This window comes from Balaenoptera physalus (genome assembly GCF_965194825.1).
Source record: "Balaenoptera physalus genome assembly, chromosome: Y".
Lineage (NCBI taxonomy): Eukaryota > Metazoa > Chordata > Mammalia > Artiodactyla > Balaenopteridae > Balaenoptera > Balaenoptera physalus.
The window spans coordinates 10,564,734-10,708,912 of record NC_138904.1 but is presented as its reverse complement, the minus strand read 5'-3'; the positions used below and the strand labels follow the sequence as shown (position 1 = coordinate 10,708,912).

Genomic DNA, 144,179 nt, shown 5'->3' with positions numbered 1-144,179 from the left:
AAAGATCAAAAGTTGAACACACAAGCAAAAGTTAAAAAGTTCAATACCACGAAACAAGCTTTACAACAATTATTAATGGAATTTCTCTAGGCAAAAATAAAAGGTTACAAGTAGAAACAAGAAAATTATGAAATAAAAAATCTCATAGGTAAAGACAAACATACAGAAAGGTAGGAATTCATTCACACTAAAAGCTAGTAGGTTAAAAGACAAAAGTTGTAAAATCATCCTTATCCAGAATAAGGAGTTAAGAGATACCCCAAAAAACTTAGATTTAAAATATTATATCAAAAACAGTAATCATGAGGGTATGAGAGTACAAACGCAGCATTTTGAAAATGCATTTGAAATTAAGAGATCAGTAATTTAAAATAATCACGTATATATAATAATGTGCTACAGATAATCCTCATGACAACTGCAAACCAAAAATCTTTGATAGACAGACATATAAAAAAGAAAAATAAATCCAAACATTATACTAAAGATAGTCAACAAATCACAAGAGAACAACAACAACAACAACAAAGGGTTAAAAAGAACTTTAAAAAATCCAAAACAATTAACAAAATGGCAATAAGAAATGCATATTGATAATTATCTTAAATGAAAACAGACTAAATACTCCCAAAAAAAGACACAGACTGGTTGAATGGATACAAAAACAAGACCTGTTTATATGCTGTCTACAAGACACCCACTTCAGACCTAAGCACACATACAGACTAAAAGTGAGGGGATGGAAAAAGATACTCCATGCAATGGAAATCAAAATAAAGCTAGAGTAGCTATACTCATATCAAATAAGTTAGAGTATAAAATAAACACTGTTACAAGACATAAGGAAGGACAGTACAAATGATCAAGGGAGCAGTCCAAGAAGAAGACACAACAATTGTAAATATTTATGCACCAAACGTGGCAGCACTGCACTACATAAGGCAAATGCTAACAGCCATAAAGGGGAAATCAACAGTTAACATAATAACAGTGGGGGAATTTGACACCCCACTTACACCAATGGACAGATCATCCACACAGAAAATAAATAAGGAAACACAAGCTTTAAATGACACAATAGACCAGATAGATTTAATTGACATTTATAGGACATTCCACATGAAAGCAGAAGAATACACTTTCTTCTCAAGTGCACATGGAACATTATCCAGGAGAGATCACATCTTGGGTCACAAATCAAGCCTCGGTAAATTTAAGAAAACTGAAATCACATCAAGCACCTTTTCTGACCACAACGCTTTGAGATTAGAAATCAATTACAGGAAAAAATAACTGTAAAAATCACAAACACATGGAGGCTAAATAATATGCTACTAAATAACCAAGAGATCACTGAAGTACTCAAAGAGGAAATCAAAAAATACCTAGAGACAAATGACAGTGAAAAAACAGTGACCCAAACCTATGGGATGCAGCAAAAGCAGTTCTAAGAGGGAAGTTTACAGCAATTCAATCTCACCTCAAGAAACAAGAAAAATCTCAAATAAACAATCTAACCTCACACCTAAAGGAACTAGAGAAAGAAGAACAAAGAAAACCCAAAGTCAGTAGAAGGAAAGAAATCCTAAATATCAGAGCATAAATAAATGAAATAAAAGTAAAGAAAACTATAGCAAAGATCAATAAAACTAAAAGCTGGTTCTTTGAGAAGATAAACAAAATTGATAAACCTTTAGCCAGACTCAAGAAAAAGAGGGAGAGAACTCAAATCAATAAAATTAGAAATGAAAAAGGAGACGTTACAATGGACACCACAGAAATTCAAATGATCATAACCAACTACTAAAAGCAACTATAGGCCAAGAAAAAGATGACCTGGAAGAAAAGGACAATACTTAGAAAAGAATAAAGCCATCCAAGACTGAACCAGGAAGAAATAGAAAATACAAACAGACCAATCACACATAATGCAATTAAAACTGTGATTAAAAATCTTCCAACAAACAAAAGCCCAGGCCAAGATGGCCTCACAGGTGAATTCCACCAACATTTAAAGAAGAGCTAACACCCATCTTTCTCACACTCTTCCAAAAAATTGCAGAGGAAGGAACACTCCCAAGCTCATTCTACGAAGCCAACATCACCCTGATACCAAAACCAGACAAAGCTATCACAAAAAAAGAAAATTACAAACTAATATTACTGATGAATATAGATACAAAAATCCTCAACAAAATACTAGCAAACAGAATCCAACAACACAGTAACAGGGTCGCACACCATGATCAAGTGGGATTTATCCCAGAAATGCAAAGATTCTACAGTATATGCATATCAATCAATGTGGTACAGCATATTAACAAATTAAAGACTAAAATCCATATGAGCATTTCAATAGATGCAGACAAAGCATAAGACAAAATTCAATACCCATTTATGATAAAAACAGTCCAGAAAGTGGGCATAGAGGAAACCTACCTCAACATAATAAAGGCCATATATGACACTCCCAGAGCAAACATCATTCTCAATGGTGAAAAACTGAAAACATTTCCACTAAGATCATGAACAAGACAAGGATGCCCACTCTCAACACTATTATTCAACACAGTTGCTGAAGTCCTAGCCACAGCAATCAGAGAAGAAAAAGAAAAGGAATACAGATTGGAAAAGAAGTAAAACTGTCACTGTTTGCAGATGACATGATACTATATACAGAAAATCCTAAAGATGCCACCAGAAAACTATTAGAGCTAATCAATGAATTTGGTAAAGTCGCAGAATACAAAATTAATGCACAGAAATCCCTTGCATTCCTATACACTAACAATGAAAGATCAGAAATTGAAATTAAGGAAACAGTCCTATTTACCATTGCAACAACAACAACAACAACAAAAAATACCTAGGAATAAACCTACCTAAGGAGGTAAAAGAGCTGTACTTAGAAAACTATAAAACAATGATGAAAGGAATCAAAGATGACACAAATAGATGGAGAGATATACCATGTTCTTGGATTGGAAGAATCAATATTGTGAAAATGGCTATACTACCCAAAGCTATCTACAGGTTCAGTGCAATCCTATCAAAGTACCAGTGGCATTTTTCACAGAACTAGAACACAAAATCTTAAAATTTGTAAGGAGACACAAAAGACCCTGAATAGCCAAAGCAATCTTGAGGAAGAAAAAAAAAACGGAGCTGGAGGAATCAGATTCCCTGACTTCAGACTGTATTACAAAGCTACAGTAATCAAGACAGTATGATATTGACACAAAAACAGAAATATAGATCAGTGGTACAGGATAGAAAGCCCAGAGATAAACCCACACACCTATGGCCAACAATTCTATGACAAAGGAAGCAAGGATATACGATGTAGAAAAGACAGCCTCTTCAATAAGTGGTGCTGGGAAAACTGGACAGCTACATGTAAAAGAATGAAACTAGAACACTCCCTAACACCATATACAAAAATAAATGCAAAATGGATAAAAAACCTAAATGTCAGAGCAGACATTATAAAACTCTTAGAGGAAAATGTAGGCAGAACACTCTATGACATAAATCACAGCAAGATCTCTTTTGACCCGCCTCCTAGATTAATGGAAATAAAAACAAAAATAAACAAATGGGACCTAGTGAAAATTAAAAGCCTTTGCATAGCAAAGGAAACCATAAACAAAATGAAAAGACAACCCTCAAAATAGGAGAAAATATTCACAAACAAATCAACAGACAAAGGATTAATCTCCAAAATTTACAAGCAGCTCATGCATATCTAAAAAACAAACATCCCAATCCAAAAATGGGCAGAAGACCTAAATAGACATTTCTCCAAAGAAGACATACAGACGGCCACGAAGCACATGAAAAGATGCTCAACATCACTAATTATTAGAGAAATGCAAATCAAAACTACAATGAAGTATCATCTCTCACTGGTCAGAATAGCCATCATCATAAAATCTACAAACACTAAATGCTTGAGAGGGTTGTGGAGAAAAGGGAATACCTTGTACTGTTGGGGTGAATGTAAATTAATACAGCCACTATGGGAACAGTATGGAGGTTCCTTAAAAAGTTAAAAATAGAATTACCATGTGACCCAGCAATCCCACTACTGGGCATATACCCAGAGAAAACCATAAGTCAAAAAGACACATGCACCCCAATGTTCACTGCAGCACTATTTACAATAGCCAGGTCATGGAAGCAACTTAAATGCCCATCAACAGACGAATGGATAAAAAGACGTCATAGAACTATACAGTGGAATATTACCCAGCCACAAAAAGAAACAAAATTGGGTCATCTGTAGAGATGTGGATGGACCTAGAGACTGTCATACACAGTGAAGTAACTCAGAAAGAGGAAAACAAATATCATATATTGATGCTTATATGTGGAATCTAGAAAAATGGTACAGATGAACCAGTTTGCAAGGCAGAAGTAGAGTCACAGACATAGAGAACAAATGTATGGACACCAAGGGGAGGAAAGGAGAGGTGGGATGAATTGGGAGATTGGGACTGACATAGATGCACTACTATGTTTAAAATAGTTAACTAATGAGAACCTGCTGTATAGCACAGGGAACTTCACTTCATTTTGCTGTACAGTAGAAACAAACACAATATTGTAAAACAACTACACCCCATTTTAAAAAGAATCTAATGTAATACATGAAACTTAACAGAATTCAGGTTTAAATTTGAATGTGGGGAGAAGATCAAGATGGCAGAGTTGGAGGATATTGAGCTCACCTCCCCCCATGAGCACATCAAAAATACATGTACATGTGGAGCAACTCAGTGAAAACTAACTGGAAGCTGGCAGAAAGGCCCTGGTACAACAAAAGCTGTAAGAAAGATATGCACAGAGTTAGGTAGGAAAGGAGGAGAAGCAATCAGGTCAGGACCTGGGCCCCAAGGAGTAGACACAGAAGAAGGGGATATCATGGCCTTGGACATCCTCCCTAGGGAAGCAAGCTTGGGTATATATTCATATCAGACAAAGCAGAGTTTAAAACAACTTGGTAACATAAGACAAAGAAGGTCATAATAAAATGATAAAGGGATCAATAAAAGAAAGGAATGTAACATTTGTTAACATATGTGCACCTAATATAGGAGCACCTAAATACATAAAATATTGATTAATAAGGGTTTAGTCAGGCTCATTTAGGAAAAAAAGAAAGAGGACATAGAAAAAAAATAAGAAATTAAAGAGAAGAAATGACAACCAATGTCACAGGATACAAAAAAAATTGTAAGAGAATACTAGGGACAGTTATATGCCAACAAAATGGACAACTTAGAAGAAAAGGATAAATTTTAAAAACATAAATCGTCCAATACTGAATCAGGAAGAAACAGACAATCTGAACAGACTGATCACCAGGAGTGAAATGAGTTAGTAATGAAAAACTCCCAGCAAACAAATTTTCAGGAACAACTTCACAGGAGAATTCACACAAGCACATAAAAAACAACTAGAAGGAGAGATCAAGACAGTGGAGCAGAAGAACGTGGAGCTCACCTTTCCCTACGAACACATCAAAAATACACATACATGTGGAAAAATGTTCACAGAAAATCAACTGAAAACTGGCAGCAGATACAACCAAAGCTGCAAGACAAATCACACAAAACGAGGTAGGACAAAAAAAAAAAGGAATTGGTACAGGATCTGTACCCCCAAGAGAAAGCTGTGAAAAAGGAAAGTTTCCCATACCCTGGGGATCCCCTTTCCTAGTTGGTAGGTCCACTGGGACAGATCCGGAGCTGCAGTGACCTGGACTTTTCTCAAGAGGAGTGTGCAAGTATTGGTTTGCTAACAAACAGCACAGAGAGAGGTCAGCACTGACGGCTGACATGTTGCTGCACTTTGCAGCCCAAAATGCACACCTACTTATAGTATACATGAGGGCTAGGTCCTGAAACTCAGGCATCAGTAGGTAAACCAGAGAAAAGATTCAGGCTTGCTGTGCAAAGATGGCCCAAGGAGCTTGGAGTGTGGTCCAGGCTGCCATAGTTGTGTGGGAGCAAAATGGTACACAGGTCTTAACCATAGGAGCCCTACTGTCAGTGTGTTCATTGCAGGGCACAGCTCCAATGGTGCTGGGCTTTGTGGGTGTGCACAGTGCAGTTACATGGCTGATATCTGAGCCAATTATCAGCACTCCCATGGTGGGCTCAGCTTTGGCAGCAATGGGCTTTGAGAACATGCACACACTGGGAGCAGGCCTGATCTGAGGCTATTATCAGTGCTCCTTCGGTGTTGTTGGGTCCGGGGTGGATCTAGCAGTACCGGATGTTGTTCATGCTCACACGAGGTGGTGGGTGGCATCATATCCCTGGCAGACAGCCCCTGGGGATGTATACACAGTGGCTCCTTTCCCAGTGGGAACACTGCAGTCCCACCTACCTCACACTTCTGCTTAGAACTGGATCTGAGGGCATCTACTCCAACAGTGTTGTGACAGTCACAGAGCAAAGAGGAGTCCCCACCCAACATCTAGTACAGGCTCTGGTCACCAAACACCAAGCACATCCACTATCAAGGGGACAACGCCCAACACATTCTGAGGAAAGATGTGGTATGCATCCATAACCAAAACAACCCTCACACCAAAAATATTGGACTCACACAGTCTACACAGGGACTCTCCCATATAAAAATAGCCTTGTAAGACCACAGTGGATAACTGTTTCTCCTAAATTCATAGAGTCAGAGAAGTTTAAGTAAAATGAAGAACCAGAGGAGCTACTCCCAATTAAAAGAACAAGAGAAATCACCTGAAAGAAAAAAACAGTTAAACAGACCTCTCCAGTCTAACAGAACCCAAGTTCAAACAGGAAGTAAAAAAATGCTGAAGGAATTTTAAAAGGCATCAAAAGAAATGCAGAAAGCTCTAACAAGGAGCTAGAGCTATAAAGAGAAACTGATCAAAATTAGACAATTCAATTGTCAAGATAAAAATCAAGCTAAAAGCAATGAACAGAAGACAAAGTAAAACAGAAGAATACTAAGTGATCTGGTAAACAGAAAAATAGAAATTATCCAATTGGAACAGCAGACAGAAAGACAAATTTTTAAAAAATGAAAGTGCACTGTGAGATACATGGAATAATATAAAGTGTGCCATATTAAGGGTTTCATTATAATAGGGGCTCCAAAAGGAGAAGAAAGAGAAAGGGGGATCAAAATGTATTTGAAGAAATTATGGCTGAACACTTTCTAAATCTAAAGAATGAAACAGATATCCAGGTATGAGGCACAGAGGTTCCCAAACAAGGTAAACCCAAACACACACCAAAACATATCATAATTAAGAAGGCAAAAGTTTAAGATAAAGAGGCTTCTAAGTTTAAGATAAAGAGGATTCTAAAAGTTTAAGATAAGGAGGCTTCTTCTAACAAGAAAAAAAAAAAAAAAAAAAAGAGTCAGTTACAAGGGAACCCCCAAAAGGATATCTCTATAAAAACTTTGCAGGACAAAAAAAAAAAAAAAAAAAAAAAAGATACATTCAAAGTCCTGAAAGGGAAAAACCTACAACCTAGGATACCTTAACCAGCAAGATTATTATTTAGAATAGAAGTAAAGGTAAATAATTTATCAGACAACTAATAAATAAAAGAACACAACAATCCTAAACCTAACTTAAAAGAAACATTGAAAGTGCTCCTCTAAATAGAAAAAAAGCAAGAATTTACATCAAAGGAAAAAACACAATAGGAAGGACAAATACATAAAAGTATTAAAGATCACTTGAATAAGCCAGTATGTAAATCAAAAAACAATCAAAAATTTTTGCAAAAGTGACTGTAGTTACAATTAACAGCAAAAGGATAAACATGAAGATGTAAAATAGAACATCAAAATAACAAATTGCAAGGAAGAGGAGTAAGAAAAAGTAAATATTTTAGAATGTGTTTGTAGTCATATAACTATCAGTCTAAATCAAAAACATACTATAATTCACAAAAACAAACAAAAAAGACACCCAAACATAATACAATAGAAAGCCATGAAACCACAAAAGGAAAAACAAAGAGAATAAGAAATGAAAAAGAAGAACTACAAAATCCACTGAAAAACAGGTTTAAAATGACAATAAGTACATACGTATCAATAATTACATGTCAATGGACTAAATCCTCTGATCAAAAGACACAGAGTGACAGATTAGATTTTTTTTTTGAAAACAAAGAACCTACAATACACTGCCCACAAGAGACTGACTTTAGGGAGAAAAACATACATAGATTGAAATGGAGGAGATGGAAAAAGATATTTCATGCAGGAGGAAGTGACAAGAAAATGGGGTAGCAATACTCAAATCAGACAAAGTAGACTTTATAACAAAGTCCATGAAGAAAGACAAAGAAAAGAAGGATACTATATAATGATAAAAGGATGAATACAAGAAGAGGATATTACACTCAATAGCATATCTGTACCCAATATAGGAGAACCTAAGTATGTAAAACAAATACTAACAGACATAAAGGGAAACACTGACAGGAATGACAATTGACAATAATAGTAGGAGACCCACTGACATCAATGGACAGATCTTCCAGACAAAATCAATAAGGCAACAGAGATTCTAAATGACACAATAGAACAGCTGGACTTAATTAAAATCTACAGAACACTACATCCAAAAAAACCAGAATACACATTCTTTTCACTTGTGCACGGACATTCTCTAGGATAGACCACATACTAGGACACAAAACAAACCTCAACAAACTTCAGAGGATAGAAATTATTTCAAGCATCTTTTCTGACCACAATGCTATGAAACCAGAAATGAACCACAGAAAGAAAAATGAGGGGAAAAAAATCATTAAATGCAGATTAAACAACGTGCTACTAAAAAACCAATGGGTCAATGATGAAATCAATGAAGAAATAAGAAAATACCTTGATACAAATGACAATGAAAACACAACCTTACAAAATCTATGGGACCCAGCAAAAGCAGTTCTAAGTGGGATATTGATAGCCAAGAACAAGAAAACGAGAAAAATATTTTCTTGTTTTTCATGGCAAGAAAAATTGCAAATAAACAACAAAACATACCCACTAAAAGGGTTAGAAAAAAAGAACAACTAAAACCCAATGTGAAGGACTTCCTTGGTGGTGCAGTGGTTAAGAATCTGCCTGCCAATGCAGGGGACATGGATTCAAGCCCTGCTCTGGGAAGATTCACACATGCTGTGGAGCAACTAAGCCTGTGTGCCACAACCATGGAGCCTGTGCTCTAGAGCCTGTGAGTCACAACTACTGAAGCGTGCATGCCTAGAGCCCAAGCTCTGCAACAAGAGAAGCCACCGCAATGAGAAGCCTGCACCCAGCTCTGAAGAGTAACCCCCATTTTCCACAACTACAGAAAGCCCATGGGCAGCAATGAAGACCCAATGCAGCCAAAAATAAATAAGTAAATAAATAAATAAATTTATAAATAAACATTTAAAAAAACCCAATGTCAGCAGAAGGAAGGAAGGAAACAATAAAGACCAGAGAGGAACTAAATAAAATGGAGATCAAAAAATAGAAAAGATCAATAAAATGAAGAACTGGAGTTTTGAAAGGATAAACAAAATCAATAAACCTCTAGCCAGACTCGGCAAGACAGGACTCAAACAAAATAAGAAATGGAAGAGGAGAAATAACAACTGACACCACAGAAAAAAAAAAAAAGAAGAAATACTATGAATAGTTATAGGCCAACAAATTTGACAACCTGTAAGAAATGGACAACCTTCTAGAAACATACATCCTGCCAAAATTGCGTGAAGAAGAAACACATACTTTCAACAGACTGATCCTAGAAGTGAAATAGAATGTGTAATTTTTAAAAATTCCCTGCAAACAAAAGCCAGGATCAGATGGCTTCACTGGGGAATTCTATCAAACATACAAAGAAGAATTTATAACTATCCTCAAAATCTTCCAAAAGACCAAAGAGGAGGGAACACTCCCAAAGTCATTCTATGAAGCCACTATCACCCCGATAGTAAAACCAGACAAAGGGAAGGAAGGAAGGAGTGAAGGAAGAAAGAAAGAAAGGGAGCTACAGGCCAATATTTTTCATTAATACAGAAGCAAAAATCCTCAACAAAATATTAGCAAGCCAAATCCAACAATGCATACAAATGATCATACACTATGATTATGTTGGATTCATTAAAGGGTCTCAAAGATGGTTCAACACATGCAAATCAATCAATGTGATACACCACATTGACAAAAGGAAAGGAAGAGATTCACATTATCATCTCAATAGGTGCAGAAAAACCATTTCATAAAATTCAATATCCATTCATGATAAAAACTCTCAACAAAGTGGATTTATAGTAAACATATCTCAACTTAATAAAAGCCATTTATGACAAACTACAGTCAATATAATACTCAACAGTGAAAAACTGAAAGCCTTCCTACTAAATTCTGGAACAAAACAAGGATGCCCATTCTCACCACTCTATTCAACACAGTTTTGGAAGTCCTAGCCACAGCAATCAAAGAAAAAGAAGTAAAATGTATCCAAATTGGAGGGGAAGAGGTAAAACTGTCATTATATGCAGATGGCATGAGAGTCTATATAGAAAAGCCTGAAGACTCCACACAAAAGCTATTAGAACTAATAAATTCAGCAAGTTAGCAGGATACAAGATTAATATACAGAAACCTGTTACATTTCTTTACACTAATAATAAAATATCAGAAAGAGAAAGTAAAAACATCACATTTTAAATCACATCAAAAGAAATAAATCACCTAGGAATAAACCTAACCAAGGCAGAAAAAGACCTAGACACTGAGAATTATAAAACACCGATCAAAGAAATTGAAGATGATTCAAAGAAATGGAAAGATATCCTTGGCACTGGATTGGAAGAATTAATATTGTTAAAATGGCCATAATACTATAATCAATCTACAGACTTAATGTGATCCTTATCACACTATCCATGACATTTTTCACAGAACTAGAACAAATAATCATAAAATTTATATGAGACAACAGAAGACCCAGAATTGCCAAAGCAATCCTGAGGAAAAAGAATAAAGCTGGAGGCAATACCCTCCCAGACTTCAGATGATACTACAAAGCTACAGTAATCAAAACAGCATGGTAATGGCACAAAAGCAAACACATAGCTCAGTGGAACAGAACAGAAAGCCCAGAAATAAACCCACACACTTACTGGGAATTAATCTTTGACAAAGGAGGCAAGAATATACAATGGAGAAAAGACAGTATCTTCAGCAAGTGTGGTAGGAAGCTGGACAGCTGCATGTAAATCAATGAAATTAGAACATTCCTTCATACCATATACAAAAACAAACTCAAAATGTCTTAAAGACTTAAATACAAGACATGACACCATACAACCCCTAAAAGAGAACATAGGTAGAAAACTCTTTGACATAAAACATAGCAATATTTTTTGACCTGTCTCCAAAGGCTAAAAATAAACATATGGGTCTTAATTACTCTTAAAGGCTTATGCACAGCAAAGGACACCATTAACAAAATGAAAAGAAAACCTATGGAATGAAAGAAAATATTTTCAAATGATATAACTGAGAGGTTAATATCCAAGATATATAAAAAGCTCATTTAACTCAACATCAAAAGCAAAGCAAACAACCCAATTTTTAAAACTAGACAGAACACCAGAATAGACATTTTTTCCAAAGAAGATATACAGATAGTCAAGAGGCACATGAAGACATGCTCATTATCACTAATCATCAGAGAAATGCAAATCAAAACCACAATGAGATATCACTTTGTAATTGTCACAATGGTTATCATTAAAAAGACCACAAATAAGAAATGTTGGCAAGGATGTGGAGAAAAGGGAACACTGTTGATGGGAATATATATTGTTGCAGCCACTATGGAAATCAGTATGGAGGTTCCTCAAAAACATATAAATAGAGCTACCATATGATCCAGCAATTCCACCCCTTAGTATATATCAGAAGAAACAAAAACACTAATTCAAAAAGTATATGTACCAAGTACCCATGGCAGCATTACTTACAATAGCAAGATATGGAGGCAACCTAAGTATCCATCAACAGATGAATGGACAAAGAAGATGTGGCACATATAAACAGCAGACTATTAATCAGCCATAAAAAAAGAATAAAATTTTGCCATTTGCAACAATATGTATGGACCTAGAGGGTATTATGTTGGGAAAAATAAGTCAGAGAAAGGCAAATATTGTACTTTCTCACTTAAATATGGAATCTAAAAAACAAAACTAATAAACGAATATAAGAAAACAGAAACAGACTCACAGACATAGAAAACAAACTAGTGGTTATCAGTGGGAGAGGGACGTGGGAGGAGCAAGGTAGACATAGGGGATTAAGAGGTACAAAATACTATGTATAAAATTTAAAAGCTGCAGGGATATATTGTACAGCACATGCAATACAGGCAGTATTTTAGAATAACCTTAAATGGCATATAATCTATTAAAATATTGAATCACTTTGTTATACAACTGAAACTAATATAGTGTTGTCAATCAACTATACTTCAATAAAATAATTTTAAATGCGGTCTGAATATTGGGTGATATTATTGACTTATTGTTAATTCTGTGTAATTAAGGTATGGTGGATATACTTTTTAAAGTGCTTTTCTTACAAATTTTACAATGAAATATTTAGAAATTAATTACTCTATTGACTGCAATTTATGTATAAGTGATTCAGAAAGAAAAAAACAGAAAGAAAAGAAATGTGGAAAAACGTTAACAGAAGAATCCAGGTAAAGATACATATGTGTGTACATGAAACCACTGTTACAAAGTCTGTAAATCTGGACAACTTCAAATAAAATAAAATTGCAAAATAAAACTTTGGGAGGGAAAATGTAGCTGCCTACATTGAGTGGAGTGGTGGTGGAGAAGGATAAAGCCAGGAAATTTTTTTTCATTGATACTTTTTAGCAATAAGTAACTTTACCTATGTTCATGTATTACTTTAAATAATTTTCTAATATATTCAAAACAGTGAAATTGAACATTGCTTCATAAAATAAGATGTTGTTGTACTAAAACTGCCATGTTTATTTTATCTTTCAACTTTCCTGAATTAAACACTTGAACTAAAATAATCTTATCTGCAATGTCTCCCTTTTTATGCTATGTGAAATTCTAAAATTTGTGATAAGACAAGTACAATAGAATAAATAAGTCTAGCATATTCAAAAACAAAATTTTATCAAATTCTTGAAACAAGACATACATAAGGAATACAAACTATAACCCTCTACTTTGTATTGAGAAAGTCTTTGTTCTCTCTGGGAAAACTCCACTGTAAGAAAGAACACAGCTCTAATCTTGCCACAATGGAATATTGCTTAACTCAGTTGGTAGCGCCTAGAAACACTTTACTCCCTCCTGATTGGTAGTAGTTACTTGGGAACAAATTGCCACAGCAAATGTCCATTGCATTCACTCAACAAGAGGTAAAAATTTTCTCAAGGGTACTATGACTGAATTCCTCATGAAATCACCCTGCTTTTATGATTGCAGAAACTTCCCAGTGCCCCTGCCTCTTCATAGTCATTATTTTGTCTTGACAGCTATAGATTGTGGCTGAGAAGAGCAGAACAGACTACAAGACCTGAGACTTGTCAGAGGCTTGGAGCCCCAGGTAAGGAAAAAAAGGTTTCCTCCTAAAATCAAACAAATTTTCTTCTAGCTCTGATTATTCTAATTAATTTCATGAAAGCAAGGATGGGCAGCTTTTTCGTTGGGAGGAGACACTACATTAAGGCAACTGGGAGCCCCCAGTGAGTGCTCCTCCTATGCAGTAGCAGCCAATGTAGGTCTATAGGAAGGCTTGACTTTACGGTTTCTACACTTTGGAACCAGTGACATTTGAAGATGAATTATACTTTGTTTCGGGGGCTGTCCTATGTATTTCAAGATGGTTAACAATATCTCATGCCTCTACTCAACAGATGCCAGTACAATGTAATGCCCCAGTTGTGTCAATCAAAACGACTTCCAAATATTACCAAAGTCCCCAGTGGATGGAGAACAAAATTACTCCAAGTTGAGAACCATTGCCCAAATTAAAACTGATGAAAAACTTCCATAACAGTTTGTCTATAGCCAGGGAGGTAGACACCATGGAATGTCCTCTACTATTTGGAGACATCCTCCAACAATCTCCCTGCAGCCCATACTAATGTCTGGCACCAACTTTGGGGCACTTTAAGCATTACCCCTAGCAGGGAGCTTTCCAAAAAGGATGAGATACTACAGGTGGAACAGAAACATTACATTCCTCAGCCCCACAGTTCTCAGTATTTCATTTAACAGGTATTCTAAAATGCACATACTCCAGAGCTCTGTATATTTGAAAATGGTGCTGCACATCCAATCACTCCTGGATATAGTCTTTGCTATTCTCTGTCCCAGAAGCCTTACCAGTATGAAAGATATCAATGTTCTCCAGATTACAGGGGGAAAAAAGTGGATGGAAAGCAACAGAAGGCAACAGATAATGAGAAACAGGATGTCACAGACTTGTTTCCTTGGTTGCCTCTTTTTGGGGTCAAGGCTAGTGATAGGGTCCTTGACAAAAGGCCTCTAAAAAACTCTGCCTCCAGCACCAGTATGGAATCACTCATAAACACAAGTTACTGCAAGTGTTTCAAGTGGTAGTGACTCTTCAAAAAATTCCCTTTAACGTTTAGCAAAGTAACTGTCCTTCTTAGTGGGTTTCCTATATCATCATTTGTAAAAGACATGCCTTCAAATCTAATGAAAATTCTGACTCTGGGAAGATGATGGAGTAGGAAGCACCAGAAATCTGTATTCCCATCAAACAACAATTTCATTGGAAAAATCTGTCTGATGCAACAATTTTGGAACTCTGGCCTTTGGTGAAGGTTTACAACTTCCAGGAGAAGACATGGACCATAAATTTTGGTTAATTTCAGCTCTTATCTTAGCAGCAGGTAAAAATTCCCCATCCCTAGCCACAAAACAGACAGCTATGCACATGTTCCTGCAGCAGCATGTACACAGCTTGCAGAAGTCAGGGTAAGTACAAAGCACACTGTGCTCCAAATATTACAGATCCATGTTCTGAATACTTATTGCTGCTTTTTGATTACAGAGATAAAGACACAGAAATGGGCAGCTATTATTTCATTTCCCCACATTGTTGCAAATCCCCACCCCCTGGCTGAAGTGACTTCCGGGAACTTAAAGGGCAGTAACCATTTTTTCCTCCTTCATTTTTCTCTTTTTCCTCTTTTAGAAGCCAGACATTAAACACTAGGATATCCCCAAAACTGCACATACAGGAAAAGAAAAAAGAAAAAAGTGAATGAACATGCCCAGGGAAAGTGTAAGAAAAAAACCTGAGAAGACATTAAGTTTACCCATCAGATGCTCCTCAGTGCAGGAATGACTGTAATACTCATTAAAAAATTTCAAAAACAACAAAAATAGCAAACCCTAGGAAAAGAGAATGAAGCATATTTCCAGAGTTACTGGCCTATTAAATTCAGATGTCATCTATACCATTTTTCTAGATTCCACATATATGTGTTAATATACGATATATGTTTTTCTCTTTCTGACTTACTTCACTCTGTATGACAGTCTCTAGGTCCATCCACGTCTCTACAGATGACCCAATTTCATTCCTTTTTATGGCTGAGTAATGTTCCATTGTAAATATCTACCATATCTTCTTTACCCATTCCTCTGTTGATGGACATTTAGATTGCTTTTATGTTCTGGCTATTGTAAACAGTGCTGCTATGAAAAAGATGCATGCACCTTAATGTTCATATATACAAACTTCTATGACAAAAACCTCATGGTAACTGCAAACCAAAAATCTATAATAGATGTACGTGCAATAAATAAAAAGCAATCTAAATATGACACAAGAGATAGTCATCAAATCACAAGACAAGAGAACCAAAGAACAAAGGGTGAAAAGACCTACAAAAACAAATCCAAATCAATGAACAAAATGGCAAGAAGAACATACATATTTCCTTAAATAAAAATAGACTAAATGCTCCAAACGAGACACAGACTGGCTGAATGGATACAAAAACAAGACAGCATATTTGCTGCCTACAAGAGATGCACTTCAGATCTAGAGTCACATACAGACTGAAAGTGAGGAGATCGAAAAAGATGTTCCATGCAAATGAAAAACAAAAGAAAGCTGAGTAGCAACACTCATATCAGACAAGAGCCTTTAAAATAAAGACTTACAAGATACAAAGAAGAACACTGCATAATGAATAAAAGATCAATCCAAGAAGAAGTTATAAGAATTGTAAATATACATAAGCACAACATAGGAGCACCTCAATATATATGGCAAATGTTTACAAACATCGAAAGAGAAATTTAGAGTAACACAATAATAGTGGGGAATTTAAATACCCCACTTACATCAAAGGACAGAGAATCCAGAGAGAAAATCAATAAGGAAACAGAGGCATTAAATGACACAGTAGACCAGATGATGGACTAAATTTATATGTATAGAGGATTCCAATCGAAAGCAGCAGAATACAATTTATTTTTAAGTGTATCTGGAACATTCTCCAGGACAAATCACATGATGAGCTGCATATCAAGCCTTGGTAAATTTAAGAAAATTGAAGTCATATCAAACATCTTTTCCACAATACTATGAGATTAGAAATCAATTACAAGAAAAAAAACTTCAAAAAAACAGAAACATGGAGGCTAAACAACATGGCACTAAGCAACTGATGGATTAATGAAGAAATCAAACAGCAAATAAAATAAATACCTAGAGACAATCAAAAAGAAAACACAAGGATCCAAAAGCTATGGGACATAGCAAAAGAATTTCTGAAGAAGTTTATAATGAAACAAGCTTACCTCAGGAAACAAGAAAAATCTCAAATAAACAATCTAACTTTACTTTTAAAGCAACTAGAGAAAGAAGAACAAACAAAACCGAAAGTTACTGGAAGGAACAAAATAATAAAGATCAGAGCACAAATAAATGAAAGAGACTTAAAAAAAAATCAAAAAGATCAATAAAGCTAAAAGCTGGTTCTTCTAAAATATCAACAAAATTGATACATCTTTAGCAAGATTCGTCAAGAAAAAAAAGGAAGAGGGCCTAAATCAATGAAATCAGAAATGAAAAGGCAAAAGTTACATGAAACACCACAGAAATACAAAGGACCATAAGAGACCACTATAAGCAAATATAGGCTAATAAAATGGACAACCTTGAAGAAAGGGACAGATTCTTAGAAAACTACAACCTTCCATGACTGAACCAGGAAGAAATAGATAATACAAACAGAGCAATCAAAAGCACTGAAATTGAAACTGTGATTAAAAATCTTTCAACAAACAAAAGCTCAGGACCAGATGGCTTCACAGGCAAATTCTATCAAACATTTAGAGAAGAGTTAAAACCTATCCTTCTCAAACTCTTCCAAAATATAGCACAGGGAGGAACACTCCCAAACTCATTCTATGAGGCTACCATCACCCTGATACCAAAACCAGACAAACATGTCACACACAAAAATAGAAACTAGAGACCAATATCACTGATGAACAAAGATGCAAAAATCCTCAACAAAATACTAGCAAACAGAATCCAACGACACATTAAAAGGATCATACACCATGATCATGTGGGATTTATCCCAGGGATGCAAGGATTCTTCAGTATACACAAATCAATCACTGTGAGAAACCACATTAACTAAAGAATAAAAACCATGTGATCATCTCAGTAGATGCAGAAAAAGCTTTTGACAAAATCCAACACCTATTTATGATAAAAACTCTCCAGAAAGTGGGCATAAAAAATATAACTCAACATAATAAACGCCATATATGACAAACTCACAGCTAACATCATACTCCACAGTTAAAAGCTGAAAGCATTTCCTGTAAGATCAGTAAGAAGACAAGGATGCCCATTCTCATCACTTTTATTCAACACAGTTTTGAAATTCCTAGCCACAGCAATCAGAGAAGAAAAAGAAATAAAAGGAATCCAATTTGAAAAAAGAAGTAAAACTGTCACTGTGGCAGATGACATGACTATACACAGAAAATCCTAATGATGCCACCAAAAAGACTACTAGTACTCATCAATGAATTCTGTAAAGCTGCAGGATACAAGGTTAATACACAGAAATCTATTGCATTTCTATACACTAACAATGAAATTTCAGAAAAAGAAATTAAGGAGACAATTCCATTTCTCACTGTATCAAAAAGAATGAAATACCTAGTAATAAACTATCTAAGGAGGCAAAAGAATATTACTCCAAAAATTATAAGATACTGATGACAGAAACTGACAGTGACACAAACTGATGGAAAGATACACTGTGTTCTTGGATTAGAAGAATCAATAATGGGGCTTCCCTGGTTGTCCAGTGGTTAATACTCCATGCTCCCAATGCAGGGGGCATGGGTTTGATCTCTGGTCAGGGAACTAGATTCTGCATGCCACAGAGAGTGGCCCAAAAAAAAAAAAGAATCAATTTTGTTTACAGGATCATACTACCCAAGACAATCTACAGATTTACTGCAATCCCTATCAAATTACCAATAGCATTTTTCACAGAACTAGAACAAAAAATTTTTTTAATTTTTATGGAAACACAAAAGACTCTGAATAGCCAAAACAATCTTGAGAAAGAAGAACGGAGCCACAGGAATCACACACTCTGACTTGAGACTATACTACAAAGGTTAAGCAATCAAAACAGTGTGGTACCGGTACAAAAACGGACATACAGAGCAATACTACAGGATAGAAAGCCCAGAAATACGTCCACACTGTTATTAATCTGGTCAATTAATCTATGACAAAGGAGACAAACATATACAATGGAGAAAGACAATCTCTTCAGTAAGTGGTGCTGGGAAAACTGGACAGCTACATGTAAAAATATGAAATTAGAATACTCCCTAAAACCATACACAGAAATAAACTCAAAATAGATTAAAGACCTAAATGTAGAATGAATACTATAAAACTCTTAGAGGAAAACACAGGCAGAACATTCTCTTACATAAATCTCAGCAATACCTTTTTTTGGATCCATCTCCTAGAGTAACAGAAATAAAAACAAAAATAAACAAGTGGGACCTAATTAAACTTAAAAGCTTTTGCACAGTAAAGCAAACCAAAACCAAAACAAAAAGACAACCTACAGAATGGGAGAAAACATTTGCAAATGAGGCAATAGACAAAGGATTGATTTCCAAAATATACAAACAGCTCATACAGATTAATATCAAAAACACAAACAATACAATCAATAAATGGGCAGAAGGCCTAAATAGACATTTCTCCAAAGAAGACATACAGATGGTCAACAGGCACGTGAAAAGATATCCAATATCACTAATTATTAGAGAAATGCAAATCAAAACTACAATGAGGAATCAATTCACTCCAGTCAGAATGGCCATCACCAAAATGTTTACAGATAATAAATGCTGGAGAGGGTGTGGAGAAAAGGGAACCCCCCTACACTGTTGGTGGGAATGTAAATTGGTGCAGTCACTAAGGAGAACAGTATGGCGGTTCCTTTAAAAACTAAAAATAGAGTTACCATATGATCCAGCAATCCCACTCCTGGGCATATATATGGAGAAAACTCTAATTCGAAAAGGTACATACACCCCGATGTTCATAGTAGCACTTTTTATAATAGCCAAGACAGAGAAGCAACCTAAATGTCCATTGACAGATGAATGAATATATAATGAATATATATATATAATGGAACATTACTCAACCATTTGAAATATTATGCTGTACTTTTGTGCTGCATCACTTTGCTGTACACCTGAAACTAACACAACATTGTGAATTAACTGTACTTAAATTTAAAAAAAAGATATTGCTAAGACCAATGTCAAAGAGCATACTGTCTATTCTTTCTTCTAAGAGTTTTATGGTTTCAGGTCTCACAGTCAAGTCTTTAATGCATTCTGAAATGACTTTTGTCAACCTATTTATTGCAGAGACTATCCTTTCTTCATTGTATGTTTTTTATCATAAAACATTGTATGTTCTTTGTCATAAATTAATTGTCTATATATTTTGGGGGTTATTTCTGGGCTTTCATCCTGTTCCATTGATTTATGTCTCTTTTATAATAATCCCATGCTGTTTTGATCATTATAGCTTTGGAATATAGTTTAAAATCAGTGAGAGTAATACCACTGGTTTTGTTTTCTTCTCAGGATTGCTTCAATAAAAAAAATTAATAGAACCAGACATAAGATCAATAAAGAAATAAAAATGTGGAGCCATATTATATAATGTAATGTATTATAATGTATATAATACATTATAATCAATTGTAATTAGCAGACATATATAGAAGATACCACCCAAAAAAAACAGAACACAGATTCTTCTCACGTGAACAAGGAACATTCTCCTCAATAGACCATAGGCTATGCTAGAAAACAAGTCTCAAAAAAGTATTTCTTTAGAAAACTGAACACACTTTTCTGAACACAGTAGAAGGACTCTAGAAATAAATAACCTGAGGACAACTGAAAATTTCACAAATATATGCAAATTAAACTACATATGCTTAAATAACCTGTGGTTCAAAAGAAATCACAAGGAAAGTTAGAAAACAATTTTACATGAACAGCTGTACACCAACAAATTGGACAACCAAAAGAAATGGACAAATTCTTAGAATCATACAACCTTCCAAGACTGAATCATGAAGAAAAAGGAAAACTGAATAGAGCAATCATAGTCCAGAGATTGAAACAGTAATCAAAAACATGCTCCCCACCCCCACCAAAAAAAAGTCCAGGACCAGAGAGCTTCACAAGTGAATATTATGAAATATTTTTTAAAGATTTAATACCTTTCCTTTCAAACTCTTCCAAAAAATTGTTGAGGGGGGAACACTTCCCACCTCATTTTATAAGACGAACATCACCCTGACACCAAAACCAGAAAAAGTCAACAAAAATAAGAAAATTACAGGTCAATGTTTCTGATGAACATAGATTCAAAAATCCTCAACAAAATATCAGCAAATCATATTCAGCAAACAACACAACAAAATGATCATACACAATGATCAAGGTGAGATCCATTCCAGAGATGCAAGGATGGCTCAACAACTGCAAATTAATCAACATTATACACCATATTAATAAAATGAAGGATAAAACCCAAAACATACAGAAAATGCAACTGACAAGATTCAACACTCATATATAATAAATATTCTCAATAAAGTGGGTATAAAAGAAACATACCTCAACATAATAATGGTTACCTCAAACCCACAGCTAACGTCATAATCAATGGTAAAAAACTATTCCTCTAAAATCCCTCTAAAATTTGGAACAAGACAAGGATGCCCACTTTCACCACTCTTATTCAGCACAGAATTAGAAGTCCTAGCTAGAGCAATTAGGAAAGAAAAAGAAATCAAGGGAATCTAAATTGGAAAGGAAAGAGTAAAACTGTTTGTGGATGACATGATTTTATACTCAGAAAACCCTAAAGACCACCAAAAAACTATTACAATAATAAATGAATTCAGTAGAGTTTCATGGAACAAAATCAACATAAAAAAACCTGTTGAGGAGAGACATTCAAGATGGCGGAGGAGTAAGACGTGGAGATCACCTTCTTCCCCACAAATACATCAGAAATACATCTACATGTGGAACAACTCCTACAGAACAGCTACTGAATGCTGGCAGAAGACCTCAGACTTCCAAAAAGGCAAGAAACTCCCCACATACCTGAGTAGGGCAAAAGAAAAAAGAAAAAACAGAGACAAAAGAATAGGGACAGGACCTGCACCTCTGGGAGGGAGCTGTGAAGGAGGAAAAGTTTCTACACACTAGGAAGCCCCTTCGTGGGCAAAGACAGGGAGTGGTGGGGGGCGGGGGGAACTTCAGACCCACAGAGGAGAGTGAAGCAATAGGGGTGCTGAGGGCAAAGCAGAGAGATTCCCACACAGAGGATTGGTGCCGACCAGCACTCACCAGCCTAAGAGGCTTGTCTGCTCCCCTGCCAGAGCAGGAGGGGTCTGGGAGCTGAGGCTCTGGCTCCAGAGGTCAGATCCCAGGGAGAAGACTGGCGTTGGCTGTGTGAACACAGCCTGAAGGGGGCTAGTGCACCACAGCTAGCTGGGAGGGAGTCCAGGACAAAGTCTGGAACTGCCTAAGAGACAAGAGACCATTGATTCTGGGTGCACAAGGAGAGGGGATTCAGAGCACTGCCTAAATGAGCTACAGAGACAGGCACGAGCCACGGCTATCAGTGTAGACACAATAGACTGGCATGAAACACTAAGGCTACTGCTGCAGAGCCAAGAAGCCTGTGTGCAAGCACAGGTCACTATCCACACCTCCCCTCCTGGGAGCTTATGCAATCTGCCACTGCCAGGGTAACATGATCCAGGGACAACTGCCCCAGGAGAACACATGGCGTGTCTCAGGCTGTTGCAATGTCATGCCAGCCTCTGCCACTGCAGGATCCCTGCATTCCATACCCCTCTATCCCCCAAGCCTGAGTGAGCCAGAGCCCCCTAATCAGCTGCTACTTTAACCCCATCCTGTCTGAGCAAAGAATAGACACCCCCAGGGTACCTACATGTAGAGGCGGGGCCAGTTCCGAAGCTGAACCCCAGGAGCTGTGCGAACAAGGAAGAGAAAGGGAATCTCTCCCAGCAGCCTCAGGAGCAGCTGATTAAATCTCCTCAATCAACTTGATGTACCCTGCCTCTCCGGAATACCTGAGTAGACAACGAATCATCCCAAAATTGAGGCAGTGGACTTTGGGAACAATTGTAGACCTGGGGTTTGCTTTCTGCATCTAATTTCTTTCTGGTTTTATGTTTATCTTAGTTAACTATTTAGAGTTTATTATCATTGGTAGATTTATTTATTGATTTGGTTGCTCTCTTTTTTTTTTTCTATCTAATCTATCTATCTATCTATATATATATAGGTATATAAAAATATATATATATCTATTTTTTTCCCTTTTTGTGAGGGTGTATGTGTATGCTTCTTCATATGATTTTGTCTGTATACATTTGCTTTCACAATTTGTCCTAGGGTTCTCTCTGTCCCTTTTTTTTTTTGGACAGTTTTTAACACTTGCTATCATTGGTGGATTTGTTTTTTGGTTTGGTTTCTCTCTTCTTTCTTTGTTTCTTTTTTTATTACTTTTTAATTGTTTTATTATTAACAATTTTTATTTTTTTTATTTTAATAACTCTATTTTATTTTATTTTTTCTTTCCTTCTTTCTTTTTTTCTCCATTTTCTTCTGAGTCTTGTGACTGACAGGGTCTTATTGTTCCAGCCGGGTGTCAGGCCTGTGCCTCTGAGGTGGAAGAGCCAAATTCAGGACAACATCCACCAGAGACCTCCTGGCTCCATATAATATCAAATGGTGAAAGCTCTCCCAGAGAGCTCTATCTCAACGCTAAGACCCAGCTCCACTCAACGACCAGCAAGCTACAGTGCTGGACACCCTATGCCAAACAACTAGCATGACAGGAGCACAACCCCACCCATTAGCGGACAGGCTGCCTAAAATCAAAATAAGGTCACAGACACCCCAAAACCTGTATGGGGTCCTGCCCACCAGAAAGACAAGATCCAGCCTCACCTGCCAGAACACAGGCACAAGTCCCCTCCACCAGCAAGCCTACACAACACACTAAGCCAAACTTACCCACTGGGGGCAGACACCAAAAACAAAGGGAACTACACAGCCTGCAAAAAGGAGACCTTAAAGACAGTAAGTTAAGCAAAATGAGAAGACAGAGAGAACACAGCAGATGAAGGAGCAATGTAAAAACCCACCACAGCAAACAAATGAAGAGGAAATAGGCAGCCTACCTGAAAAGGAATTCAGAGTAATGATAGTAAAGATGATCTAAAATCTTGGAAACAGAATGGAGAAAATACAAGAAACATTTAACAAGGATCTAAAACAACTAAAAAGCAAATAAACATGATGAACAGCAAAATAATTAAAATTTAAAACTCCCTAGAAGGAACCAATAGCAGAATAACTGAGGGAGAAGAATGGATAAGTGACCTGGAAGATAAAATAGTGGAAATAAGTACCACAGAGCAGGAAAAAGAAAAAAGAATGCACAGAATTGAGAACAGTCTCAGAGACCTCTTGGAAAACACTAAATGCACCAACATTCGAATTATAGGGGTCCCAGAATAAGAAGAGAAAAAGAAAGGGACTGAGAAAATATTTGAAGAGATTATAGTTGAAAACTTCCCTACATGGGAAAGGAAACAGTCAATCAAGTCCAGGAAACTCAGAGAGTCCCATACACGATAAATCCAAGGAGAAACATGCCAAGACACATATTAATCAAGCTATCAAAATTTAAATACAAAGAAATATATCAAAAACACCAAGGGAGAAACAATAATATACAAGGGAATCCCCATAAGGTTAAAAGCTGACCTTTCAGCAGAAACTCTGCAAGCCAGAAGGGAGTGGCAGGACATATTTAAAGTGATGAAAGGGAAAAACCTACAATGAAGATTACTCTACCCAGCTATGATCTCATTTAGATTCGATGGAGAAATTAAAACCTTTATAGACAAGCAAAAGCTAAGAGAATTCAGCACCAACAAACCAGCATTACAACAAATGCTAAAGGAACTTCTCTAGGCAGGAAACACAAGAGAAGGAAAAGACCTACAATAACAAACCCAAAATAATTAAGAAAACGGTAATAGGAACATACATATCAATAACTACCTTAAATATAAATGGATTAAATGCTCCAACCAAAAGACATAGACTGGCAGAATGGATACAAAAACAAGACCCATATATGCTGTCTACAAGAGACCTACTTCAGACCTAGGGACACATACAGACTGAAAGTGAGGGGATGGAAAACATACTCCAATCAAATGGAAATCAAAAGAAAGCTGGAGTAGCAATTCTCATATCAGACAAAATAGACTTTAAAGATTATTACAAGAGACAAAGAAGGACACTACATAATGATCAAGTGATCAATCCAAGAAGAAGATATAACATTTTCAAATATATATGCACCCAAAATATGAGAACCTCAATACATAAGGCAAATGCTAACAGCCACAAAAGGAGAAATTGACAGTAACACAATCATAGTAGGGGACTATAATGCCTCACTTTCACCAATGGACAGAACTCCAAAATGAAAATAAATAAGGAAATGCAAGCTTTAAATGAAACATTAAACAACATGGATTTAATTGATATTTATAGGACATTCCATCCAAACACAACAAAATAAACTTTCTTCTCAAGTGCTCATGCAACATTCTCCAGGACAGATTATATCTTGGGTCACAAATCAAGCCTTGGTAAATTTAAGAGAACTGAAATCATATCAAGTATCTTTTCTGACCACGCTATGAGACTAGGTATCAATTACAGGAAAAAATCTGTAAAAACTACAAACACATGGAGGGTAAACAATACACTACTAAATAACCAAGAGATCACTGAAGAAATCAAAGAGGAAATCAAAAAATACCTAGAAAAAAATGACAATGAAAACATGACCCCAAACCTATGGTATGCAGCAAAAGCAGTTCCAAAAGTGAAGTTTCTAGCAATACAATCCTACCTCAAGAAACAAGAAACATCTCAAATAAACAACCTAACCTTACACCGAAAGCAATTAGAGAAAGAAGAAGAAAGAAAAAAAACCCAAAGTTAGCAGTAGGAAATATCATAAAGATCAGATCAGAAATACATGAAAAAGAAATGAAGGAAACAAAAGCAAAGATCAAAAAACTAAAAGCTGGTTCTTTGAGAAGATAAACAAAATTGATAAACCATTAGCCATTTCTCATTAAGTAAAAAAGGCAGAAGACTCAAATCAATAGGATTAGAAATGAAAAAGGACAGGTAACAACAGACACTGCATAAATACAAAGGATCATGAGAGATTACTACAAGCAACTATATGCCAATAAAATGGACAACATGGAAGAAATGGACAAATTCTTAGAAAAGCACAACCTTCCGAGACTGAAGCAGGAAGAAATAGAAAATATAAGCAGTCCACTCACAATCACTGAAATTGAGACTGTGATTAAAAATCTTCCAACAAAAAAGCCCAGGACCAGAAGGCTTCACAGGCAAATTCTATCAAACATTTAGAGAAGAGTTAGCACCTATATTCTCAAACTTTTCCAAAATTTTGAGGGAGATTTTGGAGGAAGGAACAGAGGGAGGAACACTCCCAAAACTCAATCTACAAGGGCACAATCACCCTGATATCAAAAACCAGACAAAGATATCACAAAGAAAGAAAACTACAGGCCAATGTCACTGATGAACATAAATGCAAAAATACTCCACAAAATACTAGCAAACAGAAACCAACACCATATTAAAAGGATCATACACTGTGATCAAGTGGGGAACACACCCAAACTCAGAGGGAGGAACACTCCTAAACTCATTCTACGAGGCCACCATCACCCTGATATCAAAAACCAAAGATATGACAAAGAAAGAAAACTACAGGCCAATATCACTGATGAACATAAATGCAAAAATCCTCAACAAAATACAAGCAAAAAGAATCCAACACCATATTAAAAGGATCATACACTATGATCAAGTGGGGTTTACACCTGGAATGCAAGGATTCTTCAATATTCCCAAATCAATCAATGTGATAAACCATATTAACAAATTGAAGGAGAAAAACCAAATGATCATCTCAATAGATGTACAAAATGCTTTTGACAAAATTCCACACCGATTTATGATAAAAACCCTCCAGAAAGTAGTCATAGTGGGAACTTACCTCAACATAATAAAGGCCATACTTGACAAACCCACAGCCAACATCATTCTCAATGGTGAAAAATTGAAACCATTTCCTCTAAGATCAGGAATAAGACAAGGTTGTCAACTCTCACCACTATTATTCAACATAGTTTTGGAAGTTTTAGCCACAGCAATCAGAGAAGAAAAAGAAATAAAAGGAATACAAATCAGAAAAGAAGAAGTAAAGCTGTCACTGTTTGCAGATGACATGGTAATATACATAGAGAATCCCAAACATGCTACCAGAAAACTACGAGATCCTAATCATTGATTGGTAAAGTAGCAGGATACAAAATTAATGCACGGAAATCTCTTGCATTCCTATACACTAATGATGAAAAGTCTGAAACAGAAATCAAGGAAACACTCTCATTTACCATTGCAACAAAAGAATAAAATACCTAGGGGTAAACCTACCTAAGGAGACAAAAGACCTCTATGCAGAAAGCTGTAAGACACTGATGAAGGAAATTAAAGATGATACAAACAGATGGAGAGATAGACCATGTTCTTGGTTTGGAAGAATCAACACTGTGAACATGACTATACTACCCAAAGCTATCTACAGATTCAACGCAATCTACAGATTCCAAAGCTATCTACAGATTCAATGCAATCCCTATCAAACTACCAATGACACTTTTCACAGAACTAGAACAAAAAATTTCACAATTTGTATGGACACACAAAAGACCCCAACTAGCCAAGGCAATCTTGAGAAAGAAAAACGAAGTAGGAGGAATCAGGCTCCCAGACTTCAGACTATGCTACACTAATCAAAACAGTATGGCACTGGCACAAAAACAGAAATATAGACCAGTGGAACAGGATAGAAAGCCCAGAGATAAACCCACGCACATATGGACACCTTATTTTTGATAAAGGAGGCAAGACTATACAGTGGAGAAAAGGCAGCCTCTTCAATAAGTGGTGCTGGGAAAACTGGACAGGTACATGTAAAAGTATGAAATTAGAACATGCCCTGACACCATGCACAAAAATAAACTCAAAATGGATTAAAGACCTAAATGTAGGGCCAGACACTATCAAACTCTTAGAGGAAAACATAGGCAGAACCCTCCATGACATACAGCAAGATCCTTTTTGACCCATCTCCTTCAGAAATGGAAATAAAAACAAAAATAAACAAATGGGACCTAATGAAACTTAAAAGCATTTGCACAGCAAAGGAAACCATAAACAAGACAAAAAGACAACCCTCAGAATAGTAGAAGATATTTGCAAATGAAGCAACTGACAAAGGATTAACCTCCAAAATTTACAAGCAGCTCATGCAGCTCAATATCAACTAAACAACAACCCAATCCAAAAATAGGCAGAAGACTTAAATAGACATTTCTCCAAAGAAGATATACAGATTGCCAACAAACACATGAAAGAATGCTCAACATCATTAATCATTAGAGAAATGCAAATCAAAACTACAATGAGATATCATCTCACACCAGTCAGAATGGCAATCATCAAAAAATCTACAAACAATAAATGCTGGAGAGGGTGTGGAGAAAAGGGAACCCTCTTGCACTGTTGGTGGGAATGTAAATTGATACCGCCACTATGGAGAACAATATGGAGGTTTCTTAATAAACTAAAAATAGAACTACCATATGACCCAGCAATCCCACTACTGGGCATATACCCTGAGAAAACCATAATTCAAAAAGAGTCATGTACCACAATATTCATTGCAGCTCTATTTACAATAGCAAGGACATGGAAGCAACCTAAGTATCCATTGACATATGAATGGATATAGAAGATGTGGCACATATATACCATGCAGTATTACTCAGCCATAGAAAGAAATGAAATTGAGTTATCTGTAGTGAGGTCGATGGACCTAGAGTCTGTCATACAGACTGAAGTAAGAAAGAGAAAAACAAATACCGCATGCTAACACATATATATGGAATCTTAAAAAAGAAATGGTTCTGAAGAACGTAGGGCAGGACAGGAATAAAGACACAGATGTAGAGAATGGACCTGAGGACACTTGAGGACTTGAGGGCAGCGGGAAAGGTAAGTTGGCATGAAGTGAGAGAGTGGCATGGACATATATACACTACCACATGTAAAATAGATAGCTAGTGGGAAGCAGCCACATAGCTCAGTGTTTTGTGACCACCTAGAGGGTTGCAATAGGGAGGGTGGGAGGGAGATGCAAGAGGGAGGAGATAAGGGGATATATGTATACGTAGAGCTGATTAACTTTGTTGTAAAGCAGAAACTGACACACCATTGTAAAGCAATTATACTCCAATAAGGATGTTTAAAAAAACCCAAAAACCTGTTGAGTTTCTATACAACAATGAGCTAGCAGAAAGAGAAATTAAGAAAACAGTCCCATTTACAATCACACATACCAAAAAAAAAAAACAACCCAGGAATAAATTTTACCAAATTTGTGCAAGACTCCCACCATTAAACTATAAGAGATATTTTTGAAAGAAATTGAAGAAGACATCAAGAAATGAAAGATAGATATAAAAGGTTCATGAATTGGAAGAGTTAACATTGTTTTAATGTCCATATTACCTAAAGTAATCTACAGATCATTGCAATCCCTATCAAAATCATAAGGACATTTTTCACAAAAATACAATTAAAAAGTCTGAAATTTATATGAAACCACCAAGACCCCAAATAACCAAAAAGAACAAAGCTGGAGGTATCACACTCCCTGATTTAAACTATATTACAAAACCACCGTAATCACAACATCATGGTATTGGCAGGAAAACAGATATGTAGATCAATGGAACAGAATTGAGAGACCAAAAATAATCCCACAGATATAGGTACAATTAATTTTCAACAAAGAGCAAAGAATACACAATGTAGAGAAGACAGTCTTTTCAGTAAATGGAGCTGGGAAAACTGGACAGCCACATGCAAAATTTTTTAAAAAATTAAAAATGAAGCTAGACCACTATCTCATACCACCCATAAAAGGCAACTCAAAGTGAATTAAAGAGTTGAATGTAAGACCTGGAACCTTAAAACTCTCGGAAGAAAATACAGGCAGTTATGCTCTTTGACACTGGTGTTGCAATACCTTTCAACATATGCTTCCTCAGGCAAGAGAAACAAAAACAAAATTAAACAAATGGGACTACATCAAACTGAAAAATCTTCTGCACAGCAAAGGAATGTATCAACAAAAGGAAACAACAACATACTGAATGGGAGAAGTTAGTCACAAATCAAATATCCGATATCCAAAATATATAAGGAATTTATACAACTCAAAAACAAAAAGACAACCCAATTAAAAATGGGCAGAGGACTTAGACATTTTTCCAAGGAAAACATACAGATGTTCAACATGAAAAGATATTCAATATCACTAATTATTGGGAAATCATTACTGAAACCACAATGAGATATCACCTGATGAACCTCTCAGAATGGCTATTATCAAAAAAAGGCAAGAAAAAACAAGTGTTGGCGAGAATGTGGATACAAGAGAACCCTCCTACACTGTTGGTGGGAGTATAAATTGGTGCAGGCACTATGGAAAACAGTATAAAAATTCCTCAAAAACTTAAGAATAGAACTAGCATATGATCCAGCTATCCCAATTCAGGGTATCTATCCAAAGAAAATGAAAACACTAATTCAAAAAGATACATGCACCCCAAATGTTCAGACCAGCATTATTCACAATAGCCAAGATATGGAAGCAACCCAAGTGTCCATTGACAGATGAATGGGTAAAGGATATGCGGTACATTTATACAATGGGATACCACTCAGCCATAAAAAAAAAAAAAGGTGACCTTGCCATTTGCTACAACATGGATTGACCTAGAGAGAATTATGCTAAGTGAAATAAGTCAGTCAGAGACAGACAAATATCACATTGATTCGCTGACACGTAGAATGTGAGAATATTAAAAACAGATAAAAATAACAACTTAAAAATAAGTGAACAAAGCAAAGAAAAACAAATATGTAGATACAAGCAACAGAGTAGTGACTCCCAGAGGGGAAGAAGTTGTGAGGGGAGGATAAAATGGGTATAGAGGATCAACTTTATGGTGAGAAATGGAAACAAAATTTTTGGTGGTGAGCATGCTATAGGGTATATAGTAGAAATACAATGTTGTATACATGAAATTTATGGAATGTTATAAAGCAATGTTACTGCAATTTTGAAAAAAACCCTAAAATTAAAAAACAAAATAAATGAATATTAAAAAGCTGGAATTTACATAAAATGGAATATTATTCAGGCTTAAAAAGAAAAGGAGTTCATAAATATGCTACATGTATGAAACTTGAGAACATGACAATGAAATAAGTCATACACAAAAGGACAAATGTTGTATGATTCCACTTACATAAAGTATCTAGAATAGGGGAATTCATGAAGACAGACAATAGAACAGAAAATAATACAGAGGAGGGAGGAAAGGGAAATTATTGCATAATGAATGCAGAGTTTCTGTTTGGAATGATAAAATGTTCTGGAAATAGTGGTAATGATTGTATGAAATAACATTCATATTTTATGGCAAGACAAGAAAAACTTAAAAATATAAAATTCTTCTCTGCCCTTTGGCCTCCTCTCTCCCCCACTGTGCATCATATATCTGCATTATGCATCAACCAAACTTCCGCATCAGCAGAAATACCTGCTTAACCATAAAGAGCAAGTGTGTTTTCTAGAAACCATAAATAGTAATTACAAGCTTGCCAATCTACAGAATGTTAATGTAAAAGTACAGTTTATAATTGCTTACTTCTTATTTTTGCTAGAAACTAGGCTTTAAGGTTAAGATTACATTATATATGTAACTAAAGCTACTAAACTAGTGGGGGAAACATTTCAGTATGGAAGGAAAATGGGAAGTGAGTTTTCAGAAGAAGAGGATACAAGGAATGGAAATGAATTTTGTAAAAGGAAAAAGAAGTGCTTTTGTCCTAGAGCTGGCTGTTTTTGAATGGAAAAGAGTGGGACAAGTTAATATGGATACAGAAAGCTGTGAAACGTTTGTGAAGAAGGAACACTGAGAGAAGAGTTTTATGCATAGCCAGGATTGGCTAAGATTGTATTGAATTTAATAAGGTAAATGAATTTTGTTATTAAGAGTACGCTGATGCAAGACATGAGTTTGGTTTTCTCTCTCCGCTGGGAAAACAGAGTTTTCTTAAAATATTGACCTGTTTCTCATAATAGATTGTGTGAGTTGCTTTGACTTTAAGTGATTCATTACAACCTTTGAGATCTCTTATTGTCCCTTTTGTTAAGTGAATGGGTATCGTTTCTTCAAACACCTGGTCAAATAGGATCATAGGTCATTGTGAATATTTGAAACTTCTTTGATATTTTTGACAAACTTCCCAAAGAGCAAATTCTACATGAAGTTCATTTGACCTCTAGCTAAGCCCGGGACACCTCAAATATTTGTTTTCTCTCCATCTCAGAGAAAGGAATATTAAACTAATTAGGTTTATTTGGTATGTTATTACATGGGAACCATTGACAAATGGTGATAAAACTTCTTAGGTTACATTATTGAGTTGTACAGGTAAGTGTTATTAATATAGATAACCTAGAAATTATATGAAACTCCTGAATATCTGATATGTCCTTGCAAATGTTATCCATCATAATTCTAGTTATTATCTTAAACCGTTGTATGCCACAGCAATAGCCAATTTATGTCAATTGCATTGTAATTAGGTCTTTAACCTTGTCTTTTTAAGTCTTTCGTCATCCATAGACAGTGCTGTACTCTGACACTTTTGCAAAAAATGCTTCATCTTCAAGAGCATTCACAGAAAGGGCTTTCTGACAAGTACAGGTTTCTGATAACTTTCAGATCATACTGCTGAACTGGGTAAGAGATTAAAGAATTCAAATGGAAAACCTGTTGGCTTCTTACAACTATTAATAGCAGATAAAGATCAGTGATAAAACTGAGTAAACTGATGAGTATGGTTAATTTGGGGGATTCTGTCTGAAATATTACTGGTTTTTAATCTGTGTTTTCCAGGCATAAGGAAACCTATCCCCTTAAGATAATTATGATTTACAGCAATTTGGTAAATTATATCTTTTTAAGTAGAATTGAAATATTTACCTTTTCACTCTTTCTGATCCCTCCAGAATTTAGAAACTCTTAGGTTCCCAGGCATTTATCAAGTAAATAAGGAAGGCTGCCTCCTAAGGTATTCTGAGGACCTGGAGAAGAGAGGAATTGACTGAAACCTATCACCCAAATCTATAGATATTGCAGGCAGAATCTGTGACACCCCCTTGGGGTGACATTCCTTATCTTGATAGTTTTTTAAAAGTTCAATCTGAGATTCCTAATGAAAAGTGCCAGAACATCCAATTTAAAAGAGCTTATGTGGTCAATTAACCAGGTTTATTTTGCAAACAAATTAGGTGGAATATGGCTACATTTGGTAGAAATGATGGAAATTTTAGAGAAAAAAAGATTATGTTTCAGTGGACATTAAATTCTAGTTTTTGTTAACTGGGGTCTGTATTTACTGCCTAAGACTCACTTCCCAGAAGGCTCCTTATTGTTATGTTATTATTGTAAAGTTTACTTGAGTTTTTATTAAAAGGGCACTCTAAGTTTATGTCTGAAGCTTACCACAGCAATCTAACTTTGGATGACAATTAGATGCCCCATGACCTGCAACCAGGAGACTACGCATACTGGAAATGACATCAGATAAAGGACTCTTTATAGCCATGTTGGAAGGAACCATATCAGGTCTCTCAGATGAACTACAACTCCCATTTCTGACACTCAACTTCAACTAACTGAGACCAGCACTACCAGACGAGGATCAGAAGAGGATGACATCTGAAGATGACCCAAGATGCCAGACCAGGCCTGTATATTAATTACTTTGATAATTACTTATACTTTTGCTTATGAATGAAACGTATTATTTCTTCCTTGGCCTCAATCATTTGCAAATGTGAAAAATAAGTCCAGTTGCTGGATTTGTGGCCAATTATCTATGTTCAACACTTCTGGATTACCCTGGTGGATTACACCTCTTCAGTGTTCAGACTGGCTAGCCCTACAGGATTTTATCTTAGAAGAAACTCTAGTGTTCACAGCCAATATCACTAAGCCAGTCAATGACACCTGTTCTGAACCTGGCCATAAATACTACTTTTCACTAGGTGTTAAATATTGGGTACCTCCTAATGGAACCCAGTGGATTTTTGGAACAAGTTTATGGCCTTGACTCTCCCCAACTTGGTTAGAAAGATGCACAGTTAGTACCCCTTGGGCCCAAGGTCACCTACAGGTAGCCTTGGAAACAGCTCCTGCCAATCTGTCTTTAATATGAGCATACTGGTTTCTATCACTTTTCCCACAGTATGACCATTTGACCATGATATTTGTTAACTCATCTTATGACATATGAAGAGTCAAATTTCCACTCTGAACAATCTTTTTCTCGGTTTAGGGTGAATACTAGGAAAATGGTTTGGTTCAGGAGGATTTGGGCTTAAATCTTTGCTAATGACATTGTTCATCCTACTGGCAATTTTAATTATAGCTTGTGGAACTTATAAGCTGATAGTTTCTTGCCTTTCACATTGTGTGTCACCTACTTGTACTAAGATAATGATATCTAAATGACTTGAAAGTATAAATCACACCTATAGTTGTCCATAAAATAATGGTCATATACAGTGCACATAAATGGAAAATTGGCTTAAGCCTTACTTTCACAACGTAGAATTGACTCTCAGTCCTTGCCAGACGTTCTGCCAGTAAAACCCAAAAAAAGGAGAAAACCAGGCTATTAGGACCCAGCATCAAGGAACATGAGAAACCCAGAGCAAGTAAGCAACCACCCTGGCATCAAGGGACCAAATATTTGATTACCTAATGCTTTCTATCAAAAGATTTATAACCAAAAAGGAGAAATTGTGAAATAAAATTCATATTTTATGGAAAGATAATAAAAATTTAAACATAAAAAATGTTTTCCGCCCTTTGGTATCCTTTCTCCCCTCTACTGCGCATTGTGTGTCAGTATTATGCACCTCCCCAAGCAGAAATACCTGCTCAACCATAAATAGTGACATCCTTTTAGCACCAACAAGACAATTCCTTAAAAAAATAACATTCCTTCTTAATCTTGTAATGGTCCACAATGACCCATGACCCACTACATGATACACAGAGGAGGATACATGTGACCACAAAGGTAGAGACTAGAGTGAGGTATCCACATGTTCAGGAATACCTACAGCAGCAGAAGCAGGAAGAGGCAAGAAACATATTTTCCTTTAGAGCACCCTGCTTGCTTTTAGACCCTGGCCTCCAGAATTCTGAGAGAATAAATTTCTGTTGTTTACGTACAAAGTTTATGACAATTTGTTATAGAAGCCCCTGGAAATTAATAATATATCACCCATGTGATTCATAAAGTCTCACTCACCACTCAGTTGCTAGAATATGATGACAAGAACAAGGCACAAATGAAAATGTCTCTTCCTAACTTCTCTCTCAGAAAGTATAATTGAAAGAATTAAGGGCAAGGGGAGAGTAGATGGAGGAGTTTAGAAATTAGCATTTGTGACTGTTGGGATTTTCACTGTCCTTTCAAAATGAAAAAGAAATAGCTGTAAGGCTAGCAGCCTGCACCTATAATACACCAATTAGAAAGTGTGGTCTCAGAAAATACAGTGGGTTTAAACAGTTTGATCCACCTAAAGGTGTTCTTGCCCATGGAAGGGGACACTACTATTGACAATCACGAATAGTAGACATCCCTCAGGTTAAAACTCATTTTCTTTCCTATTTTCTACCTGAAAGCCTACGCCAGAATGCTTCCCTCTAATAAGCCTGTCTTGAGTAATGCCTCTTTGATTGGATTATATCCATGTTCTTCAGTAGAGAACAAGATCCTTTACTTCATTATATTTGTTTGAACTTACTTTGAGCCTTCTCCAATTCTAAGTCAAAATAGATTCTCAGTTAAGTGATGATTTAGTCAATGATGCTTTGAAAAAAATGACTTGTTAATGTTTACAGATGACAACTCTATCATAACATTCTCTCAAAACTCTAACCTCCCACCAAAAAAAAAAAAATCTCCTATATCTATAAAAGTCAGTTTTTACTTCCTTATCTTCATGCTGGAAATAGTATCAAAAGATCAGGCATTTGCCTAAAGCAGACCTGAAAATCTCTTGTAACTGTCACATCTGTATATTAAGCTGGTAAGGACTACACTATGGAATATGAACATAGAAGCTGTCTTCTATTTGTTTGTAAATTATGCCCTGGTCTGTAATAATAATTGTGTACAATAATTGTAATGTTTATAATTGTAACGATAATTTTAATAGCACTTATCACCATAAGAAACTGCACATCAACTCAAATGGAGGCATATCAAATCCAGCAGGCCCATTAATCATATGAAATGTCCAGTTTGATTTAAATCAAGTTTTTGAATGTCCAGCCACTTTTGGTAGCAGTTCAAGAAAATTCAATGAATTATAAATAACAGATCTATAACCAAGAATATAACCCATGCTTAATAAAAGCATTAAACTGTGTGAGTCAAAAACTGACAGAACTGAAAGGAGAAATAGATGAATCCACTGTCATAAGTGTAGATTTCAACACACCCCTAACAGAAATGGACATCTCCAGCACGCTAAAAATCAGTAAGGACATAGTTGAACTCAACTACACCATCATTCAACTGGACATAACTGATATCTATATACTACCCCACCCAACAACAGCAAAATACACACTGTTCTCAAGTTTATGTGGAACATTCATCACATACACACACACACACACACACACAGACACACACCACATTCTGGGACATAAAACACACCTTAACAAACTTTAAAAAATAGAAATCATACAAGGTCTGCTCTCACCACAATGGAATTTAACTAGAAATCAACAACAGAAAGACAGCTGGAAAATCTCAAGATACTTGGGAGGTAAAACAGCATGGATCAATAGAGAAGTCTCAAGGGAAACTAAAAATATTTTGAATTAAATGAAAATTAAAACACAACTTATCAAAATACCCTTTATGGAATATAACAAAAGCAGCACTTAGAGGAGAATTTATAGTATTAGAAAAGAAGAACAATCTAAAATCAATCATCTATATTTGCATCTTAAAAAACTAGAAAAAGAGCATATTAAATCCAAAGAAAGCAGAAAAGTAATAGTAGAGAAGAAATCAAGGAAAATGAAAACAAGAACTCAAGACAGAAAATCAGTGAAACCAAAATCCTGGTTTTTTTTTTTTAAAAGATCAGTAAAATTAATAAGCCTCTAACCAGGCTAACTAACAAAAGAAGAGAAAAGACAAAACTAACAAATGTCAGAAACAAAAGAGGGGACTCTTCACTAAAGATCCCAGGGGCATTAAAAGGATAGTTAAGCAGCACTTGAACAATTCTATCCCCATCAATTTGAAAACGTAGATGAAACGGACCAATTGCTGAAAAATAGAATGCTTATGCACACAATAGGAAAACAAACAACATGAATAGGCCTATATCTATTTTAAAAATTGAATCGCTAATTAATAATCTTCCAAACCCGGAAGCAGTGGGTCCAGATGAGATCACTGGTAAATTCTACCAAACATTTAAGGAAGAAATTATACTAATGCTCTACAATGTCTTTCAGAGAATAGAAGCAGAAGGAATACATTTGAACTCATTTTATGTGGCCAACATTACCCTAATACCAAAACCAAAGACATCACATGAAAGATATCTACAAAAGATATCCTAATAATTCTCATAAACAAAAATCCTCAACACAAAACATTAGTAGGGCTTCCCTGGTGCCGCAGTGGTTGAGAGTCTGCCTGCCAATGCAGGGGACACGGGTTCGAGCCCTGGTCTGGGAAGATCCCACGTGCCGCGGAGCAGCTGGGCCCGTGAGCCACAATTACTGATCCCGCGCGTCTGGAGCCTGTGCTCTGCAACGAGAGGCCGCGATAGTGAGAGGCCTGTGCACCGCGATGAAGAGTGGTCCCCTCTTGCCACAACTAGAGAAAACCCTCGCACAGACACGAAGACCCAACACAGCCATAAATCAATAAAAAAACAAATACTTTAAAAAAAAAAAGTCTAAAAGAAAAAAAAAAAGGAAAGAAAATTAGTAAATCAAATTCTACAATGTATAAGAAGAATTATACACTGCAACCAAGTGAGATTTATCTCAGGTATAGAAAGTTGCTTCAATGTTTGAAAATCAATTAATGTAATCCATCACATCAACAGGTTAAAGCAGAAAAATCACATGATCATATCAATAGATGCAGTAAAAATATTTGAAAAAAATCTAACATCCTTTCATAATAAAAAATCTCAGTAGATTAAGAATAGAGAGGTACTTCCTCAATTAGACAAGGAAGATCTAATGTCATACTTAACTGTGAGAATCTCAAAGCTTTCCCAGTAAGATCAGGAACCAAACATGAAAATCCCTTATTAGCAGTGCTTTTCAACATTGTGCTGGACTTCCTAGCTAATGCAGCAACACAACAAAAGGATATAAAAGGCATACACATAAGGAAAGAAGAAATAAAATCATCTTTCCTCACAGATGACATGCTCATCCAAGTAGAAAATATGAAAGAACTGAGAAAAAAAAAAAAAAAAAACCTCCTAGAACTAATAAGCAAGTATAGCAAGGTTGCAGCGACAAGTTAATATACCAAAGTAAATAGCTTTTGTATATACCAGTAAGAACAAGTGGAATTTGAAATTTAAAATACAATGCCATTTACATTAGAACCCCCAAAATTAAATACTTAGGCATAAGCCTAACAAAATATGTGCAAGATCCTCGGGAGGAAAACTATAAAACTCTGATGTACAAATCAAAGAAAAACTAAGTGGAGGGATCCTCCATACTGAATAGAAAGGCTCAATATTGTCAAGATGCCTGTTCTTCCCAACTTAATCTAATGCAATTCCAATAAAAATCCCAGCAACTTATTTTGTGGATATCAGCAAACTGATTCTAACATTTAAATGGAGAGGAAACACACCCAGAACAGCTAACACAATAATATAGACGATTAAATTCAGAAGAATGACACTATCTAACTTCAATGTTAACTACAAAGCTACAGTAATCAACACAGTGTGGTATTGGTGAAAGAAAAGAGATAGAATAGGAACAGATCTATGGAACAGAGAGTCCAGAAGTAAACCCTGATCTTTGACAAAGAAGCAAAATCAATACAATGAAGAAAAATAGTGTGTTCAACAAATGGTGCTGAAACAACTGGACACCTACATGTCAAAAAAAAAAAAAAAAAAGAATGTAGATACAGCCCTTAACACCTGCCACAAAAATTAATTCAAATTGAATCACAGATCTAAATATAAAACAAAATTATAAAATTCCTAGACAATAACACAGAAGAAAATCTAAAAGACCTTGGGTTTGGTGTTAGGAGGAGAAAAGCTCAGGGAGATGAAATGTCCTGCAAACAAGGATCTCTTATCAGCAGTAATGTATCAGCATCTGTGTTTGTTTAAAATATTGAGAGACAGAGAGAGGGAGAGATTTTTGCTTTCTTGCAGAACGTTCAGAGCAAATTTCAGCACCCAGATCTTCAACAGAAAACCTTATGGAGCTTCTTGAGGTGTGAGCGGGAGTTAAGGGAAGAATTTCCTGCCAGAACTGGAAGTTCTAATGATAACTGACATTGGATTATTATTTTAAAGGAAAAGAGAAACTGCTACACACTGAACTGACACAAGTGATCACAGTGGTATTTATGCTGAGTCCTGGAATTTCAAGTACATTAATGGGCTTCAGCAGTTTGCAGAGTAGGGACCCTGACCAGCAGCAGCACCTGGGAGCTGGTTAGAAATACACATCTCTCCCAGATCGGAGGAATCAGTAACTGCAATGGGGCCTTGGCACTCTGCATTTAACCTGGAAGTTTAATCCTCTGGGGGATTCTGATGCCCACTCAAGTTTGAGAACCACTGAGTGCCTTTAAAAACCACCAGCAGAAATGATCTCTAGCCTCAAACACTTATTCTTCCCTACTGATTACCCCTCACCATGTGCAAGACACTCTCCTTACCCTCAGCTACAATCAAAGCTAAGGAGGATACATCTTGCCAGCTACCAATTCTCTGGGTCAATATGCAAATGTATCCCTTGTAAAGCCCTGTGTCTTAGTTGCCAGAACAGCAGGAAGGAAGTCAAATGAATAAAAATTGCTCATTTGGCTATTCACGGACAGCCAGTGCAAGGTTTCTCAGCCTGAGCATTATTGAGTTTGGGCACATGATAATATAATTCTTTGTCTTTGGGGGCTGCCCTGTTCATTGATCATATGTTTAGCAGCATCCCTGGCCTCTATGTACTAGATATGTCAGTAGAGCCACACAACAGACATTGCCACAGGGGACAAAAACACCTTTGTTGAGAACACTGGGTTAAACCAAGCGAGCTGGCTCTGGAAAGTAAACTACATTGGATAGTTAAGACTATGAATTCTATAAAGGCCTAAACTATACACAGTGCCAATATCCCACAACACTTACCCACCTCGTATCTCCAGCCTATGGAAATAGAATATAGGCAGACAACCCCAGATTTCAGGCTACATTGACAGAGCCAATCCGTTTTTCTACCCAAATTTAGGCATGTCTGTAATCCAAAAGAATGACCCTCAGTTTGCTATACCTCTCAAAATGTTATAATCTTTCGATCTGCTGCTCAAGATTTTCACTTTTGTTTTCACAACATGTGATTAAAACAAAGAAAAAGTTTATTGGGTTATAAAATGCCATGGAGTCATCACAACTCTTAGTTCACAGATAACATTTGTTTTGAAAATGTGAATCTGTACAACTAAATTAACAAAATTAACAGAAAATTTAAGCATAATATAAATTTACCATTTGCTTATGTGATTTCTGAATGCATATAATGACACCCGTCTGAGCCCAGTGGCACAAAAATACACAAAACGCACACCTGTCCATGTCATACATCTATAAGCTACCTCAGCTCATGCATATGCTAAGAGCCAAACATCTCTTCACAGTAAATCACAGTAACCCAGCGCTTTGATGCCTACTTCTACAAAATTTGTCAGGTCTTCCTTAATGTAAAGAATGACATATTTATTATAATATTTATGTCTTTCTTATCCATTAAATGTGTAAAACTGTGTCATTTCTTTTAGTAGGGTTGCATCTTGTGTGTGTGTCAACCAAGTTTGAGCGTTGTGCGTCTAACCCCATTTCTTCCATTAGCCCTGAGATTTTCGTTGCTCGTTTCTGCAGAAAGCCATGACTTGGAAGACGGGTATGCCAGTTCAGAGTCTGAACCTCTTCTGGCGCCAGAACCAGGGCACTGGAAAAGCAGCCAAAGCCCCTCCCCGTTGGCTCCTCCCCTCGGGACTCAACCTTCAACCTCAGGGCAGAGACAGCAGCCCCACCTGGAAGCCTGCGTCCCACGCTCGCCGGCAACTCCTCCTCCTGGGCTCCCCTGCTGACATCTCTTCCGAGCACTGCCACCCACCCCCCTGCCCCGGTCCCCGCCAGTCCCGCAAGGGCTGAGCCCGCGTGCCCTTCATCTTGTTCCCCGCAGGGTCCCGCCGCTCACCCGCTCCGCGTCACCAGGCACTGGGGGAGCCCCAGCTTCCGGAAAATGTCCACCACCGTCTCCATGGGGGTGTGGTCCGTGACGGTGAAAGGGCTGAGGTTCAGGACGCGCCGCAGCTTCAGGGGCTGCGGGCTGTTGGCTGGCAGCTCGGGGGGCTCCTCGGTGAAGTACATGACCGAATCGCTCACGATGCCCTCCTGCCTCTGTCTGGCGTTCTCTGGAATGGGCGAGCAGGACGGTGAGCCCCACGAGACTCCCTTGCGGGGTCCCTTCCCCCACCCCATCCCACCCCATCCCACAGCAACACACGACTTCCCTCCCCCAGCAGCCTAGAATCCCACAGAGGAGGGGCGCAGCAGGCAGACTCCACATTCTTAACTTGGGGCTTCAGCCAAACATCTGTGAAATTGGCATCTCCCTCTCTCAAGCTAATGCTGTGCGAGACCCCCCTGCTGTGAGCCGATCATTCACTGCCAAAGTCTTGCAACGCGGGCCTGACCAGGCTACTTCCTTTAGGGAAATGCACTGCTTCTGCCTGGACGTCAGGGCACCCAGCTGGCCCAGGGCCTGCCACCCTTGTTTCCTGACACACCTTCACCTCATCAGGGGCCGAGGTTTGACGTGAAAAGGAACCTCACTTAGCTGCCCAATGACCTTAATACATGGTTTGGTTTTTTTTTTTTTTTTTTACAAACTAACGTATAACTGGCTCAGATGGTATTATAAATCCTGAAAGGAACAAGAAACCAAGAGGACCATCCTAGGCTCACAGCCCAGAAACGCAGCTCAGTCTAATCATGATTTTTGGGACCCAAGAAATAACCCTAGAAAAAGTATATTTTACCCCTTTTAATCTCCTTTTTTGTGAATTTCTCAAAGAAATTAGAACTGCTGTGGTTACAATTAGCCAATTTCTGTCTACAGAGACTATCATGTGAAAGAAAGCTAAAATAAAATATGCTAACAGGAACTCATATACCTAAATGAAGTGCTAGAAACCAGGCTATTTAGATTCATACATGAAGTAGATTCATGAGTAGACGTATCTCCAAGGCAAATTTCCTTTGGTAAAAAATTTAATCTCTGTTTTAGACCATGTGAGGAATTAGGGAAAATGTACAGTGAGGCTTACCTTAAAATGGATCCTGATTTCTACAATTTTTGCTTTCTCAAAGACTACTGTTCATCTATATTGTTCATTTTTAAAAAATTCCAACTGCCTGTTCTGAAGTGATTTATTGCAATAGAGTACTCTAATGGAAAGCTGGAAGCTGGTGAATGGAAGAAGAGCCAACAGGAAAGCTCTTCACATCTTTCTACTAGGGTGAACCATCTATTCTTTGTTTGGACAAGAAATCTTTATCAGTCATCAGAATGGCTGCAACAAACTCAAGGATATAAGTTCACAGAGGGCAGAGCCTGACTACTGTCACCCCAGCTTCCCTGGAAGCTGTGCTCCCAGCTTCCGGGACAGCACCAGCACATAGTGGATGCTACCAGCAAGAAATATTTCCTGTGCAAGAGGGTAAACCAAGCCCTCACCCAGGGCGTGATCCAGTGCTACTAGAGTATAGACTCCCAGACCCCAGGGACTCATGGGAGCCTGCCTGTGTAAGAAAAGAAGAAGGAGTGTAGGAAGGAAGGAAGAAAGGAAGGAAAGAAGGGAGGGAGGGAAGGAGTGAGGGGGAAGGGATGAAAGAAAAGAAGATGGCCCAACATTTACATGTGTAAAAGACCCAAAAAACAAGAGGAAAATACACCAAATATTAACAATGGCCTTCTGTGGTGTTGAGAATATGGGTAAATTTTTTTATTTTCCCATTTGCTATTGATTTCCCCAGTATTCTATGCATATTAGTTTTACTTCAAAAATGTAACAAACTTCATATTTGTTGTAAAGATCAAGTGGTTAAACTGTTTTTAAAATTGTTGTTAGTATTGGGGGTCTGCTGTTCTAATCTACCACAACTACTCTCAGTGGCTGCAGCTCCTGAAAAATGATGTACCCTTTACGAGCGCCTGTTAAGGTCATTCAACCTGACATTCCACTTGTTAGCAGCAGTACGATCATAATGCCAGGTGCAAGGAGGGTAATGAGGAAAGTGTTGATAAAGTGAATTCCACAAACTATGATAGGCCAAGAAATTTTAAAAGACTGGAAATAATCACATATCCAGTAAGTGATTACAATGGCCTTAGAGCAATGGTTCTCAACTGGGAGTAATTCTGCCTGCACCCTCAGGGGACATTTCTCAGTATCTGGAAACATTATTGACTGTCGCTACTGACAGGAGGCTGTTACTGATATGTGGTGGTAGAGACCAGGGATGCTGATCACACAATGAACAGGGCAGCCCCCTCACAACAGAGAATTATTTGACTTTAAATGCCAAAGAAGCCATGGTTGAAAAACCCTATTTTAGAGTAATTATGTTTTTAAGGAGGTAATACTAATCCTGTGAATTTTAATTGCTTCCATAAAACAGATGTAATTAATAAGGAAGTTTTAACAGTGAAAAACCAGAAGAAGCCACAGTCGTGGTCAGTACAAAAACAGTATGATAAAATGGTAAATAATACTTAGAATAAAAAGCAGATTATTTTGTGACAAGTTATAGTTCAGTAAGGCATAGAGAAGTCCCTCTGCATATGTTTTAATATCCCCAGCAGAAACAAGCAGGGAATCTGACAATTCTCCATGGCTTATTATGTAATTAACCTCTCAGACAGAAACATCTTTAGCCCTAAATAATTATCCAACAGATCTGACATTTATGTTGTTGTTCAGTCATGATACAGAGCTCTTTCAACTTGCCAGAAGATACCCTAGTATCTTACACCAGTAAGAAAACAAAGAGTTTCTTTAACTCTTCTCCCATAACTCTGCTTTTCCATTCCCACTGGGTCTTCTTTGAGTCCTTATTTTGATAAAATCTTTGATGAAGATAATTTTAAAATATTACAAAGCTGTTTATAAACTTTTTTTAACATTGGCAAGAAGTTTCAGAAATTCAAAGGGAGAGCCTTAGAAATAGTTAACAAAGAACAGGGATAAGCAAAGGGTTGTCTGCACAGTGTATATTCCCAGTGGAGCATTTCACCATTATACCTCGACAAGCCCCAGTGGCAAAATTCATAAATACTCTTGAAGATGACATATAGAGTAAAATCAAGTGCACACATAAGCCATGTCAAGGTAGGCTACAGCCTACCTTGAAATGATGGGATAGCGAGCAGGATCTCATTTGCTGGTCCCTGCCCCTTCTCCACCTGGAGAAAACACTCTAAGAGTCACTGCTCCTCCCTGCCTGGGCCTCCAAAGACTCACACCCAGGCCTCTGTCTGTGGAATCCTCCTACCTCCCGCTCCCCCTCCAAGGCGCTCATCCCTGGGCCAACGGGAGCCCCGGGCTTCTCCGAGCCGCCCGTGTCGGGAACATCCCAGCTGGGCCTCATCCCCTCTCCGCTCTCCCAACTCAGCAGCCTGCCCCTCAGCCCAGCTGATCCAGTCAGCGCACGAGGAGGAAAAGCATCCCACGGAACTGACTGGACCCACGCGGGCCTCTAACTGATGGCGCCGGACATAGAGTCGCGAAGTGAAGGGCTTGAGCGGCGCCGAGGGAGGCGCCTGAGGCCGAGAGCTCAGCATCTGGGTCGGTCAGCCTGCCTGCAAGTCCGTCTCCGCGACCGGCCTGCCCGGCCAGCCCGCGCTCTCCCACCTCGTCCTGCTCAGCTTCGCCCAGGAAGTCCCTAAAGGGCGGAGCGCGTGTCTCCTGGAGGGAGGGGCCCAGGGGGCTGCTTGCAAACGTGGTGCTCGGTGTCCAGCCAAGAATGCCTCCGACGGGACACTGTCCCTCACGGTGTGACCTGGGGGCAGCAGCAGCAGCACTAAGAGGGAGCTCGGGAGAAATGCAGAGTCTCGGGTCCCACCCCAGACCGACTGCATTCTGGCCAGACGCCCACGTGAAACGAATAAGCATTAAAGCGTGAGAGACCCAGGCCTGAAGCCCTCCGACCCTCGTCCACTCTCTCGAACCTCTTTGAGAATGTCGGGGCACAGGGGTGCCGTTCGTCTCCGTGAAGCGTGAGCCTCCCTGCTTTACTCACTTAGGGCGAGAATCAGCTCCCTCCTCTGGGCGAACCCGATGAGGCGCTCCGAGTCACTGGGGACGACCACGGGGAAGCCATCGTAGTCGGTCTCCTTGATGAGCGTCTCCACGTCCTCAACGGTCATGCTGTCCTGGGTGAGCACGGACAGCGGCGGCTCCCCCCGCCGTGGCCGCATGACGTGGGTGGCCAGCGTGCGGTGGGTGACCTCGTCCTTCACGTCCAGGAATGGGTACCCATTTAAGTGGATGTGGGCCTCGTAGATGCCTTCCTTCCCAAAGGCATCAGCCACCCACTTGCTGGTCACGGCCGCCGCCATCAGGGGCACGATGTACTCAAGACCACCCGTCAATTCAAACATGATGACCACCAACGACACCGTCATCCTGGTAACTCCACCTGCAACCAAAGGGAGGAATGAAATTGCAGGACTCGACCCCACACCCGCGAGAGGACATGAACTGTGCAAACTGACAAGCCGGCTCTACCCTCCCGGCACCTGTTCCGCGGAGACAGTCCTACACGGCGCCCAGGCTCAGACCTCTAGGATAGAGGCCAGTCTTGGTAAACACAGCCTCGCATCAGGAGCCGTAAGTCACATCTCACTGAGGGGCTCTTCTCCCGTGAGGGACAGCAAGTTGTCTATTCACCCAGGACCCGCCTTGCTTTTTGGTGAGTGGAGCCTATGTGGGCTCTGCAGGTTTCTGACTCAGCAAGCATTGCTCTCTACCAGAACCCCTCGAGCTGGAAAATTGTAGAGACTTTTAGGGGCTACAGACAGGAGACAGACCCACCCTTGCGTCCCTTGGTATTCAAGGGAAGAATCCATATCGACTCCCCATCTGCCCGTGAGCTTAAACCAGGGTTTCTGGACCTCAGCACGAGGAACATTTGAGGCCGGATCATTCTCCGTTGGGCGTGGGGGAGGAGTGTCCTGTGCACTGCAGGATGTTTAGCAGCACCCCTGCCCCACCCACTACTGTAGACGGTACAGCTGCAAGATGGTGGAGACCCCATCAGCCTGAGTCCCCGGATGACTGAGCGGAGAAAAGCCCTCTGCTACTCACATTACACACACACACACACACACACACACACACACTCGGTACCTAGGCAGGCAGCGGCTCCCACCATGGCGTAGAGCCCTGGGGTGACGCAGTCTGCTCCGGGCCTGCACCAATTCCTGAAGATGATCCAGTCATGGTGATGGTAAGCCAGTTGCTCCATGCCAATTCCCACCATCCTGCCTGCCATGGCCCCCACAGCCATGCTGGGGATGAAGAGACCGGACGGGATCTGCGGGGAGTGCAGGGGAAAGCAGCATGAGGGAAGGGGGCCCCCGTTCCCGCTGCCCCACCACCAGGAAAGTCAGGCCCCCTCGACAAGCTTGCATTTTGCTTTGGTCTTCAAAGGAGGGGCAACGCTTCAAAACATGGGTCAGCTGGGAAACCATGGGACCAGTGATTTCACCTGCTTGGTCGTATCTACTGTGACTTGGAGAGAATGCAATTTTACACTTTCATTTCCTCGCCTTCAAAAGCTGGCCTGGTTTGCCTGCTGTGGATTAAAGAATCTCAGAGAGAGATGGGGGGCAGGTCTGTCTTCCTAACAAAGTCCATTTTCCGAAAAGTATTCTGAATATTTTCAAGCCAGGCTAGATGCAGCAAAGAAATAAGACCATGGAAACTGAAAGGTCTAGGTAATAGCGTGTTTTATATTTTGCTGTGTGAAAAACATGTTCATTTCTCTAGTGATCAGACATTTGCTACAGAGCAGACTTGACTCTGTTCGTGGAGACTGCATGTGACCGCCGATCCTGACCGGGAGCTGCATTTATGTCACCCCTACCCCACCCCTGCCCCCCAGCTGTCATCAAGCTGAGGATGCAAGTGGATCTTTACCCAAATTCGAGTTAAGTTTGGATCCTCGGGTGTGATTTCTACAGTGTGAGACATTCCTGAGGAAATTGTTCCTTTCTGAGCACCCCTTATCCCCCTCATCTTTTAATCCCCTGTAACTTCAAAGCAGACTTCTCCCAGCAGGCACCAGAAGAAAATAAATCCCTTTGCATCAGAGACAGTCACCTATTTAATACCGTTTATCCTTCCTTGTTCTTAAGGCAAAAATTCAGGTTTGTGTTTGACCACTGCACCCAAGTACACAGATCCTCAGACTTTTTTTTAATATTTATTTTTTTGGCTGTGTCAGGTCTTAGTTGCGGTATGTGGGACCTTTCGTTGCTGCGTGCAGGCTTCTCTCTAGTTGTGGCATGGGGACTCCTGATCGCGTGGGCTCTGTAGTCTGCAGCAGGCGGGTTTAGTTGCCCCTCGGTATGTGGGATCTTAGTTACCACTAGGGATTGAACCTGTGTCGCCTGCACTGCAAGGTGGATTCTCAACCACTGGACCACCAGGGAAGTCCCTAGACTTTTTTTTTTTTTTTTTTTTTTAATTCGTAAGAATACCACAAAAAGCAACAGTCATGGAACACAAGGGGGTTCTGGAGGGTTGCCAGCGTTCTGCTCCTGGTCCTGGGTGCTGGTCACACAAGTGTGTATGTTTTGTGAGAATTCCCCAAGCTGTACACGTCTCCATATGAATGATATACTCCAAGCCTTAGCTTCTTCACTGGTAAAATGGGGTTATAAATCTCTATTCCATAGGCTTGCTGTTTATCAAAAGCGTTGTTTCTTGTTGATTAAAAGGATGTCAAGTGCCCTGCGCATGAGAACGTTCAGTAAAGGTCACCTCCCCTTTTCCCCCCGTCACAATCTTATTCTGGGGACTCGGGTGCTATCCCCAGAAGGACAGAGGTTGCCTCCCTCCCCTGACACCTTCCCTCCCCTTCACCTACCTTCATGCCAAAGGTAAATATGGTAATGACGATTTTGAAGATCAGCGCCAGCGCCAGCTGCCACATGGCCGTGCAAACGCCACCCCGGCCGGCCGGTGGGGGATGTCGTCCACGGGCCGCGTCATGTTGGGGTCATTGATGTAGTCACAGAGCTGGGAGGACTCGAGGGCCCCGCAGTCATTGAAGAGCTCGGATATGAGCTCGCTCGTGCTGCGGCGCGTGTAGGGGTTGGGGTAGGCGACGATGGCAGTGATGGCGGTCACCGCGATGACCTCCAGCACCGGGTACTTCCCCAGCTTGGTGGTTTTGTGCCTCCTGCACCAGGTGATGTTGCAGCGGATGAAGAGGGTTCCCCACAGGCCCCCAAAGACCCCAAGCAGGATGAAGGGGAAGAGCCCGGCCATGTACCAGGGCGTGTGATACTCCACGTAGAAGAGGACGAGGCGGCTGTTCCCAAAGGGATTGATGGGTCGCAGCGTGAAGGCTGCCACCAGGGCCGCAAAGAAGGACCGCCACAAGGTCTTTAAGGGAAAGTAGTAGCTGACCTGCGACCAAGCAACAGGTGGAAAATCAGAGACCGGCGGCAGAAAGAGCCGCCCAGAGCCCCAGCCCCACCTGCTGGCACAGGCCATAAAGTCACACTCAAGACCAAAGACGGGCGGTACTCACTTCCTCAACCTACGTGTGAGGATGGCCCAAATGCACTAACAAAGATAGTTAAAGGACTCTGTGTCTACAATTGGAACGGACACTAGTCAAGGTGTGTTTGCGCTATTTTTTAAGACAAATGAGAACACTTCATCATCATTCTGTTTATAGCACAGAGACCCTCCTAAAAGAAAAGAAACCTCTGATTTGATTCTCCAGGCAACAGATCATGGGTTGAAACCCCTGGCCCAGCAGATGTATCTGGAGGGCACATGAGTTAAGAATGGTTTGTACGTTTTTAAATGGTTGGGGGAAGAGAGAATTATTTTGTGACACGTGAAATATTCAAAAGAACAAGACTTAGTGACAAGTGGTAATTACATAAAATTCAAACTTCAGCATCCATAGGGAAGGTCTCGTTGGAAGGCAGCCACGCCGTGCACGTGCGTGTTGTCTGCGGCGCCCTCCACGCTACAAGGGCAGAGCCCAGTGGTTGCGACCGAGCCCTGAGACCCGCAAAGCCTAAAATATTTGCTACCTGGCCCTTTACGGACAACGTGGGTCGACTGCTGGACTGGATCCATTTGGGTTGCAAAACATAAAAATGCTTCATTATGTTGTTTATGAAAACGAGAGGGGAGACTGCAAATCTCCCCCCAGAAATCACACTGGCAACTTTTAAAACAGGACTTGAAAACACGTATTTCATGGCGAACACTGCGGCTCCTTAATTAGCCACAGGACTCTCTCAGCCCTCAGAGGGCTAGAGAGGGAAGCCTCCTGCCGCCCCGACCCCCGATGTGTTCCTCAGCGCTCAGAACCACGGGGCCCTCCGGTGCCCACGCTCACCTCTTCCAGACTGAAAAGCACACCCCCGATCGGAGCACCAAAGGCGACAGAGACCCCGGCAGCGGCCGCAGCTGACAGCACCTGCAAAGCAAAGAGCTCCCCGTCAGCCCGAGGCCTTTCCGGCAAATCAGCGGGTACTGGAGAGGCTGGAGAGGGCGGGAGGGCGCTTCATTCTGCACCTGCTCACCTCGCGCCTCTTGCCCTCGTTCTTGCTGTACTTGGAGAAGAGGCTGCTGAAGAAGTTGCCACAGCAGCATGCCACGTGCACCAGCGGCCCTTCCTTGCCAAGGCTCAGGCCCGAGGACACCACCAGCACCAGGGTGACAGTCTTGATCAGCAGGGTCCACTTGCCCAAGTAGCCCCTGACGATGAAGCCGCTCAGGATGGTCTTTATCTGAAACACAGGATGGAGAGCGATGGGGAGTGAGCCGCTTCAGCGCCACGGCTAGGAAAGTAACCTCTCCCTCCTCTGAGGAGCAGCTTTCAAACCGAGATTCGCTAAATCATATGGAAGACAGGCTGCTTTAGCTGTTAATTTAGCTATAATTTTATATTGAGAATTTGTATTAACGCCTAATTTTATATATTAATGGAACCCTGAAACAATTTCAATGCATAGTAAATCTTAATAATTCCAAGAGTAATGAGAGATCATAAAGAGGACTGAATAAGTAATTATCAGTCTCATTTTATTTATGGCATTTTATCATGTGCATTTTGCCCTCTGTTGTGTTGAAAAGACACGTGTATCTATTGATTTTAACTGTAAATTTTTCACTACTGAAAGATGGCCAAGATAAAGGAACATCTGGCCGGCTATGTGACAACGCAAATAGAACAAAATATCAATTTAACTTTAGATCCGGGTCGGCAAACTATGGCCCGTGGGCCAAATCCAGCCCACAGCCTGTTTTGTATGACCTACGAGCTAGGAGTGCTTTTAATGTTTTTAAATGTAATATGTAAACAAGACTACTAGCCTTTTAGTGAGACTAGTTCCTCAATTTTGCCTCTTGACTCACAAAGCCCAAAATATTGACTCTCTGCCCTTTATCGGAAAAGTCTGCCAACCCCTGACGCAGGCCAGGGGCATATGGGTGTTTACTGTCCAATTCTTTCAACTTTCCTGTATGTTTGAAAATATTCTTAATACAATATTGGAAAAAGAAGATGCTCAACATTCTAATAACGCACCCCTGGGGGATGTAAGGGTATCTGAATCCATGGCAACCCCTTCCCTTCCGTTGAATCTTGCCCTCTTGTCCTGAAAAGTACTTTGACTACAGGTAGAGCTGACTCGTGCACCACTTTCAGACCTGCGACGTTTTGTACACGCCAAATAATGGCTTTCTCCCTAAAGGTGCACGTGAATTTGCATAACGCTTTTAGAATTCAACGGGGTGTCAATCTCAGTGATTAACTTCATCTACTGGAGTCCTCTTCCCCCAAAACAGGGTTCTTCTGGATATGGAAGCATCTCCAATGGGTAAGTAACATTTTACCTTCAACCTCTCCCGCGACTGGCTGAAATGGAGTGAATGTTTACTGCCCAGCTAGCAATTTACAAGCCTGTAATCAGAGATTTATTAGACACTGAGTGAGTCAGCTAATGAAATTCATGGTCAGTATCCGTTTTCCCATTGTATAATACATAATGGGACAGCCTCAGCTCCTGTCACCGTCAGGATGTTTACATAACGTCAAAGAGCCTCCCAGTGGGCGCCAAGAGATCAGTTTCTCACGTAGCTATTACAATCCTTCTCCACCGGCACTCCGTGGCACCACCTGGAGAATCAGGCACCAGTGAGGACGAGGTATCCCCCCGCCCCGAGATCTGATGCAACTGGTCTGAGGTGTATCCTGGGCATAGGAGGTTTACAGCCTCCCCAGGTGATTCTAAAATGCAGTCCAGGTAGAGAAGCACTGCTCTCGTCCTGAGAAGAGCAGTACAGCTGTTCCTAATTCCTCTGTATTTAAGGGCGGTCCTGAAACGCTCTCTGGCATCATGTCACCTGTGATGATTTGGAGAGGGTTGTGAAGTGAACTAATCCTAGCAGTTTTACAGGGGGGTGACTGGACCATTTTCATCTCAGGAGTTCTTGATAGAGATCTGTTTCTTAATTCAAGGAGAAAGACCAACAGTGAGCGAGCGTGTGGGCATCTGTTCGAAAGCACTCACTAAGCTCCTTCCTAAAGGCAGACAAACTAGCAGTGGTTAAACTGGTCTTTAACTAGTGCTAGTGGGCCTATTTGAGCCTGTGCTCTGGGGATCTCAAATCCCTTTATTTAAGGGACGTTTTATTATGCCTGCCACAATCCTGCCCTTTTGTGTTGCCTAGAATAAAATTATCTACAATTTTTTGTCAGTTAGTTAATATGGATTTGGACCCCAGGGTACAGCTGAATAGTGTAATACCATTTAGAAAATTACAAGCATCTAAATTACCTGAGCCTTTGCCAGCCATGACATGTGGTGAATTGAACAATGTCAGAGGTATTTTGTAATTCTCTAAAATGACTTTATAAAATTGTCATGATCAAATTAGGGACTAAAGAAGGCAAATTCATAGATGCCAAAATCCAATCACTTGCTTTAATTTGGATCAACAGAGACTGAATCAAGCAGGGCTTTAAGGTGATGTATTGCAGCACATTTGTGACTTCATGGTGGTAACTTTAAAACCTCTCTGGCAAATAAATATTTGTGAAAGAGTTCACATTGTATAGAACTGAAACAGCAACTCAAAGTAAGTTCTAGGAGAATATGATTTCTTTTTTTTCTTTAATTTATTTTATTATTTATTTATTTATTTTTGGCTGTGTTGGGTCTTTGTTGCTGTGTGCGGGCTTTCTCTAGTTGTGGCGAGCGGGGGCTACTCTTCGTTGCAGTGCATGGCCTTCTCATTGCGGTGGCTTCTCTTGTTGCGGAGCACGGGCTCTAGGCGTGCGGGCTTCAGTAGTTGTGGCACGCGGGCTCAGGAGCTGTGGCTCGTGGGCTCTAGAGCGCAGGCTCAGTAGTTGTGGTGCAGGGGCTTAGTTGCTCTGCGGCATGTGGGATCTTCCCAGACCAGGGCTCGAACCCATGTCTCCTGCACTGGCAGGTAGATTCTTAACCACAGCGCCACCAGGGAACGCCCTAGGAGGACATGATTTCTTATACGGTCCACAGTGGTTCTATGAATGAAGCAGACAGTAGTAGAATCATCATTGCCCAGTTCGCTTTAAGTTCTGAAGCCCAAGAACTAGTGTGCACTTTTAAGTGTGCTTTGTAGAGCATACAAAAACATTTTTTACACAGAAGAAAAATGGTCTCTAAATTTGTATTTTTTTTTTAATGTTTCAAAGGACTTTTTGACACTGGCTGGGACCTGGAACCCTCTGCTGCACTGCTGCAATGCTTGCACCTGGACAAACATCTATCAACAAAATACAAAGAAACTATAAGGGACTAAAAGTAACTGCATGCATGCCCAGTTGGGGCAAATTCTGTACAACAAGATACAAAGAGACCAAAGAGCCCCACTGCCATTTCTGAAGAGCGGGAGCAAAAGCAGGTCACTGCGCGTGCACCCTGCACTCAACACCACCAAAGGGGTGGGCAGACCACCTAAGCAACTCCTCTGGCCCGACCCCTGGACACACCCCTACCCTCACCGCTTATAAGGAACCAGCTCACCTTGCCCCTCAGCAAGTAGGCCAGCAAAGGAACCTGTTACTTGTTCTCCCTCCCGGCCTGCTGCAGCTCAGGCCCCAATAAAGCTTTGCCTGAATTTCTTGCCTGGCCTCTGATCAATTTCTATTGATTAAGGAGGTCAAGAACCCTGGTCAGTAACATTGTCATCCAAAGTAATCTAAATGTTTCAGAAGCAAACATTACAAAGGATGAGTGATTTTTAAACTGTGCAGAAGTGCACTGCCTTCAAAGTTTGTTGCGACACTGCACACCAGGAACAGCTTAAGGCAGATCACCTCCTATGATGGGAAGTTTCTAAAGATCTCATTTAGTATCTTTCCTGAAGTGAAGAACAGCCCTGTATCTCAAACTGGGTAGAGCTGTTTGCATGGTTAGTTGGGTTTTAACTGGAAGGACATTCTTTATATCCAGGAACTACTTATTTGCACTTACTTTTCACTCTGCCCCTCTCCTCCAAGAACTGGGGTAGGTATTGCACCCTTAGTTTAGGAAGTTCAAGCTCTACTATAATAACAGGGAAATTTTTCTACTACTGAGTCATAATAACCAAAGCTTAATTATAAGCTCTCCATTGGGCTCCTGATACTTGAAAAGATTATTGTGAACTCTTTTATAAATAGAGACATGAATCTGTTACATATTATATACGGCTGAAAGCATATTCATGTACCCACTACCATGTACCCACTACCAAGTTCAGGACAGAAGAGCAGGTACCTTTGAAAGCCCTGTGTTTGCTTCCCCAGTGGAACCTTCCTCCTCCCCCCTCCAATCATTCCCTTGCCTTTCTTAATAGCTTTAGCACATATGTGTATCACTAAACAGTATGCTTGTTTCATTTTGGCTGTTTTAGGGACTCTACAGAAATAGATTCTTACTTTATTTAGATATTCTTCTGCAACTTACTTTTTTCACTTGATACCGCTTTTTTGAGTTTTATCCACATCAATGTGTTCCTTGCACTTTGTCACACGGGAAACAATGCTCAACTCAGTAGTTTATTCCTTTTGAGTTCAGCTGTCACAAATAAAGATGCCCGCTTTGGACGAAGACCAGGTCCAGCCAGCCACTCCCAGATAGAGTTCCCTGTCTGTCTACGAGCTGAGCTACGCATCTCTGGTTCTTGGAAGGGGAAGATGGTATTGCCGCCACATCTTTTATTGCTGCTTTAAATTTCCCACCAGTTCCCCACTGGCCATCTCCTTATTTTGATAGGCGGCTTGAGTCCAAAAGCGCCTGCTGTTGGGCATTGAGATCAGAAACCAAGATGCCAACAGTAATCTGTTCTTTTTAGTGTCCCGGGTGCCTTCGGTCTCTGATGTCCAATAAAACGCAGTCAGTTCTGCCTGAACACTTGTTTGGAAAAGGCAAATTTGTTCCAGTGTGATTCATGCCTCAGGGCAGAACTTGAGCATAATGCCAATTTTACATCTGTTTCTGCACAATTTCATCTGGGAGAAACACAAGGCAGAAAACTGCAGCTGCAAATCAAGGCGTGCAGGGATACACAAAATGCACACAGGCACACGTCTCAGAGGACTTCCAGCTCACGCATGCACTAGGGGAGTATTCATACATTTCTTAACCATTTAACGTGCGTCTAACTCTGCTACTGCCTTTATGAGGTTCCCATCTTTTTTATGTGTCACCAGTTGAAGTTTCTGAGTGCTGTGCCCCTAGCCCCATCTTCCCCACAAGCTCTGTGGTCTTGATGATGCAGTTTTGTGATTTTTAGGAATGCATATGGTGCCTTAGAGCAGCACTGGCTGTACCAAGGAAACAGGATGGTATTGCAGCTTATTTGTCAGGCTCCTGCAGCAACATGTTCATATAAACCATCCAAAGTTCAGCATGAAATAGTCTTTTTTTTTTAATTTTATTTTTTCCTGGATCAAGACAAAGTTGAGCTTTCCTTTCGATGATCCTTTAATTACCCTATGTGGTGAGAAATCACACCCTATGTGGTGAGGAATACATTTCACCCAGTGAAAAATGGACTCTTTTGAGACTAAAAATAACATCTCACCCTTGCTATCAGTAATTCTTTGAATCAAAGTATAAGTCTTAGAAATGGCTGGGAAGCTAGACGGCCATATTTCCCTCCAAAGTAAGAGAGAAGAAATCAAACATGGTGCCCAGCCAATTCTGCCTGCCCACCTCCATCAACTCAAGTAGAGAATTTATTTTTTGGAAGTAATGGAGAGCACTGAGAACGTGTGAGATTTCAAGATCCTGGTCTACTTCTGAGATTTGAAGGAATTAATTTTCAACTCCACTGAGAAAGAGGTTTCGCAAATGGCAAAGTGCATTCCAAATGTCTTCAGCTGCATTAAGTCAATCAGGCAAGAGAGTGGGAGAGGGAGGAGGAGAATAAAGGGATTACGTCTATCTTCCAAGAAGAGTTCTAGCTTGAATGGTCCTCACATTACCCCTAATGTGCATCTTGGCAACTAACTCCCCCTCACCTGGGCTTCTGATCTGGCGATGACCCATAGTCATTGTGGTAACCACTGAATTTGGGTAGAAATTAACCCTTTACCCCAACTAAGGTTTGTATGTGGATCTGAAGTTTGGAGTGCCATGAAGGCAAGCGCCTGGTCTGTGCTTCACTGCTGCATCCCCTGGGCCTGGGATATTCCCATCACGGAAAGCCCACAAACATCCTCTGTAATGTGTTCCTAAGATGCATTGGAAGATGATAACTTAATCCACAATGAGACAGCACTTCACACCTGCTAGGAGGGCTATAATCCAAACCAGATAACAACTGGGGTCGGTGAGGATGTGCGGAAACTGGAACCCACATACACTGCTGCTGGAATCTCAAGTGGTGCAGCCACTCTGGAAGAGAGTCTGGCAGCTCCTCAAAAGGTTAAATATAGAGTTGCCATGTGACCCAGAAATTCCCCTCCTAGGTACCTACCCAAAAGAAATGAAAACATATGTCCACACAAAAACCTGTAGACAAACGTTCAAAGCAAAATCATTCATAATAGCACAAAAGTGGAAGCAATCCATGTTCCTTAGCTGATGAATGGAGAAATGAAATGTGCTCTATCCAGACAATGGAATGTTATTTGGCCATGAAAAGAAGTACCAATGTATGCTACGACACAAATGAACTTGAAACACATTACGCTAAGTGAATGAAGCCAGACACAAAAGTCCACAGATTGTATGATTCCAGTTACATGAAATGTCCAGAACAGGGAAATCTGCAGAGAGAAGAAAGTAGATTCGTGGTTGCCTAGGGCTGGCAGACCTGGGGGCAGATGGGGAGTGACTGCTGATGGGTACAAGGATTCTTTGGGGGTGATAAAAAAAGTTCTAAAATTAGACTGGGGTGATGGTGGCACAGCTCTGTGAATATCCTAAAAGCCATCGCATTGTACCCGTTAATGGGTACACCCCACGGAATATGAATTATGTCTCACTAAAGCTGTTATTAAAAAATAGTAACATCTTTTCTTCTCAATCAGAAGGGATAAAAATCAACCCTATTTCTTCAGCATGATCAAGAAATCACTCTCAGTAAGAGAAATAAAGCCAAACAAAAGGCTTTAAAGAAAATACATACATCGTGCACATGAAATAGTGGGAAAGGATTTTCCAAGTGAAGTTTGAACCCTAGAGCTAGAAAAAGCCAAGCGGCAAGTGGCACTCGTAGTAGCCACGACGACGGTCAGGACAGACGCTGCAAGGCGAGAGCTCGGACGTCCCCCCGCACCAGCCACGGGGCTCCCAGCCAGGACCCGCCCCTGCACCCACCTCTGACTGTTTCACCAGCAGCTCCGACCACTTCTGCCACAGGGGACACTTGTCCCTGTCCTCAAACGTGGTCTCATTGGAAGTCCAGCAGCACTGCTCGTGGCTGTACCAGGAGGCCGACAGGCAGATGCCCTCCTTCAGGTCTGTCATCAGTCGACGGCAAGATCGATGACCCCGGCCAGGGTGCCTGGAAGAAGCAGCGAGAGCCACTCAGAGGGACGGCCGGCGTGGGCCAGGGCAGCACGTGCGCCCGGAGGGCCAGGCGGAGATGCCCGTGCCCCGGGCTGCCACGCACCCAGGAAGCCTCTTTCTTCAGTCTTGAGGTCACCTGAGCGAGTGGCAGGGCACCAGGTGTGGCAAAGGTGGTGCCCAGCCCAGTGAGACACAAAGGCCAACGATACGCTGTCCTCGGGGGGCTTTGATTGGGCGGGAGGGAGAGACCCGCAGCGCTGAGCCCACCACAAGCCCCTGGGGCCGAGCGGCTTTCAGAACCCAGCCCTTCCGAATCTTAGAAACAGGGTACCTACACCCTATACATCATGTAACCCCCTCAGCGGCTTCTGGGGCAGGATGCTGGGATCACACACATGAGTATCCTCCAGGAAACCTGACAACTCAGACAGAACGGAGACAAAACGATTTACAACAGCCTCGTCACCGAAATAAAGTTTTGCCACCAAATGGAGTCCAGCTTGAAAAATCTCACTTGTTAGAACTTTCTGGATTTTTAAAAAATTGTGGATAAAGGACAGAGGAGCTACATAAGTAAATAACTACTTTAAAGGCCGATAGAAGTGGAATAAAATCGAGTATGCAGTGGGTCAGAGAAGGCCATTTTAGGTCTCCTTCTAGAATAACCCATTCCAGTCTTTTACGAAGGCAGGGAATACTTTTGGGCTACCAAACTTTTCACACTTTTACTGGATCCTCATTACAACATCAATTCCCCACCGGCATCAACACCAAAGGCAGCCATACGCCAGCCTCAGGCGACCTGGCCTTGCCACTCTCCTGGTTCCATCAGCAGTCGCCCACTGTTCTAGCCAGAACACCTGAATCCTCAGCAGTGTGCAGGCTCTGACCGCCGTTCCCACGTTTCTCTCCAGACTCCTCTCTCTCCATCACGAATCCCACACCCTGCCCACACAGTGTTCCTTGGCACACCAGGCCCTCCTCTCTGCACCGCCTCAGATAGCACTGTCCTCCCCCAACCCGGCAAGCTCCTATTTATCTTCCAGGTGCTGGCATTTATATCACCTCCTTCAGGAAGCCTTCCCTGATTTCCTAAGTCTGGGCTAAGTATACTTCCCAGGCATTCTCCCATCACCATACTTACCACATCCTGATATGATCAGTATTTATATATATGTGTATACACACACACACATCCCACACATGCACACACACACACACTCCAACTAGTCTATAAGGGTGGGGGGAGTCTCTTGTCTAGTTTGTGTGCCACGGTGGGGATCAAACCAGGTGTCTAGACCCTGTGTCCCCTTTAAGTGGGCAAGGGCCATTGTTGTATTCATGTCAGGTACATAGCTGGAACTATATATCCATGTTGAATGAATGAGAGCAACAAACGAATGAAAATCATAAAACTCAGGTCCATCCATTCACTCAAGGGCTATTTATTGAGCACCTACTTACTACGTGCCACGTACTGTTCCACACCCTGGGGTAGAGCAGTGAACACAGCAAACTCAGGTCCCTGCCTTCATGGAATCTCACCTTGGGCGAGAAGACACTAGACTGAATAAGTAAGTAAATGAGGGGCTCCAACAGAAGGTGGTAGGTGCTAGAGAGGAGAATACAGCACGTTCCAGTGGCAGCCATTTCCTACAATGGTGCAGGAGAACGGTCGGACAGGTCCTCAAAAAGTTAAGCAAGGAGTCACCACCTGACCAAACACTTCCATTCCTAGGCATCTGCCCGCGAGAAATGAAAACATATACCCAACACAAGACATGTACGCAAATGTTCACAACAGCATATTCACAAAAGCCAAACAGTGGAAACAACCCATATGCCCATCAATTGCTGAACGGAGAAACAAAATGTGGTCCACCTACAATGGCAACAAAAAGGAATGAAGTACTGACACACGCGACAGCATGGATGAACCACGGAAACGTTATGCTGTAAAAGAAGCCAGTCACAAAGGACCATATGTTGTATGATTCCATTTTATGAAATGTCCAGAATAGGCAAATCTACAGAGACAGAAAGTAGATTAGCGGTTGCCCAGGACTGAGAGGAGGCTAGGGGCACTGGGGCTGATAGCTAAAGGGTAGGGAGGTTCTTTGGGAGCTGATGAAAATGTTCTAAAATTGACCTTGGTGATGGTTGCAAAACTCTGTGAATACACTAGAAACCACCAAGTTGTACACTTTAACTAGGTGAACTGTTTGGTATGTGAGTTATATCTCAATAAAGCTGTTACATACATACACACATACATACATATAGTGGGCGCGGGCGACGAGGCTCAGAGAGGGAGAGACGTACTTCTAGAAAAGGTGGTCAGAGAACACCTCAAGCAGATGACATGTGAACAAAAACTGCCTTGTGTGGAGCAACAGCGACACCCAGTGGTGCCTCCTGGTTAATGCCCTGCAGAGGAGCTGCAGCTTTTTGGGCCTCTCCGTCTTGGGCGTCAGAATATAATGTCTGGGCTGCCACTAAGGAGGTGACAGGCCAAACAGTGGGACCCCTGGGGCTCGCCACTGGGGAACGGGAAGGCGAATGGGGCAGTTTTCTGGCTTTTCCTTCATCCAGATCAAAAGAACACTTTAGCCACCTTCACTGCCAAGATCACCCCTTTCTTGCCTCCCTCCTATATTCACCTGCTGATGTGACCATGGGATCGCCCTTCTCCAGTGGTCCTCACCCCTGGCTGCACATTAGAATCACAGGGGAAAGGGGGCTTTACTCAATGCTAGGGTGTCATCTCCAGGGGTACTATTTAATTGAAGCCTGGGCAGCAGCATTTTTTTTTTTAATTCCCCAGGTGATTCTTCCTGAAAGAACTGATGGAAATCGGATTAACAGTGAAGCCCGATGGTCGGTATCTGACTTGTTAAAGACAGCCCGACAGGGCTCTGAGATCAGTTGATAAATCTACGCTGTGTGACTCCAGCAGGATGCCAAGACATCTACTCTGATTCCTTCATTTCCCGTACTCATCCCTTCTTCCCAGGAGCCAAGAATAACACAGGGTACAGTTTTATAAATCTATTCTAAAGAAAGACATCAAAATTAGCAGCAGACTACCCTCCCCGCCCCCCGCCACCTACCTTTAAAGGTCTTCATAGAGCCAAACGAATGGGTGGCAAAACGCCGTATGTCCATGAACTCGAATTCCCTCCCAGCACTGCTGCCAATATACACCGGGCGCGCCGCTGGGAGGGGAAGGACAGGGCGGGGGGGATGGGCGGGCAGCTGCGGTGACCGGAAGGAGAGGACTGCCCCTTCAGCTCTCTCCTGGGCCCTTCAGGACATGCAAGGCAGACGGAGTCCCTCCCTGGCAACCAAGCCCCTCCTACCATTGTAGATGTAACGAGTGACAGGGCGGCCAGAAATCCAAGTCCTCTAATCACAAAATCTTACTCTATGCCCCACAGGTGCTCTGCAAGTATGTACTATATTCAACCTGTATCGCACAGCCATTCTCTAATCAGTCCTATCACCACAACTAGCGTGTTACTACAGGCAGGGGGGTTTTCTTAAGGGAATCTCTTTAGCATGATCAAATTTTTTTTCTTCTTAGACATTAACCTTCACAGCCTCCTAAAAGGAAGTAAGTTTCAGGAAACAATTTCCACGGAGGGCTGGTGCACTTGCTATTAAAAGGGGAGGTGTCCCCTCCAGATACTCCTTCGTTCACTCTGGAAACAGCTACTGCTCACAAACACGGTGTTGGGATTATACAAATGAAGGACACGGAGTCCCTGAGGGCCAGAACAACCCACGGGCTGGAGGTACCTCCCCCGGGCCGACCTCAGACCCTGTGGTGTCTCGCGTTACTGTGAGCGTCTCTCGATGTTTACAAGTCATCTCAGGGCCTGCCGGTGTTAGTAAAGGCCAGTCTCATAGGATGTTTTATTTTTAGAGATCAACATGTTCCCGTCCTTTCTCGCCTTCTACGTGGCCAAGTACTATAGAATGTGAAATGTGTGCTTTCAGTAAAATCCAGCATGGCAGTAAACCTCTGTACAGTGTGGAAAGGGCCAACCCGCTCTCTCGGTACCGCTCTCCAATGACCACACCTGGGCCCGTCCGTGCCTTGGGGCCTTCTTGCTTTACTGATGATAGATTTATGTTAAGTGCATCGTCGTGTATTGTGCTCTTAGGTATTTGAAGGAACAACCCCCTCGCATGAAGGACAAGAGAAACGCCCCACGTACCCGCCAGCAGGCCGATGAGCAGCATTACCGCCCATCCTGACCAGGCGTCCAGCAAGCTCTTGATGAACTCCCATATGGACTCCTTGCTCTTGCTCGTTATCTAGAAACAGAAAGACATCGGAGTTGACGTGGATACACCTTCCAATTCATGCTTCCTTCTCTGAAACTGTTTCCTCAGGACACACGGTGATTGAGAAAACGAATATAATGAAGCAACTAGACTGCCACTTACGTGATTCTTTCAGTTACCTAGCACAATGGTTAAATGGGCTTTCTAGTTCACAGAGCTATAAAGATGCCATAATAGTCTCCAAAGAATCCAAAAAAATTCACTTAATTAAAAAAACCTCACTAAGTGTGATTTGATCTTTGACAATTTCAAAGCCATTCTGAAGGAAGACATCACTTCAGTGTCACCGTTTTGAATACAAATCATTATTTTAGCTTAAATCATAAGGTCTGTTCACAAAAGACCCTCTTCGACAAAGACTTCATTTCCTTCTTTCATTTTCCAGGCTACATGTTAACAACAAGAATGAACTTACTTTCTCTTTCTTTCTTCCTTCCTTCCTTCCTCCCTCCCTCCCTCCCTTTATGGCTGCGTTGGGTCTTCATTGCTGTGCGAGGGCTTTCTCTAGTTGTGGTGAGCAGGGGCTACTCTTCATTGCGGTGCGTGGGCTTCTCATTGCAGTGGCTTCTCTTGTTGCGGAGCACGGGCTCTAGGTATGCAGGCTTCAGTAGTTGTGGCTTGTGGGCTCAGTAGTTGTGGCTTGCGGGCTCTAGAGCGGAGGCTCAGTAGCTGTGGCACACGGGCTTAGTTGCTCTGCGGCATGTGGGATCTTCCCGGACCAGGGCTCAAACCCGTGTCCCCTGCATTGGCAGGTGGATTCTTAACCACTGCGCCACCAGGGAAGTCCCAAGAACCTTTTTTTTAATTTAAGTATAATTGATTTACAATGTTAATTTCAGGTGTACAGCAAAGTGATTCAGTTATACCTATATATATATATATATTCTTTTTCAGATTCTTTTCCATTATATGTATTACAAAATATTAAATATAGTTCCCTGTGCTATACAGTAGGACCTTGTTGTTTATCTATTTTATATATAATAGTGTATATATGTTAATCCCGAACTCCTAATTTATCCCTCCCCCACCCCGTTTCCTCTTTGGTAACCATAAGTTGGTTTTCTATGTCTGTGAGTCTATTTCTGTTTTGTAAATAAGTTCACTTGTACCATTTTTTTAGATTCCACGTATAAGCAATATTATATGATGTTTGTCTTTCTCTGACTTAACTTCACTCAGTATGATAATCTCTAGGTCCATCCATGTTGCTGCAAATGGCATTATTTCATTCTTTTTTATGGCTGAGTAATATTCCATTGTATATATGTACCACACCCTCTTTATCCATTCCTCTGTCAGTGGACATTTAGGTTGCTTCCATGTCTTGGCTATTGTGAATAGTGCCGTTAGCTTTGTGCAGTGGCAGTATCACAGCCAATGAGGTTTATCCAAGGCGTGATTACTGCTAATTGTAAATAGCGCTGCAATGAACATTGGGGTGCATGTATCTTTTTGAGTTAGAGTTTTCTCTGAATACATGCTCAGGAGTGGGATTGCTGGATCACATGATAACTCTACTTTCCATTTTTTAAGGAACCTCTATACTGTTCTCCATAGTGGCTGTATCAATTTACATTCCCACCAACAGTGTAGGAGGGTTCCCTTTTCTCCACACCCTCTCCAGCACTGTTGTTTGTACATTTTTTGATGATAGCCATTCTGACCGGTGTGCGGTGATACCTCATTGTAGTTTTGATTAACAGCAAGAAGGCTGAATGAGCCAGCCTGGATCACGCTTTCCAGGCAGATGGTTACATCTAAACACGTTGTAAGAGGACCCCTTTGCCTCCCTGTGTTAACAGAATCCTACATTCCTGAGATCATCATTCCCCTCATGACCCTTTAGAGCAAGGGCTGGCAAACATTTCCTGTAAAGGGACAGAAAGTAACTATTTTCGGTTGGGCAGGTCAGATGGTCTCCGTGGCAACTACCGGACTCTGCTGCTGTAGCACAAAAGGAGCCATATGGAGCATGCGCATGCGCGGGCAGGGCTGCGAGCCAAGGATCCGGTGCAGAGCCGGACACGCGCTGCGCTGGATTTGCCCGAGGGCCACAGTCCACGACCCCTGCTCTGGACGGAAGGGTGCCCCAGCTCCCCCGTTCCTCCAGGTCGGAGCCAAGTGGCTGCGTCAGCTTCTCGACGCTACCTCGCTCCCTACACATCTCTCTGCCTCCTTCCCTGTCAACCTGCGTGAAATGATGCGACACAGTCACACTCTCGACGGCACTGCCCCCTCAGCGCACCCTCGGAAGCTGCTCTCCCTCAGTCGCCGACAGCCCCCTCGCGGCTGCTTCATCTCCGACTTGACCCCGCCGTGGAGGGGGCCCCGTCCTCGCCACTCTCTCCCCCTTTCACTTGTGGCCACTCTGCTGGCTGCCCTCCTTCACCTCTACCTGCTTCTTCTAAGCATCGGTCACTGACCCCCAGCCCGCCCCCCGGAACCCGCTAAATCTTGGCACTGCTCCGGGGCCCAACTGCTCCTGACCCCTCTCTCTCCAGACCCAGGCCACCTGGGCCGCTTCTAAAGCTTCAGCGCCCACTCGCACGCCAAGGACCCCCCGTGCTCCACCAACAGCCCTGACCCTGCCCTTGAACTGCACAGGGTTCTCTCGCCTGCCGACCACCTCCAGCCACAGGCTGGACAAACGGCTCAGACTTACAGCGCCTGAAACCGAACTCAGTGGCCTCCCCCTGAAATCTGCCGCGTCTCTTTTCTCCCCTCTCGTCATCCAAGGCATCACCCTCTTCTGACCACAGCCAGGGCGTCATCCTGGCCCCACTACCCGCCTCCATCCTGGCAACGGCTCCTGTGAAGGATCTGGACCCCAAGCCTCTCTCCGTCGGCACTTTACTGCCCTCTGACAGATCTTCTTCCTCTTTCTCCTGAGCTCATTTCCAAGCTTCCTGTTTCTCCCCTGGCAGTGCATCTCTCTTGTATCCTGTGGCCATGAAAAAGAAATCCAGGGCTTTCCCGGTGGCGCAGTGGTTGAGAATCCACCTGCCATTGCAAGGGACATGGGTTCAAGCCCTGGTCCAGGAAGATCCCACATGCCACAGAGCAACTAAGCCCGTGAGCCACAACTACTGAGCCTGCACTCTAGAGCCCGTGAGCCACAACTACTGAGTCCGCGTGCCTAGAGCCCGTGCTCTGCAACAAGAGGAGCCACCGCAACGAGAAGCCCATGCACCACAACAAAGAGTAGGCCCCGTTCACCACAACTAGAGAAAGCCCAAGCGCAGCAATGCAGACCCAACGCAGCCAAAAATAAATAAATAAATAAATAAATAGGAAATCTAGGGACTTCCCTGGTGGTCCAGTGGTGGAGAGTCCACCTTCCAATGCAGGGGACGCGGGTTCGATCCCTGGTCAGGGAACTAAGATCCCACATGCCACAGGGCAACTAAGCCCACGCACCACAACTACTGAGCTCTCATGCCTCAGCTAGAGAGCCCGCATGCTGCAAACTACAGAGCCCACGCACCCTGGAGCCTGTGAGCCACAACTAAAGAGAGAAAACCTGCCCACCACAACTAGAGAGAAGCCTGCGCGCCGCAAAGAAAAGATCCCGCATGCCTCAGCGAAGATCCTGTGTGCCGCAGCTAAGACCCGAAGCAGCCAAAAATAAATTAATTAAATAAATAAATAATAAAATAAATCTTAAAAAAAAAAGGAAATCCAAACTCCTCTTCATGTTCTACTCAGTCGTTCCCAGTGCGGCCCCATCGCCCACGTGGCCGGACTCATCTCTAGTCCTCCCCTTCCGTGAATCTTCCACCAAACCTTAGAGCTCCTTGAACTGCCTAAATGTGCCACAGTCTTTCATGCCTCTGTGACCTAAAAAAGAGCCACTCCTGATAAGAATCCTTTCCCCTTCCTCTGCCTGGCAAATTCTTAGTCATACTTCAAGACCCCACTGAAATCTCACCCTCTCTAAAAACTCCCTCCCTAACCATACCTCCTAAATGATCCCACAGCACTTGATACATAACTTTACTGCAGCCCATAAAAATATATATTGATTGCCTACTAGAGGCCAGGCACTGTAATATGTGCTTTCATACACACACAGCCCCATTTAATCTTCTGGTATAATTAACTCCATCCTTACAGATGAGAAGGTGGGGTCCAGAAATGGCACCCCAAAAGTCAGCCAGCCTAAAGGTGTCAAAGTCAGGATGCACCCGATCTGTCTGGTTCCAGAGTCCCCTCCTTGCCCTCCACACACCTCTGTATGACACCGCCTTCCACCCAAAGCACCTGGTATTATAATTACCTGTCCACATCTCTGCCTCTCCCACTAGCCCTTCTCTTCTCTAGAACCTAGCTCAGCACATGACACATGAACCCAAGCTCTAGCTCAGTGACTGTCCAATGAAAGCATGGCCTCCAAAGGGATTCCTCTCAAAGTATCCTTATGAACAGCATGTACCTTTCTGTGTCTGTTGGTGTCCCGTGACTTCTCCCTCAGCCAGTCAATGGTGTGGAAGTCCTCATATGTCCCCACACCAGGGAATGGCCCGTCAAGGAAATCCATCAGGTTTCCAGAGCCACTCATCGCTGCTGCATTGACCATGCTACTTACACCTGGGAGAGAAAACCTGTTGTTAAAAACGTAAGCAGAACATCTGCACAGACCTGGCAGAACAATCCACGTGTGCTCTTTTCTTGTACAGGAAAGACATTTCAGCATAGGCACCTCTGCTGTGATGAAAGATACATATAGTCTGTCTTAGCACAGGCTGCTATAACAAAAATACCATAGATTGGGTGGCTTATCAACAACACATATTTATTTCTCACGGTTCCGGAGGCTGCGAAGTCCAAGATCAAGGCACTTAGAGATTCAGTGTCTGGTGAGAACCCACTTCCTGGTCCACAGATGGCCATCTACTCACTGTGTCCTCGTCTGGTGGAGCACTCTGGGGTCTCTTTCACAAGGGCACTAATCCCATCCATGGGGGCTCAGCTTTCATGACCTCATCGCCTCCCAAAGGCCCCTCCTCCTCCTACCATCACATTGGGGATTAGGTGTCGACATATGAATTTTGGGGAGACACAAACGTTAATTTCTCTTTTTTAACTTTTTATTTTATATTGGAGTATAGTTGATTAACAATGTTGGATAGTTTCAGGTGTACAGCAAAATGATCCAGTTATACATACACATATATCTTTTTCCAATTCTTTTCCCATTTAGGTTGTTACAGGATATTGACCAGAGTTCCCTGTGCTATAGAGTAGGTCCTTGTTGGTTACCTATTTTAAATATAGCAGGGTGTACATGTCAATCCCCAACTCCCTAACTATCCCTTCCGTCCACCCTTCCCCTCAGTAACCATAAGTTCGTTCTCTAAGTCTGTGAGTCTGTTTCTGACAAATGTTACTTTCTTATTATTTGTGGTAGTTATGTGCTATAAAGTCACCATGGCCACCGAATTAGTGAGTACTAAATCACCGTCCACAAGAGAAATACAGGGTTAGGTTCCTTTGAGCCTCCGGTCACATTTTCATCAACCAATCGATATACAACCTTGTTTTGTGTGTTTCTGTTTAAAGACACCTTATCAAATATATGTCGTTGGTTCATCCACACTGAACTCACAGCCAACAGCACTGTCACTCACGCTGCAGGAAGCTTGTCTAACACATGTATTTTCTCCATAAGGCCCAGCACGGCCTTCCTGTGCTTAGAAACACTACAGGCACTCCTGCCCTGCATTTCAAGGCCACTGGAAACAGCAAAATTACCAATAAAAAAAAGCACAAAAATGCGAAAAATATGGCACTAAAGAGATTGTGAAAAGAACACTTGTTTCTGGTCTGGGAACTGAAACAAGACAGCAGAGCACCGATTTCTCCAACCTCAGCTAGGATCGTGCATTTCTGGCAACTCAAACTTTTTGAGTCTCTGCAGTGCACTGTGCGAATGACTGGGCAAGCGCCCCACGTATTGCTCTGGATGTTACAAATACGTTTTGGTGAGCAGGCAAATTCACAAACACGGAACCGCTCATAATGAGGGTCAACTATATCCATTTTTGGAAAACCTCACATTCTGCAAAAGCGGGGCATCAACATGAGAGGCCTGGGGGAAACAGGGTTGAGGCATACCACTCAAAACCAAATCATTGTAGTCAAACCAGTAACCGGTTCTTCTGGGAGATAAAGCGGACCACTGAGTCAGACAACCTCTGTGGTTGTCACTGCGGATATTCAAGATGTACAGCAACAGCAGAGTGAAAATGCTAAGACTTAAACTCACTGGTGGGAGGCAAGGTGACCCACAGAGGGAGTGGTCCTCTGCACCGGGGGTGGGGGGGATGCCATGGGGATAACAAGGAGGCAGGACAACCTGCCACGTGAGCCATGCTATGGTCTGAACGTGTGTGTCCCCCCACCCAAATTCATACATTGAAATCCTAACCCCCAAAGGATGGTATTAGAAGGTGGGGTCTTTGGGAGGTGATTGGGTCATAAGGGCAGTACCTTCAAGAATGGGACTTGTGCCCTTATAAAAGAGGCCCCAGGGAGCTCCCTTGCCCCTTCCACCGTGTAAGGACACAACGGGAAATCTGTGACTGGAAAAAGAACCATCACCTGACCACGCTGGCACCCCGATCTCAGGCTGCCAGCCTCCAGAGCTCTGAGGAATAAATGTCTGTTGTTTATAAGCCAACCAGTCTGTGGTATTTTGTTATAGCAGCCCGAACAGACTAAGACAAACCAAGAGCCATGCCAGGCTGGCAGCACACTGCCCCGGGCAAGCAGCCCTGAGTGCGGGCCCTCACTTCTAATCTTCCTTAAAATACTGTCAAAAGGGTGCCTGCTGCCAGGGCAGTAGCAAAGTGGAGGACTTCTTCCTTTCCTGCCTAAGATAACAATTCCACTCACATTATTCTGCCTCCACTTGTCTGGAAAACAATCTCAAATAAACCAAGACATCTTCCATGTTAAACCACCATCAGAACCTGATTTACAGATCACATCAGAAATAATCTGACATGGAGGAAATGCTTTGCAGTAGGACCAATGCTCACCACCAGTTAGCAAGAAAAATAATACACTCTTACAAAGACAAGAGATTGGAATGAGCACTAAATCAATATTTCTTTGGCAAAGAGCATGGAAATCTGAATTACAGGACGGGAAACACAAAAGCGCCAGAATAAGATGGTTAAAGAAGTGAAAGGTAGTTATTAAAATATTTGAGCATAGACTTCTCTCAATTCCTTTATGTATTTTTATATCTGGAGGACTCAACCACGACCTGATAAAACTGCATTTTGATCAAATTGAAAAGTTGCTACAGGAAAAGTGGAGTAATCTCCTTACAAGCAATAAAATGGCCATAGTTATTGATTTATTAACTGTCTGTGCAACTTTGCTACTTTAAAACTTTAAAAGTTTGAAGTCTGAGCAAGGCCAAGCTGAAAACTATACCCACTGATGAATGCTCAGGGAAGAATCATATTGCATAAGTCAGTATCAGCCAATAATAAAAGGGAAGGAATAAAATTAGAAAGCAAAGATTTCATTTTCATTTCTAGAAAAACAAGATGGTAATAGCCTTGTATTATAGGCGGCAAAGACGATCTCTGATGGGAAAAAGAAGATGGCAGGCTGCTGACCCACAATGGGTAGCCCGCGTAAGAAAAACCAAGCCAGCAGCTTGAAGAATTGCAGAGACTTGAACACTCTATTAAAAAGTTCATGTTAGAGAGAAGAAGATGGCGGAAGAGTAAGACGCGGAGAACACCTTCCTCCCCACAGATACATCAGAAATACATCTACACGTGGAACTGCTCCTACAGAACATCCACTGAATGCTGGCAAAAGACGTCACACCTCCCAAAAGGCAAGAAACTCCCCACGTACCTGGGTAGGGCAAAAGAAAAAAGAAAAAACAGAGACAAAAGAATACGGACAAGACCTGCACCCGTGGGAGGGAGCTGTGAAGGAGGAAAGGTTTCCAAACGCTAGGAAGCCCCTTCGCGGGCGGAGACTGCGGGTGGCGGAGGGGGGGAAGCTTCGGAGCCACGGAGGAGAGCGCAGCCACAGGGGTGCGGAGGGCAAAGCGGAGAGATTCCCGCATGGAGGCTCGGCGCCGAGCAGCACTCACCAGCCCAAGAGGCTTGTCTGCTCCCACTCTGGGGTGGGCGGGGCTGGGAGCTGAGGCTCGGGCTTCGGTTGGATCACAGGGAGAGGACTGGGGTTGGCAGCGTGAACACAGCCTGAAGGGGTTAGCGCACCACAGCTGGCTGTGAGGGAGACCGGGCCAAAGTCTGCAGCTGCCCAACAGGCAAGAGACTTTTTCGTGCCTCTTTGTTTCCTTGTGCCTGAGGAGAGGGGATTCAGAGCACTGCCTAAACGAGCTCCAAAGACGGGCACCAGCCGCGGCTATCAGCGCGGACCCCAGAGACAGGCATGAGACGCTAAGGCTGCTGCTGCCACCAACAAGAAGCCTGTGTGCGAGCACAGGTCACTCTCCACACCGCCCCTCCCGGGAGCCTGTGCAGCCCGCCATTGCCAGGGTCCCGTGATCCAGGGACAACTTCCCCAGGAGAACGCACTGTGCACCTCAAGCTGCTGCAACGTCACGCCAGCCTCGGCCGCCGCAGGCTCACCCCGCATCTGTAACCCTCCCTCCCCCCGGCCTGAGTGAGCCAGAGCCCCTGAAGCAGCTGCTCCTTTAACCCCGTCCTGTGTGAGCAACGAACAGTCGCCCTCAGGAGACCTACACGCAGAGGCGCATCCAAATCCAAAGCTGAACCCAGGGAGCTGTGCAAACAAAGAAGAGAAAGAGAAATTTCTCCCAGCAGCCTCAGAAGCAGTGGATTAAAGCTCCACAAACACCTTGATATACCTGCATCTGTGGAATACCTGAATAGACAACGGATCATCCCAAATTGAGGAGGTGGACTTTGGGAGGAAGATATATTATTTTTTCCCCTTTTCCTTTTTTTGTGAGTGTGTATGTGTATGCTTCTGTGTGAGATTTTGTCTGTACAGCTTTGCTTTCACCATTTGTCCTAGGGTTCTGTCCATCCAGTTTTTGTTTTTTGTTTGTTTTTTACTTAAATTTTTTTTTCTTTTTTTCTTAATTATTTGTTATTTTAATAACTTTACCTTATTTTATCTTTATTTTACTTTATCCTCTTTTTTTCTTTCTATTTTTTCTCCCTTTTATTCTGAGCCGTGTAGATGAAAGGCTCTTGTTGCTCCATCCAGGCATCAGGGCTGTGCCTCTGAGGTGGGAAAGCCAACTTCAGGACACTGGTCCACAAGAGACCTCCCAGCTCCACGTTAATACCAAATGGCGAAAATCTGCCAGAGATCTCCATCTCAACACCAAAACCCAGCTTCACTCAACGACCAGCAAGCTACAGTGCTGGACACCCTATGCCAAACAACTAGCAAGACAGGAACACAGCCCCATCCATTTAGCAGAGAGGCTGCCTAAAATCATAATAAGGTCACAGACACACCAAAACACACCACCAGACGTGGACCTGCCCACCAGAAAGACAAGATCCAACCTCATCCATGAGAACACAGGCACTAGTCCCCTCCACCAGGAGGCCTACACAACCCACTGAACAAACCTTAGCCACTGGGGACACATACCAAAAACAGCAGGAACTACGAACCTGCAGCCTGAGAAAAGGAGACCCCAAACACAGTAAGATAAGCAAAATGAGAAGACAGAAAAACACACAGCAGATGAAGGAGCAAGGTAAAAACACACCTGGCCTAACAAATGAAGAGGAAATAGGTAGTCTACCTGAAAAAGAATTCAGAATAATGATAATAAGGATGATCCAAAATCTTGGAAACAGAATATACAAAATGCAAGAAACATTTAACAAGGACATAGAAGAACTAAAGAGGAACCAAGCAACGATAAACAACACAATAAATGAAATTAAAAATACTCTAGACGGGATCAATAGCAGAATAACTGAGGCAGAAGAACGGATAAGTGACCTGGAAGATAAAATGGTGGAAATAACTACTGCAGAGCAGAATAAAGAAAAAAGAATGAAAAGAACTGAGGACAGTCTCAGAGACCTCTGGGACAACATTAAACGCACCAACATTCGAATTATAGGGGTCCCAGAAGAAGAAGACAAAAAGAAAGGGACTGAGAAAATATTTGAAGAGATTATAGTTGAAAACTTCCCTAATATGGGAAAGGAAATAGTTAATCAAGTCCTGGAAGCACAGAGAGTCCCAAACAGGATAAATCCAAGGAGAAACATGTCAAGACACATATTAATCAAACTATCAAAAATTAAATATAAAGAAAACATATTAAAAGCACCAAGGGAAAAACAACAAATAACACACAAGGGAATCCCCATAAGGTTAACAGCTGATTTTTCAGCAGAAACTCTACAAGCCAGAAGGGAGTGGCAGGATATACTTAAAGTGATGAAAGAGAAAAACCTACAACCAAGATTACTCTAGCCAGCAAGGATCTCATTCAGATTTGATGGAGAAATTAAAACCTTTACAGACAAACAAAAGCTGAGAGAGTTCAGCACCACCAAACCAGCTTTACAACAAATGCTAAAGGAACTTCTCTAGGCAAGAAACACAAGAGAAGGAAAACACCGACAATAACAAACCCAAAACATTTAAGAAAATGGGAATAGGAACATACATATCGATAATTACCTTAAATGAAAATGGATTAAATGCTCCAACCAAAAGACACAGACTGGTTGAATGGATACAAAAACAAGACCCGTATATATGTTGTCTACAAGAGACCCACTTTAGACCTAGGGACACATACAGACCGAAAGTGAGGGGATGGAAAAAGATATTCCATGCAAATGGACATCAAAAGAAAGCTGAAGTAGCAATTCTCATATCAGACAAAATAGACTTTAAAATAAAGACTATTACAAGAGACAAAGATGGACACTATATGATGATCAAGGGATCAATTCAAGAAGAAGATATAACAATTGTAAATATTTATGCACCCAGTATAGGAGCACCTTAATACATAAGGCAAATACTAACAGCCATAAAAGGGGAAATTGACAGTAACACAATCCGAGTAGGGGACTTTAACACCCCACTTTCACCAATGGAAAGATCATTCAAAATGAAAATAAATAAGGAAACACAAGCTTTAAATGATACTTTAAACAAGATGGATTTAGTTGATATTTATAGGACATTCCACCCAAAAACAACAGATTACACATTTTTCTCAAGTGCTCATGGAACATTCTCCTGGATAGATCATATCTTGGGTCACAAATCAAGTCTTGGTAAATTTAAGAAATTTGAAATAGTATCAAATATCTTTTCCGACCACAACGCTATGAGACTAGATATCAATTACAGGTAAAGATCTGTGAAAAATACAAACACATGGAGGCTACACAATACACTACTTAATAACGAAGTGATCACTGAAGAAATCAAAGGGGAAATCAAAAAATACCTAAAAAAAAACGACAATGGAGACACGACGACCCATATCTATCAGATGCAGCAAAAGCAGTTCTAAGAGGGAAGTTGAGAGCAATACAAGCCTACCTCAAGAAACAGGAAACATCTCGAATAAACACCCTAACCTTGCACCTAAAGCAATTAGAGAAAGTAGAACAAAAAAACCCCAAAGTTAGCAGAAGGAAAGAAATCATAAGGATCAGATTAGAAATAAATGAAAAAGAAATAGAGGAAACAATAGCAAAAATCAACAAAACTAAAAGCTGGTTCTTTGAGAAGATAAACAAAATTGATAAACCATCAGCCAGCCTCATCAAGAAAAAGAGGGGGAAGACTCAAATCAATTGAATTAGAAATGAAAAAGGAGAAGTAACAACGGACATAGCAGAAATACAAACGATCATGAGAGATTACTACAAGCAACTCTATGCCAATAAAATGGACAACTTGGAAGAAGTGGATAAATTCTTAGAAATGCACCACCTGCTGAGACTGAACCAGGAAGAAATAGAAAATAAGAACAGACCAATCACAAGCACTGAAATTGAAACTGTGATTAAAAATCTTCCAACAAACAAAAGCCCAGGACCAGATGGCTTCACAGGTGAATTCTATCAAACATTTAGAGAAGAGCTAACACCTATCCTTCTCAAACTCTTCCAAAATATTGCAGAGGGAGGAACACTCTCCAACTCATTCTAAGAGGCCACCATCACCCTGATACCAAAACCAGACAAAGATGTCACAAAGAAAGAAAACTACAGGTCAATATCACTGATGAACATAGATACAAAAATCCTCAACAAAATACTAGCAAACAGAATCCAACAGCACATTGAAAGGATCATACACCATGATCAAGTGGGGTTTATTCCAGGAATGCAAGGATTCTTCAATATACGCAAGTCAATCAGCGTGATACACCATATTAACAAATTGAACGAGAAATACCATATGGTCATCTCAGTAGATGCAGAGAAAGCTTTCGACAAAATTCAACACCCACTTATGATAAAAGCCCTGCAGAAAGTAGACATAGAGGGAACTTTCTTCAACTTAATAAAGGCTATATATGACAAACCCACAGCCAACATCGTTCTCAATGGTGAAAAACTGAAACCATTTCCACTAAGATCAGGAACAAGACAAGGTTGCCCACTCTCACCACTATTATTCAACATAGTTTTGGAAGTGTTAGCCACAGCAATCAGAGAAGAAAAAGAAATAGAAGGAATCCAAATCGGAAAAGAAGAAGTAAAGCTGTCACTGTTTGCAGATGACATGATACTATACATAGAGAATCCTAAAGATGCTACCAGAAAACTACTAGAGCTAATCAATGAATTTGGTAAAGTAGCAGGATATAAAATTAATGCACAGACATCTCTTATATTTTTATACACTAATGATGAAAAATCTGAAAGTGAAATTAACAAAACACTCCCATTTACCATTGCAACAAAAACAATAAAATATCTAGGAATAAACCCACCTAAGGAGACAAAAAACCTGTATGCAGAAAATTATAAGACACTGATGAAAGAAATTAAAGATGATACAAATAGATGGAGAGATATACCATGTTCTTGGATTGGAAGAATCAACATTGTGAAAATGACTCTACTACCCAAAGCAATGTACAGATTTAATGCAATCCCTATCAAACTACCACTGGCATTTTTCACAGAAGTAGAAAAAAATTTTCACAATTTGTATGGAAACGGAAAATACCCTGAATTGACAAAGCAATCTTGAGAACAAAAAATGGAGCTGGAGCAAACAGGCTCCCTGACTTCAGACTATACTGCAAAGTTACTGTAATCAAGACAGTATGGTACTGGCACAAAAACAGAAACATAGATCAATGGAACAGGATAGAAAGCCCAGAGATAAACCCACGCACATATGGTCACCTGATATTTGATAAAGGAGGCAAGCAGATACAGAGGAGAAAAGACAGCCTCTTCAATAAGTGGTGCTCAGAAAACTGGACAGGTACATGTAAAAGTATGAAATTAGAACACTCCCTAACACCATACACAAAAATAAATTTAAAATGGATTAAAGACCTAAATGTAAGGCCAGACCGTATCAAACTCATCGAGGAAAACATAGGCAGAACACTCTATGACATAAATCACAGCAAGATCCTTTTTGACCCACCTCCTAGAGAAATGGAAATAAAAACAAAAATAAACAAATGGGACCTAATGAAACTTAAAAGCTTTTGCACAGCAAAGGAAACCATAAACAAGACCAAAAGACAGCCCTCAGAATGGGAGAAAATATTTGCAAATGAAGCAACTGACAAAGGATTAATCTCCAAAATTTACAAGCAGCTCATGCAGCTCAGTAACAAAAAACCAAACAACCCAATCCAAAAATGGGCAGAAGACCTAAACAGACATTTCTCCAAAGAAGATATACAGATTGCCAACAGACACATGAAAGAATGCTCAACATCATTAATCATTAGAGAAATGCAAATCAAAACTACAATGAGATATCATCTCACACCAGTCAGAATGGCCATCATCAAAAAATCTAGAAACAATAAATGCTGGAGAGGGTGTGGAGAAAAGGGAACACTCTTGCACTGTTGGTGGGAATGTAAATTGACACAGCCACTATGGAGAACAGTATGGAGGTTCCTTAAAAAACTAAAAATAGAACTACCATACGACCCAGCAATCCCACTACTGGGCATATACCCTGAGAAAACGATAATTCAAAAAGAGTCTTGTACCAAAATGTTCATTGCAGCTCTATTTACAATAGCCAGGACATGGAAGTACCTAAATGTCCATCATCAGATGAATGGATAAAGAAGATGTGGCACATATATACAATGGAATATTACTCAGACATAAAAAGAAACGAAATGGAGTTACTTGTAGTGAGTTGGATGGAGTTAGAGTCTGTCATACAGAGTGAAGTAAGTCAGAAAGAGAAAAACAAATACAGTATGCTAACACATATATATGGAATCTAAGGGAAAAAAAAAAAAAAAAGAGGTCATGAAGAACCTAGTCGCAAGACCAGAATAAAGACAGAGACCTACTAGAGAATGGACTTGAGGATATGGGGAGGGGGAAGTGTAAGATGTGACAAAGTGAGAGAGTGGCATGGACATACACTACCAAACGTAAAATAGATAGCTATTGGGAAGCAACCGCATAGCACAGGGATCAGCTCTGTGCTTTGTAACCACCTAGAGGGGTGGGATAGGGAGCATGGGAGGGAGGGAGATACAAGAGGGAAGAGATATGGGAACATATGTATATGTATAACTGATTCACTTTTTTATAAAGCAGAAACTAACACCCCATTGTAAAGCAATTATACTCCAATAAAGATGTTAAAAAAAAAAAGTTCACGTTACCTGAAATTTAACCATATCTCTAGTCAAGCAACAACTCCAGGCAATACTGATTGAAACAAAAAGTCACTCTGGAGACAAATGTATCTTTAAACTTTGATGGGGCATGTCATCATCCTGACAATCCTGACAATCAGATGCCTAATTGGTAAAGGAAAATAAACATGATATAATCCATAGATCTAACTGGAAGCTCTCCCTGGGCACCCAGAAGGAGGTGGTGAATTCGCTTCTGAAGCTCGGATTAAGAAAGAGAGAAAGAGGGCATCCAGGTCAGAAATAATGGAAAGAGGGAATTCCTTGGTGGTCCAGTGGTTAGGACCCTGCACTTTCACTGCTGAGGGCACAGGTTCAATCCCAGGTCAGGGAAGTAAGATCCCACAAGCCATGCACCATGGCAAAAAAAATTTTTTAAAGAAAAGAAAAATGATTCTATCTGGGATCCATTAGGAGATATAGATGGATAAGAAATGAGAATCCAGCCAAACACAGGAATAAAAAGGAATGAACTCCAAGGACTTGACGAGAAATAAACTTAACCTGTGTAAGTTCAATATGGCACCCAAAGTGATGCAAATACTGCTGACCCTTGAACAACACAAGTTTGAACTGGGTGGGTCCACTTATACATGCATTTTTTTCAATAAATATCATACCTGTATATTCGTTTTACAGATCTTTACCTATGTGAGGGGAAAAGTTTGTGTTCGATTAGAGAGCACAATATGTGGAATCACAAGAACCAGGGTTTGAGTCCTGATTCTATCCGGACTGTTTCAGCTTCTTGCCCTTGGGTGAGTCATTTATCAATTCCTTTGTTTTTGAGGCAGTGAGAGCAGGATGTGGATTTTCGACTGCGCTGGGGGTCAGTGTCCCTAACCCCCACGTTGTTCAAGGGTCAACTGTAGTCATCTGCACCTTAGAGGAGAGCCCATGGTTTTATTTCTTCTCTCCAATAAGAGCACTTCTGCTGGCAGATGACACCGCTGCTTATGACTTCAGGAAGGACAGCATCCTAGATCATGCATCTGAGATTCCTACCTGGTCTGGATCGTTGAGGTCAGAGCACAGCAAACTGCAGCTTGTGGGCCAAATCCGGCCTGCTGCTTGGCTTTGTAAACAAGTTCTAGCAGAACACAGCCATGTCCGCTCATTTACGTATTGTCTACGGCTGCTTTCACATCGCAACGGCACAGTTGAGTAGTTATGACACAGGCCAAATGGCCCCAAAAGGCTCAAATGTTTACTATTTGCCCATTTACAGAAAACGTTTGCTGACTCCCAATCTACACAGTGGACTGAACACAGAAACAGCTCAGATTCTCTACCTGTCCCTGCATCTACAGCATTTTCAGTGGGACCTGGCAGCTCCTCTTCATTAAGAGGTAGAGTCTATTTCTCCGGCTCTTGAATCAGGGCTGGCCTTGGGACATGCAGTGGAAGTGACAGCATGCATGTACTGAGTCTAGACCCCAAAGGCGACGTGGCCTCTGCTTTCTTCCTTGGCCTTCTGCCATGAGCAGAAGCCTAGGCTAGATGCTGGAAGATGAGCAACCACATGGAGTCAAGGTGGGTCATCTCAACTGAGGCCATCCTAGATCATTCAGGCTCGCCAAGCACAGATTCCTGAGTGAGCCCAGCCAAGAGCAGCTGGGTTTGACCCAATCAAACCACCCGGCTGACCTGCAGACCGTGAGAAAAATGAATGGTTACTGTTTTAAGCCACCGGGTTTTTTGGAAAGGGTTGTCATGTAGATGTAGCAGCATCATAACAATGTCTAACAGGTATGATTTACGAGGGCTCCGAGGGAGAGGAGAAATGAAGATGGCTAAGTTAGCTGCAAGGGAGGAGGACTGGGCCAGCAACAGACGACATAACTGGCAACAGAGACAGGATGGAATCGAACTTCACGCTGGAGGGGTCCACCCTGAAAAAAGAGCCTCTCTCTTACACAACCATATTTACCTACAAAGGGACTTTGGAAGACACAGGGACACCTAGGTCTTTTACCCAATCCTTAAAGGCAAGAAAGGATCTATAGAGTATGAAGGTAGTTGTGGGCTTTTCATATTCAACAAAAGCTATCCTAGCTTGTTGAATGTTTTTAATCACGAAAGGGTGTTAAATTTTGTCAAATGTTTTTTCTGCATCTGTTAAGATGTAATTTTTATTCTTCATCCTGTTAATGTAGTGTATCACATGGGTTGATTTTCAGATGTTGAACCATCATGGCACCTAGTGATAAATCCCATTTGGTCATGGTGTATGGTCCTTTTAATATGCTGTTGAATTCAGTTTGTAGTGTTTTGTTGTGGATTTTTGCATCTATACTCATCAGTGATACTGGCCTCCAATTTTCTTTTCTTGTAGTGTCTTTTTCTGGCCTTGTTATCAAGGTAATGCTGGCCTCATAAAAGAGCTTGGAAGTGTTCCCTCTTCTTCAATTTCTTTTGGCAGAGTCTGAAAAGAAACTGAATTAATCTTTAAAAATTTGATAGAATTCACCAATGAAACCATCTGGTCCTGGGCTTTTCTATGTTGGGAGGTTTTTGATCACAAAGTCCACCTCTTTACAGTTACAGGTCTGTTCACATTTTCTATTCTTCATTATTCAGTCTTGGTAGGTTGTAAATTTCTAGGCATTTATCAATTTTTTCTAGATTATCCAGTTTCCTGGCATATAACTGCTTATAGTAGTCTCTTATAATCCTTTTTATTTTTGTGGCATCAGTTGCAATGTCTCCTCTTTCATTGCTGATTTTATCTGAGTCTTCTCTCTTTTTTTCTTAGTCTAGCTAGAGCTTTGTCCATTTTGTTGACCTTTAACAAAAAGATGGTGCTATTTAACAAAAAATTGATGTTAACACCAACTCTTAGTCTCATTGATTTTTCAAATGCTTTTCTATTCTGTATTTCATTTATTTCCCCTAATCACTATTATGTCCTTCCTTCTGCTAACTTTGGGCTTAGTTTGTTCTTTTTTGGTCACTGAGGTGTAAAAGTCAGGTTTTTATTTAGAATCTTCTTTTTTAAATGTAGGTGTTTATCACTATAAACTTTCCTCAAATACTGCTTTTGCGGTTTTGGTATGTTGTGTTTTTGTTTTCATTTGTCTCAAGATATTTTCTAATTTCCCTTTTGATTTCTTCTATGACCGACCCACTGGTTGTTCAAGAGTACGTTGTTTCATTTCCGTATGTTTGTGAACTTTCCTATTTCCTTCCGCTGATTTATAGTTTCATTTCATTGTGATCAGAGGGCATACTTGGTATAATTTTCAATCTTCTTTAATTTGTTAAGACTCATTCTGTGACATAACATGTGATCTATCCTGGAGAATGTCGTGTGTGCTTGAGAAGAATGTGTATTCTGCTGCTGTTGGGTGAACATTTGACAAATGTCTGTTAGGTCAACTTGGTCTATATATTGTTCAAGTCCTCTGTTTCTTCTGGCCATCCTGCTCTCTTTTGGTTGTCATTTGCATGGAATATCTTTTTCTACCCTTTCACTTTCAGTTTCTATTTGTCCGTAAGTCTAAAGTGAGTCTCTTACAGCCTGCATAGAGTTGGATCTTGGTTTTTTTTTAATCCATTCAGCCACTTGAAGTCTTTTGATTAGGGAGTTTAATCCATTTACACTTAAAATAATTATTGATATGGAAGATCTTACTACTGCCATTTTGTTCATTGTTTTCTGTCTGTCTTGTAGCTCTTTTGTACCTCTTTTCCTTTCTTGCTGTCTTCCTTTGTGTTTCATTTGATTTTTTTTGGTAGGAATATGCTTTGATTCTTTTCATTTCCTTTGTGTGTCTTCTGTAAGTATTTTCTTGTGGTTACCATGGGGCTTCTAGAAAACATAGTGATAAAAATTTATTTTAAGCTGATAACAACTTACTTCAATCACATACAGAAACTCCACACTTTTACCTCTCCCCCCATACACATTTTATATTATTGATGTCATGAGTTACATATTTTTATATTGTGCATCTGTTGACATATTTTATAGATATAGTTCTTTTTTATACTTTCTTTTTTTATCTTCTATACCAGAATTCAGTGATTTACACACCTCCACTGCAGCGTAACAGTATTCTGCATTTGTCCATATGATTACCAGCGAGCTTTAGACTTTCAAACGTTTTTGTGTTGCTGTTTAGCATCCTTTCATTCCACCTCAAAGGACTCCCTTTAGCATTTCCTATAAGGCAAGTCTAGTGGTGATGAACTCCCTCAGCTTTTGTTTATCTGGGAGTCTTTATCTATCCTTGATTTTTTAATGACAGTTTTGCCAGATATAGTATTCTTGGTTAGCTGGGGTTTCTTTTTCTTTTTTTTCCAGCACTTTGAATGTATCATCTCACTCCCTTATGGCCTGCAAGAGTTCTGCTGAGAAATCCACTGGCAGTCTTATGGGGGAGGCTTTGTATGAGATGAGTGGATTTCTCTTGTTGCTTTGACAATTCTGTCTTTGACTTCTGATAGTTTGATTACAATGTGACTCACTGTGGACTTCTTTGGTTCATCTTTTGTAGAATCGGTTTGGTTTCTTGAATCTGGATATCCATTTTCCTTCCCAGATTTGGTAAGTTTTCTGTCATTATTTCTATAAATAAGCTTTCTACCCTTTTCTTTCTCTTCTTCTTCTTCTGAGATTCCCACATGCATGTACTTGTTCACCTGATGGAGTCCCATAAGTCCCTTAGGCCTTCTTCTTTTTTTTTTTTTTTTTTTTTGTCCTCTGACTGGAAAATTTTCAACTACCTGCTTTTGAGGTCACTGATTCTTTCTTCTGTTTGATCAAGTCTGTTGCTGAACACCTCGAGTGAGGTTTTCTGTTCCGCTATTATATTCTTCAGCTCCAAAATTCCTGTTGCTTCTTTATATTTTCTATCTCTTTGTTAAAATGCTCGTTTTATTCATGGATTGTTTTCCTGAGCTTGTTGAGCATCTTTACGACAGTTTACTTTGAATTCTGTATCAGGTAAATCATATACCTGTGTTTCTTTGGGATTGGTTTCTGGATATTTATTTTGTTTCTTCGGTTGAGTCGTGTTTGTCTATTTCGTCATGTTCTTTCAACTCTTGTATTGGTATCTACACATATGAAAAAACAGCCACCTCTCCCAGTCTTTACAAACTAGTTTTGTACAGGGAAGGACCTTCACGAATCAGCCCAACTAGAGAATCTGGAGGCCTCTCAAACCTTTTCTGCTGATGCATTTTCTCTGGACTTGTGCATGTAAAGTCCTAATTAAAGGAATTTACCAGTTTATTTTTTCACAAGATCATAATCTCTTGCTCTCTCTGGTGTCTGTCCTTGGCGCTGCAAGTTCTCTGGTTCTATAGCAGCAAGCCACCTCACTCTCCTGGGTTCTCAGTGGCAACCAGGAAGCTCCCTGTCAGTACCTCACATCAGACCAAAGAGAAATCAGCTCCTCAGGCAGCCCTGCAAAAATCCAGAGAGCTGGATGCAAACTCCACCTCTCTTCCTGTCTCTTGCTCCAAGTGAGGAATGAAGTTAAACAGAAACCAGTCCCTCAGGCTGCCCTCAGAAAAGCCAGGACACTGGAGGCACTCTTCACTCCTCTCCCTCATGACTGAGAAGTCTCAAGTTGAGGGTCTTCTCCCAGTCATGCAAATCCATGCCAGCTGCCACAAGCCACCCACCACCTGCATTGTTCTCAGCTACCCTCAGGCCTCCGACCTATGCTGCTTCCATCAGTGCTATAAGTGGGGAGGAAGGCGAGCCCTGAGGTAGGGCTCTGAAAGGTTGAGATGCTGAAGACACGTTCTACTCTTTCTCCAGGAGGAGAAATTGCAGGCAGTCTCTCTCACTGCTGAGCTGTGCCATCTTGGAGGAGGGGCCGACACAGGTAAAGTGAAATCACTCCTCTTACTTGTTTCAAAGCAACTGCTTTTGGCTTTGTGCTCTCCTGGGGTCCTGCAACTTCCTAACTGGAATCTGGAATTCTCATAAAGGTCTCTATATCATTGTTATTGGTGTTCCTGTGAGGGAACAATGGCCGTGACTTTCTAACTTACCATTTTGCTGATGTCACTCTGACCCAAAGCATTATCAGAACTCCTAATTACACTGTGGCTGGAACATCTTCCCACTCCACCATGACCCTCTGCAGTGACAAACAATGACTGACTGATATTTGCACTCCCATCACTGTGTCTGGCACGTGGTCAATGTTCACTAAAGTGTTTTGAGTTCATTTAAGTGTGTGGTTATCTCTGAACCATTGGGGTAACAAAGGCAAGGCCCCATTACAGAATTTTTGTAGGTTCCATCTATGCACCTACCAAAAATGTCTAAGTCCCAATTATATCATAAATAGGATAAACAGACTCAAAAATAAATGTGTGAGCAGATGAGACAGGCTAGAAAAAAAAAAGAGTACAAAGAGAATTAGCTTGTCAGTTTGACTCCTGCACAGTCTCATGAGTCCAGACCAGCCTCCTCTGCATTGACATCCTCAGGATGATTTGGGGGACATCTGAACCTCAGAAAAGGATGGCAGGAGCCACCAAGAACACCCTCAAGCAGTCCCTGGCTCTGTGCCATGGCTTTGAGGAGCACTTCAGGAACAGAGAACTGAGAGCACCTTTCCTGAAAAATCTAGTCCATGCCTCATTTTGAGTTAATAAATCAGCATTCAAGTTTACAACAAAGATCCTTTCAACAGTTTTTGGTTTGTCCATCCCCTTAAATCTGATTGGTTCTGCTTCCCAGGAAAAACCAGACTTCTGTGCTAAGGTCCAGGCCATGTGCAGGAGTAACGATCTCAATTTATGCCTGTCATGGAGTTCTACCCAAGCCTTAAACGCTGTGCCTCAATTTCCGCATCTGTAAAACGTGTACAGTAATAGTTCATAACCCTCCTGGGATCATCAAGTATCTTTTCCGACCACAATGCTATGAGATTAGAAATCAATTACAGGAAAAAGAACTGTAAAAAACACAAACACATAGAGGCTAAATACCATGCTACTAAATAACCAAGAGATCACTGAAGAAATCAAAAAAGATATAAAAAATACACAGAAACAAATGACAATGAAAACACGATAACTCAAAACCTATGGAATGCAGCAAAAGCAGTCCTAAGAGGGAAGTTTATAGCAATTCAATCTCACATCAAGAAACAAAAAAAATCTCAAATAAACAATCTAACCTTAAACCTAAAGCAACTAGAGAAAGAAAAAAACCCCAAAGTTAGACAAGAAAAGAAATCATAAAGATCAGAGAAGAAATACATGAAATAGAAAAGAAGAAAATAATAGCAAAGATCAATAAAACTAAAAGTTGGTTCTTTGAGAAGATAAACAAAATTGATAAACCTTTAGTCAGACTCCAAGAAAAAAAGGCAGAGGATTTAAATCAATAAAATTATAAATGAAAAAGGAGAAATTACAACTGACACTGCAGAAATACAAAGGATCATAAGAGACTACTACAAACAACTATATACCAATAAAATGGACAACCTGGAAGAAACGGATAAATTCTTAGAAAGATACAACTTTCCAAGACTGAACCAGGAAGAATTAGAAAATATAAACAGACCAATCACAAGTAATGAAATTGACACTGTAATTAAAAATCTTCCAGCAAATAAAAGTCCAGGACCAGACAGTTTCACAGGCAAATTCTATCAAACATTTAGAGAAAAGCCAACACCTGTCCTTCTCAAACTCTTCCAAAAAATTGCAGAGGGAGGAACACTCCCAAACTCGTTCTATTAGGCCACCATCACCCTGATACCAAGACCAAAGATATCACAAAAAATGAAAATTACAGACCAGTATCATTGATGACCATAGACACAAAAAACCTCAACAAAATTCTAGCAAACAGAATCCAACAACACATTAAAGGATCATACACCATGATCAAGTGGGATTTATCCCAGGGATGCAAGGAATCTTCAACATATGCAAATCAATCAATGTGATACACCATATTAACAAATGAAAGAATAAAAACCATACGATCATCTCAACAGATATAGAAAAAGCTTTTGACAAAATCCAACACCTGTTTATGATAAAAACTCTCCAGATAGTGGGCAGAGAGGGAACCTACCTCAACATAATAAAGGCCATATATGACAAACCCACAGCAAACATCATTCTCAATGGTGAAAAACTGAAAGCATTTCCTCTAAGATCAGGAAGAAGACAAGGATGTCCACTCTTGCCAATATTATCCAACATAGTTTTGGAAGTCCTAGCCACAGCAATCAGAGAAGAAAAAGAAATACAAGGAATACAAATTGGAAAAGAAGTAAAACTGTCACTGTTTGCAGATGACATGATACTATTTAAAAAAATCCTAAAGATGCCACCAGAAAACTACTAGAGCTAATCAATGAATTTGGTAAAGTTGCAGGATACAAAATTAATGCAAAGAAATCTCTTGCATTCCTATACACTAACAAGGAAAGATCAGAAATAGAAATTAAGGAAACAATCCCATTTTCCATCACAACAAAAAGAATAAAATACCTAGGAATAAACGTACCTAAGGAGGCAAAAGACCTGTACTCAGAAAACTATAAAACACTGATGAAAGAAATCAAAGATGACACAAACAGATGGAAAGATATACCATGTTCTTGGATTGGAAGACTCAATATTGTGAAAATGACTATACTACTCAAAGCAATCTACAGATTCAATGCAATCTCCATCAAATTACAGATGGCATTTTTCAGAGAAATAGAACAAAAAATTTTACAATTTGTATGGAAACACAAAAGACCCCAAATAGCCAAAGCAATCTTGAGAAAGAAAAACGGAGCTGGAGGGATCAGGCTCCCTGACTTCAGACTATACTACAAAGCTGCAGTAATCAAGACAGTATGGTACTGGCACAAACACAGAAATACAGATCAATGGTACAGGATAGAAAGCCCAGAGATAAACCCACGCACCTATGGTCAACAGATCTATGACAAAGGAGGCAAGAATATGCAATGGAGAAAAGGCAGTCTCTTCAATAAGTGGTGCTGGGAAAACTGGACAGCTACAAGTAAAAGAATGAAATTAGAACACTCCTTAACACCAAACAGAAAAATAAACTCAAAATAGATTAAAGACCGAAATGGAAGACCAGGCACTATAAAACTCTTAGAGGAAAACATAGGAAAAACACTCTTTGATATAAATCACAGCAAGACCTTTTTTGACCCACCTCTTAGAGTAATGAAAATAAAAACAAAAATTTTTAAATGGGATATAATTAAACTTAAAAGCTTTTGCACAGCAAAGGAAACCATAAACAACACAAAAAGACAATCCTCAGAATGGGAGAAAATATTTGCAAATGAAGCAACCGACAATGGATTAATCTCCAAAATATACAAACAGCTCATGCAGCTCAATATCAAAAATCCAAACACCCCAATTCAAAAATGGGCAGAAGACCTAAATAGACATTTCACCAAAGAAGACATACAGATGGCCAAGAGGTACGTGAAAAGATGCTCAACATCACTAATTATTAGAGAAATGTAATTCAAAACTACAATGAGGTATCACCTCACACTGGTCAGAATGGCCATCATCAAAAAAATCTATAAACAATAAATGCTGTAGAGGGTGTGGAGAAAGGGAACCCTCTTGCACTGTTGGTGGGAATGTAATTTGATACAGCCACTATGGAGAACAGTATGGAGGTCCCTTAAAAAACTAAAAATAGAACTACCATATGACCCACCAATCCCACTACTGGGCATATACCCAGAGAAAACCTTAATTCAAAAAGACACATGCACCCCAATGTTCATTGCAGCACTGTTTACAATAGCCAGGACATGGAAGCAACCTAAGTGTCCATCAACAGATGAATGGATAAAGAAGATGTGGCACATATGTACAATGGAATATTACTCAGCCATAAAAAGAAAAGAAATTGAGTTATTTGTAGTGAGGTGGATGGACCTAGACTCTGTCATACAGAGTGAAGTAAGTCAGAGAGAGAAAAACAAATATTGTATGCTAACACATATATATGGAATCTAAAAAAAGAAAATGGTTCTGATGAACATAGGGGCAGGACAGGAATAAAGACACAGGTGTAGAGAATGGACTTGAGGACACAGGGAGGGAGAAAGGTAAGCTGGGACGAAGTGAGAGAGTGGCATGGACATATATGCACTACCAAATGTAAAACAGATAGCTAGTGGGAAGCAGCCACATAGCACAGGGAGATCAGCTCGGTGCTTTGTGACCACCTAGAGGGGTGGGATAGGGAGGGTGGGAGGGAGATGCAAGAGGGAGAAGATATGGGGATATATGTATACGTATAGCTGATTCACTTTGTTATACAGAAGAAAGTAACACACCATTGTAAAGCAATTATACTCTAATAAAGATGTTAAAAAAAAAAAAACAGATGAATGTATGAACAAGATGTGGCACATATATACAATGGAGTATTACTCAGCCATAACAAAGAATGGAACTGGGTCATTTGTAGAGACATGGATGGACCTGGAGCCTGTCATACAGAGTGAAGTAAGTCAGAAAGAGAAAAACAAATATTGTATATTAATGCATACATGTGGAATCTAGAAAAATGGTACCGATGAACCTATTTGCAGGGCAGGAGGAGATGCAGACATAGAGAATGGACATGTGGACACGGGGGGCGGAAGGGGAGGGTGGGACGAATTGGGAGATTAGGACTGACACAAATACACTCCACGTATAAAATAGATAGCTAGTGGGAACATGCTGTGTAGCGCAGGGAGCTCAGCTCAGTGCTCTGTGATGACCTAGATGGGCGAGACGGGGGGGCGGGGAGGTCCAAGAGGGAGGAGATATATGTATACATATAGCTGATTCACTTTGTTGTACAGCAGAAACTAACACAACATTGTAAAGCAACTATACTCCAATTAAAAAATAATAATAATAAAGTTTAAAAAAAACAACCCATAAGTGTTTCATGAAAACACGTTTTCCTTACCACCCTGCATGTACCCTCATTCCCAAAGTTTATCTAATCAGTCCTTTGATGTCTGTAGCTCACAGAAGGGACCTGATGGATTCCAGCTCTGCTCAGGGAGATTAAGCAAGTCAAACTGAACTTTTGGGGGACCTGCTGCGATTTCTGTTTACCAAGAACTCGTGAGGCCATTAAAACATGAATCTACGCCTGGCATTTTAAATATCTTCTCCTGAAAACTCCTCAAAGTGTTTACATTTATTAGAGACTATTTTCTTTCAAACGAAATACATCTACTCTAAGTGAAAAGACCACTAACCAAGAAATTTGCGTGACTCCCATCTGGCTGTGTGACCTCCGCTGACCCCTGCTGACCCTCACCGCCCTCCTCTCAAAAACTACAGTCCTGGGCTGGACTGTTTCTCAGGTGCTTTCCACCCAGAGCAGATGACACAGAGACTGAAGCTTAGTTCCAGCCCCTTCCACACACTCGGGGACAAGCAAACAATCTTTAATTCATCAAAACTTTTTGTCCCTGCACAGATACTGGTTAAGCCTAGGGAACTTTCCAGAAATTTCAGAGCTGTCTTCACTGCCAGCCGTCTCTATCAGTCATTACAGAGCAGAAAATCACTTGAAAAAACAACATACTCTTCACTGCTGGCAAAATTGAGATCATCTGAGTGATAATCTCACATCCTCAAAAGCTATAGTGATATCTGTGAGCATTACTGCCCTTAACAGCTAGAAATGGGAACCCAAAAGTGTAACTCAGAAAAGATCATTAAAAACATAGAAAAAGCAAGCCCCCGGTAAGCCGGGGGATCTTGTAACCAGCAAGAAGCCAAGAGTCCACGCTCCTCTCCTTGATGGAAACGCATGTGCACCTGTAGCTGCTAGGAAGATGCTTGTTCCCTCCAATCCAGCCAGAGGGAAACAGAGACCAGGGAAGTCAGGGCTGGCCTGGGCATAATCACAGGGCAAGGCCAGAAAGCGAATTATCTACAATCTTCCAACTTGCCCTGCTTTTCGGGCAACTGCTATTTTAGTAAACAGAAGTAGCAAATCTAACGTCTTCATTTTACCTACATTCTGTAAACTGCTCTGTGTTACTCATCTGGCCTGGATCTGGGGGCAGGTCTGGATTAGCTGGTGAAAAAGTCAGTCCTTCTCCCCGTCAACCTTCAAGTCACCCGTGCTTGGAAGGGCAGCACGAAAGAGCGGGCGAGGTGGCTGTCATCTTGGGACCTTTTCCTTCTGGCTCACAGAGGTGCACTATCTAATTCCAGAACATTTTCATCCTCTAAAAGTAACCCCATGCCCACAGCAGTCCCTCTCCTGGCCCAGCCCCTCGTAACCACTCATCTACTTTCCTTCTCTACAGATTTGCCTCTTCTGTACACGTCACAGGAATGGAATCATATCACATGCGGCCTTTTGTGTCTGGCTTCTTTCTCTTATTATAATGTTTTCAAGGTTTGTCCATGTTGGAGCATCAGTGCTTCACTCCTTTTTATGGCTGAAAAATACTCCGTTGTGTGGATATACCACGTTGTGTTTGTCCGTTCATCAGCTGACGGACATCTGGGCTGTTTCCACTTTGGGGCTATTGTGACTAATGCTGCTATGATCATTCCAGTCTTCACGTAGACATGTATTTTCAGTTCTCTTGGGTAGACACCTAGGAGTAGAATTACTGGGTCATATGGTAAGTCTACGTTTAACCTTTTGAGGAGCTGCCAGACTGAAATCACTTCTCAAGTAAGCTTTTTATTGAAAGAAACATCTATCCATAAAAAGGCAAAAGTCCTAAGTGGACACCTCCACAAATTTTCACAAAGTGGGCTCACGCATATCACCAGCACCCAGATCAAGAACAGAACGTGACCAGCCCCCAGAAGCTCCCTCATGGCCCCTTCCAGGCCCTACCCCACCCGGAAAGGGAATCACTATCCTCACACCACAGATTAATTTTGCCCGTTTTTGAACTTTATATAAATGGGATCTTTTGTTTCCAGCTTCTTCTGTTCTATGTGGTGTTGTAAGATCTAGCCATGGTGTTGAGTGTGTCTAATTATCGTTCGTTCATTCTCTATGCTCTACAACAGTGAACTTTTTCTATTAAGGGCCAGAGAGTAAATATCTGTAGCTTTGTGGGCCACGTGGCCTCTGTCGGGACTACTCAACTCTGCCACTGTCACGTAAAAGCAGCCAGAGACAGTACACAAATTAATGGCTGGGGCTATGTGGCAATGAAACTCGATTTATCGACAATGAAGTCTGAATTTCATATAATCTTCACCTGTCACAAAGTATTATTCTTCCTTCAGTTTCTTTCCATCATTAAAAAATATAAAAAACGTTCTTAGCTCATTTTGGCTCAGGCAGTGAGCTGGATTTGGCCGACGGGATGATGTCCTTTGCCTCTTCCTGTTCTATAGTATTCAGTGGTGGAAACAGACCCCCATGAGTTTATCCCTTCTACTGTGGATGGACATTTGGCTGGTTTCACACTTGGAGCCATGACACTACGAGCTAATCCCCAGATGACCTGGGCAGACGGAACGGAAAGTCATCACTCAGATTAAAATATTAAAAGTCTCGGAATTCTCTGGCAGTCCAGTGGTTAGGACTCTGCGCTTTCACTGCCGAGGGCCCGGGTTCGATCCCTGGTCAGGGAACTAAGATCTCGCAAGCTGCACAGTGCAGCCAAAAAAAAAAAAAAAAAAAAAAAAAAAAAATCGGAAGTCTCCAATCAGCAAGGAAGGCTCGTCACCCCAAGGGTGAGTTCCAGCAGGTTCCTCTGGCAGCGTGGGCGTGGTGGAAACTGCCACCAAAACCCCCTCCTGGCCCCGTGAGCCCTTCCAGCAAGGTGGCCTCGCCGTCCTTCTCCTCCCTGTGCCCTCGCAGTAACTTAACTGCCATTCAGGGCTTGGCAAGTGTTTCCTACAAAGGGCCAGATGGGAAATGTTTTCAGCTCAAGGGCCATGCAGTCTCGGTCGCAATTCATCCAGTCGGCCCCTCGGTCGTTGAAGCACAGAACAGCCCAGACAGAGCGGAAAGAAGACGTGTGCCTGTGTGCCCTGGCGTGTGACCTACAGAAACAGGCCGCGCTCGGGGGCTGCCGGGCGCTACTTGACACAAGCAGTCACGGGGCATCTGCCACCTGCCAGGCCCTTGTCCACGGTGCCAGAGCCACCGGCAGGCCTTCAAGCCTCACCTACCAACACAAGCAGCAGCACAAGCGTCACCACCCGCTGGGAACGTACACAGATGAAGAGGCACGGCCGCCCTGCACAGGATTCTGGAAGGGAAGGATGGGACCCCGGAAATGCAACCACAGGACCTCCCGAGCGGCGTTTCAACCTGGAAGCTTTGGAGGTATAAAAGGTAGTTCTTAACACACACACATACACATCAAGGTTTCTATGATATCCTACCATCGGAAAAGTTTCTCCAACAAATTAGCTATCCTAATGCTTCAAGACACCAGATGCCCCTGGCTTGTGAATACAAATATGGTCATAGCATCACTTTGACAAAGTGGTCAAGGCCATCAGGGCTAGAGGTCACACATACTCACAAGACACCGTGAAAGGAGTGGGACACAAGGAGGAGAGGATTCGAGAACACAGAGTTCAGAGCCAGGCCTGAGATGACAACTAAAAAAAAAAAAAATACGGAAAAAAGCTTCATGTCTTACAGATTTTCCAGAAGCTCCAACAACCAATCACAAGTCAGTTTTCTTGCAACCTGCATGGATTACAGCAGGCACTAAACTCAGGGCTGATGTCTGCTGGCCGCCAGCTCCTCGGTGCTGGCCGCTCCTCTGAAGGCCACCAGCCTGGGCTCCCTGGGGCTCAGAGGGGTGTCATTGCACCACTGGGCCACCAGAGGGTGCTGTGTGAGCAGCCCTGCTGCCTGGGGCAGCTGAGCCCACCAGGCGGGGCCTGCCTCCTCTCCATCTGCTCCAACCAGTACCCTGCCCTGCCTCACCCGCCATCCTTCCCTCAGCCTCCTTTAGCCCCAACTCCTGCCTCAGGTCACAGGAACTCCTGTCTCCACAGCCCATGGCTTGGGCTCTGTGCCCTGAGCAACTCAAGGGCAATTCCCGCTCCAGCCCGTGGCCACTCCTCTGTCACCTTCAGTGGCTTCTCGGCTTCTACACACCCTCTGACTCCAGTGCTTCCCAAAGTCGGCTTGCAATGGGTGGGTCTCACACAGCCTGCTGACCGAAGTCGAGACGCGTCAGAATCCACAGTGTGATTCCATCTACGTGGCATCCTATAAATTATACATTAGGTGGTGACACGGAGGCTTCCTGTTCGATCCATTAAGCCATACAGTTAGTTGTTAGGCACTTTGGGGCGTGTTTGCTATACTTTGCAATTTGAAGAAGTGTTTGAAAATGCGGGCTGCCCATCAGGAAATGCAGCTTCTTAGGCACGATTCTCACTTGTGGCTTTTGCCCAGCGCATCTGTTCCGTCTTCAGGCGATAGTAGCGTCATTTTTCTTTGGAGCACAAGCCCTCCCCCACTCTCCACGGTCCTGGAGGTTTGGGCAGAAGGGGACTACGGTGGGAAGGAAAGCTCCAGTTCGATGGGCAGGGGCTTCGGGGCTGTCTAAAAACGCTCGCTTTCTTTTGAGATGCAGAAGCGTTTGGAGAAGAGGAGGATGCCCTGAAAGAGCCCTCTGCCAGGCCCGTGGAGGGAGGCCTGGAGGGGCAGAAACTGAAGGGGGCATGGGGGGTTAGGACACCTGGCCCTGCAGGCCAATGTGGGTGCCTCGCCAGCCCCGCCGAGCCTGGGCTGCGCACCTGTGAAAGGGCTGAGCGCCCTCCGAGGTGGCCTGGAGACGGGCAGAGAAACGCCGGCACCTGGCATTTGCTAGATGAGCCGGTCACTGACTAGATGGCAGTGCAGCCGAGCACTTAGCTCCGCACAGGGGTGCAAGAGCAGGCCATTCTCGCCCCCCAGAACCGTCCCTCCCCTCCATTGGGTACCAAAGCTTCCCCGCCCCACCGTGGGCACGTGACCCAGGCGGGCCAGTGACAGTCTCCAACCGCCAGGCGCAGCGACTGGCTGTGGGGCGAGCAGGGGACCCATGCAGTGCCACATGCGGACGACAGCGAAAAGGAGGACCCTCCGTCCAGGCGAGTGGCTACCCTGGGAGCCGCCACCTCTGCGGCGGGTCTACCGCGGGGGGATGAGACCGGGCGACACGGACCAAAGATGGACGGGCCAGGGGCTCCCAACAGGCAATTCTGCCCCCAGGGGTCACTGGGCACATTCTGTCTCCTCGGACAGGGGTGCAGCTGGCATCTAGTGGGTGGAGGCCAGGGTTGCTGCTCAGCACCCGACAGAGACCAGGACGGCGCCAAGTGCCGCCAGCGCTGAGGTGGAGAAATTCTGCCTTCATCCAAAACTGGGCCAAACGAGCCTTTTGGGCACTTCCCTGCAGGGGGTTACATTTGGGGGCCCCAGAGTCAACTGGTGACCTTTGAACCATGTGGATTCACAGGTCATTTCTCCCCAGAGTGGCCTTCCACTGCAGGCAAGCTGTGCTTGAAGCAGTGGCACCCACCAGGGCCAACTGTGTCCCTAGGCAGCCACTTGGCGGTGCCTGGAGAGAGTCCCGGCTGTCACGACTGAGGGGGAGGCCGGGGGGCGCTCCCGGCATCAAGTGGGTACGGCCAGGGATGCCGATAACCATCCCAAGTGCGCAGGACGGCCGCACAGCAAAGAGCGGCCCGTGCCAACGTCAAGAGCGACACCGAGAAACTGAGCAAGCAAGGGCCTTCCCGTTCCTGCGGCCGGTTCCCTGGCTCCCGCCAACGCCACCAGTTCTCCGCGCCCTGACAGCGGGAGCAGCGCCTCTCCCGCCTTCCCGCACATCTGGCACACTGCGCAGCTGGCTAAAATGCGGATTCTGACCCAGCACGGCCACGGTAGGGCCTGAGACTCTGCATTTCTCACAAGCTGTTGCTGCCGGTCTGCGGACCACACTTTGAATACAGAAAAGGGACCGGGCTGAAGTCAGAAACCCAGGGAGGAGGGAGGCGTGAATTGGGAGACGGGCACTGACATATACACACCCTACTAGATATAAAGCAGACAGCTAGTAAGGACCTACTGTACAGCACAGGGAACTCTACTCAGTGCTCTCTAATGGCCTATATGGGAAAAGAATCTGAAAAGAAGAAACCCGGGGAGCCAGGCGGGACTGGGGGCCAGAGACAGAATCACGGCCCAAGCAGATTAAGAAGCCGTGGTCAGGGGCTTCCCTGGGGGCGCAGTGGTTGAGAATCTGCCTCCAATGCAGGGGACACAGGTTCGAGCCCTGCTCCAGGAAGATCCCACATGCCGCAGAGCAACTAAGCCCGTGTGCCACAACCACTGGGCCTGCGCTCTGGAGCCCACGAGCCACAGCTACTGAGCCTGCGTGCCACAACTACTGAAGCCCGCGCACCTAGAGCCTGTGCTCTGCAACAAGAGAAGCCACCGCAATGAGAAGCTCACGCACCGCAACGAAGAGTAGCCCCCGCTCATGGCAACTAGAGAAAACGCACGCAGCAGCAAAGACCCAACACAGCCAAATTAATTAATTAAAATTTTTAAAAAAGAAGCTGTGGTCAGAGGCAGGCAGGAGGGCAGGTGACTTGAGGGCTGAGAAAGGAGAGTTTTGAGGAGGCGCGGTGAGCAGGTCCCAGGCCAGTCCCAGCCCTGGTTGCACAGCCCAATCACCTGGGGCCTTTCACAAAGGCCCCCAACCCCAGGTCCAGCCCGGAGTAGTTAAATCCGGGTCTGGGGGCCCAGGCATCAGCATTTCTAAAGCTCCCCAGGTGCTTTCAAAGTGCAGCCTCTCAGGTGAGACCCTGAATCAGGCTGGGATGAGCCCATGAATCCCCTGGGGTCTTATTAAAATGCAGATTGTGTTCCTGGAGGGGGGGTGGTGGGGAAGAGGGCAGTCTTGGAGCTCCTGCCTTTGAAGAGTGTCACGCCTCAACTCGAGGGCTGCATTACCACAATCATCGTCATGACCGTCATGACCGTGTGATCCAGTGTAAACCCTTTCCCCCCAGCCCCTCCTCCTAGGGCGGCCAGGCCAGCTCCCCATCCACTCAGTTCTCTGACGGGGGAGGAAATCAGGAGCTTAAAATGAATGAAAGGACGCCAGCCTGCCTTTATTCATGCCCTGGATCTCTGTGCACACACCACCATGACACGCTTCAAAAATGCAATCCAATACAAATCCACAGCTAGCTTCAAATTACACAACAGACATGGGTCTCCCAATGTGCTCGTGTGGATAAAGAAAAAACATTTTTTTGCCATGCATGTTTGAGGCTATAGCAAACATTTGTTAAACATACCAGTATCTTCTGCCTCCACAATGCTCGCTCACACACTCACACTCACACACACACACACACACACACACACACACTAAGGGACTTATGGGACTCCATCAAGTGAACAAATATATGCATATATTCTCTTCTTCAGAAGAAGAGAAAGAAACAGGCAGACACAGGGAGGAGATGCCCATCCATGGCTCTCCCGGTGCCTCCTACCCGGCATCCCTGACACACCCCAAGGAAGTTAGAGGGAAGCCTTGACCTTGGTCTTTTCACCCACAGTTGTAATACTGCTGCATGACTACATGCATGTGAACTGCCCTGGACACATGGCTCTGTCGTCCCCACCCAATTTCTAGAATAACTATTGTACCTGATGCTCCCAGTGCCCCACCCATATCCCTCAAAACCTTCCAGTGAGCTCCAGCTGATTCCCAACTGTATCTCTGCGCCTGAGGTCACTGCCTCAGGCCCCGTGGAAGGTGGCTCTGCTGGTGTGACACACCTGAAGAGCATTATTGGGAGCAGGTATTAACCGATGACCCTCAGGAACTGGTGCATAAACACTCCCACTCCCTCGCCCCCTGAACGGGATCATTTCAAGGCATGTGTTTCGTACCTGTGCAGAAAAGACTTAGCACTGCAGGCCAGAGACTGCTCTCTTCAGAAAGGCCTGCTGGCAAGGCTGGCCCTCGGCTGGCACCTGGGAACTTGGATTCCAGGAGGGTTGACACCATCCCCAGCACTGATAAGAATGGCTCGTGGTACCTAAACTGGTTTTCCAAGTACTGTGACTGATGCCGAACCTCTGCTCTCCTTCCGGGAGTCTGGAATTTTGATACGAGCTGGACAGAGTGCCTACAGGACCAGCCCGCAGTAGAAATCTGGGCACTGAGACCAACAAGCTTCCTGGGTAGAGAGCGCGTCCCCCGTGCTGCCTCAGCTCACTGTGGGCAAAGTGAAGCACATCCTGTGGGACTCCACGGGAAGAGGACTCTGGGAGCCGGAGCCTGGTTTCCTCCAGACTTTGCCCCGTCGCCTTTTCCCTTTGCTGATTTTGCTTTATAGCTTTCCATTATAGGAGGTCACAGCAGTGAAGACAACTATACACTGGGTCCCCTAAGTCCTCCTAGTGAACCCACAGGTGACTCGGGGAGCTCGTGACACAGCAAGCGTCATTTTCTAGAGTTTCCAAAGCATGGAGTTAAGCTCCGGCTGCCCACAGGGTGAGCTGCATTAACAGCCCAGGCTCTAACGGGTGCCTTCTTCTCCCGGTCGCCCCTCCCAGCGTCCCTGCAGCACCCAAGAAACGCCCTGCACCAGAATCCTCGTCTCAGGGTCCGCTTCTCAGAGAACCCAAATGAAGGCGGTATCGCGGGCCACTTTCTCTTTCTTCAGCCAGGGATGCCTTTGTCTGCATAAATCCCTGAGTGATGTTTATGGCCCTGTACAAATGGGCAAAATCTTCATGACCTAGGGCTAGGCAGAGATTTTAGGGATGACACCAAAGCACGACCCTTACAAGAAACTGTACTAATGGGCAAAGTAAATCCTGCCATCCGTGTAAGAACGCAGGAAAACTCCCTGACACACTTTATTGAATGCAACAGGTGACCTGGCAAATCGGGAGGGCTGGGTCCCGGTCCTGGTGGCGGCCCCAGACATTGAGCTTCAGCAGCTCTGGGGCAAGGCCCAAGAATGTGCATTTCTCACAAGCTTCCAGGAAGGTTGATATTGTTGGCCCACAGACCGGGCTTTAACAACCAGGGGCCCTTATAAACCCTTCATTCCCCTCCTATTCCCCACTCCATTTCCTTCCCTGCATCCTTCCCGTTGTGTTTTAATTACTACTGTTTTGAATATCAATCTTACTTATAAACTGGAATCATTGTTTCAAAGCTTGCTGCCTCTGAGCTCCTGAGGGCAGAGGCCTGCGTTACTCACCCCCATCTACTGTCTGCACCTTTGAGGCAGTGTTCGCTGAGCCTGCTGTACAGTTACAACATCCGTTAACCCTAAAAAGCTTCACCCACCGCACACACGATCTCTCCTCTACAAGGAGCGTTATTAAAACTACATCCATCTAGACCTAGAGATGATCACACTCAGTGAAGTAAGTCAGACAAAGACAAACAACATATGATATCACCTGTATGTGGAATCTTAAAAAATGATACACGTGAACTTACTTACAAAACAAAAATAGACCCACAGACACAGAACACAAACTTACGGTTACCAAAGGAGAAAGGGGGAGGGAGGGATAAATTAAGAGCTTGGGATTAAAATATGAAATCAATAACCCACAAGGACCTACTGTATAGCACAGGGAACACTACTCAATATCTTGTAATAACCTGTAATGGAAGAGAATGCAAAAAAAAGAATATATATATTTACGTATAAACGTATAACTGAATCACTTTGCTGTACACCTGAAACTAACACAACATTGTAAATCAACTACATTTAAATAAACATTTTTTTAAAAAACAAACAAAACTGCATCCATTTAGAGATAGAAAACTCTATGAAGCAGTCAGCTTAACGCTTGGGACATCACTGCACAGGCACACTCAAAAATACATACAAGAAAGATAGCTTACCTGTGAGTGTACACAGGACAAAAAGAATACAAAAACCATACTCAAGTCACTAGATGTGAAAATGAGAGGTTGGGACACGTCTCTTTGACTGCATCGCCTTTCACATGCACCACGGTCCGCAGTTTTATCCTCTGTAGCAACGCAAGTCTGAAGGGCATGCCTTGCTTTCCCCTCCTAGGTTCGGGGGGTTTCTTTAACTGCTCGATTCATCCTGATTTTTCCCTTATTACTTCTCACCCAGGAAAAAAGCTGGGCTGACAAATATAGACAGATCTCTTCCTCGGTGCAGCCGGCCAACATCCTGACTGACGCCCAACCACAGGCATCTGACCCAGAATCTTGGGAGCCCAAAGAAGTGGACTTTGGACCCATCACAGCGGGAAGGGGGGAGCACCAAGACTTGGCAGTCCCTGTTAGCAGCCGGATGAGCCAAACCCTACTTCACATTTCTTATCCAAGTGCAGGAGGTGAGAGGGAAATTGGTTTAAAACTCCCTTTAAGTTCTCTCAAGAAATTTCTCTGAAATACGTTTTCATTTGTGGCCCAGAACTTTTGCTCTAGGAAATCCCGTTCTACAGGCTTTAAACTACGAGACTACAAGCCCACAGATACAAGAAGCTCAGCGAATCAATACACCCCAAGCACCCAAATAAATAACAGAATAAAACCACACTGAGGGGTGGCATAATCACATTGCTAAACCCAGTGAAAAGGAGGATATCTTAAAAGCAGCAAGAAAAGAAAAACAGCAGCAAGAGAAAAAAAAGACACCTATATACAGAGAAAACTATGCGACTAGACACAACCACAAGGATGAACAATCTACCACTACGTACACTGACAAGGATGAAATTCGCAAACCCAATGTCAAGGGAAGGCCAGACACAGGAACACACGAGTCCATTAAAACAAAGTTCCAAACAAGCAAACCGAATGTGCGGAGTTAATCGGGACAGCAGTTACCCTTGGGCTGAGGAGTGACCAGAAGGGACATGGGGGTGGCTTCTGGTGGTTGGTCACGTTTTATCTTTTTCTTTTTTTTTAATATTTATTTATTTATTTAGTTAGTTAGTTAGTTAGTTAGTTGTGCTGGGTCTTAGTTGCAGCTCGCCAGCTCCTTAGTTGCAGCACGTGGGCTCCTTAGTTGTGGCGTGCGAACTCTTAGTTGCAGCAGGCATGTGGGATCTAGTTCCCTGACCAGGGATCGAACCCGGGCCCCCTGCATTGGGAGCACAGAGTCTTAACCACTGTGCCACCAGGGAAGTCCCACTTCCTGTTTCTTGATCTGGGCACTGGTTACCCAGGTGTCATCACTTTGTGAAAATTCATCAAGCTGTACACTTACACTTTACACACTTTTCTGCACATATATTTCAATAGAAGATTTATTACTCAAGGCAACCCAAAAGACCCATCAACTAGAATTAAATCTCATCACCTCACTGTACAAAAGTTAGATTTTTTAGTTGGCATGCTGCAACACTTCTCTCAAGCGCCTGTGAACTACTTTCTTTCTCTTTTAAAATACCTACCTAGAAAAACTGATCTCCCACTGAAATAATTCAGGTCCAAACTCTGAACCCTCTGACCGAGCAAAGGCACTGGGGTTGGCAAACCCACCATGACATGGGCTCCAAGCTACACTACAGGCTGGAGCACGTTTCACTGGTGCAGGGAGAAAAGGCGAGATGCTCCCAAAGAAAGTGACATCCCAGATTTGCAATGCTGGGTGCTTGAAGTGACAGCAGACATCCAAAGCCCACTGGCCTTTGGGGGCTAGTGGAGACTGAAGTCTCCAGGCTATGAAGATCAACAGGGAAGTAGACATTTTCCTGAAATATACGCAGCTGTCCATTTACTTAAAATCAATGCACTGAAGCTCATCATCAATATGCCCTAACTTACAATCAATAACCTAAACCGTGCATGGAGCGCCTCTCCTCCCCACGTGTATTATCTAGAATGCTACATAACAAACTACCTCAGAACTCAGCAGCTTAAAATAAGAAACATATAATCTTATGCAGTCTCTACAGGTTGGGGATTCAGCAGCAGCTTGGCTGCGTCTTTCTGGCTCGAGGTCTCTCAGGAGGTTGTCGCCCAGGGCCGCAGGCATCTGAAGGCAAGTCAGTGCTGGCTGTTGGCGCGAGGGCTCGGTTCCACTGCACCCTGTGCCTCCACGGGACTGCTTGAGCGTCCTCGGGACGTGGCAGTCAGCTTCCTCTAGAACAAGTGCTCCACAGGAGCGAGGTGGAAGCAGCAGTCTCTATGACCTAGCCTTGCGAGTCACACGCTGCCCCTTCCAGCGTGCCCCGCCGGGGGCACAGTCAGCCCTGAGGGACTCAGTGTGGGAGAGGTTGCACTTGGCCATAACACAGGAGGCAGTCACCGGGCCCGTCCTGGAGGGCGGTTCCCCCACTAGTCGAAGCTTCTCCCCTCCCCTCTCCATCTCACCTGAAACCCCACCAACTTCAAATTCATTTGAGATGATGGAGTCTCGCTTTCAAGATGCAGACACCTTTAGGCGGGTGACGGGCCACGCTTCATCCACCCCCTCTAGCCAACCCTCCAGCCACCGCACGGCGCTCCCCGGGGGGGTTAGACCCAGCGGCGCGGACACTGAGAGAAGCCCCCTGGTGGCCACGTGGCGAGAGGCCGAGGGCCACGGCACCCTCCGGCGTCCCCAAGAGAAGAAAGCTCAAGCCGCAGGATGCACAGAAAGAGACGTGAGAATTAAAGTTTGTCAGCTTCAAAATGTTGCCTGGAGCGGGCACAGAGGGGGAGGGTCACTTCTACCTCCCCCTCCTGCTTCCCCCTTGGCCCCTGCCCAGCACCCAGCCCTCCCCGCACCCCTTCTGCCCCCCAAGGCTGGCGAGCTGGTGCAGGGCACGGCCGCCTTCCGTGGCACGGCTCCTGTGGCCCCAGGGCTGCACGGCTATTTGTCCCCTTTCGGAACACAGCCTGCGTGTTGGGAAGGGGCTGAGGCCAACTGCACATGACCTCCGGTGACACAATGGACTCAGTGTTCTCACATCCCGCCCCCCTCCCCAGAGGGCAGGGAGACGGCCATGAGGTCTCCGCGTTCCCGGCACCCGGGGCCAAGGATGGAGAACTTCCGCACAGTAATAATAACAACAACGACTCTGGATAGGGCTCCCGTCCTAAGCGCGTCACACGTATCAGTCACCAGGGCTCCTGACACTCTGTGAAGTAAATGCCGTCACCCTCAGGCCCACGTTACAGATCAGCAAGCTGAGGCAGAGGGGAGGTTAGGTCTCAAGCCCAAGTCCCACAGACAGTGAGAGGGGAGCCAGATTCCCACCAGGGCCCGAGGACCCTTCCTCTTGGGTCGTGAGAGGACTGAACAGGCCTTGTTCCTCTCAGGACCCAAGAGCTACCTGCTTCCACGGAGAGGGCAGTGCTCGCCAAGCTTCTCCTAAACTGCGCGGAAAGCGCTCAAGTAAAGGCTGCCGGGTTACCGTCCAACCTCCCAGGTGGGCGATGGCTCATGTGCCCTGGCAAACACCGCTGGATTAGTTCACCAGCGTCGCCCTGACAAGCCCCACAGGCCGGGTGGCTCGAACGGCAGAAACATCTTGTCTCCCAGTGCCGGAGGCCAGAAGCCTGAGATCCAGGTGACAGCGGGGTTGGTTCCTTGGGGGCTGTGAGGGCAGGATCCGTCCCAGGCCTCTCTCCCTGGCTGGCGGACGGCCGTCTTCTCCCCACGCCCCTTCACACCCTCTTCGTCCTGCGCCTGTCTGTGCAGACACCCCCTCTTCTTATAAAGACCCCAGTCACACTGGACCACGGCCACCCTCAGGACCTCGTTCTAAGTTGATTACCTCTACAAAGCTCTCATCTCCCAGTAAGGTCGCATTCTGAGGTACTACGGGTTAGGACTTCACCACGTGCGCTCTGAGAGTCACAATATCAGCCCATGACAGCGGCTGAAGGCGATGCTGGTGAGAAACGCCGCCGTGTCCCTCCCTCTCCTGGGACCTCTGCAGACCACCTTCCTCGGCAACCAGCTACTTCCTGCTCATGTGGGCTACTCCCCCTCGGGGATGGAAACAACGTCACAGACACTCGCAACCAGCATGTCCGTGAAGGTTAAATGCACCGAGTCCTCCAATGCAGCCTCGAGGTGTCCTTCGCAGTGTCCTCCAAGCAAGGCCACAGCGGGAACACGGCCACGGGGTGGCTTAACCGTATTCCAGCGCGGTTACCAAGGTGAGGGCTGAAATGTCAGTCAACGCCTATGTTTTGGGCAAAAGGGGGGCTGGTGGGAGGCCTGACGGAGCTAAGAGGAAAATAATGTGTCTGGGACCGTTGCGGTGGCCCCTCTCGTCCGAACCCAACCAACACCTCCAAGGGCTCCGGTGGATGGAAACAATAAATTTTACACTGACCATCGCAACCCAGAAGGGAGGCTAAGATCCCGGCAGGAGGTAAGCTCCGGCTACCCCCAGAGACGCGGTAAAAAGTGCGGGGCGAGCCCAGGGGCAGCAACAGCAGCCACGAGAAATGAGTCAGCAGGTCCCCGGGCACCAGGGCAAGGACCAGACCCCCCGAGGGGATTAACAGAACTCGGCGTGTCTGTGTCACGCTCCCTCCGGCCAAACCCCACCCCCACCCCCGGGTCAGCGCTGCCGCTGGTGGGAGCAGGCCCGGCAGCGTCCTCGGGGGGTCGAGGGCCCGGCCTAGCCCGCAGGGCTCTCCCCGCACGGGACCCGAGGAGGGGGACAGTCACCTCCAACGGGGAAGGCTCTGGTCTCAAACCTCCATCAGTCCAACCGACGGCCAGCTGCCTGCTCTCAGGACCGGCACAAGGACCTGCACGGGAGGACTCGGCGACAGTGGACCGTGGGCGACCCAGGCTGGCCAGCACGGGGGTGGCGTAGCCCTCCAGGCAGAGAACAGCCCGTCCACAGCGAAAGAGGCAGGCGGCGGGCTCGAGGGCCCGCGAGAAAGCTCGAGCGACTTCATCCACACCAGGAGGCCGGAAGGGGAGCCTTTCCAGTGTCATCTGTGGAATGCAAGAGCTGTCGCCTGTGCTGTCCCTGCGAACCGTCGCCCGTCACTGGTGACACTGTCCTGAGAGGCGCTGCAGGCGGCCTCCACCTCGCGGCGCTGTCGCCACACTCACAGTGCTACCTGACCGCACGCGCTCCTCTGACGACCAAGGCCCTCCTGGCTCCAAGCACGACACGGTTGCTAAACTGGTTAAGGGCACGGTCCTCTAAGCTGCAGCTCACCTGGCCACCCAGGTCACCGCTCACGTGGCCACCGTCCCGACCTCCTCGCCGGCCACCCTGCTTTCTCTCTCACCCACCTCTGACTTCTCTCCTTACCGCAGCCAGAGCCATCCGTTCGAGCACACGTCCCGAAGTGTCACTCTCCCACCCAAGAGCACCCAGTGGCTTGCCATCACACCTAGAGTCACCAGGGTTGGTGCCACTCCTGCCGAGTCCCCACAGGGTCCGCCCAGCCACCCTTCCAAGCACCTCTCCCACCACGCTTCTCTGGGCGGTTCGTCTCTGGGCACGCCACCTCCTTGCTGCCTCGCCTCAGGGCCTTTGCACTGGCTGTTCCCTCAGCCGGAGCTCTCTGCCCCCTCGATGTTCACGTGGCTCCCCCTCAGTCCCTGGTCACGTGTGGGCCCCCAGAGGGGCCTCCGTGACCGCCCTGTCTAACCAGGGTTCTGAATCCACCACTGCCCACCCTCCGCCTCCCGCTATATTTCATGCGACAGCACAACCTATCAAATACAGTTATCTTCTCTTTCCTCGACTTCAATGTCACTTCCACCGAGGCACGAACCTTGGCCATTTGGTTCCACAGTAAACCCCAGTGCCTAGACTGGTAGGTCTCAAGCAGGGGCAATTTTGCCCACCAGGGAACACTTGTCAATGTCTGGAGTTCAGCCGTCACAAGTGGGGGACGGGGCAGTGGGTGCAACCCACATCGAGCGGGTGGAGGCCGGGGACGCCGCTAAACATCCTACCGCGCACAGGACAGCCCCCCACGGAGAATCATCCAGCCCGAGAGCCCACAGTGTCCAGGGAGAGAAACCCTGGCCTAGACACACGGCAGGGACCCAACAGATACTGGCTGAACAAAGAAGTAAATGAGGGAGTGAATGAATGAATGAATATCGAGGCTCACATCTCATGGAAACACCTTTGCAGTTCTCAGGACATTGGTGGTCTTTTCTAAGGGTACTAACATTTCACTTAATATTTCACCCAACGAATATTTAATGAGCACTTACTCTGCCACGTGCTATGTGCTGGGTTTACAGTGGTGAACAAAGCACACACAGTTCCTTCCCTCACAGAGCCTATAGTGCAAAAAAGAACATTCTGTACAAGGCATCTGGGGACCTGGGTGGTTCCCCAACTCTGTTGCTACTGGTCACGTGACCTTGGGCAAGTCACCTGACTTCTCGGGACATCTCTTGGTCATATGTAAAATATAAGGGTGGCTTTGATTTTTGAAGCTAGCTAGCTTCCAACATCTAAATTTTATGCATTTAATTAATCCCAGAGGTCTTTTCCTGTTTGGCATTTTTACATTGGCATAATACCATAAGCATTGATTACAAAAGCTTGAGGAATCCACACACCCATCAAGAGGGGACTGGTTAAGTAAACTTCCACACCGTCCACACTCTGGAACATGCTGTGAGCAAGCTGATGTATGTACAACAGCTTCCAAACAGCAGGAGTAAGAGAAACGAGGTCTATCAAGTATATTACTCTCCCAAGTACTTTCACAAGAAAATGGAATGAATGAATGAATCAGTGCTACATGACACAACACAGATGAATCTCACAATCACGCCCAGTGCAGAAGCCAGACATAAGAGCGTACAGATCATAGGACTCCAGGTATATGAAGTTCAAGAACAGGCAAAAGTAAACTGTGCTGACAGAAATCAGCATGGTGGTACCCTCCAGCCAGAGGATTTGACTAAAGGAGGGCAAGATGAGGCCCTCTGGGAGTACCAAGAATGTTCTCTTCAGTTGGTCAAAACCAACTGAATTAAGATCCATGCATTTCATTCCATGTAAATTACATCCTAGTGAAGAAAAAAGAAAAAGGAAAGTGCTATATACCTTCTATAGATGGATGTATTTGCATAGACATTTTCTGTAACAGTATATAAGACAGTTATCAGTGGTTGCCTTTGGAAGTGGGATGGGGGACCGGGAATGGGAAAGAGACTTTGTCCTCTTTCCATAACCTTTATCCTGTGTGAAATCCTCCCAAAAAGCATCTATTACTATTTCGATGGAAAACAAGTCATTCAAAAAATACTTATCACTCTCTAGAAAGGAAACCAGCCCTGCCCTTAGAAAGGACAACTTATCTCTGGCCAGCCCCTGACAATACAGTCAAGCAAGGGTTTGATAATAAGGCCTTTCCCGCAGCCCACACGCCAGAATTTGCAGAGGGCTCATACACCCACCCTCCTCACCACTAACTAATCCCCCTGGGTCTGGTTTGGGAGGGTGCAGGGCTGGAGGGCTGCTGGGTAAGCTGGGAACCTCCGGGCCAGCAGGTCTCCCCTGGGGCCTCAGGTTCGTGCGGTCAAGGGCACCTGGAGCTCAGGTTAAAAATGCTCCCCGTGGGCTTCACCCTCAGATCTCAATCAGAACCCCTCACATGTCCAAGAGTCTATATTTCTTTTCTACCTTCTTTTTAACTTTCTATTGTGCACATTTTCAAATACACAGCACATTATGGAGAAGAGTCCAATGAATAACACCAATCAGATTCAACCAGTGTTCCTATTTGACTGTATTTGCCTCTTCTCGCTCTCTCCATTCAACTGGACCATTTAAAAGTAAATTATTGTGGTTCTCAAAGTGTGGTCTGGGGACACTCTGAGGTCCCCAAGCCCTTTTAAGGGGGTCTATGCTGTCAAAAACATCCTTATAATAATTGTAAATTTTTATTTGCCTTTTTCCATTCTCATTCTCTCATGAGTGTCCAGTGGAATTTTCCAGAGGCTACATGACATGTGATACTGCAACAGACTGAATGCAGAAGCAGGTTTGAGAATTCATCTGTCTTCTATTCAGCCATACATTAAAAAGATCTCCAAAAATGTTAAAAAAAACCCAAAAAACTTTAAAAGTAACTTATTGCTCTCATGACACTTCACCCCTAACTACTTCAGCATGCATCACTGAAAAATAAGACTCCTGTACATATACACGTGTTAGTTACCTACTGCTGTGTAACAAATTACCCTGAAACATGGCAGCAGGAAACAAGCATGTCTAATCTCACTGCTTCTGTGTCAGGAATGACGAGTGGCTGAGCTGGGTGCCCACCACACCACAAGATTATGGCACCTAATCAAACGTACAATCGTTTCCTCACATGATCGAGAAGGCAGGCACATAAAAATAACCCAGGTGTCCCCATAGCCTATTACCGATGTTTGTTCAGGCCAGGATCCAATCAAGGGCACAAGTTATATTTGGTTATTGTCATGGACTGAATGTATCCCCCCGCAGAATTCATATATTTAAATCCTAATCCCCAGTGTGATGGTATTAGGAGGTGGGGCCTTTAGGAGGTGATTAAGTTATGAAGATGGAGCCCTCACCATGCGACTAGTGCCCTTATAAGAAGAGGCCAGAGAGCTAGCTTGCTCTCTTCCCACCACGTGAGGACACAAGGAGAAGGCAGTCGTTTGCAATCCAGAAGAGATCCCTCACCAGAACCCAACCATGCCGGCACCCTGATCTCAAACTTCCAGCCTCCAGAGCTGTGAGAAATAAACGTCTCTTGCTGGTAAGCCACCCACCCTGCGGTGCTGTCACAGCGGCAGAGCTGCCTAGGACAGTGATCCCATCTCTTAACTCTCATTTGATGGAGAATCCTCCTCCATTTTCTTTTTTTTCTTTTTTAACTTATTTATTTTATTTATTTATTTTTGGCTGCATTAGGTCTTCCTTGCTGCGCGGGGCCTTTCTCTAGTTGCGGCGAGCGGGGGCTACTCTTTGTTGCGGTGCGCAGGCTTCTCACTGCAGTGGCTTCTCTTGTTGCGGAGCACGGGCTCTAGGCATGCGGGCTTCAGTAGCTGTGGCACACGGGCTTCAGTAGCTGTGGCTCGTGGGCCCTAGAGCACAGGCTCAGTAGCTGTGGCACACGGGCTTAGTGGCTCTGCGGCACGTGGGATCTTCCCGGACCAGGGCTCGAACCCGTGTCCCCTGCATTGGCAGGCGGATTCTTAACCACTGTGCCACCAGGGAAGCCTTCCTCTTTTTTCATTTTCTTTCACATCACTGACTGGGTGCAGAGACAGAGCCCAATGAACCACCTAGGGTGCCAAGCCATTCTGGGGACAAGCTACCTGGCCGGCTGTGGGCGCCACCTGTAAAGAAAATGGCTGGAAGTGGACAAAGGAGGCTGCCTGTGCCCTGGTCTCTGCACACTGGCTCTTTCTCACTAAAGACCAACCCTCCCCCAGGAGAGCAATTTTAATGGGGCCAGGAAGAGGCACAGAAAGCGAGCTGAGGGCAAGGGTATTGGGGGAGGGGCACACCACAGTCCCAGGCCCGTGGGGCGACAAGGATAATTTTTCTGATCATTATAAGCTCCCTCCCCCAAACCCACTACACATGGCCCACGCCTTGCAATGCCACTGCCATCACCGCTTCCTGTCTCCCGGGAGTTTCCAGCTTGCTGACCCTCTTACATCCATCTGATCCCCCCAAAAACCAAAGAAGCAGGACCAGCAAGTACAGTAGCCCCATTTACATTTTCGGCAACGGCTCCAAGAGGTGAAGTGATGCAGCAAAGCCGCTCTCTGAAGTGTCAGAGCCAGACCTTTAGCGGCCAGTCCTGCACTGGAGCGTAAAGCGCATGACTGTGGCGGCCACAACGGGCACCAGCACCCCCGTATCTCACTCCCTCCTTTCGACGCCTCCACACAGGTCCTTCTACTCCCACTTCTGCAGATAAGGATGGGGAGTCTGGGCTACCCCAGTTCCAAACACGCTGATCTAGCGCTTGTGTCTTTCCCTCTTTCCCTGACACTCCGGCAAGCTAGCTTCCCAGCTACGACTGGCACACAAAACAGGCCTCCCCTCTTTGACTGAAGCTACTTCTGGAAACCCAGAGCATAAAAAAGTCTTCGCATTGACAACATCAGGAAAGGGAATCGGATCTCTGACCAAGGGCTCAGCATGAAACAAATCATAGGAAAATGAATTCTAGAATACCAGAGCCAGAAGAACATTTCAAGACCATCCAAATCAGTGGTTCTCAACCAGGGGCAATGGAACGCATGAGGGAACAAGTGGCAGGGTCTGGAGACATTTTTCATTGTCACAACTTGGGGTGAGGGGGCTACTGGCATCTAGTGGGTGGAGGCCAGGGATGCAGCTAAACAAACATCCTCCAGAGCACTGGACGGTGCCCACAACACCATCCAGCCCCAAACGTCAATAGTGCCAAGGCTGAGAAACCCTGGTATAAATTCCTTGGTGACTCTGGGGACAAGAAAATTGAGTCCCAAAGACACAAAGTGACTTGTCCCAGGTTCCACAGTCCCAAAGCCAGAAGTGGAATCACGTCTCTACTACATCTGTCTATCATCTGCTTTGTCTGTCTAGGGGTGGGCTGGGGGAGAAGGGAAGGTAAGGGCCTGAGGATCTTCGCTCTAATAGCCAACCTGAACCAAATGAAGAAAACTGCAGTAAATTAATTACTGAATTACTGCAGCAACGCATCAGGGTCTCCAAACGCTGAAAGAAATGCCTTATTTAATTACCAACGAAAATAGCATTGTTTTACAGGTCCTCCCACAGTTGCTGCATGGGTCAAATGATTCATGGTGTGAGTTCCAATACAATTCAGTGATACCACGGCTTCCAGAGGGGTCACGTTTTACAGGAAAGAACGCCACATTCTCCTCCTAAGGGTACCCACACATGTCCTGGCCTCGGGTCGTATGTGAACCAGAGAAAGGAATGTAAACACAGGCCTGAACTCTCAAAAGAGTCCATTAAAATCCCACCCCCTGTTCTGCTAAAATTGAAGTCAGCTGACGCCCCTCCATCTGCCACTGCGTCATCAAGCCCCTTCTTTCAGCAAGCAAATTATTTAGCAATGGAATCAAAAAGAACACTGGAAATTCATGGCTTTTGGTGTTCATTTCCAGCTCCACCCCCTTCTAAAGACCTTTTTGTTCTGAACAGATGTAGCTGGTTTGCACTCTCCAACACACGCACATTGGAAGCTTTATTTTATTTTACTGGCTACTGTTATTTTTTAATCTATTTAAAACACCTGGAGAAAACAAGCACATTTCTGACATACCCCTTTAAATGCTGGAACCTTGCAAAATAATGCCAAACAATTTAGACCGCACATCTAGCTCTTCAAATGCTAACCAAGAAGTTTCCATTCCATTTCAAGCAAAGCAGCAGCTTGCCTTTGAAAGAAATCAGGCTGACTACTGAGGACAAACCCCCGTAAGGAGAATCAGTCAACGCGTCATTATTTAAGAAGCACAATGACCGTCGGTAAACAGTTACCTTTGACAAGCCCCTCTCTCTCCTTACAATGCGTGTACTGTGATCATTCCTGATGTTTTTCCCCTCCTGTGAAAGAGGCCCGGGTCTTTCAGTCTGGCCCCTGCCCACTTTCCCAGGGTGCGCCTGCCAAGACCCAAGTCACGCGTGAGCCTGCAGCAGCCGCCCTCCGCGCCCCCCTGCTGCCTGCAGCAGCCGCAGCAGCCAGAAACCCCACTTTCGCTTCCTGGGGCGCCGACGGGCTGCAGGGGCTCCTCCTGCAGAGTCCCTTACCTGCAGTGCCGCATGGCACAGGCCGGTCGCCCACCTGCACCGCATCCTAGAGCATCGTTTCTTCGGCGCAACAGCTGCGAACGCGCTGACGTCACCGGGAGGCGGGCTCACGCCGCCACGTGACGCCCTCGGGGCGAGGAGGGGAGGGGCGGCGGGGAAGACCCTGGAAGTCCCTGGAGGTGAGGAGCGAGTGCCCGGGAAGCCTCGCTCTGGCCTCCTTTCAGGGCGGTGTGTTTGGTGTGGGCAGCTGGCCTAGCCTTCCACGAACTGTGGGAAACAAACAGCACACAGAAAGGGAGACCCAAATGACTCCAGGCTCCACGCAGGTAATAGGATTTCAATAAGGGGATTAGTAATGAAAGGAAATAATTTAGTCTTTTATTTTTAAAAAGTCTTTATCAAATGCGATGGAGAACTAAATAAATAAATCTATTTTGTGCAAATCAAAATGACAGTTAAAATACAGAGTGAATATACATATTTTGCATAGAGGGTCCATGTTTCAAACCGTATATCAAATACATTAATTTGAAGCATATTCATTGTGGAATGTAATACTAATTGCACTGATGAATAATGCTTTTAATTACTCTCAGTACCTGCATTCCATTATCAACGTGTTTTTGCCGAAGAAAACAACAGTGACACCACATAGTTATACTTCTTACTTGAACATTTGACTGTTTAAAGTAAAGCGCTATTGCATGAGCATGGTTGTACTTGTGTCTGTTTTCTTAAATCTTCTGGCAAAGAATTTGATCTCTCAAACATGAAAGTTAATTCGCAATAACTCATTACTATACGTTTTCTAATTTTTATCACGTTCTGCGGAAGTGAGTCATCTATTACAGAAAATATGTACAATGTCAATATTTCTCATTCACAACTGAAACAGCCTTGCCTAGAGGGACTTAGAAGATTCCAACCGTGAACATTTCGTAAATTTGAAATGGCATATTTCAGGCTTAAACTGTGAAGATATCAACTTTCTTGCCAAACCACATAAACGTTTTTGAAATGTGAAAGAGCAAAAGCAGGAACTGTTTTTATTTGTATTCCAGTTTCATATAGATTAGTTTCCTTTCGTTTGAGTTTAAATTGCAATTTTAACATTCCCTTCGCTGGCGCCCCTGAAAGAGATGTGAAATGGGTTGTTTCCCAAGCAGGCCAGGGTTACGTACTTGCTGTTTATTCCGGCAGCTTTCATGTCCTTCTATATTTAACCCCGGGCCCTTTTACCACCATCCCCTCCTGATTAACCAAATTTCTGTTCAGAAGGTCAGCCTCTAATTTGGGGCTAAATAATGGCCCTTGTCTCGCCCAGCGATCGATTATTTTCAACTCGATTTTAAAAATCAACAAAGTGGCCGTACGGTATTCCAGGTCCTTCCTCTCATTTGTTTTTCTGAGTGATAAGCAACTTACCTTTTGCTTTCAGATTCCTGAGATATAAAATTTAAATGCTACCGAAATCCCCTGCTCCAGTGGGTTGAGGGTCCGCTAGAGACAGAAGCTGACAAGCTCATTTTCCTGCCAGAGGCAGAAGTCGATTTCAGCCTTCGGCGCGCGGGGCGGGTCCCCACTACCCCCCAGCCAAGAGCCAGGCTGCGAGCGTCACGTGCTCCGCCCAGCCACTCAGCCCTGCCCGGCAGGCTGGGTCACCTCGGATCTGGAGGCCGGCCCTTCCAAGCCTCGCACAGTCGGTTCCTTCGGGTGCACAGAGGACCCAGCGTCCCCGACACGGGACGCGCTGCCCGCTGGGGTTGGGCTGCCGGGACTACGGTGGTGGGAGTTCCAAGAATCGACGGGAGCTGGGACGCGGGGCTGTCTATAAAATGCCCTCCGAGGTCCGAAGTGACTTGCTCTGTGTTCCGGCTTGGCGGAAATGACTCAAGCAGAGGCACCTTCCTCGTCGTGGGGCGATTTTTTTTGCCAGTAGGTTAGTTTCACCTTCTCTTCTCCAGGTGATTGTTCAAGTGTGAAGAACATTACAGCAAACAGGCAATTCAGGAAAAGCCTAAAACTGGGGCGCACCGTTTTCAGCAGAATGAGATCACTTCCGACATCCTCCACCTCCACCCATGACATTGTCCTTTTGGCAAGGACTTAAGAAAAAAAAAAAAGATTACCCCCCCCCCATAAGAATGTAAATTGAACAATCTTCCTGGTGGGCTGTTTAGCAATTCCTGCCAAAAATCTTGCAAATATGCGCGGGTTGAAACATACAGTGGGCTCCGACAGCTATTACTATCATTTGCTCCAGGAACTAGCCTCATTAGGAAAAAAGGAAAGGAACGGAAAGAATCGTGAAAGGAAAAATTGCTGCAATATTATTTATGACCTCAAAGCACCAGAAGCAAGTTAAGTGGCCAAAAACAGAGGATAGGTTAAGTTTATAAGACATCGGTACAACACAAGAATTAAAACGGATATGGTAATAGATACTTTTCGACATGGAAAGACATTCACGGTGTCTTAAATGAAAAAAAGCAAGCTCCAAAGCATTATGTGCTGAATGATCCGACGAATGTATGTAGGTGTTGAAGGCAAGCAGAAGATGCCACCCCCAAAAGGAAGCAGAAGATGCCACCCCCAAAATATGCCACTTGGCATACTGATTATTTTGAATTAAAGTTACTTAAGAAACAGCCTGTGCAAAAAAAAGACACTCTGACCTTCCTTGGTCCCCCCAAAAGCATGTGAAGGTACCCTGCCCCCCACCAGGTGGATAAAAGGCATCCTTATTGCAGAGACAGGGACTTCACCACCTGGAAGGCTGTATAAACAAACCTTGTTACTTTCACTAATTTGCTAGCCCAAGCCCAAACCCCTTTGTTTCTCCAGTTCTTCACAAACTTATGGTTTCCTTGTCTAGAAGGTATAAAAGCTGCCTGCTTTGGTGACTTCTTGGAGTCTCAGAATTCTATGGGCTCCCCTACTGTAGGAAATTAAATATGTTTCTCTCCTGTTAATCCATTTTATGTCAATTTAATTATTAGACCAGTCAAAAAACCTAGAAGGGAAGAAGGGAAGAGTTTCCCCCCCTACAGTTTAATATATTTATATCTACGCAAATGCCTTTGAACAGAGAAAACAACTGGGAAGCAAATTCACTAAAGTATCGACCTTAGTATTTCACTCATTAGTGAGATTAAAGGTATTTCTCATTTTCTTCTTTTTAGCTTAGCTGCATTTTCTAATTTTTGTACAATTAACATGCATTGCTTTTGTAACAAGAAACAACTCTTGCTTTTTTTTTTTTAAAGCGCTGTAGGAGACATAATCATGGATTATGTATATTTTGCTACTTTTTAACGCAGATTTCATTCCTTGAAGGTTCTCAAATCTTAACCGCAAAGCCCCGAGAGAACAATTCCTAATCATCCTAGGTTATTCTGCTCATAAAAATCTTTAGGAAGGAAGATGGCAGCTCAGAACTGGTGTTACCGTTTCATCGTCTGTAGGTCCAGCCTGAATTTCTCTTCCATTTAAATTCACTTCTTATTCTGCTATGTGTGAAGATTGAAAGATAGCCGTTAAGATCCTTCCTGAAAAGATTCTTCAAACACTTATGTAACAACCTTTGAGCTTTAATTTCTCCGTACTGGCACCTTCTGTTTTCTTCACAGATTTCTACTTGTTAATCCCTTTGAATCGTTTACATTTTTTCCCTCTTATCTGCTGCTGGTACATTGGACAATGTCTGGGGACAGTTTTGGCTGCCACAACTCGGGGCGGGGGTGGGGGTGCCCCTGGCATCTGGTGGGTGGAGGTCCGGGATGCTGCTCGCCATCCTACGGTGCCCAGGGCAGCCTTGCAACAGAGAATGTTCCAGCCCAGACTATCACTAGTGCCGAAGCAGAGAGACCCTGCTTATAAAGTATAATTTGAGGCACCCAAATCTTCCATTTCCCAGGCTTTTTTTTTTTTTTGGCCGAGTCCCACAGCATGAGGGATCTTAATCCCCAGGGATTAACCAGGGATCAAACCCAGGCCCCCTGCAATGGAAGCTCAGAGTCTTAACCACTGGACCTCCAGGGAAGGCCCTTCCCAGTCATTTTTAAGAGTCCACCATTGTATAACATGCTGGAAGCTCTGCTTCATTATAATCCCTTAAATGTGGTACTGCTGGCACGTGGGAAGTATGATTGCCTGTATCTTCATAGACTATTTCAGAATTGATGCACAGGAAGCCGCAAAGGGTGGTTATCTCTGGGGAGCAGAGCCCAGTGACTGGGACACGGAGAGGGAAGGAAGTTTTCATGGACATGGAAGCACGCTACATGGTAAACAGAACAAAACAAAACAAAAAAACTGTCTCTGGGATACAGCGTTACACCAGAACCAACACTGTCTTCAAATGTTCTCAGACACCATCTTGAAGTATTACATAACAGCCATATGACAGTATTATTGTCTGTGCTATTTTTCAAGCTTCTGCCAGCCTCGATTTTCCCTTCTGGAAAGTGGGGAACAGCAGAGGTAGTAAAAGTTTCCACCACCTGGGGGCATTTTGAGGCTTAAGTGAGGGCTCTGGAAAGAGTAAGCAGTGCTTTGCAGAGCCTTACTGGAGCCTGAGACGCAAGGAAAAATGTGTACCCCTATATATGCTTATCAAAATACCTAGCATATTTTGAGCCGAGTGGAAAAAGTTATAAAGACTCACAATCAAACATACACACATCCATATATAAAGCCCCACGTGGCCCAGTTCATTTGCACACCGTTGTCAACTCACATGAACCCACCCACGGGGACAAGCAGGGCATGTAACCCCTGGTCAGTTGGACATAATTATTCCCCTTACACAGTAATACGGGGTAAAATTGCACTGCTTCAATATGCTAGCCACTAGCCACAAGCTGCTATTCAAGTTTAAGTTAATTTAAATTAATAAAATTTAAAATTCAGGGACTTCCCTGATGGTCCAGAGGGTAAGACTCTGCACTCCCAATGCAGGGAGCCCAAGTTAAATCCCTGGTCGGGGAGCTGGGTCCCACATGCACGCCGCAACTAAGACCTGGCACAGCCTAAATAAATAAATAAATACTTTTTAAAAATTAAAAAAATTTTTTTAAATAAATAAAATTCAGTTCCTTAGTCACACTAGCCACATGTCAAGTGCCTGATCACCACATGTGGCTAGTGGCTACTACATTTTAGTGCAGATACAAAAGAATTCCATCATTGCAGATAGTTCTATTGGGCAGTGCTGTGAAGCATTTCTTTTAAACTAATTCCATTGCAATAAAACAATTTGTGTTTATTACCCAGGGGATTCTGCCTGTAACTGCAGAGTAGGAAAAGCAATCTGGCCAGAGTGTCTGTTGGTGGGAAGGACGGAAAAGCACAGATTCCAGAAGGCTGCGTGCCTCTCGCCACAGGTCCCAGGCACGATGTTTCCAAACACCAAAAGACGTGCAGCCTCTGCCTTTGGATGTAACCAAGGGCCTGCAAATCTTGTTCCAAAATGAGGTGGCAGTGTCTGATCACTTGTTTCAAAGAAAAAATTGAGATGCATGACAAGAAAATATTGTCTGTCTACTTAACAGAGACAGACAATAAATCTGCAAACAATGACTAACCCAGCAGTAATGAGTACTCCTGGCACCAAGAAACCAAGTCTCCCTGGAGAAATGACCATTTCCAGGTCACAAACATCTGGTCAAGCAGGGTAGTGTTATCGAACCAAACTTGGTCCCCTCGCCCATGGAGCAGCAAAACCAATCTACTGACACTGGCTTGTGGTGAAGGAAAGCGCAGCGTTTATTGCAAGGCCAAGGAAGAACGGGCGGCTGAGCTCAAAAGATCCGAACTCCCCAGTGGCTTTCAGGGAAGGGTTTTTAAAGACAGTGTGAGGGAGAGGGTGACAGGGTGTGTTATCAGCTAGCTCGTGCACAATTCTCTCATTGGTTGATGCTGAGGTAACAGGGTGATGTTTCAGGAATCTCAGTCATCAACCTTCTGGTTCCAACTGGTCTGGGGTCTATGTGACCAGCATGCAATTAACTTTTTCCACCTGCTGGAGGTTTTAGTGCCTGCAGACAACTGAAGGGTATGACCCAGGGTATTATCTATAGCCCCTGAGGAAGAACCAAAGGCCCTTGACTTTGTTTTATGGCTAAACTGTTATTAGTCTTACTTGAATATTTTTTGTTTCTGTTTTTTCTTTCTTCTCTTATTAAATTTTTCTTTTTGGAACCCAGGGAAGGTCTAGGATGCTAAAGCTTTTCTACACACAAGAGGCGGACAGGGGACATGGGGCCTGGGCAAGTGTCTGTCCCCGGGAAGGCTCTGTAGGGTCCCACTCCGTTTCAGTAGCAAGGAAGCCATCTTAGACTCCTGGGGACATATAAAAAGGACCCAGCAGTCAACCAGTAGAGGTTGCCCCAGCTACAGAGGAGGGAATTTGAGCATTAATAAGGATAACAACTCCAATGGATTAAAGCACACCAAACATATTTAAATTTGTGTTAATAATAACGATACTAAAAAAAAAAAAATTCCAAAAGCCAAAAACAAATTGGTCACCACTGTAACAGTGCTGGGGAAACAATTATTTTCAAAACTTGTCAATAAAGAAAAAAATTAAGCATTTATCTTGCTTTATCAGTTGTTTATCATTTATCTTGCCTTATCAGTTGTGCTTACAGTACAAACTGTACCACTGGATAACCAAATAGACTAGTAAGTTTCTCTTTATAAAGGCATTTCAAAGTAAATAATAATATTTTAAAAATTGAGAGAATATCATCATTTTGCAACCCTTAGTGAATTAATGGATCTATGTATTGATTATCAATAGTTGCAAACCCTATAAAAAGAAACATTATAAGTCACCTGATGAAGGTATGTCTTGCCGCCCATCCCAGCCCCAAAAAAAGACAGGAAAAAAACGAACTGGAATCTGATCAAGCTTTTAGGTTCAACAACAGCTTTTTTTCAGCATTTATTTTTAGGAAATAAAGTTCAGAGGAACATGTTAAACCACACCCAGGGATACAATGAGCCAAGTCCAGGCTGTGGGAGATCAGAAAACACACAATCTTGTTTCTTCAACAAATTACAAAGGTGTGTATGTGGTAGGGGGGATGGATCCTGTGAATTAAAAGCAGACACAACTGCACTGAGATGCCACTGTGCACCTATGAAGATGGCTATGATCAAAATGACAAGTGTTGGCCAGGAAGTGGAGAAACTGAAGCCCTTGTACGCTGCTGGTAGGAATATAAAATGGGCAGCTGCTTTGGAAAATAGTCTGGCAGTTCTTCAAATGGTTAAACATAGAATTACCATATGATCTAGAAATTCTACTTTTATGTATAGACCCAAGAGAAATAAAGACCTATGTCCACACAAAAACTTGTACACAAATGTACACAGCAACATTATCCCTATTAGCCAAAAAGTGGAAACAACCCAAATGGCCATCAACTGCCGAACAAATAAACACAATGTGGTCTATCTACACAAAGGAATATTACTCAGCAATAAAAAGGAGTGAAGTCCTGACACAGGCTACAATGTGGACGAGCCCAGAAGACATGATGCTGAGCGAACAAAGCCAGCACACAGAGCATGTGATTCTATTTCCAGGAAATGTCCAAAACAGGCATATCCACAGAGACAGAAAGATTAGCGGTTACCAGGGGCAGGGGGGAGGGGGAGAAATGGGGGTGACGGTTAATGGGCACAGGGTTTCTTTTTAGGGTGAGGAAGAAGTTCTACAATTGACTGTAGCATTTGTGCTACAAACATACTAAACTCCGAATATACTAAAAACTGATGAATTACATGCTTTAAAAGGGTGAATTGTATGGTATGTGAATTCTATCTCAAGAAAGCTCCCCCTCCCCCAAAAAAAACACAGACTTAAAAAAAATCCCAATAAACAGATATTTGGATTCTGTTCAGTTAAAAAAAAAAAAAATGACCTTGAGGCAAGTGAAAAGGTGAACCATGGATGATGAATGCCATTGAGGAGTTATTAAACGTTATGATGTGATAAGGATACTGTGTCTTTCTCTCTTAGCCATATGTACTGAAATGTTTCCAGCTCAACCAGAAAGGTGTATGGGATTTGCTTCAGAACACGGGAAGGGAGGGCAGGCGGAGGTGTAGACCAAACAAGATGGGCCAAGAATGGTCCATGGTGAAGGGGTAGTGCAGAGGGCTGCATGTGTCTTCATTGTACTATTCTATTTTCATACCTCTATTTTTGTTGAAAAAAATTATAAACATTTTAATATATTTAAGTCTGTAACTACATTTTTTTTTAAATCACACACATTTCCATTCTGTTCTTAAGGCAGGTTAGTTTAATTTTGTAGAAGAAATACTTTCAAACAATACAAATGACACAATTAGAATGGTGACAAAAATAGAGATGAATACTGATTATAACTTATTCCCACAACAGAAGGTTACTTATTTCCGTGGTGACAATTACGTGACCAGATGAAGTGAAGACCGAATTCCCTTTTACTTATCACACTGTTTCTAAAGGACCCTGGTGGCAGACTTTGGATTGTCCAAGGCACGATTATGGGCAAACTTAAACATAAGAAAATACCCCTTAAGACGATAGGACTTCACTTTTTGGACATGTGGGATATCTTCCAGGGGGTGGGAGTCTTAACTAGTTGGAAGCTGCACAGTCAAATCACGAAAGAGAAGCCAATTAGGGTGCATCGTGTCCTGCCTCCCGGGCTGGGCTCTGACGCTGTCCATGTGCCACCTCCAGCACAGCCTGCGAGCAGCACGGAGCCCGTCACCTCCCCGTCCTTCATCTGCCTGGCTTTTCCTTCCTTTCTGACTATGGTCCCATTCAGGTGCGAAAGCAGACAGACACAGGAGGGAGGCGGGAGCAGCATGGGGGAACGGCGGCGCAGGACCCAGTGCTCCTGGAACTGACAGCAAAGCTGGGGCTGCATTTGTTTCTGGTGGGGCAAAGGAGGGATTTCTTTTCTTTTTTAACTCTGGGGTGGGGAAGCATTCCAAACAGAAACCTGTATCTACTGGGCAGTGACATTTGAAAACCCTTGCGGGCTTTCTGTATTGGCACAGTGGGTCTCCCCGCGTTGCTACTTTGTAGGGGTTAGCAGGAAAGCTACCTCAACCCTTCCACCCACTTAGAGCTTCAAGTGGCAGTGTCTGAACAGAGGCCAGGCAACGCGGCCGGGGCTCTCCCACGTCTGGGGAGCCACGCACCTCAGAGGCGTGTGACTTGCTCTCCACACACCCCAGAGTCCAGCGGCAGCCAATCCGTCAGTCAGAAGTTTCAACAGCTGGGGACAGAGAGGGCCTGCCACCAACCTGACCCGTGCAGCAACGCTGTCTCCTGGGGGGCACTTCTGGCAAGCACTCATGTGTTTTGTCTCTCTACCTCTGTTGTGGGTACGTATGCAGGAAAATTAGCAAAAGAAAAAGGAAAAACAAAACCGAGACTAGAGGCAGAAATACATAGCAACAAGTGACAAGTGTGAAAAAGCACAGAGTTTTCAGCCTTACCACCACTGACAACTTCACTGTCCGTGATAGGTCACATGTCAATGAAATGCTTTTACAACATTCATTTTTAATAAATGTGAAAAGGAAGGTGGGTTATCCAAGGGAGTGCTTACAGACGAATGAGAAGAGAGATGCTGCTGATTAAGGGGGGAGGGGCAGAAAGACCCAGGAGGAGGGTTCCGTTTTCTCTTACATTTTGTGTGACTCACCTCGTTTACTTCTCCGAGGCCTCATGAAGGAGAGTGCATTTCACATATAATAAATACGTATTAGGCGAACTATACCACCTGGCGTTTTAAAAGGATGGTATAGTTTTATTACGTAAAGAATTTTTTCCTCATGAGCTAGTTCTAAGATTTCTTAAGAAATGTTGGGAAGACTCCAGTATGGGGCGAGGGCCTCTGATCGAAAGCACATGCTCTCCTGTGAGTGACTCGCCGGGTACTTGTAGCTCCCACGGAAGCTGGCTTCCTCAAAAACGCGCCTTCAAAGGTTATCGTGTCCATGTCGTGACTGCTCTATGCATCAGCGGATCCAGTGACTCAGTGAAAACGCACCTTCCTTCTTCTCTTTTCACTTTCCTGCAGGGCAGAGCAGCAGAGCAGAAGCTCCACCACCGCCCTCCTTGTCGGTCAGGATCAGATGGGGCGGGCCGGAAAGGCAGGCGGGGCTGCCGTGGCCGGGTGAGGGTGGGCTGTGTGGCTGCCGCTGCCGGGGGCTCCGTGACCGGCCTCAGACCCGGGGTGGGCACGGAAAGGTGCACGGAAACCAGGGGCTCTGGGTGCCCAGCCCGCGCGGGAGACCGAGCTCCGCAACGCGCACCCCGCACTGACTTAGGACCGAGCCCCTAAGGCGGCATCTTAACAGCACACAAAGGGTGCGAAAGTGTGCAATATACATGATCAATGCACACAGGAGAGACGGGGCAAGTGACGAGTTCAGCACACAGTGTTTGCGTTTCCGACGTCAGACAAAAAACCGGCCCCAAAGATCCGTTCTACCGCATGGCAAATACTGAAGAACTAAATTTCAGTCTTAAAATACATCTTAAAGTCAGTGTTTTCCTTCAAGGAGGAAGGAAAGAACTATAAATAAATGACAATACAGTGAATCTGCCTGAGTTTCTGTCTTCCACCCTTCAAGTCAAAGAACACAGCATGGCAACTGTAGAATCTTAACACAATAGCTGCTCTTTTATAAAATAACCTGCTTGAGATGTTAATTTAACAAGGAAAAGCCAAGCCCTGTTCCTGTCACTATCAAAAAATACATATTTATAGACTTTTGAAAACAAAATGTGTATATTAATAACTTTGCACAAATATTTGAAAGACAATTTTAGCTAGACAATTTTAGAACTTCGTGGAAATAAAATAGGCAGATAAATACTTCATCAAACATCATCAACCGGCAGCGGAGGTATGTTAGTCCTTGGTCTCGTGAAAAATGCTATCTTCTCCCTGGGTGGGCATGGAAAAAATTACGTTAGAAGGTGATATGCAGACACTGAAAGCTGGCAGGAAGCTCTCATATCAATGATGGCTTTCCTTGTTCATAGAACAATCAGAATTTGAATTCTCATCATATATGTTTGTACACAAATTTTCAAAATTTTAATAGAAGTTATGATACTCCTAGGAGGGCAGGGATTTATCTCCAGTGGCTGGAAGAGTGCTTGCTACATACTAAGTGTTAATTCTTGTTCTATCAACAAATGAATACATTTTTAAAATATATCAGTATATGAATTCTAAATCAAAACTGAAGGAAGTGGTTATAATATCTTGTGTTATTTTATGATAAGGACATAAAAATTACAGGTATAGAAAAAAACAAAGCTACAAGTCAGGCACAAAGTAGTATGGATAGAGCTGTGTTAACTGCGGCTGTATAAAAGAACAAAACCATGCAAAACTGATTTATGTCATTAGAATTCAACACAGCGTTTAAGGAAATTTGCAGGGTAATCTGGAAACGCTGATAATGTTTTGATTTCTGTAATGTTCAGTTTATGAGAACTCACTAAACTATATTCATAAGAACAGAACATTTTCCTGTATATAGAGTATGCTTCAATCTAAATTTTAAAAAGCAAAGATAACACATACTGTACATATGTAAATTGCTGTTATTTGTGATCATAAACATAAAAGATGTTACAAGAGCCAGTAAGTGAATTATGTTTATTAGATGAAATTAGTCATGAAAAAAATAACAGGTTAGGTAGTAACATGTGGTATTTTAATTCTTAATAAGCTGAATGCAAAATTCAACAAAAATGATCATAATTGGCCTTAATTAAAGCTACATAGAAAATAAATCAGGAGAAAAATCGCACAATGCTGACAGCAGTGGGGATTCCAGCTTTGTTCTCCACTTCCTTGTGGGTCTGTCTCAATACTTACTTTACTCTTTATAATGACAAAGGTGTGACAGTAGAAAGCAAGCGGGAGAGTGAGGCCTGGGCTTCTCCCCACCTGAACGCCTGCACTTGGATGGGCTCTTTGAGGTTCTGCCCGCGCAGCTGGCACACCCCTTTGGAGGCCTTCTTCAGCATCTTCTCAGCTGCCTGTTCTTGATGGAAGTCAAGTTTGGTCTGTCTCGTCTGCAACAGCAAGGCGGGGTGAACCAGACGGGTTTGCTTCCAGTTTCAAGGAAGAGCGATGGAAGCCCCTGCCAGCTCCGGGCACCGGGAGGGGAGAAAGGCCCGCCCGCCCGCCCCCTCCCCCCGCTGGCGGGCCGGGGCCTCACCTGCCTCTCGGCCTCCCGCAGCAGGCTCCAGAAGCGCTCGTCGCGCAGTAGCCAGGCCGCGGGCTCGGCGTGGCCGCGGAGCTGGGCGTCCTCCAGGCGCTGGCGCAGCTCGCGCAGGGCGCACAGCTCCTCATTCAGCTGCCGCTGCCGCGTCCGCGACGCCTGGAGGTCCAGCTCCAGGTCCAGGGACGTGCGCGCCGCCAGAGCCGCCAGGGAGGACCTGCAGGGCTGCGAGACCGCGGCCGTGAGCGCGCCCACCCCGCCCGCGCCCTGCCTGCAGCTTCTTCCCCGAGTGACCGACCCCACTGGAGGGAGACACCCGCAGCGTGGCCCGACGCCAACACAACACGCACGTGGGCGACACGGGTTCAAGCCTCCACTCCGGTAACGAGCCAGTGACAGGAAACTGTCCGCTGTAAGGATGACCTAGGCTTTGGCTAAAGCACAGAGAAACAGACCCTCTCACCGGGGCAGGAGGGCGTCATCTTTCTCAAGTGCTACTTGACAATATAAGCAAGAGCCACAAAATGTGTGTTTTCTTTGGTTCTGAAATTTCATTTGACTTGCATCTGAAAGGCACAGCTGATGATGTGCAAAAGGTTTATGACAGAAAAAAATCCTAAATACCTAACAAGAGAAAAGTGATCAAATACATTATAAGGCCAGCAGAAAATGCAGCTATTGTAAAAAGATGAAAAGTATACCGACGTGGCAAAATCTTAATGATCTACTGTATAACGGGCAAAAAGCACGTTATAAACCACGCTGAGGGCTGTCTGGTTAAACACACACAGGCTGTCAAAAACGCTCCTCCCCAGGGAATTCCCTGGTAGTCCAATGGTTAGGCCTCCCCGCTTCCAATGCTGGGGTGCGAGTTCCATCCCTGGTCAGAGAACTACAACGGCAGCCGCGCAGCGAGGCCAAACAACAACAACAACAACAACAAAACGTTCCTCCCCACATAAGCCTGAAGTAAGCAAGTCTCCTGTTTTCAAGAAGGTTCTAAGACGAGAATAGAATTGTGTACACGGAGCTGAGAGCAAACAACGCTAGGGAAGGCAGTTAGTGCAACAAAAGCACAAATCCACGAGCCTATCAGCGTTGTTGGGAGGACTGAATAACTGTATGCGTTTTACACACCCATAACACTAGTCTGCACATATGCAGAAGTTAAATGCAAATGTAAGTGACTTAATAAACACGAACTCATTTAAAAGCTCTGCTGAATTCATAGCAGAGCTCACTGGTTCCCAACCAGGGGTGACTTGGGCCCTCAGGGGACAGTTTTGGTCGTCACAACTGGGGGAGGGGGTGATAGTGGCAACTAGTGGGTCAAGGCCAGGGATGCAGCTCAACGGCCCACAGTGCACAGGACAGCCCCCAACAAAGACAGACCTAGGCCAAAATGCCAACAGCATGGCTGCCGAGAAATACTTTTGTTGCTGAGTTATGTGCTTTCTTATCATTCTCTGTCAGCGGCTACTCTAAATACAACCACCACAAGGAGATCTGGGAATTTTTTTTTGTTTCAAAGAATTCTTGCCCGGGAAAGTCAGGGAACCACTACCTTACAAATTAAAAGTAGCAAAACTGTGTAAACTGGCGTGATGTGGAGAAAAAATTCGGTGTATAGAAAGGAAAACTGTAGAACAGTCCTATGTAGAAGAATGCTCCACGTTGAAAGACTCAAATTTTCTAAACTGTATATACTCCCTTGTCAAAAAAGAGAGAAGAATCTCTTATACAGAATGGCTGTTTATTAATTTATTATATTGTAAAATGTAAAGATCCTGTATTATCTTAGATTATGACATTATCTTAGGAAATTAACAAATATTGGTAACATATTGACATTATATACACTTTTTAAAATTATACCTAAGTAAAAAAGGAAATAAACATATCACCTTTCAATTAATCTTACCTAAAATATTACGTCTTCAGGTTTGTAGAAATAACTCCCAGCGTACATACAGACGGCATATTAGTCTACGTGGCACATACCTGCTAATAGCGAAGGGTTCGTCTTTCCAAAGTGTTTCGGACAAAGGGGGACTTCCGGGGCAGCGTTGAACTGTCGCTGTCACTACGATAAAGCTACACCAAAAAGACTGAGGTTCAGAAACACTTCCTCAAGAATTCAACATTCATTCCCTGTGTACTCTGAACTGGATTATTTTGTTTCTCGTGCAGGTACTCAAACAGTTATGATGTTTAGAGCTTTTACCAAGACTTTGGGTTTCGCTTACAAGAAAACCCTACACAAGAGTTTCAAGCCAAACAAAGACAAACCAAATGAGCAGAGCAACCCCCAGCCCCACCCCTCTTTCAGGTCCATCAACCGAACCAGCTGAGGTTTTCCAGGCTAATCGAGCAACACAATTTCAATCCTATCAATGCCAACTGCCACTTGATACGGTGTGACGCTCATGAAAACCCACACTCTCCTCAGCGCTTTTCACTTTTTATCAATCATTCTCATTTGCTGTGTTTCTAGCTTTGGCAAGAGCTGGGAAGACTGGCGTTCCAGGAAAGAGTCTCGTTCCTGGCAGGAGGACAAGCCCAGGCCACTAACACCCACCCTGCCCATCAAGGAAAAAGACCTGGCTTTAAAAAGAAAAATAAATAATGCCGACTTCACGGGAGCCGAGACGTTATGTATTTCATTTGGCGGCAGGTTTTCATTTCAGGATCAACATATATCTGCGTGAAAGCAAAGTCTTGGCCTTCACGGCCTTACTTTCCATGCCAATGAACCCCAGATATCAGGAAATGTCGCAGCCCTGCACTTACATGCCTCCCCTTCATCACAAACATATAATATAAACACAAAGAGGCCTCTAGAAGCATCGCCGGCCAGTGCGTGCCTTCGCGCAGGACGCAAAGCCCAGTGCAGGGGCTGGAGGCCTGTTTCTGGGGAGGTGAAGGGCTCCCTCCGTCACCACCCTGTTCTCAGCAAGGAGGCTGGAGGCTGGTCCACAGGGGCTTGGCAGGAGTCTAGGATAAGGAAGGGTGGCCTTCGATCAGGCGCCTCCAGCCGCGTGATGAAGCATCAGGCCCCACAGGGCTGCAGCCTGATGGGGCGGGAGTGCCCCGCCTGACCCTGGGCTGCCCGGGGCAGCGCGACCGGGGCACCTCGCCGCGTGGGGAGAGGAGCTGCAGGCCTCGCAGACGTGGCCACCCGGGCCCCAGCCCCTGTTGCTCCCTCCTGTGAGTAAAGGCTTCCCTCCCCAAGAAAGGTGGGCTCCCTGCTCAGCTCCTGGGCAGTGACCTGTAAGTCCCTAGAACATTCTAAGTGTCTCTGTTTACCTGGGGACCTTGGCCCGGCCACACAGTCTCTGCTGACAATGTGAGGGGGGCCCTGGGCCACCAGCTTGACCCTGGAGGGGCTGGAGACGAAGGTCAGCCACGCCGGCCACCAGCTGTGCCTCGTGACGACCCCCACAAAACCCCTGAGCACCAAGCCTCGGGTGAGCGCCCCTGGTCGGCTGTGCTCCGGGCACGCTGCCACTGCTCCGAGAGGTGAGAACTCCCGCACAAATCCGCTGCGGGAGAAGGGCTGGAAGCTCCGCCCGGTCTCTCCGGAGCGCTGCCCGTCGCCTCTTCCCTCTGCGCGTCGGTCTGCACCCCTTCCCTGCGGCGCACCATCATCGTGGCTACGACGGCTTTTCTGAGTTCCATGAGTCCTAGCCAATTTCTGAGCCTGAGGGTGGGCCTGGGGACCCCTCAGTGTCTCCCACGTAGGCCTGAGGGTCTGCCTTTCTCATATGATCAAACTCTGGCTTTGCCCTAATGCAGCGGCTCCTTGGCAGCCCCTTCAAGGGAAGATGCTTTCTCCAACGAGCCCCGTTAGAGGAGCGGGAGGGTCAAAGCTCTCCTTGAGCCAAACGGCGCCCCCAGTCTGCTGCGTCGTGAGCACTTACCCTCAACAGCGCCTCGTCTCTGCTAGTCCGTGCCGTCACTGTCACACGGCCACGGCCGGCCAACCTCCAACCTGCTGTCCTGTCTCCACGGACCACAGCAGGTGGGGTCTCCCCCTCCACCTGTCTCAGAGTTCTCAACCCTGCGTGCAGGTGAGGACCAGCCGGGAGCTCCAACCCTCTGCTGCCCAGCCCCGCCCGCGACCGATGAAGAATCCTTCCAGGCAGGTGGCAAAGGACTCCCGACTTACTCTGCAGACGTACTGGCTTCGTGCGGGCGAGAAAGTCTGGGAACGCACAATGGTGCTGCTCCGCGTGAAGGGCGAGCCGCGGGCCGTGCGGCCGGGCCTCTCCTTTGGCAGACTCGCCACCTCTTCCAGGAAGAGATCTTCTGTGTTGGTTTCCTTATCAACCTGGATAGTAATTTATTGTTTACCACGACTCTTTCTAGAACACAAGCATTAAATTAGTGTAGTCAGCAAACAACCTTGCCATTTCCACTGGAGGTCTAAGTGGCATTTCACATTTAAGGAGTCTAAACTCCTGAATTTCTGTACTCTACCAAAAGTTTTTCATCTGTTCACGCAAAAAATCTTAGTGTCATCCTGGACTCCTGTCTTTCTCTCACACTCCATTATCTAGACCAAGAGAAACTGTGTTGGCTCAATTTTCAGAATTACAAGTATTTTGCACATGCATGAACCTAGAGCATATTAGGCTTAGTGAAATAAGTCACACAGAGAAAGACAAATGCTGTACGATTTCACATATATGTGGAATCTAAAAAAATAAATAAATGAACAAACATAAGAAAACAGCAGCAGAGTCATAAACCCAGAGAACAAACAGGGGATTGTCAGAGGGGAGACAGGTGATGGGAGGAAAGAAATAGGTGAGGGAGATTAAGAGGTACAAACTTACAATCACAAAACAAATGAATCATAGGTATGAATATACCGGGTGGGGAACAGAGCCAATACCTGTGCACTATCTTTGTGTCGTGACAGATGTTAACTCGACTTACTGTGGAGACCATTCTGACATGTATAGAAGTATGTTGTATAACAGGAGCTAACAAAAGGTTGTAGGTCAGTTATATTTCAAAAACCAACAAGCTCACTGAAAACAGACAAGATCTGTGGTTACCAGAGGTGGGGATTGGGGGAGGGGGAATTCAATGAAGGCAGTCAAAAGGTACAAACTTCCAGTTACAAGATAAACAACTACTAAGCATGTATGTACACCATGATAAATATAATGAACACTGCTGTATGTTATATATGAAAGTTGTCAAGAGAGTAAATTCTAAGAGTTTTCATTACAGGAAAAATATTTTTTTCTATTTCTGTTATTTTGTATCTATGTGAGATGATGGATGGTCACTAAACTTACTCTGGTATCATTCTAACATGTATGTAAATCCAACCATTATGATGTATACTTTAAACCTACGCAGTGTATATGTCAATTATATCTCAATAAAATGAAGAGAGAAAAAATTAGGCGTTTTTTGACCCCTTGTCACCAACCCTTCATCCAAGTCACCATAAGCTCCTACTCAGCACATTTGAGCTATACACTTCTCACTGCCCTGCCTGATTGCATGCCTACCCTTCTCTTGAATCAATTCTTAGTGCAATTATGGAGATCCCAGTAAAACGGAAGTACAATCATGTCACCCCTGGGCTCAAAACTACTCCTCAATTTCCTACTCCTTTCAGAAAAAAACAAGAGTCCTGAGTGGACCCTACATAATTTGGTCCCTTCACTAACTCTGCTCTCAGCTGTGACAACTGCTTCTGCTCATCGCCCCAGCCCATACTCCTTGCTATTCTCTCACCGTTTTAGGCCTTCCACCTGTGTGTCTCAGTACATGCTCTTCCCCAGCTCCTGCACTTCCTTCCTTAAGGTCTCTACTCAAAATCCACCTTCTCAGAGATGCCTTAAAATGACCACCATCCCTAAAAATCTAAGCCCTGATGATATTATTTGTTCGTTAGCCTCTCTGTTAAAATGCTTTCTTAAAACAGGGTGATTTTGGGAAAATGGTGAACTAGGAAGCTCTAAGTCCTTGTTTCTTCATGGAAACATCAAAAAACACTCAACTATACCTCAAAACAAAACAAAACCATAAACGGATGAAATAGACTTATAGGAGCTCTGCAAACAATCGCAGTCTTTAGTAAGCAAATGAATGAAGAAAAATGATAAAATATTCAAAATGAAAAAATATTCAAGTGGTAGGAAATTTTACAGCATTTTTTTTTTTTTTTACTAGCCCCTGACCATGGTCTTTTAACTTAGAGGAGACAGCAGCCTAGTTCCCAATTCCCTCCCTTAAACTAGAAAAAGTAGGGTAGACCTTACTTATAACATTTTAACATGTTAGGGAGCTAAAGGTTTGGACTAATATTGCCTATCTTGACTCTCAGGTGCAGGAAAAGCAGCATGGCCCATCTTAGTCATAGAAGAGGATCAGAAGCAGCAGGCGGTACTCCTGAAAGCTGCTGCTGGACTGACCTACTGGTATAAACATACAATAGACCACAAAAAGCCCTAGAATAAGCTGGATACAGACAATCTAGGAAATTGAATGTTCAAAAAATTGAGCTATTTATATAGGGGAATTGAGAAGGCAGAAAGCAGGGTCAGTCAACACACACTGAAGGAAAGACTCAACACACACTGAAGGAAAAAACTGGGGAGGTCATAAGCTTTCACTTCAAGGTGATGTCTAGGCTCACAGTCTGCAAAATCTGGGAAAAGTGCCTGTTTTTTCAAATGTACAATTTTCAACAATGACCAAAAAAAATCACAAGGCATAGAAAGAAACATGGAAAGATGGCCCATTCAAAGGAAGCAAATAAATCAACAGAAATCATCTCAAAGCAAGCACAGACAACAAATCTACAATTTCAAATAATTGTATTAGATATGTCCAAAGAGCAAAAGGAAAAAAACATGGACAAAAAATAAGGAAATCAGGAAACAATATATGAATAAAATAATAATGATGATAATGAGTAAAAGATATAAATTACTTTTTAAAAAAGCAAAGATGGAGGTGAAAAAAATACAATAAGTGAATGAAGAAATTCACTAAAGAGGTAAAATGACATATTTAACTAGATATAAAAACAACAGGCAAACTGGAAGACAGGACAATTGAAGATAAGGAATCCAGCAAACGAAGAAAGAAGATTGAAGGAAAGTGAACACAGCCTATAGGATTTATAGGACACTGTGTCAGTGGACCATTATGGGATCCTTATAAGGAGAAAAGAGAAAGTAGTAGAAAGATTTTTTTGAAGACATAGGAAGACTTTCCACATTTGACGAAACAGACATTTATATAAATACAAGAAGCTTAACAACTACAAGTAGGATAAACTCAGGGTGACCCACAACAAGACACATTATTATCAAACTGAACAAAGATAATGATGTAACACTGAAAGCAGCAAGAGAGAAATGTCTGGACACATTTAAGGAAACCACAGTCAGATGATAAACAGAAGCGTGGAGGACACAGGCAATAAGAAAAGTTCTCTGAGGACGTTTCTTTCCTAGGACTGTGCTTGCTTTGATTCCTGTTACCGGTATATACAGCTCCCTTTAAACGTCTTAATATAACTAAAGTTTCACCCTGGTTCTTTTCTGGACCATATTTTCTGTTATATTCATCTGCCTATAACCTCTTATTCCTGGATGACAGCAGGACTGCAGACCCCCTGCAGCTCTAACATACTGTGGCACCAGCCCTGATATATGTGGCCTCAAAGCTGATATCCAAACTATACCATTAGTGGTGTGAGTCTGGCAAGACAAGAACCAGCCCTTAGGGTAGTCCCCAGATAAGCCAGAACACTGTAAGCAGGTTCCACTCATTACCTTCGCCTGAGAGAAGAAATGAGAATTGGCATTTTCTTCTCAAACATGCTGTGCTACACTGGAAAGGGTCTGGGATAAAGGTGAGCAAAATGGCATGAAAGTTCCTTGTTTTGAATGCAGCTTTTCTTGATTAGACATGTACTTGGTTCTTAATTCATTTCTAAAGTTCTTATAAACTATTTTGATCAAATATTATATATTTGATGTTTCTATGGGGGAAGAGAGCCTAGAGTTCCCTCGTCTGCCATCTTGTTGATTTCTCACTCTGAGGATTATTATCAGTAGCTCTGGTACACGACTGAAGTGAAGTTGGTATCAATTCAAATTAGGTTGTCATAACTTCAGGATCTTATATGTAATCACCATGATAACCACACACACAAAAAAACCTATCAGATATACATAAAGGGAAATGAGAAGGGATACAAAACACATCAAACAAACAAAAAAATCAACTAAATGTAAAAGAAGGAGGAAATGGAGGAAATGATGGGCAAAAAAACCTGTAAGATACAGAGAAAACAAGTAACAACATAGCAACAGAAAGCGTCCTTCGAAGAAATTACTTTAAATGTAAAGAGACTAAACTCCCCAAAGACATGCACTGACAGAACGGGTAACACAAAAACCAACAACATATTGTTCAGGAGACCCATTTTTGAGCTAAAGACACAGATAGCTTGAAAGTAAAAGAAAAAATATTCTGTGGAAATGGTAACCAGAAGAGAGAAGGGGGACTATACAAGCCAAAAACCATTACAAAATACAAAGATTCATATATATATGTAAATTTAATATTGACATATTGATGAAAAGTCTATTGATAAAAATGTCAATTCCTCAGAAAAATCTAACAATTATAAATACATTTGAACCAAACATAAGAGCTCTATAATATGTGAAGCAAACATTGATATGAGGTTTGCTATGGATTTTCAATACATGGACTTTAATATGTTGAGGGATTTTATTTCTACTTAAGTACTTGAGTGTTTTGACCATGATGGTGGTCAAATCATTTCTTCTTCATTGTGTTAGTTTGCCACAGATGCACTTAAAAAGTACCACAGTGTCTGCTCTTACATTTTCGGGTAGATTGCCTATTTCCTCTTCATTTATTTGGTCTTGTAGGTTTTTACCTTGCTCCTTCATCTGTGACGTATTTTTTTGCCGTCTCTTTTCTTTTTTAATGAGTGGGATTGTGTTCCTGTCTCACTGGTTGTTTGGCCTGAGGCTTCCAACACTGGAGTTTGTAGACTATTGGGTAGAGCTGTCTTGGTGCTGAGATGAGGAACTCCATGAGACCTCACTCTGATGAATATTCCCTGGGGTCTGAGGTTCTCTGTTGGCGGGAATGTAAATTGATACAGCCACTATGGAGAACAGTATGGAGGTTCCTTAAAAAACTAAAAATAGAACTACCATACGACCCAGCAATCCCACTACTGGGCATATACCATGACAAAACCGTAATTCGAAAAGAGTCGTGTACCACAATGTTCACTGCAGCTCTATTTACAATAGCCAGGATACAGAAACAACCTAAGTGTCCATCGACAGCCGAATGGATAAAGCAGATGTGGCACATATATACAGTGGAATATCACTCAGCCATAAAAAGAAAGGAAATTGAGTTATTTGTAGTGAGGTGGATGGACCTAGAGTCTGTCATACAGAGTGAAGTAAGTCAGAAAGAGAAAAACAAATACCCGTATGCTAACACATATATATGGAATCTAAAAAAAAAGGCTCTGAAGAACCTAGGGGCAGGACAGGAATAAAGACGCAGACGTAGAGAATGGACTTGAGGACACGGGGAGGGGGAAGGGTAAGCTGGGACGAAGTGAGAGAGTGGCATGGACTTATACACACTACCAAATGTAAAAGAGATAGCTAGTAGGAAGCAGCCGCATAGCACAGGGAGATCAGCTCGGTGCTTTGTGACCAACTAGAGGGGTGGAGTAGAGAGGGTGGGAGGGAGATGCAAGAGGGAGGGGATATGGGGATATACGTATACATATAGCTGATTCACTTTGTTATACAGCAGAAGCTAACCCAACAATGTAAAGCAATTATACTCCAATAAAGATCTATTTTAAAAAAATACCACAGACTAGGGAGATTAAACAACAGAAAAGTATTTTTTCACAATTGTGGAAGCTCAAGTCCTATGTCAGGAGGGTTGCCAGCAGGGTTGATTTCTATTTTATTTATGTCTGGTTTAATCATTATTTCCTTCCTTCTGCTAGTTCTCATTTATTTGCTCCTCTTTCCTAGTTTTTTAAGTTGTAAGGTTTTGGGTTGTTGATTTGAGATATTGCTTCCTTTTTAAGGTAAGAGTTTATAGCCATTAATTTCCCTCTTAGTACATAGGAGGAAAGCTTGCCACAACGTGGCAGTGATGTTCTAGATACGACACCAAAAGCACAGGCCACAAAAGTAAAAGGGGCACAATCAACAGACCTCAAAGACAACCCACTGAATGGGAGAAAATATACCCAAGCCATGTATCCAGTAAAGAATTAATAACCAAAGTATCTGAAGAACTCCTACAAGTAGAAAACAAACAAATCTGATTTTAAAACTGGCAAAGAACTTAAAGAAGACATACAAATAGCCATTAAGCTACATGAAAATATGATCACACTATGAATCCCTAGGGAAATAAAAAGCAAATCCACAATGAATACTACTTTACATCCATTAGGATAATTCTTGTGAAAGAAACAGAAAACAACAAGTTTTGGCAAAGACTGGGAGAAAATGGAACTTCAAGGGCACTGCTCACAGGAATGCAAAATTGTGCCGCCACTGTAGAAGAAAATATGATGGATTCTTAAAAAATTTACTGTTGAATTACCATATGATGAACCATTTCTATCTCTACGTATATACCCAAAAGAAATGAAAGCAGAGACTGAAACAGATATTTGTATAACAATTTTCTAGCAACATTATTCATGATATCCAAAAGATGGATGCAACTCAAGTGTATATCGACAGATGAATGTATAAACAAAATGTGCTACATATGTACAGAGGAATACTGTTCAGCCTTAAAAAGAAAGGAAATTCTGACGCAACCAACATGGATGAACGCTGAAGACATATGCTAAGTGAAATAATTCAGACACAAAATGATAAACATTGTATGACTGCATTTATACAAGGTAGCCAAACTAGGCAATCTCATAGAAACGAAAAGTGGAACAGTGTTTACTAAGACCTGGTTTGGGAAGAATTGGGAGTTGCTATTCAATGGGTACAGAGTTTCAGTTTGAGATGATGGAAAAGTTCTGGAAATGTAATGCCAATGATTGTACAACATTATGAACGTACTTAATGCCACTAAATTATATACCTAAAAGGGTTAAATAGGTAACTTTTATGTTATATATTTGCCACAATAAAAAACTTATTAAAGCTTTAAAAGCTCAAAAAAATCAGTATTATACTTTACTGATTTATTTGGTCTATTGCATGCATGCTCTTGAAAGCAGGGCTCTTTCTTTTCTGTGCTGTTGCGTGTGCAATCGGTGGTACATAACAGGTGTTCAATAAATACTTGAGGAAAGAATAAATTTGGAGAGTAGGTACTGGTATCTACAAAAATTAAACTATATATATTGTCCCTGTTATCAATAAATGTATGATCCATTGAGCAGATCAGTTACATGCATTAAATACCTAAAGAATTCCAAAGAAACATGAAAACAGTATGTAACAGTGTAGTATTGACTGTAATATGTAAATACTCATGGAATTCAGGATGAATTACTATGGGAAAATCATCATGAAGAAAATCTGAGTAATGTGGGACATAAAAGGAAAAAGAATGCAGTCTGAAATGGCATAGAGTGGGCACAAAGCAAATGTAAAAATTCAGGAGAAAATTTTCAAGTGGCACCAAAAAAGACTAGGGGGTTGGGGGAAAGCCATGAAAAGGCTATTAGATCTATTTAGCTAATAGCAGGTCTGAAAGTTAGGATAAAGTACCTAGGTTTGCACTGATGAGTCAGAAAAAAGATACAGCATCCTAAGCAAAGTGATGACCTAAGGAAAAGATGTTTAAGGGAATCAATCTGAGGCTGAAATGAAAAATAAACTAATGTGGGTGGAAAATAACAGCAATTTATGCAAAAAGTTCCCATAATGATCCGTTAAAGATATACTGAAGCCTACGGATCCTCTCCCCAAGAAAAAAAATCCATATACTTTGGCATGTGATTATCAGGTTGAGGACCTTAGACCTAGGCTAAAGAATTGGCTGTGAAAACAGAATGGCATGATTAAATCTAGGAGTTTACAATAAAGTAATGTAAAGAAAACTTAAAATCAGACACTTTTACCATGGATCCATTCACATAAATCAAATAGGACTAAAATTGACCGATATTTTGATTTTTAGATCTATAAACTGTTTTCTCTCTAGGGACATGGTTTACTAGGACTGCCTCAGGATTTTTAGCGAAGACTAGAATTCACAACTTCATGTTTTCTTTTAAAAGCATACGACTAGCATCAAAATAAATGACAGTGTTGGATTATGATACAGAGGAGAGGAAAACAAAGGTGTGATTCCAAACTTAAAAACAAAAATTTACTTTTAAAAATTAAGGGGGGGCTTCCCTGGTGGCGCAGTGGCTGAGAATCTGCCTGCCAATGCAGGGGACACGAATTCGAGCCCTGGTCTGGGAAGATCCCACATGCCACGGAGCAACTGGGCCCGTGAGCCACAATTACTGAGCCTGCGCGTCTGGAGCCTGTGCTCCGCAACAAGAGAGGCCGCGATGGTGAGAGGCCCGCGCACCGCGATGAAGAGTGGTCCCCACTTGCCGCAACTAGAGAAAGCCCTCGCACAGAAACGAAGACTCAACACAGTCATAAATAAATAAATAAAAGAACGTGAATTTCTTTTAAAAAAATTAAGGGGGACGATCTCCTCACAAGACACTTATTAACTACAAGGGAAAAATATTAATTTTATTGTGGAGAAACGTTGACAGACATCATTTTAACAACATGAATAAAGCTGACTTCTTTAGCAGTATAGCAAATTCACCAACATGTGTCTCCTGATAGTATACATATGACTCAATGTCACTTCTAGATATTTCTGCCAAAAACACGAACCTGAATCTAATGAGGAAAAATCAGACAAAGCCACATGGAGGGACATCCTACAAAATAATGGGCCTGAATTTGTCAAACATGTTAAGGTCATAAAAGACAAAAATGTTCCAGAATAATGAAGATAAAGGGACTTGAGAGGTAAAAGCAAAGCATAAACCTTTATTGGAACCTTGATAAAAAATTTTTTCTTTTTCTTTAAACAATATTTGTGTTTCAATTGGTTAAATTTAAATATGTCTATAGATTTGATAATAGTAATAATTAGTTAATTTTCTGATTTCGATTACTATGGTAATGAGGCAGAATCATTGTTTTTAGGAAAATACACTGAAGAATTTGACTGGAAAAGGCTATGATATCTATAATGTATTCTCAAACAAATCAGAACAGAAATTATATCATGTTAAGTAAATGGAACACTTGATTGTTAACTGGATCCCAAATAAACAACAAAAGAAACAAACCAAAATGCAACTAAATAATAAACAAAGAGGACTTCAAAGGAAATACCTAACTTTTAAAAAATACTTATGAAGCTGTGGACTAAGAATGCCACCTGCCGTTATCAGTGAACAACAGCCATCAGCCACTACAGTTGCCCCCAATGCTGAGCCCTGAGGGAACTCAAGATAAAAACAGGAAGCCCACCATCAAGCCCTCAGCCACTAGAGCCGCCCCCAATGGTGCACCCAGAGGGGACTCAGGATGGGAAAGAACATGATTCTGACCCTAGATAGCTAAGGTGCATATCAAAGGAATGCTTTCAGTGAGCCCAGACTCTTGTATCTTCCCATACGTAGAAAAGTGCTAAATTCATTCACTTGAGATGTCTGGTTTTCTATAATTAACTTGCAGGAGTGGTGGAGGCAATCCTTGTACTGTGCAACCATCCCTATTTGGAACCCACTCATTTTAATGAAAGCTTGCTCTGCTGGGAACGCGAATAAGCGTTCTGAGCATTGTGGTGGTTTTACAGTACCAGAGGGAAAACCCAAGACACGTAAAAGGAGCTAAAAAGACTTTAGGGCAAAATCCCGGAGGAGTTAGACTCACAAGCAGCACACTGGCCCACCCCACAATTTCAATGGAAAATTTTATCCCCAACAAATTCAACTTTAAAATGGGAAACAGACACTCTCAAACAGAGAAACACGGAGTGTCAGAAAGCCAGCCTCCACACTAACACTCTAGCCAGATTCACATACAATACGTATGGAGCTCACACTTGCAAGGACCAACTGAATTAGGGAAATTATACTAAGAGATCTCAACCTTAAATGGCCAAATTGGGTCTGTTTTGACATTTGAAAACTAAGTGTTTTTTTTGCATATGCAGCTAGAGAAAGGTCAAACAGAAATGGAATGCTTATTTCAATTGGTATTTAGAAGCCTCTAAAAGGGGAAATGATAAAGTAACTTCTTCACAAAAAATCAGCAAAACGTTGCTCAAAATGATACTAGAATTTTTCAAAGCCACTAGCGTTAACCTTGTCTCTCACTCTGTTCCGTCTTTATATCCTCCTTTATCCGAAGTGCCTAACCCAGACGCGCTCTCTCTATCTTCCACCAACCCATTCTCCTGCTGCTTCCCCTTCCCCAGGAAAGGAAGACATAAGATCAGAAGTACTCATAGCTCCCTTGAAGGAGAAACCTATTACAGGAAGAGGTGAACTGTACTCTGTGCTTACGTACACATCCTGGACCCGAGCAGAACTTAGTTTTACCTAAGGACTTTCTCGAATGTAGTCAAGATCCGTTGGGATTTGCTAAGGAATTTGAGCTAATCGTCCAAACCTGTAAGCCCAGGTTTTCAGATTTATATCAATTAATACAGCTATTAGTTTCTAAAAGTCAAACAAAGGAATAAATAGAGAAAGCAGGATGGAGAGACCCCCTTAACAAATTTTGATTTATACAGCCCACAGGCTCAAGGTGAATGCAAGGAGTTAGCTCATAAATTACTCAGAATTATCACAGAGCTTTTCCCAAAAACTGCTGACTGGTCAAAGATTCAGCAATGTAAACAAACACGAGATGAACCAATCCTGGATTACTATGAGAGGTCCAAGGAAACTTTTAGACAATATTCCGGCATGACACCTGAATCATTCTTTAACCACCAAGATGATTCTTTGCTTAACTCCATCTTTTTAGAAGGTCTAGATGAGGAATCGGCTACTGTAAACGACATGATTTAGGCATGTTAATCATTTAGACATGATTTGTCTGTATCACATACAAATGCCCTTGTCATGTTGGCTGACCAACTTTTCAAAAGTATTAAAAAGAAAAAGATGCCTCTATAAAAATTATGAACATTCAGTTGCAACAATTAAATAATCAATGTCAGTCTAAAGTTAACCCAACCCTATTCAATCCACCACTGGTAAATTCTGTAATTTGCTTTTACTGAAAAAAAAACCGGGTCATTACTGGGGAAACTGCAAGAAAAGCAAAGAGAGACCTAGAAGGGAAACCAGATATTGACTGTAATTTCAAGTTAAACAAGAGTAAGGCTGATCTGAGGGAACATGGGGAGTCTTTCCCCTTCTCCTCTCTAACACCCTGGCAGAAACAGAAATGATTATATGAGGAGAAAACAATTAAAGCGGTAATAGATACAGGGGCTACCTTTTACATTTTGAGCCCTATCAAAATTAAAGGCTCTCTCTCTCTCTCTCTCTCTCTAATACCTCGGTACAGATGGTAGGGGTTTCTAATGCAAATATTAAGACCCTTAAATCATTACCTTTAGAATTATACTTAGGAGAACTTAAACGAAGGCACTCCTTTTTCCTAGTAGAAAATACCCCTATGCACCTGATAGGTATACATTTATTAGAAACTTATGATGCTCATATTTCTTTTACTGTTAAGGGAGAAATTGTTTTAGCCCTAAAAGATTACTCAGATTTCTTCATCATATAACGTTTGTGACTGACAGTGATGCTGAACAAGAAAAACTGCCAGGCTTAGTACCTGAAGAATTGGGGTCACTTGATCCTACTGACATAGGGAAAATACATTCTGCAGCAGCCATTAAAATTACCACAGACCTAAATAAACCCCTGTCCAATATCAGTCAATACCTATCGAGGCAGGAAACACAGAAGAAATAGAACTTTTGGTATAAGCTTACATTAAGAAAGGGCTTATTGTGCCTTACACTAGCCCTTGTGACACTCCCATTCTGCCAGTTAAAAATCTAATGGCAAGAGTTGGAGATTTGTACAAGATTTGAGATCTATCAGTGCTATTATCTTCCTTGCCATTCTGTAGTGCCAAATACCCATACCTTACTGTCCTATATCCCTAAAAGAGTGACTTCTTTACTGTGAAAGATTTCTGCAGTGCATTCTTCAGTATCCCTGTACATCCTGATGCCCAATATCTTTTTGCCTTTGCTTGGAATGAACAATAATATACATGGACTATGATGCCACAGGGCTACACTGAAAGCCCCACTTACTTTTCCCAGATATTAAAAGTGGACTTACAGGGGAGACCTTCAAGATGGCGGAGGAGTAAGACATGGAGATCGCCTTCCTCCCCACAGATACATCAGAAATACATCTACCTGTGGAACAACTCCTACAGAACACCCACTGAAGGCTGGCAGAAGACCTCAGACCTCCCCAAAGGCAAGAAACTCCCCACGTACCTGGGTAGGTCAAAAGAAAAAAGAAAAAACAGAGACAAAAGAATAGGGATGGGACGCGCACCAGTGGGAGGGAGCTATGAAGGAGGAAAGGTTTCCACACACTAGGAAGCCCCTTCGCGGGCGGAGACTGCGGGTGGCGGAGGGGGGGAAGCTTCGGAGCCACGGAGGAGAGCGCAGCCACAGGGGTGCGGAGGGCAAAGCGGAGAGATTCCCACACAGGGGATGGGTGCCGACCAGCACTCACCAGCCCGAGAGGCTTGTCTGCTCACCTGCCCAGGGTGGGCGGGGCCTGGAGCTGAGGCTCGGGCTTCGGTCGGATTGCAGGAAGAGGACTGGGGTTGGCGGCGTGAACACAGCCTGAAGGGGGCTAGTGCGCCACAGCTAGCCGGCAGGGAGTCCAGGGAAAAAGTCTGGAACTGCATAAGGGGCAAGAGACCATTGTTTTGGGGTGCGCGAGGAGAGGGGATTCAGAGCACCGCCTAAACGAGCTCCAGAGATGGGCGTGAGCTGCGGCTGTCAATGAGGACACCAGAGACGGCCATGAGATGCTAAGGCTGCTGCTGCAGCCACCAAGGAGCCTGTGAACAGGCACAGGTCACTATCCACACCTCCCCTCCCGGGAGCCTGTGCAGCCCGCCACTGCCAGGGTCCCGTGATCCAGGGACAACTTCCCTGGGAGAACACACGGCACACCTCAGGCTGGTGCAACGTCACGCCGGCTTCTGCGGCTGCAGGCTCACCCCACATGCCATAGCCCTCCTTCTCCCCGGCCTGAGTGAGCTGGAGCCCCTAATCAGCTGCTCCTTTAACCCTGTGCTGTCTGAGCAAAGAACAGACACTAGAGGGTGACCTACATGCAGAGGCGGGGCCAGAGCTGAACCCCAGGAGCAGTGCAAAGAGGAGAAAGGGAAATTTCCTTGTGCCGCCTCAGGAGCAATGGATTAAATCTCCACAATCAACTTGATGTACCTGCATCTGTGGAATACCTGAAAAGACAACGAATCATCCCAAATTGAGGAGGTGGACTTTGGGAGCAATGCTATATATATTTTTTATCCTTTTTCCCTTTTTATGAGTGTGTATATGTATGCTTCTGTGTGTGATTTTTTCTGTATAGCTTCACTTTTACCATTTGTTCTAGGGTTCTGTCTGTTTTTTCTTTTTTGTTTGTTTGTTTGATTTTTATGTATAGATTTTAACATTTGTTATCATTGGTTGATTTGTCTTTTGGTTTTGCTGCTCTCTTCTTTCTTTCTTTCTTTTTATTTTTTTATTACTTAAAAATTGTTTTTACTACTTTTTTTAATTTGAAATATTTTACTTTATTTTATTTTATCTCCTTTCTTTCTTTCTTTCTTTCTTTCTTTCTTTCTTTCTTTCTTTTCTCACTTTTATTCTGAGCTGTGTGAATGACAGGCTCTTGGTGCTCCAGCCAGGTGTCAGGGCTGTGCCTCTGAGGTGGGAGAGCCAAGTTCAGGACACTGGTCCACAAGAGACCTCCCAGCTCCACATAATATCAAAGGGTAACAATCTCCCAGACATCTCCCTCTCAACACCAAGACCCAGCTCCACTCAACGACCATCATGCTACAGTGCTGGACATGCTATGCCAAACAATTTGCAAGGCAGGAACACAAACGCATCTATTAGCACACAGCCTGCCTAAAATCATAATAAGGCCACAGACAGCCCAAAACACACCACCAAACGTGGACCTGCCAACCAGAAAGACAAGGGCCAGCCTCATCCACCAGAACACAGGCACTAGTCCTCTCCAACAGGAAGCCTACAAAACCCACTGGAGCAACCTTAGCAACTGGGAGAGACACCAAAAACAACAGGAACTTCCAACCTGCAGCCTGCGATAAAGAAACCCCAAACACAGTAAGTTAAGTAAAATGAGAAGAGAGAGAAACACACAGCAGATGAAGGACGAAGGCAAAAACCCACCAGACCTAACAAATGAAGAAGAAATAAGCAGTCTACACAAAAAAGATTTCAGAATAATGAGAGTAAAGATGATCCAAACTCTTGGAAATAGGATAGAGAAAATACAAGAAACGTTTCACAAGGACCTAGAAGAACAAAAGAGCAAACAAACAGTGATGAACAATACAATATATGAAATTAAAAATTCTCTAAAAGGGATCAATAGCAGAATAACTGAGGCAGAAGAACGGATATGTGACCTGGAAGATAAAACAGTGGAAATAAATACTGAAGAGCAGAATAAAGAAAAAAGGATGAAAAGAATTGAGCACAGTCACAGAGAACACTGAGACAACACTAAACACACCAACCTTTGAATTATAGGGGTCCCAGAAGAAGAAAAAAAGAAAGGGACTGAGAAAATATTTGAAGAGATTATAGTTGAAAACTTCGCTAAGATGGGAAAGGAAAGAGTTAAGAAAGTCCAGGAAGCACGGAGACTCCCATAAGGATAAATCGAGGGAGAAACACGCCAAGACACGTATTAATCAAACTATCAAAAATTAAATACAAAGAAAAAATATTAAGAGCAGTAAGGGAAAAACAACAAATAACACACAAGAGAAACCCCATAAAGTTAACAGCTTGTCTTTCAGCAGAAACTCTGCAAACCAGAAGAGAGTGGCAGAACATATTTAAAGTGATGAGGAGAAAAACATACAAACAAGATTACTCTACCCAGCAAGGATCTCATTCAGATTCGATGGAGAAATTAAAAATTTTACAGACAAGCAAAAACTAAGAGAATTCAGGTATGTTTATCATGAGAAGACATCATATTTTGTCAGGTGCTTTTTCTCCATCTATTGAGATGATTACATTATTTTTATCTTTCATTAACAATGCGGTGTGTCATACTTCCTGATTTGTAAGTTTTGAACCATCCTTGCATCCCAGGGATAACTTCCACCTGATCATGGTGAATGATCCTTTTAATGAGCTATTGAATTCCATTTGGTAATATTTTGAGAAATTTTGCATCTATCTTCATCAGGGATATGGGTCTATAGTATTTTTTTTTTGTAGTGTCCTTATCTGGCTTTGGTATCAGAGTAGTAGCTTCATGAGATGAGTTTAGGAGTACTTCTTGTTCTTCAGTTTCTTGAATGAGTTTGAAAAGGACTGGCATTCATTCTTTAAATATCTAGTAGAATTTATCAGTGAAACCATACGGTCCTGGGCTTTTTTGCGTTAGGAGGCTTTTGATTACTGATTCAATCTCCTTGCTTGTTATTCATCTGTTCGGATATTCTACTTCTTCATTATTCAGCCTTGGTGGGTTGTATGTTTTCAGAATTTATCAATTTATTGTCATAAAATTTTTCACATTAGTCTCTTACAAGAGATGGATATAGAGGAGGTCTGGAAGGTTACTCAAGCTGCCAAAGTAATACTTATTCAAGTGGTCGTGAGCCTCTGTGAATAAGGGGTACCTTGCTCCTCATGAGTCATACAGTAGCTCATGTTGGGGGTGGGGGGGATTCCAAAGGAGGTAATGCGGGAAGCCAATATGAAAGAGAGGGCCAAAGGTGATGTTAAAAATAACAGTTATGTACCAAATGTTCTTTACAAAGGAAAAGTTTAAGTTGTTTTCTTTAATTGATGCTTGAATACTACTAAAAGAAAAATGTTGGTTTGGGGGAAGAGGCATATATTAATTTTTCCTCTATGAATTTTCAGACAAAATGAAAACACGGAATTATTCAAAGTACTTTCATAGTTCATATTAATTGAAAAATAGAAGTTGTATTTAAAATTTAAGGTTCAAAATTTTCAGAGTAAAAAAATTTCATGAAATATTTCTTGTTGATTATACTGCTGAGTTAAACAAGCGTAAAACTTTTGTTTGGAGGGTGACTTGTGCTGTTTGCCTAAACTTTTCCTGTGTGTCTTTGAACATGAATGTATTCAAAGTTAAGCAATGTGTTATTTCTCCATCGCAAGCTGTGACTGTTTTCCAGTTAGGCTAAACAAATTATATGTTCCTTTTTGAAAGCTTAAATGTATAAAAGGTTTGAGAAGTCTCCAAAAAGGCTGAAAAACAATGTTTGCATTATTACTGAAAGTCTATGTGTCTTTATCCTTTTAAAGCAATAGTATAAATGAAAGGAAAATTTAGACATGTGACTGTAAAGAGTTTAAGAAATGTTGAGGTTAAGTATCTATTTTCTGATCCATATTCAAGTGGCTGATGACCAACGTGGGAATAATGGTAATAAAACCAATTTTCCACTTAAATGTAAATGGAACCAGTTAAGTTGTCTGATTATATATCTTAGTGTAAGTTAGTACCCCTGGATTTTAAAACACTGGGAAACGTTTTAAGTAATACTGATTTTAACTTTATTTTGGCGTACTTGATGTAACACAAAGGGTTTAGTAATATACTCATAAGTATAGCGTTATCTGGAGGGTTAAGGGTTTTTTGTCAGTGACTTCAGGTGACATTAATTAGTAATGCTTTAAATTTGGGAAGAAACTTGAGTGTAAAAACTTTAAGCCAAATTGGAGTCTGCAAAACTAGTACAGAAATCTGCAATTTCCTTTTAAAGGAACAGCAAAAATGAAGTTAAGGGGAAGGAGAGTATTATTTGAGCCAAACTGAGGATTATAACTCAGGAGACAGACTCAGAAAGTTCTGAGGACTGTTCCACCTGTTAGAAGTCAAAGGCATAGTTACATACATTTTGAAGAGAAAGGACAGTATTCACATCAAAGTGACATACAGATATTTTACATGAAGATCACCAGGGATACGTAGTCTGGGTAAGCAGGTACAAAGTGAGCAGCAAGTCAACATGATCCCAGTACAGAGCTGGGAAAGAACAGTATTCTTTTTAAGAAGTTACACCGTAAGTGTCAGAGGAAAGTAAAAATAATTGACCTTTATGATCAGGAAGGCACTCTGTCTTTGAGGAACTCTGGCTAATGTGTAATGCAGACATTAGGAAGGGAGCGAGGATGTCCAAATGAACACAGAATTTTATGTTTAATTTTTCTTGGCTGGCCTTAAAGTACCGTATTTCATAAAATCCTAGTGGACATCAAAGGTTTGCTTTTAGTATCTAACATATCAGATTGATGAATCAAATCCTTAAAAGGAAGGGTAAAGCAAACCAAGTCTCGAACCCAAAACTGAACCGATTCCTTTTCCTGAGTACATGTTCATGAAAAACCCATAAAACTCTTAAATGTTGAACAGTTGGGCGATCTTAAAAGTACAGGGATATTGTGGGTTTGGTTCCAGAACAGTAAAGCAAGTCGTGGTTTTGGGGTTTCCCAATAAGAACAGGAAAGATTAGTTGATTGAGAAACCAGAAATAGGATGAAAGTATATTTCAGAGGAGCAGTTGCCAACTTTGGTATTTTGGTGAGTTCCTCACTGTAAGTTAACTTACAGAGACATGTTTTCATTCACCTATCCTGTAGGATTGTGAGGGTTGAATGAGAAGAATAAAAACTTCCTAGCATTATTTGTACTGTAACAACAGGTGCACAGGAAATAGCATCTATGATACCTTGCCCCTAGGAATTTTGAACTCCAACAAAAAGATTCTTGACAAGATATTCTGTTTATTATAGTGATAATATTTGTAAGAAGATGAAAGGAGTAACCTAGAAGATAAAATTTCTCCTCAACCTTGGAACAAGAATTCTGTATTTGAACATGTTAAAGTAAATGCTGAAAATCGTAAACAGTGCTAAGGCCTGTCCTGTTA

At 42.8% G+C, this 144,179-nt stretch overlaps 1 protein-coding gene and 2 long non-coding RNA genes across 3 annotated transcripts; all 3 read right to left on the bottom strand.

Annotated features, from left to right (window-relative positions):
• Positions 1 to 41,532: 41,532 nt before the first annotated feature.
• On the bottom strand, positions 41,533 to 112,530 carry LOC309653415 (H(+)/Cl(-) exchange transporter 4-like; the record flags this gene model as incomplete). Its single annotated transcript, XM_082448025.1, is given in 13 exon segments — positions 41,533 to 41,753; positions 45,643 to 46,041; positions 46,752 to 46,938; positions 48,496 to 48,578; positions 48,581 to 49,040; positions 49,993 to 50,073; positions 50,180 to 50,390; positions 50,392 to 50,452; positions 57,421 to 57,606; positions 57,609 to 57,641; positions 61,867 to 61,966; positions 66,432 to 66,586; positions 111,031 to 112,530. Coding segments are annotated over 12 exon segments (2,166 nt in total). The 5' UTR covers positions 66,576 to 66,586; positions 111,031 to 112,530.
• Positions 112,531 to 120,562: 8,032 nt separating this feature from the next.
• On the bottom strand, positions 120,563 to 121,896 carry LOC309653345. Its single transcript, XR_014259111.1, has 3 exons — positions 121,867 to 121,896; positions 121,593 to 121,720; positions 120,563 to 120,575 (listed from the first exon to the last, which is right to left on the bottom strand). It is a non-coding gene; the product is annotated as an uncharacterized lncRNA (long non-coding RNA).
• Positions 121,897 to 121,935: 39 nt separating this feature from the next.
• LOC309653342 lies at positions 121,936 to 126,060 on the bottom strand. Its single transcript, XR_014259110.1, has 3 exons — positions 126,038 to 126,060; positions 123,871 to 123,963; positions 121,936 to 122,094 (listed from the first exon to the last, which is right to left on the bottom strand). It is a non-coding gene; the product is annotated as an uncharacterized lncRNA (long non-coding RNA).
• Between the last annotated feature and the right edge of the window lie 18,119 nt (positions 126,061 to 144,179).